Source organism: Rousettus aegyptiacus, unplaced genomic scaffold (assembly GCF_014176215.1).
Source record: "Rousettus aegyptiacus isolate mRouAeg1 unplaced genomic scaffold, mRouAeg1.p scaffold_m13_p_8, whole genome shotgun sequence".
In the NCBI taxonomy this organism is placed as follows: Eukaryota; Metazoa; Chordata; class Mammalia; order Chiroptera; family Pteropodidae; genus Rousettus; species Rousettus aegyptiacus.
In genome coordinates, this window is record NW_023416311.1 from 82383550 (window position 1) to 82526809 (window position 143260).

The window sequence follows — 143260 nt, forward strand, 5'->3', positions numbered from 1 at the left end:
TATGGTCTCTTGCTAAACCATCAATCACCCTATTCTTTGCTAGAAGGCCCTCTGTTTTTCCTTATCCTACAACTTCCATTTCCACAGTCCCCATCTGTCATGAAAATTTTCCTGACCCCTCTCACATCCTTGCCTTCCCTCTATGGATCCCACAAAGCACTCAGCTTAATATTTTTCTTATGCCTCTTATATTTTGCAAATTTTAATCTCTATCTTCATAACTTGCATTGATATTCTATTAATTCGCCTTGTCAATCACTTCTTATGTACCATTTCTCATTTCCCTTCCCTTCACTGTCCCTCGTTCCAATTTCCAGTAGTCAGCTCTGCAGGGGTTGGGATTGACTTTCACACAGGACAAGCTGACAGGGCCCTTCCTCATACACGTACCTATGTGTCCCCATCTTCTGCCCTGGGGCTTCCTTGTAGGTGCTAAGCATGGAAAGCTGATGAACCCTGCTTACTAATGATGCATGCTCAACCCAGAAATGAGGAAAGTGAAACTTTGGCAAATGGAATATGAGAGCAGAGGATTGACTAACTACATTTCCTCCCCTGGATTAAGTGTTCTGTGATGTTACAAGTCTTCTCAGAGGATGGTTCTGTGAATTGTTCATCTGATGAATTTAGTCGCTGATAGTTTGATAACACATATTGTGTACCGGCTCTTTCTTCTTCTTTTGTTTTCTTATCGTTGAGTTTTAAGAGTTCTTTGTCTATTTTGGGTAACAGTCCTTTTTCAGATGTGTCTTTTTGCAAATATTTTCTCCCAGTCTGTGATTTGTCTTCTAATTCTGTTGGTATTGTTTTTTCACAGAGCAGGACATTTTAATTTTAATGAAATCCAGCTTGTCAATTATTTTTTTCATAAATCATGTCTTCGGTGTTCTATCTAAAAAGGCATCATCATACCCAAGGCCACCTAGGTTTTCTCCTATGTTATCTTCTAGGAGTTTTAGAGTTTTGATCAACTTTGAGTCAATTTGTAAAGGATATAAGGTCTGTGTTTTCATTCATTTATTTATGCAGTTGGATGTTCAGTTGTTCCCATATCATTTGTTGAAGAGACTGTCTTTGCTCCATTGAATTGCCTCTGCTCCTTTGTCAAAGATCAGTTGAATGTATTTGTGTGGTCTATTTCTGAGCTCTCTATTCTGTTCGATTAATCTATTTCCCTATTCTCTCATCAATACCACATTGTCTTGATTACTGTAGTTTTATGGTAAGTTTTGAAGTCAGGTAGTATCAGTTCTCCAGCTTTCTTCTCCTCCTTCAATATTGTGTTGACAATTCTGGGTCTATAAACTTTAGAGTCAGCTTGTTGATATTCATAAAATAACTCACTAGGATTCGATTGCGATAGAGTCGACTTTTTCAGAAATTTAGAATTTAACCAAAAGTTTGCAGAAACCTGTGGAGCATTTAGTAGAGAAAAATGACAGAATCTCAGTAAGAAAAGTTAGACTTGTAGCGTTTTAACATGCCCTGGGCTTATCCCTGTTCCCCAGCTCAGTAAGGAAGAACAGAATGGAATTTGAGCTGTTTCAAAGCCTCATTTCCAAAGGACCATTATTGTTTTATTGGTCTGGCGGTTCTCTGAAAGACTCCAATCAAAAAACTTTCTTTATTTCACCTGACTTGAGTTCCCAAAACTAAAAACCTATCCCTGGGGTCACTTGTTAAAAACATTTATAGGCGAGTACAGGTATCTTACAGATGCTTGAGGTGATGGGTAACAATTGGGACAAACGGTGGATCAAACAGAAGCTTACAAGGAAATGCTGAAGAATGAATTATGCATAGGGGTTTTGAAAAGTTCCAACATATTCCTGAAACTCTGGATGACCATGTGCATGTATAGGGCTGCGTGTCTGCTCATGACTGATTCAAGAAGGCCCTAAGCTCTCACCTCTGACTGACCTTGAGGCTCTGTGTAAGTAAGAAGTGAAGGCAAAGGCAGAGTTGTAAATTGCCTGATTGAATGTTGAAGGCATGCCCCAACACATACACAGAGCCTTTCAGCAAAGACTAGATTTATTGGTGCCAGGCATTTATGAAAAATCTCTGTCCAATCATAAAGCTACATAGAGTCTATAGTGGTAATACCTAACAAATAATACATGTTTTACAGAAGTAGTTGGGGAAAAGTCACTGAACAAACAACAACGACCACAACCAGCAGTAACAATAAATCCTGGGAAGTGAGGAATATCTAATTGCCAAAGTTGCCACATTGTATTATTTGAAATGTCTAGGTTTAACAAAATTTATGAGACAGACAGAGAATCAAGAAAGTATGACCTATACACAGGGCAAAAAGCAATCAATTGCAACTTTTTTTCCAAGAAAGAGAGAAAAGAGCCTTTGCTCCCCCTATTGTTTACACTCTTTTGACTGTAAACCAATTCTCTCAAGAAGAGAAAAAGAAAAGCCCTTACTCTGGAATGCAAGCAAGCATTGGGCTTCAGGGGAAGATGTGTTATTACCCTATGAATGGGAGCTGATGGCTTCTGGTCTAAAACCCTTAACATTCAAGGTTTGCATTTTAACCCAGGTTTTAGTTTCCTTTGCTTGGAAAGCTCTAACTACAGCAGAAAAAGGAAAATATTTTTTTCTACCACCCCACCGTCATCAGGCTGACAGGCTAGGATGATGGCCATCACAAGAATGCATCAGGATATGTACAGCCCCCCAAAAATGGAAACAAGATTTTGAAGATATATCTGCACTCCCATGTTTATTGCAACATTATTCACAATACCCAGATATGGAAACAGTCTAAATGCTCATCAACAGATGAATGAATAAAGAAGATATGATATGATATGATATATATATATATATATATATATATACACACACACATACATATACACACACACATATATATGTGTATATATATATACATATATATATACCACATAAATTATATATATAAAATTTAGCCTTGAGAAAGGAGGATATCCTGTCATTTTCGACATTAGTGGACTTTGAGCACATTATGCTAAGCCAGACAGAAAGACAAGTATTGTATTATATCACTACTATGCGGAATCCAAACAAGTCACCTTCATAAAAAACGAGGAATAAATGGTTGTTATCAGGGGATGTGGGTGGGGTGGGGGATAAGACTGATGTTGTTTAAGGGTCCAAACTTGAAATCAGTAGTAAATAAATATATAGCTTTAATACACAGAATAGGGACTACAGATAACAATATTATACTGTAACGATGTCATATGATGGAGGTACTAAAAATCACTATGACAATCATGTTACAATAAATAAATGTATCAAATTAACATGTTGCACACCTTAAATTTATACAACGTTGTCAAATATATTCAATTTTTAAAAAAGAAAAAAATACCTAAGAAGACAATAATTGGATGATTTTATATCTTGGTTTGTCCTGGACAGTCCCAAATTATATCTGTCGTAGCTCAGTTAATGCATGTTAATAGTTTTTAGTGCCTTTCTTCACTTTCAAAAGTATCCCAGTATGATAATTAGTTACATTATTGCCAGACACAGAACCTAATGGCGCCTGTTAATATGCACAGGGAAGGGCATGGAACCTTCCCCCTGACTAATTTGTCAGCTAGAGTGAGTCACATATTCTTAGAGCCTGAAGTTTCATTTTCTACAACCAATATTTTAAACATGAGTCTATACTTCTATAGCAATTAATAGAATGAGTTGTTTATGCATTAACAGTGCTGTTCTGAATTGACTAATCACATGGTAGGGTAGGTTTAAAATTCAGGAAATTATAGAAGGTAAGTAAACTTTAACTAAAAAGTATAACAAAGGAAATAGCATGAAATAATAAAAAAAAATAAATCAGCACTGAATCACAGGTAAAAAGTAAAAATAGCATTTAGTCCATTTCAGAGATGCGAAACAGATAAAAAGGAAACAGTCTCAGAGGGTTTGGCGTTCAGAGAAGCCCAAGAATCAGTGAGGCTTGACTCTGACCTGTATGTTCTCTCAGGAAACACTTTGATATTAATGCAGCTGAGGGATACGAGATTCTTCATATTATCTGAGCTAAGCTCTGGTGTTGAATCTGAGGGGCAAGCCTTTTGCTATTCAGTAGTGGAATGGTGGGATGTTGAGGAGCTTATCCCAAAGCTTTCTTGCCCATGGATTTTCTTCATAGATCCTTGAATGGGTTATCAGTGGCAACATTTCTGTGAGGCTCTTGTTAATCTCATTTGCCTCTCAGTTTCTCAAGGATTTTACCCAGACGTCCACTGTAGACTTATCACGTTTACTTGTTTATACATAGCATCTACCTTCCGCTCTTCAAAAGAGGGAGCTGGGTCTTACTGACCATGGTAGTGAGTACTCTGGATCTGGTCACCCAGTAAGCCCAGTACGATGCGTGAAAATGAAATGAAAGTAGTAAAATAATTTGTGTGCCTTTGCTCCCAAAGAGCCAGAATCATCTACCTAGGCTTTTAAGTTAGAAATGCCTGCTCCACCTCACCCCCCTTGACACCTGCCTCCACTAGCTATCCACTGCTGAAGGATGGTGATCTGAATTTGGGAACAAGGAAAGAGCTAGAAGAGGGCTGGAAAGAAAAGAAGAAAGAAAAAAAAGAAAGAAAGAAAGAAAGAAAGAAAGAAAGAAAGAAAGAAAGAAAGAAGGATGAGGAGTGTAGGGGCTTGAGTGTCGTATTTCTTTGTTCTTTCTTGCTTCCTTCTGTCCTTAGTCCGTCCTGTCCTTCCTTCCTCCTTCCTTCCTCCTTCGTCCTTCCTCCTTCCTTCCTTCCTTCCTTCCTTCCTTTCCTTCCTTCCTTCCTTCCTTCCTTCCTTCCTTCCTTCTCCTCCCTCCCTCCCTCCCTCCCTCCCTCCCCTCCCTCCCTCCCTCCCCTCCCTCCCTCCCTCCCTCCCCCCCTCTCTCCCTCCCGTCCTCTCCGAGACAGAGAGAAAGGGAAGAAAGACAAGTAAATGCCTAGCTGTCAACGTCCCTCTTTGATGTTAGACATTTCTTTAGATATGCTTTGTATGATAATAGGATAATAAAGGACTCTGAGTCCTACTTTTGGATGCTCCTACTTTATCTTTTATGCAACCATATATGTAAACTATGTCTAAAGTGCCAGGTGCCAATCTGCAACAGAAAACCATCCAGCTTTTTCAACATCAAAAAGATGGAAAATGGGTCACAGAGATGCTGCTTGGAGGTGGGCAGATCAACCATTTCTGGTGTCAGACTGCTGCGAGAGCCCAAAATAAACTTATTTGGATTATTTGTTACAATAAGCAGCCTCCCTGACCAAGACACTTGGGTGAGATTTTCGTTCTCTAGAAAGTTTTTCCTGTGTAGTCAGGAAAAATGGTTGTCACTAGCTCCAGGCTGACCTGGTTCCAACAGAAAGAGAGTTTCTTTCTCTTCCTGCCCACAGATTAATGCCCAAACAGCTCTAATTACCATTGACCTATGGTCCTATTCCTGTACCACTTATGGCGTCTAAGGTGATGAAAGCATGTGACTTAGTGGGTATAAGCTTGAACTCTGAAGCTAGACTGCCTGGATTAGCAACCAGGCTCTATCATGTTCTAGCTGGAATACATTACACTGGCTACTTAACATCCCCATGCCTCAATTTCCCCACATGTAAAAGGGGAACAATAATAGTACATTCTGGCATTATTGCGAGCAGCCAATGAGTTCATTTGTAAAGTGACTGGTACAATTACTTACACAACACTAGTCCTGCCGAGTCAATTGTCTACCACAGTGACTAACAATATATACATGCTGAGAGATGTAACTGAAATAAATACTAGGAGTAGAAATGCTTTGTAGTTTACAAAGTGCTTTTTCTTTTTTCCCATTTGATTCTTGCTTCAATCCTACAAGGAGGTTATAGAGGACACAGAGGCTCAACTAACCCTTGACCATATATTTAGTAAATGGCAGTGATGCATATTGAACGCAGGACTTAGGAGCTTTCCAAGATACCCTGAGTGGTACGGATATCACTAAAGAGGTGATCATTGCAGGCACAGGCTGGCCTGAGCAGCTCGATAATGCTACTGGATGAAACAGCTCTTTGTGATGTGTGATTCGAAGTAATCCTCAGGAAACGATTTACTGGGTGCTGTGAGGCACCGTTGCCTGTTCGTTAGGGACCTGGCATCCAGAAGCACATAGATCTTGTCCTGCTTCCATCTGTTTAGGTGCTCATTGGCTTCATGTTTGGGATGGCCATGGTGCTTGACCTCTGGGAATATTACCCAGTGTTCAGAAGTCTATATAGAGAGGCTCATTAACTAAATAGCACAAACAGGTTGGAAATACAAAATGATCTGCACACAAAAGAGAATCTCTAATTCAAATACAAGGCTGCCACCTCCCTCTTTTTTTTAAGACTCTGACTGGAGTTTATTCGTGTTGATTAATTTATTCATGGTGTGGCGAGTCTTTAGACCAGGCCAATGTAAATAGAAGTTAGAGGCAAGAACTTGGGTATCCAGTACAGATCTGTTTTGTTTTTGTTTTTCTGTTTTTGAGTATCAGACTAGTTTTTGTTCAGGACCCATGAAGGCAAATAGATATAAAACACACAAAAAAAGCTAATATGCCCAGACCAACCCCTAAATTAGAGGATGAGGAAAAGGGAAAGTTGCTTGTAGGGAAGGAATGTGTCAGGGCTGTGTGACGACCTAGATTGTGGTCGAGTCTCCCACAGGGAAGTCATCACCTCCTTCTTTCCCCATATTTACATGCTGCTCCATCCATCAAGGGATGGTCTATTTCTTTTCCCTTTGAATCTGAGCCGGCCTTGAGAATTACTTTGATGAATAGAATGGGATAAATGCCAGTAAGCCAATTCTAGGTCTACCTTTTAAGAAGTTAGGCAGCTTTTACTTTCCCTCGGGGAAGCCAGACTCCAGGCTGTAAAGAAGCAGGGTGTAGATTACCACAGAAGGAACAACCGTATGCAAAGAGAGAAACGATGCGGAGGAACACTGAAATACAAGGCATGTGTGTGAAGAAGCCTTTTGGCCTTTCTAGCCCAGCCTGGCTACCAGCTGAATGCAGCTGAGTTAGTGATCTCAGCCAACACTGTGTGGAGCAGAATTGCCCAACCAAGTCCTGACTCAACAGAGTATCTGACTCATAGATTTGTGAGACAAAATAAATTGTTGTTGTTTTAGTCAGTAAGTAATGGAGTGGCTTGTTACAGGGCAATAGGCCTTCCTGAATGTGCTGTTCGCCTCAGTAGCTACTGGAGTAGCTCTTGACTAACCTGGCCTATATTCTTGACATTAATCCTGGAATGATGACAGTGGAAAGTCAACCAAAGCACGTAAAAGTTGCAGAAGGGTATTAGTACTTTCAAAGATGGAACCCTTAGGATTACAGCTTCATTCCATTTTTTCTCTTCTAAAATAGCATCCTCTAGAGGATCACTGGATAATCATTTGCTGGGTCCATTCGAGTGAATCCCAAATCTTCCTTCAATTCCATCTGGAAAATACTTACTGAGCCCCTTCTTTGTACCAGGTTCTCTCCTGGGACCTGGAGGCACAACCCTGGACATGAGAGAGAGGGCTCCTGCTCTAATGGAACTGAGATTCCAATAGGGGAGCCAAAAAAATTTTACAAATATGAGTGGCGTCATGAAAGGGGATGTATAGAGAGCAAAAAGCGGGAAAGTTTCTGGAAGGAAGTAAACTTTAGGTTGAGATTGGATGAGGAGTAGAATCAGCCAGCTGAAGCATTAAGAGAGGCAAAGAAGGGAGCCAGAGCCAGGCAGAGGCAGCAGGAAGAACAACAGAGGCAGTCACTGGAGGGGGAGGGACTGGCCCCAACTCTCCGGAGCTGAGGGATCTGTTGTCACACGGCGTACGCAGGTTCGCTGCACTGAGCAGCCATTTCCAGGCTCTCCTTGTTTTCACTCTCCTTCCAGAATCGAGGCCCATTCAGGAGCTTGAAATGATTCTGTGGGTGTTTCCTTTTTTTCTAGTCCGATCCTCTTTCCCTTCTTGATGCAGGTTCTGCTCTGATTCTCTCCGCTATTCAGTTCACTTAATTTGCCCAGTCAGTCAGGGTCCCATGGGCTCTGCTTACAGTGATCCTGTGACCAGCTTTTTCTTTGGTCCCGGGTACTTAAGTTTTTATTGTTTTCCTGAGCTCAGTCTTCTTTTGAATGAGCACACATGAATTCATTCCCATTCTCTTTCTGTCTTTCTGTCTTTCCCATTCTCTTTAACACATTCCCTCCCCCACCCCCTCGCCCACACACACACTCACACTGGTGTCAACAACATCTTTTCACTTCAAGACTTCATACTATCTCATTTTCTTTTCAAAACACTAGAGTGGAAAGGTTATAGCTGTCTGGGATTTTTCCCTCCTGAGTCATCTAACAATGACTCTACCACTTATTTAAGATTATGAATCAATAAGTCACCTTTCTTATCTGAGATTCAGTTTCATCATTTATAAACTGGCAAAAATTATACCTGTCCTCTCAAAGTGTTAGTATAAGGAAAAATGGATGTACACTCATAAAAATACTATTCAAATAGTTTTCTTATTACTCTTTCTGGTCAGAGAATCCTAAGTAGCCTGTGTCTGATAAAGCATGACTCGTGATATTGAAAAGGTTAAAACAACAACTGCAGTGAAACTCATCACCCAGGTAGAAGCTGGTCCATGTGAAAGGCAGCTTCAGCCTCAGGCAATGATTATAGATTATTTAGTGAACATCTAAAGGCTGAGGATGCTTGACAACATGCTTGGTGGATGGTCAGAATAGCACTGTGCAGGTGGTGGGAACTTAACGAATACATTCTGCTCTTGTAGATGTCGATGATGATGGCAATGATCATATCAAAGATCATGACACATATGAAGGTTGGTATTTGAAAGCTTGGTGATGATTGCTAAGATTTAGTCATTTTTCTAATAATGCTCTCTGAGGTCACTTCATAGCTAGATTCGCTGATAAGTGGGCAGTTATTTTCCACTGATCTGTGTCTACTCTTGGCTTTCCAGTTTACTGGCTGACTGTAGAGCTAAACAGCAGATATTTGCGGTGGAATCTTGCTGGTCGGCTGAACATTGCACCTGACAGCTTGTCTGAGGGGCCACAGACAATTGACCACGTAGCTCTCCTTCAATGAATCAGTTTTCCAGGAAATCAATGGTGGGCTGATGTTTTCTGAAATAATCTTGTGGGCCACATGGTTCTAGACACATGACTACATTGACTGTACAGTCACATTTCCAGGCAAATAATCAGAAGAATCTTAAAGAAAAACTAGATGAAACGGGATAGTAACCAAGTGACTTGATAGTCATCAAGTACTACTCATCTGGACATCTCTGGTGGCAATTAAAGCTCCTGGAAAAAATATATTGAGATTTTCATGCAGCCACAGTACAATTTAAAATGTTACTAACATTTTAAAAATAAATTAACTAATGTTCTGGTGACAACTCACATCCTGCTTTATTTTTAAAGTATCCTTTGTTTCTCTAGGCTGTGTAGCAGGGCTACAGTACCAATATAATAATAATCCCTGCTTTCACTCCATAAGTGAAATCTCTCAATTTTTAGAGGTGCCCATTGCCACAGACTGAAAAATAATCCTCTGTATTTTTCAAGGGCATCTGGGATCTGACCTGTGCTTACTAATGGTGAATACTTCTCTTTCCTTATACCTTTATTACCCTTACTGGAGCTCCCAGTCTCTGGGAGATGAGGCTGTTCGGTGTCTTGGCCAAAGCTGTTCTAGGCATCTGAGAATGGGTTTATGTCCCATCTCAGCTGTGTGGCCCTGCGTGACCATGCATCTGACCCTTTGTGCCCAAGGCTGGTTCACAGTTAAATTCTCTTCGCTTTATATTTTTGCCTGTGGCAATCTCACGACTACAGTTATTAGTCTGTATAGGTTCAGTAGTTCAACATTCATTCAACAAATATTTACTGAGTGCTCACTATGTGCCCAGCACTGTTCTTGATACTTGCTGAAACATACATACACATACACACACACACACACAACAGGAGATGGACAATAAACAACAATAATTTGACAAACAAAAAAATATGTAGAATATCAGAGGTTGATAAACGCTGAGGAGAAAAACAGAACAGGAAAAGGAGAATCAGTGAGGGGTGGCATTACTGTCATTTGAGAGAGGGGTTGGAGGAAGTCTTGATGAGAACATGATGTTTGAGAAAAGTCCTAAAGTAGAGAAGGGAGTGAACCGTGAGGGTCATTGGAAAGAGAGCTCCAAGCAGAGGAAACAGCCAGGAGCGTGGCCCATGATCCTAGGCCAGCCTTTGTGAGGATTTGGGCTTTTACTCAGAGAGAAGGGGATCCATTGCAGGGTTGTAGCTGAAGAGCAATCTGAATTATGTTTTAAAAGGCTCACGTTGTCTGTGGTGTTGAGAATAAAAGTGGGGGAGGGAGGGTTGCAAAAACACAAACAGCCAGACTGTTAAGAGGCACCTGCCATAATCAGGACAAAAAGTGATGGTGGATCTGACCAAGTAATCAAAACTGGGATGATTTTTAAGTCACTGCCAACACGATGGGCAGTACGACTCCCAAATACACGTTGGTCTCTCTCCCAAGCACCGACCGGTCCCACAATTTTAAACTGTACCTGGACAACTCCATCTGGATGTCTTTTCAATGCTCTGAATTTATCATGCCGCTGCCCCCTCCCACTCCAGTCACCGCTCCTCTTAGTACTTTTCCCCCTGCACATAGAACCTTAGAATCACGTGAAAGTCTTCCTCACTCTCACATGTAATAGATGGTAAGTCCTAAAGATTCTTTCCGCATTGCCATTTGAATCCACACTTCCGTTCTAGTTCTACTTTCATAACTGTAGTTAGACTTTCTTTATCTCTCTCTCTCTGAAAGATTCAATTCCACAGATACTGAGTGTCTGTTATGAACAAGACCCTGATAGAAATGCAGGGAGAGGTTGATTGCACTGCCCCTGCAAAGAGACCGTAATGAGATAGGAAACCTCCAGCTGGTCACACAGCAGCATCTCCAAAGGTTGGACCCCAGGCTCTTGATTACACCAGGGAGGGAGCTGGTGCTCACAGCACCCATGAATGCTAATCTAGAAGAGGAGGGCTTGAGCAGTATTACATCTCTATTAGATCCCGGCTCTTGCTGAGTGCTTCTTTGGCCTGCAGCATAGAAGAACTACAATCATTATCCCAGAGAAACAGAACTTGCTGTAGTGGAAAAACCACAATCTTTGGATTTACAGAACTCAGAGCTTGAGTCTTCCCCATTCTCTCCAGGCCTTAGATGAGTTGCTTAATTCTCTCCAAGCACAATTCCTGGAGTTTAAAGATAATAAATATAAAGTGGCTTGCACAGAGTCAGTCTTCGATAAACAGTAATGAATACTGGATATCAGGTTTCCCCCTTTTGATTAACTTTTTATAATACCATTAGATTCATATACTACACAGTCCTTAGACTGTTGTATTCTGCATGGTAATTTACCTTTAAAAAAAACCTCAAGGCAGTAAATGTAATGTATGGGTGTGCTTTTATATATATACATATTTAAGCTTTTGATGTTCTTAATCCTTTTTGCCAACAGAAATCACCTTTTCTTTCTTTAAAGATAACACATGGAAGGAAAATTTTTTTCACCTTTTTCCTTTTTAGATAATGCGGTAAATTTGCAAATATTAATTATATGTCTGAAATGCCCCTTGGGCTGAGAAATAGGAGTTACAAAGATATATTTGTCTCTCGCTTTCAAGGGTCTTATACTCCAATGGGAAAGAAGACTATATTCATATATGAAACAATTAGAGTAATAAAACTGCAAGAGAAAAACTGAGCAATGAGATGATCATTTGAAAAAATAAAAGAAGGCTCTGTGGAAACCACAGAACTCACGCTGAGTACCAAAGATGAAATGGATTGGCTATGTGGATGGTGGGGAGAGGGAAGTCCAATTTGAATTAATGATACTCTGTTTTGTTATCTTTAACTCCCTGTAATAGTCTGCTTTCCTATTGTATGTTTCCTTCTGAAAATTCTGCATGAACACTGATATATTCTATTGAATTTAGAAATTCAGTTTAGTGCCTTTATGCAATCACTCCTGCAGGAGCCCTCTGCAACACCTAGCTAGGGAATTTCAGCTCTCCCTGTCATTTACTGCTATTTCCCTGTTGAGAGTAGGACCTGCATTAGGCAAACAAAGCCTGATAAAGAAGCTGGGGTCACATAACAGCTTTTCTTTCCTCTGGGAGTTTTCAAACACCCAAGCAAAGCAAAGTTTTCCCCATGGAACCCAAGCTACTTAGGTTTCCAGTTTGAAGTCAGAAGGTTCCTATTATGCAATTTGTTCCCACTATTTTTCTCACTTCACGTTGGAATGTTGATCTTAAGCAACTGTCTCTTCTATGAAAAATACACAGAGCATCTTTTAACACAATATCCCTTTTCATTTCATTTGGCTGAGTAACTTTACAAAAGGGAATTTATAACTTGTCAACTGAATCCTGGTTCATCTCACTTAAATTTAAAGAGACTAGATTACTGTTTTCCTTCCTTTTCCTAGAAGTGAGACCTAAACTCAATCTTATTTCATAGAACTTGTTGGACAAAAGTCTGGGTCCAAAGACAGCACTTTTAAAGTAGCGGAGGCCTCTTTTCTTAAAACCTAATTGCGCCCTCAAGTGGTACATTGCATTTCGAGATCCTAAATCTTAACCCTTCCAGAAGCTTTGTTTCTTAGAAATTGGAGAACTTAGTTTTTCAATAATCCAAGCTATCAGTTAGTTTTATTATCTTTTAAGATGGCTATTAAAATTATCCCTTATTAGCCTCCGATCCCTGAAGCACTGGAGATCTTTCTTTGTTACCTTCTGCCATGAGAACGAAACTTCGACGCACGTACCAATGCTACAGAGCACAACTGATGGTTTCTCAATGCATTCTCGTGGAAGGGTGAGTTGGCTCTTGGAATTAGTGATTCATGCTGAATTGATATTTCAGCAAGGGAGGGACTTAAAAAAAAAAACGGCTAAATGTTTGGAAACTCAACGTAGTGTGTCCTTCCGCCTACATGTGCAGTTTTAAGAAGGTGCAATGACCTATGCTTCACAAGGTAGTAAATAGTGCTGAATTCTTTGATTTTCTCTCAGATGCTAGTGGTCAAGTTACTAGTGGAATGATTGAACCACTTCGGTCATTATTTTTCAAGGCTTATTTTGAACATAAAATCTTTGAAGCATTGTAAGTAGATGGGTTCAGAGCTTCCCACAGGCTGGCGGCCCAATATCTGTTTCCTGGATGTTTTTATACTCATGTGGCCCAAGGAATTAGCTCCCTTGAGGCGGGGAAGCGCTGCACGTCCCCTCACTCAGTCAGGCTGAGTGGTTTGATCAAAAGTCAGCACAGGCCTAGCCTGGCACATATGAACATGGTCGGTGGTCTGGAAGGGCAAATAGTTTCACAATCAGCCAGAGGAAGAACCCAGAATGAGTCTCAGGGTTTCGCTTTCCAAATAATTTTCACATTTTATATGGACCCCACAAAAGGGTCAAAGCAATTATCTGAAAGCTTAAAAACGAGAGGCATAAGAAAGAAGAGCTTTAATAATGTCCCTTCTCCGCTTTGAGAATAAAGGATCAATTTCAATAGAGTGTCATGGAGATTTATGCACAAGTTGGTTCATTGGTTTCGTAAACACCAGAAGAGTTTTGTTGTTATTGCTAAGCTCACTGATATTCCCAGGACAGCAGAGTTGATACCACTTTAGTTATGGGAATATAAGTTGCCACACTGACTTGGTAGACAAAAAGAAGCTGGAAGAGACAAGAAAGAAAAAACACAAATTTTGGAGTGTGTTTAGTTAGCACAGTAGAGAAAGAGTTCCCTGGTTCTCACACTGTCTCTTCAGGAAAGAGAGCTGTGAACTCTTGCCACACAAAGCTCTTTGCATAAAGTTAACAGACTAGAAGATTGTAGGGGTTTCGTGATGAAGGAGGTAGCCTCATGACCCATGCTTTCACATAAATTTGTGTGGATGGGGGGCGAAGGGACAACATCCATAAAGGACAGGACATCCCTTCTAGCTTTTCAGTGCAGTGCTGAGCGAACAGTGGGGAAAGGATTGAGACCTGGAGATTACTGGGATTTAGGCTCATGATTCACACTGGCCACTGGAGGGCGCCCCTGTGCAATTATCATTGTCCACAAGCCCAGACTCTACTTCAAGTCATATAATTGCAGCGTCAGATGTATTGAAGGATTTCTCAGCCTCAGCACTGTTGATATTTTGGACCAGATAATCTTTATGGTGAGACTGCCCTGTACATTGTAGCAGTGTAACAGCATATCTGGGCTCTAATCATTAAGTGCCAGTAGCCTCTTCTCCCTGCCCCAGTCATGACAAAAACTATTGCCAGACATTGCCAAATGTTCCCTGAGGGAAAAATCACCCTTGATTAACAAGCATTTGTGGTCTGAACGTTGGTTCGAGGCATCAGTTACTCCATTGTTCTAAGGCTCAAGTCTCATTCCCTAAACTCTTGTTTAGCCTGGGGTTAAGGGACAAACTCATTAAAACACACACACACAAAAGTTGCTCTGGACAACTTCTGCCATCATTTCCCAGTTAAATCCCAGATACAGGGCTCCCAGTCTTATATAAGTGTAAATCTCACCTGCTCTCTGTCCCCTCTCTGCAGAGCCTCCTCCTCCAGCTCCAGTGTCAAGTGCAGACTACAAGGAAGTGAAGCATTTTGTCAACTAATTTGCACTAAGTTTTGTATCTCATCGGGAATACTTCTGCATCATTACACTGATAGGTAACACATTTAAAATGAAAGAATTGCCTGAGAGAAGGTGTAGTTTAAATGTAGTAAATGACTCTCTAACAGCAGAATTCCAAGTACCATGGAGTCTGCAAAATGGGAATATTAATAGTATTTATTTCATAAAGTTATAATGTGGATTAATTAAGTAAAGCACTTATAATCATGCCTGGCAAAAGGTAAACACTCTTAAAATATTAGTTATTTTGTTTTATTAATTTTATTATCTAGCCAAGAGGTGCGTGTTGGAAGAGGTTGGCTAGCCTACCAACTTCCTATAAAACTATTCTTGTCTCTAACATCTAACCTTCATGCCATATCCAGATACCTGGTACAGGCCCACCAATGCAGCAGAGCTCAAAGCTCTTCCCCTTTAAGTCACCTTTGAACGTTCCACCAGAAATCATTGAATAAATGCATGAGCTATAAAGAAAATGCAAACAAATTTCCATTTTGTGTGTGTGTGAAGCACCTGCACCATGTAAGGCGCCTTGAGGCTATCTAGAGTGTGAGACATAATTGTATAATTAATCAATGCGTGGACACAGCAGGGCGTCATGAGAGTAGTGGAGAGTACAGGGTGTGCCGGAGTGACGAGGAGGGAGAGCCGACTTCCCACACGGCAGCTTGCCGGGAAGGGCACTCGGGGACTGGGAGCCGTGGGGGTGGAAGGTAGAATATTCTGAGCCTTTATTTTGGGCCCTGAGTTATTGTTGTGTCACCAGGAAGCAGCTGCCCCTCAATCAGAGGCCAGTGGAAGTCTCATGTATGCCGTTTTCACAGCAACGTCTGTAGAGTCTGAAACCTCAAATTCACATAAAGCCCAAATAGCCTGTTTTAAACCTTCCAGTCATGCTTCCTGCATTCGTGTTCTCGCTGGTTCTGAGAAATGCCCCATGGAGAGTAAATGAACCAAATCACAAGTTTTGCTGAGCCAAAGAAATAGGAACCCTCATGAAAGTGCACAGCTATGGCCTAATTTTCTCAGTCCCTTCCAATTCAAGCAGAGGTGTGTGTGTGTGTGTGTGTGTGTGTGTGTGTGTGTGTGTGTGTGTGTGTGTGTGTCTGACAAACAGAGACAGACAGTGACAGAGACAGACAGAGATTGATTCCCATCCCTTGGAAGGAAGATGAGGGCTACCCATAAGTGAGGGGCAGTAGCAACAGAAAGTCAATGTTTTAGTCTTTGAATTAACTTACTTTAAAATAACTTGCATAAACAATGTGCTTTTTGTGTACACGTTACCTCTAATATTCATCCTAGAGGTGATTAGTAATCTTTGAAACTCAGAAGGTTATTAACTAGTTATGCAGAATCCTAAACAGAAACCTAAACCCCAAGAGCAGAATTTCTTGGCACTTAATATATTTTTATTGAAAGAAAATCTAAGAGGGTATGTTAACTATCATAAGAGATATGAGATAAATTTAAGTGGTGACATGCATGGTGCGAGACAGAGTTTGATTGAGAATATTTTAAAGGACTCACAGCCCTTGAATGAACAATGTTTAAGAATCTGATAAGTCCACGACTTTAATAACTGCTTTCCAGATCCCAAATCCCTTTGCCCTGCTTCTGCTGGCCACAAATAAGACTTTATCATTGAACTTGACCACAAAAATGGGCATTCACTCACTTTGGAATGGGCCTATCACACAAGGGTGATCATGTGAACAGGGCAGAGAGTGGAACCGCTTCCGCCACAAACAAGCTGAGGGACTGCATTGTAACTTTGGGTAGAATTTGTCCTTTTCATTGTTCTGCCACCTGGTAGTGAGCTTGTGGTGAAGGGGATGTCTAACCCAACCCACTCGCAACCACCAGAGGCTCAGCTTCTGATATTTACCACAAAGAACTGGACATTTCCTGAATGGCCAGACGGACTTTGGCCAGTTTGCAGCAGAATAAACAGCCCTCCAATGCCAGATGTGGGGATGGGGTGCTGCTGGTCAAGACAGTTTATTCAAGTCCCATTTGGGAATAGAGGCTTTTGGCTTCCTGAGGAGGGGGGACACTGAGCTCCCATATTCTGTGAAGTGAGTGATGAGTGAGCTATCATCAGGGTCTCTTAGATCCTAAGAAAGATCAATGAGGGGCCTCAGAGCAGCAGACATTGTAGGTTTTTCACAGCTGTTTTTGGGCTATTGCATCATCAGATGACATTTTCCAAGTGGCCAAAGATGGTGGGTGCATCACAGATGCCCCAGCAGAGTGTCTGGCACAGGGCTGCGGGGATGGGAGGCAGCATGGCATCGTGCCCAAGGGTTCAGGTTTCACAGAGATGTGGCTTCTAGTCTTGACAGTCTTACTAGTACAACAGGAAGAGAAACAGGAAGGAGATTCCCACCACATCCCGCAGGTTCTTGAGTCAGATCTCCCTAGATAACAGTCCTTCTTCCTCATGGTGCAAAACAGAAGCTGTCACCTAATTCCTGAATAAGAAGGAGAGATGACGGGGTTACAGGGCCAGAGGAATGAGAGAAAGGCAAGTATATTTTAATGCTGTTACTTGGAATGCTGCCTCTCACAGTTTTGGCAACTGTTTCTGTGACTCTGTGTGGCTTTTGCTGATGGACTAATCTTGCATATAATCTTGGCTGAAGGAAGTGCCTCACATGGCCCTGATTCCCCAGAGCTGTCTCTCAGGGAGAATAGAAGAAAAGCCCACTGGCTCCTATCTGCTCTAACTTTCTTCCTTCATTTTAAGGCCTTGCTCCTAGGTGCTCTCTGAGTACAGTCCTTGAAGTGGCTCTCGCTGATTGATGTATCTGCATGGGATGCCGAGAAGGAATGTACTTACTACTCAACTCCAAACATATTTAGCATGTTGTTGTTCTTCAGAGCTTCGAGCTTCACAAACTGCTATTTAGGGAAAGGAAGTAAAGTCTAGTAAAATGATAGGTTGCTGATGTTTGCTTAGAAACCACTGTAATCTCTTTAAAAAGCATGTAAGCGTCATTCCTTCCACATGGCCCTTTGACGTTTGCTAATTTATGACTAGAATATTTCCCACCCTCTGGTAAACCCTCGATTTCCTCTCCCCTGACTATCATAAGGTCCCTCATCCCCACCTGTAGAGCACAAAAGCCCCACACGCTTCCTGATACATAAGGCAATTGTCAGCTGGGGAGGTTGCGACTTAGGTTACATCAGTATGTAAGTATGCAAGTCTGTAATTTCAATGCGTTAAGGGTTTGGGCTTCTAAGCACCTCTTTTCAGCAGTGCAGTCCTCACTGTAAATTCCAAGGCTGTGGTTTTTTTTTTTTTTCCCACGAAGGAGTAAACTGAGAGAGAGGTGGTAGAGGGTCAGAGGTGGATGCAGGTCACATGGGCTTCGTAGGGCATTGGGAGGATGCTGGCTTTCCCTCTGAGAGATCCCTAAAATCAAAAACTTTTCTCATCTACTTACCTGTGTGTCCTAGAAACAGCATTGATATATGTCATTTATCCACACACTATCTAATCACCAGAACTTTCAAAACACTTGAATTTCTAGCCTTTCACTTCACTTGCCTAGAACATTTCCAAATGTGGGTCAATACTGTACTTTTCCTTCACTGTGTCTGCTGCATGCTCTTATAGGAGAAAATGACAGTTGTGCAGGTTGACAGAACGTTTCTCTCTCTCTCTTTTTCTTTCTCTCTCTCTCCAGTTAGGACCCTGTTTAGAGTGAATAGATACAATAGATAATTACATCAGGACAGTAGGCATAAACACACCGGAATTAATGGTCAACCTACTTATAAACAATTTTATATAACAGAGTGAAAGAGAAGGAGGATCAGACCAAGGATAATTTCAAACCTTCCAGAACTGTGTTGAGCCCACTTATACTTTGCAAACACCTTTTATCCCACTTCAAAGAGAAAATTAAGGCTGCCAAGCTCAGTTCCTTGAGCTCTGGCCTATAAACTTGCCATATGCCTAAATCCATTCTCACCTCTTCTCCTCTTGTTCAGGAAATGCTTCCACCTGCATCTGGACCCCGTTCCCCTCCTGCCTCTTCCAAGACTCACCTCTAGCGTTCCCTGTCATGTTCCATCTCTCCTTCTCTATTTATCCCCACTTAAAGGCAAGCTCTAATCCTAAAAACCCCTTTCCTGATATTAGATCTCCCTTGCCCTGCACTCTAACTGCATTTCCACTCGTCAGCCCAAACTCTTTGAGGCCCTATGTGCATATGATGTTTCCCCTTTGCATTCCATCCATTCAGGGCAGTATAATTTCTGTCTCCGCTGAGTAATTGAAGCTTGATCCAAGTGGCCAAAACCACTGGACAATTTTCATCTGTATCTTACTCGACTTCCCTTGAAGCCTTTGGCTTTGCTGAGTGTTCCTAATGAATTCCCTTGACTCCCTCAACGTCCATGAAACTGGGCTCTCTAGTTCTCTTGGTGCCTCCCTTAGGCTGCTCATCTGTGTCTCTGCCGGTTGCCACCAGCCCATTACATGAACTGATACCATATGAAGATATAAAACACTTGGCTATTTCTACTTCCTGCAGATGGCACCAGAGACCCAGGATCATGAGCAGGTGGGCCGGAAAGGGCTGTGGAAAAGCTGGTGATCCTCTGTATTTCTGATTTGAAAATCTTCGGTGCTCTGAATCTGGAGAAGCCATGTGGCAGAGGGGTCTTTTTAGTGTACTTCTTTTTTTTTTTTTGGTCAAGTCTCATCCAAGTGTAGGGTAAAGATAAGATTAAGTCACCCGTATAACTTGCATAAGGGGGAGGCCAAATGCAGCAGCAAATGGTTCTTTGGAAAGCGGAGTTCAACAATTTCGAATCAATTTTCTAGTTCTAAGATAGCCAAAAATAGTTTCCTATGGTGTATTACATTTCTTTAACCAGGGTTATCAGAACGCGGCTTTATGTTAGGAACACAAGTTAAGCAGAATATGTCTTTCCCTAACAAGGCCTGGTGCTTGTTGATATTGCATCGGAGCCCCTGGGTCTGTTCAGTGGGTGGTAGTGGCACTCTCTTATTTTCTAGTTGCTGAGAAGTCCACAGACATCCTGTGGACATCTAAATGGCCATAAACTACCTTGGAGCTTTGGGACTCAGTGCAAGGCTTCCAAGTGCGGCCCAACTCTGTCAGGGGCCTTGTGGGTGGGCTTGTGGGCAGCAGCTTACCACCCACAGCTGGCCGTATGGAGCTCTCATCACTTAGTGAATGGCTCTACTTGAAAGCCTGTGACCACATGGAGGCTTGATTTTGAGTGAAGCTAAGCAGGAGACAGGGCAATCGGGAAGATTACAGGAATTCCCTTTGTGGTTATAGACAAGAGCCATCTTTGTGTGTTCTGTGTTACTGAAAGGCCTTTGTAAAAGTTCATTTGTTCAAGGCATCGTGGAATGTCAGAGCTGGCAGGAACCCCAGAGACCAGCTAGTCCTGCCTTCTCATTCTTTTAAATATAAGTTTTCAAAGGCAGATGGTGATTTGATCCCCATAACTGCATCAAGTTAGGTGATTCCAAAACTTTTTACATTCCTTCAATGATAAGCTATTCACTGCTGGCAGCTAAAGAAGAAATGATAGCCAAGTGAAACACGAAGGTTTTTTGAAGCTTAATTTCTCATCCAGTCAGCTTCCAGGACGTCCCCCATTTCTTTATTAACCCTTTGCCAACTGACTTCTGTCCTTACCCTCTACAGAAACAGTTCTTAAGGCATCACGTCCTCCTTCCTCCTGGATTTTTATACCATCTCTGTTGACCTATTCTTCTAAGTCTTGCTTAAATACCAAAAAGGGCTCTTGCATCCCTCATGTTTATCGTGTATAGTCTTTGTTCTAGTGAAGGTCCTTTCAGTGAAGTTCTTTTCCTTGCAAGCGAACTAGTGTGACAGAGTAATTTTTTTTAAGTGAAATGAAACTCTGCATCCCTCTACATCCAGCTATTGCCTTTTCCCCTTAGTCATAGCATCTCTGAACAGCATTCTTCAAGGAAGGGATATCTCACTTTGCTTAAGGGCAACAGGAATAGTTGGTTAGTATTCCAAAATACTGTCTATCGTCACGTGCTGAGCACATTGCACAGATGATATCATTTAAAACATCCCTATGGACTACATCATGTCCATTTTTCAAATGATAAAACTGAGGCACAAAGGTTAAGTAACCTGCCTCGCCAAGTAGTGGAGCTGAGATTATGAACCTCTTACCACCCACCCACTCAGGGGCTATAGAATCTACAAGAAAAAGTTGCCTCCCTAAATGATGAGGCTGTTCGTTAACTCAAACTGCTCTATAACTACATTAGTATTCTTTCCATTCTCTGCAGTTACTTGGGGACTATCTGACCTTGAGGGGAAAAGGGAGCTGAAAGAGCCTCGGTTCTTGCAGAGTCAGAGGGGCCTCACTCCAGGCCTCTCATTTCTAAGCCTTATCCCGATCTCCGACCTCAAACACACCACAGTTTCAAGATTATTGGCTGTGGATTCTCTTTTGGGGTAGAATCTCCTGTAAAGGGTTTATCTTCCTCCAGGTTGAGAGAGAGCAGAAAACATTCATACTTCCCCACTTGGAAAACATTTCCCACTTTCTACTCAGAGCAGATCTCTTGAAATAGTTCCCTTGGGGCTAAGCAGAGCCCTCCTCTGACCAGGATGGGAGAATCTGCACGTGCTGCCGGTCGCTGTGCTCATGCCAGTGTGCCGTTAGGTTGCATGGGTTTTGCAGGATAATGAAGGGCCTCTTGGTTGCTGGAGGTAGTGGGTTTGATTGGAATCCCTCTGCTCCCCCCAGGAAGAGGTTCTATTCTTTGAGAAATTCAGAATCCTTGGCAGAGGCCCTAAGGAGATTCTTGACTTTCCTTAGACAGCTTCCTAAACTCAAAGCACTTAATCTCTGTAGCATACTCCAACAAGGCTTCATTTGCCCTTTCTTCCTTCCTTCTGTTGGCTTCCTAGGAGATGTAAAGCCTCCTGAGACGTGTTTTTGAAGACTGGTATTTCTGAAGCCAGCAGAGACTGCTGAGAGTTTGCTTTATTTTTGTACATCAATTCCCACTGAGATCACAACTGTTGCCTCAAAGAAATTGGCTCAAATTTGAAAATGTTTTAACTAGTCTGGGAGTTAGGTAGGTCCTCTGAGAATTATTTTACTCTTGAATAAGCCCCTTAATGTACCAAGTATGAATCCTACTCTACATCTCAGATTCTCAAGAATTATAACTTTATATTTCAATAATTGAAACTCATGACTTGATATCCTGTTCCTCTGAGTGGCTAAAACTCCATCTTGGTCTATTCAGTGTTTCCCTTTCTCACTGCCCATCAGGCCGAGAGGAAAAGGATTTCTGGCTTGGGGGACAAGGTATTCCAGGGGAAGTGGTCAGTGTGGTGACACTGGTGGATCCTAAAGAAAGGCAGAGTCCCTTGGAAGCAGTAAAATACTCATATCTAGATTTATGGGCCTAAGAAAAACATTAAGACCCCAGGAGAAAAAAATGTCTGTGTGGTGAGTCTTGGCCACGAAGGCCTCACATAGCCTCAGAAAGAGAATCTACATTAGGGGTGGGCCAAGAACAGTCCAAGTGGCCTGGGAAAACCAGAAAAGTTTGCTGGCACTTGACAGGGCCATTCAGGTGGGAATGAAGCTGTATCTACAAAGCCTGCATGGACTTCTGAAGACCACGTGGGGTGAGGAATGTCTCTGCGTGCCTACACAAGGATGTCAGGGAGCGATAACTGCCACTCTCCTTCTCCCGGTCACCCCTGATGTGTTGGCACTACGTAAGTCCCATGGAACCTCAACACAACCTGGGGAGGGAGCTGCGGGAGGAAAAAACCTCAGTGTACTGAGATATAGTTTTGCATCTACAGCAAATTGGGAAATCAAAACAGAAATCCAGTTGAGTTTGGGAAAAATATACAAAATTATTATTCATGCACACCTGAATTTGTAATCTAGAGTTGTATACCTGCTCTGATAAAGGTGGATGTATCAAAAGAACCCAGGAGCATCTCATGTAAACAAAATTCAGGAATTATATCTGGGCTTCATGGGAATGAGAAAGCCAACAGGCAGCTATTGTCTGTGGCTCTGACGGTCCCTTACAATCAGCTCTTCTCTGGGACATGATAGCAATCTCCTCTCCACAAAGAATGAGACAAGAGACAGATGGCTTTCTCTCTTGAATCATGGCCCCATTCTTCCATAACTTTGGTGAACATGGATCTTTGGTTGGTGAGTAAGTTTGGCTTAGTGACTAAGGAGTCATCCCCAAATGATTTACTGGTTCTGTGACTGTCACAAAATTATTGCATTCTTAACGCCACTTGATTGAAAGTTTTGAGAAGAAATCAACTTTGATATTCTTGTTCCCCTGGGTCATGCCCTTTAGACTGGTTCAATCCTTTGGGGTTAGAGAGTGAAGGGTCATGTAAATTAGACATGGCTGCTCAAGCCAGTCATATCATCATCAAAGGTGTGTGAGTTGTACAGCTCTAGAAAAGAGTCTTGGGCCCTCTTTCTAATTTACCTTTGTTAAGATTACTGCTGTACATGTCTCATACCCTTCTCTATAGTGCAACTCCCTTGAGAACATGGAGTCTAATTCATCTCTCTATGCTCCGTGACATCTTTTGTGTGCCTTTTGCATTTGGGCGAGTTCAATGAATATTTGTTGAATAAATGCACATGTCTCTATTCCTATACCCTTATTTCTCTGTACTTTCATTTCTTGATATTCATTCTCTGCTTTCTGTAACTTCATTTCTGAATGAACAGAGTTCGGGTTAAAACTTAAATAGAATAATTCTTGTTGCTGGGGCATGGCAGGTGAGTGGCCGCCAAAGTGATGAATTGAGTGTGACCTTTATGTGAGTGAATTTTTTGAGCAGACAAAACAAAGAAATATCCTTACACTCACCATGTTTACCACCGGGCTTTCCTTAACAATTGTGCATCTTAATTTCTCATTATTTTAAAGCCATCTGAACTGCTATGGAAATTAACTGGAGATTACATTCAATTTTTGAAGCATTTAAATGATAGATTAGAATTAATTTAAAGCAAGTGGTTCTCCACAGAAAGATAATTCCTAGTCTCTTTTTGACATTCTGAATGATTTTCCTAAATTAAAAGCTTCAAGTTTATTAGCAACCACTGCTTTGGTTTGAGTACAATTCAAACATTTTAAGTTTCTCCCTGTGCTAATTAAAAGAATTCTATCTAAATGGCAGAATTGTCCTAATGCCAAAGATAACAAATTAGAATCATAAAATTTTGAGCCTGAAGAGAGTTCACAGATCATTTAATCCAGCCCGTTCATTTTATAGGGGAGGAAATTGAAGCTGGCATAGGGTCTGTGACTTGTCTGTCACCCATCTAGAGGCAGAGTTAAAACTCCATCCTCCTAGTCTGGGGTTCTTCAGCCCCAAGAAAATCAAAACTACTTAAGGAAGTGTGTGTGTGGGGGGGAGGGGCTGTTGGAGATTACTAATATGGTATAGTATTGTGATTTATAATAAGAGATGTATATTTGGTTTAGTTTATGCAGAGCTGTAAATGATGAGCAAGCTATAGTAGCTAAGAATAACAGGTTTGTGCACAGCCTGGAAAATCGATCCTTTCTTGTCTGGTTTCTGTTTTTAGCTGCTTGTCAGCCCAATTGATTGCTCACTTCTTGCTTGCCTGTCAGACAACAGTGATAAAGTGCACAGCATTTTTGGTGAGGGAGGGTAAAGAACACATGGGAACTAGATGACATTGATGAGTGAACAGGGGTAGAATTCCAAGGACCCAGACAGCTTTATAGGTTCCTGTGAAGGGCCCGGAGATCCCTAGCCAGACTCTTCAAGCTACTCTAAAATCCTGCTCTAATTTAGTTTGAAGCTATAGACCCCAGAGAGGAGAAGGGAGTTATGTGAAATGAAGCAGTTTGACTCATCCTCCTTAGGCACAAAACCATCTCAGATCTTGGTGGGATCTCTCTGCTTCTTTGTCACTTGGCTCCATGCTAGCTAGGACCTCAAAAAAACCTTAATCCACATAACAACTGTAGTAGGTAGGAAGTATTGTTAAGCCCATTTATAGAGAAGAAACAGTGTGGCAGGCATGGTACCAAGGCTCTGGGTGGCCAAGGTACTTTTTCTGGGGCACTCAGAAAAGATGGAAACAAAGCCAGTGGCCATATTCTCTAACTATAACATGTCTGCTTCTAGATCGAGAGGTCTCAGAAGCTCCTTCCAACACCAACACGTTTAAGTTTTGTGATTATCCATGTATGAGGGAAGAGAGTCCCCCAACTATCCACATTAGAACAGGTAACTATTGTGGGCAAGAAGAGTTCAATCCTCTAGGATACCGTTTAGAACCCCCTTCAGAGCTGTCCCACTCTTGAGCAGGGAAGCTTGGATATTTTTTCCACCAAGTTCCTTCTGTCACTGGTTGAGGACTGCTCCTGCAAGCATTCACTTTTGCCTGCCTTGGGCACACATGGACATCCATACATGGTCCAAACATGTTTCTGGGCCTAGAGTAAGCTGCCATGCAAAAAGATGCAGGAGCTTGCAGGAGAAAGTCAACAGCATGTAAGATAATCATGAGTGCTAAAGGAATCTGAACTGGGGAAGAGTGTCCTTCACACTCATGCTACAAGTCCATCATCAGTCAGCTGGACATCCACTCTTTGGCTCGGGGCTTACAAATTTATGGCCTACAAAATATACACAGGAGTTAGTACAATGTAAAGTGTGCTTGGATTAAAGTTGATTAAAGCTCTTTTGGTCATAAGTAAAAGGATCCAATCTGCACTAGTTAAGGTTAAAGGGGACTTCACTAACTCTGGGAACCGAATCCCAGAAAAGGGAAGAACTGCCTCCCTGCTCACCCCCCAGCCCATGCTGTGAATCTTCTCTGTGTCTGCTCCCTTTTCTTATTATGGACTAGCTTCTTTGAAACAGCCAGGATTTGGCTACCAATAGCTTCTCTTCCTTCCCTGCAGAGAGGATTGGACCCTCTTCCCTTAGAACCTTTCCTGAAAGTTTCAAATTGGAACTGATTAACACAGCTCTGCACCAAGGCCCCACCACCTGACCAATCACTGTGGCCTGAAGAGGTCATGAAAGTTGATGCCAGCTCCCATTTCCAACATATGGTGGGGGACAAGATGGGGCCAGAGGAGTAGAGAGCAGTTCCCCTGGAGAAGGAGGGTGAGGTTCCCAGGAGAATGGAGGGCTGCTGGGCAGAGGAAGCATGTCTGCTCAGGAGCAAAACAAATCAGATTATCTGCTCAAGAAAAGGTCGAAATTGGATTCTATGCTTTAAAAGCACTTTATTATAGAACTAAACCAAGGAAAGACAGGGCAAATGAAGTCATCTTTAATTTTATTAGGGAGAAAAATAATATCGCTAGCATTGATTGCCTTTGTAGCACAAGCATTGGCATTATGTCAAACACCAGTTTGTTGCAGAGAACACATAGGGGGTAAATGTGGCCCAGAGAAGCTGATCTAGAAGGTCCTGAGCTCTCGTCTGTCAAACCCTGTCCTTGTCAGGCCCTGTTCAAGTCCATTTTATCAGAAGCCTCAGACCTGATTAAGGCTTTTCCTCTCCATGAGCACGTACCCCAAATCAGGATATGAGTGTTCCTGTACATAACGCTTGGCCTGGATTAATTCATCGAACAGACAGTTACTCTCAGTATTCAATGAAATAACTTGAGGGACCATCCTTTAAAATAAATAAAATAAGGCTCGTGTTTGAGAAGGACTGTGCCGTTTTTTCTTGTCCCATTCTCACTCATTCATCCAACACGTATTTGCTGGTGCCCATGCACCAAGACTACACTGGGGATACAGCAATAAACAAAACAAACCACCTGTCCTCCCAGAGCTCACTCTGACCTGCGGTTCTGGCTTCCTCAAAGCCCCGTTAGGATGTTACCCTCCCCATGAATCCTCCCTCCTACCAACTTCTCCAGCCTCCATTTGTTCGTACACTTAACTCCATCGCAGATCTCACCAGGCAGTACTGGGGCCACATACTCCATGCCCTCTGGCGACTGCCTGGGCGCTGGGCCTCCCGCAGCAGCCCCGATTGATTTCAACGTCAGCGCGGGAAAAAGGCCGGGCCTGCGCCTCGGATCCGAGTGGGGCCGAGCGCTGATGGGGCGCAACAGCTGTAGGCTGGAAATGGCTCTCCCCGCCCCGGTCCGGCCCCCGAACCGGTTGGGGGCGGCGCCCCTAGCCAGGCTCAGGGTCCAGACCACCGGCGGGGTGGGGCCGGTGCAGGTAGCTCGGCGGCCCCCGGGAGTGCGCGCGGGGCGTGAGGCCGCCGCGGCGGGATGGGGCGGCTCGGGGCCCGCCGCCTCGTCCTGCTCGCCGCCTGCCTGGGGCTCTGCTGGGCGCGCGGGGCGCTCGGAGGTACGCGCCCCACCTTCCCTTCCCCGTCCCTTCCCAGGCCGGCCGCGCGCGGAGTCCGCCAGAAGAGGGTGGGTGGCGAGCGGAGCGGAGGGCGCGGGCAGGGGTCCCCTGTGCTCCGGGGGGCTGGTCCCGCGGCGATCTCGACTTTCACGCTCAGGCCGGGCTCTCGTTCCCGAGCGGGGCGCCGGGGGAGGAGACCGCTCCGGGCCGCGCAGAGACGTGGGCGCCGCGGGGCCGGGCCCCTCGGATCCCAGCCAGGCCCTGGAGGCACCGGGAGGGCCCTGGTCCGCGGATTCGCGGTGTCACAGCCCTCGTCCTGGTTGCGCTCGGACTAGCAGAATGAAGGATTCCTGTTATCTTCCCCTACGATTCTTTTCAGTTCTGCTCCTTACCCAGGACCCATGAGAGTTTCTGGAGCGCACGTGACCGTCACGGTTTGGGGGCCTTACCCTCATGTCCGAAATCCTTCGGTCGCTGGCCTCCTGTTCCCTATGATCCTCTTCGTGTTTGCTTAAATCTTCTGGGCCCAATTCGCTGAAAGTGCTTCACGTTTCTACGGAGGTTCTCAGAAGCGAAAACTTGCCACTAAAATTATAATTATTGCGCCTTTTTACACAATCGAGCCCTGCATTCGGGCCTTCCCGCATTCCGTGACTCAGAAATTTAATTCAGTTCATCAAAAGATTTCCTTCGAGACTTTTTAAGAGACCACATTTTAAATCAAAGGCCTTGTATATCTTTGTAATAATTGGATTAAATTCTGGACGCTTATTAGTTCATTTTAGGCCTGGTCAGTGTCATTGCTGCCTACACCTGACGGTTTCCCCAGGAGCTGTGGAGTAATGTTCCAGCCCTGAGCCGCGCGTACTATTGGGTGCCTCACTGGCGTATGTGATCCGGGGTCTCATTCCAGCTCCTCCGGCTCTGCTCCAGTCCTGCTGTTCCGGAGGGCCCTTCCAGAGCTCCTCCCTCCACATCTTCCTCCTTCCTTTCTTATTCTTCCTCGTCCCCTTCCCCTGCCTCTTTATGCCTGGCAAGCAGGATCCATTGGGCCAGTCTGTGAACTGGAGGTCTGGGGCAGCTGTGATGGTGGCTTTGGTGTGGCTTTGAGGGGGAAGGTGTGAGCTGCTGGCCAGAGACATCTGAGAGGGCAGTGAATGGTGTTGGGGGACAGACTGGGTGTGAGGGGTGATGAGCGAGTGATCTCAGTGGTTAGTGTAGGGTGATGAAAACCCGTGGCTTTGCAGTCCGATGGACTTAGGCTTCGATCTGGTTTTACATATATTCTGAGTGACTGGGAAAGTTACTTTTCTTCTCTAGGTCTTGATTTTGCATCTGTAAAATTGCGATAATAGCTTCTGCAGAGAGGCTTGAATAAAATACTATGTAAGACCTCCTAGCAGCCTGAGAACTACTCAATCAATGCTCAGCAACCTCCTTTCCTACTCGTTACCCTCTTTCATTTTTTTCTGTGCAATTAACAGGTATGAGGCCAAGGGCCAATGGGTAAAATACTCATTTAGGGGTTCAGAGTGTGGACAGAAGAGATTTATTGAATAAAAATTCCATAACATATACTTTAATGCATATAACTGTTCTTCACCCATAGCTCTGATTGCATGACAAATGCTGATACCAAAGTCTTACCAAAAGCTACTTTACAGTACTTCGAAGAATATTTTCTTGAGTGTGTAATCAGCCAGATATGTGATCTGAATTTAGGTTTCTTCCTTATCTCTTTGGGCGATTCAGGCTATGGCTTCAAAGAATCTAATTGTCAAAGACTTGGGTCCTTAGAGGACAAAAGATGATGTGTCCTCACTCGGGGAGTCTTTCCACAGCAGAAAGTCACCTTTGGTAAACCGATTGTCTCAGTAATATCTTCAGCATACGCCCCCAACATAGCTCTATTTACAAATCGAATATCAGTACTACTGTCACCAGCCACTTTCTCAAGGTATTTATACACTTAGCACTAGGCCCATGTTGTTAATAGTTCAATAATTTTTCATTTTTCTCATACCTTTTTGCTGGTTCCTTTGCACCATTTGTATGTATCTTTATGACTTGTTTGCTGGATTTTTTTTTTAAATGATCCTTTTTGTGAGGATTTTTGTAATTATGATGAGATAACATAATTTAAACTCAGTTAATCAGGTAAACCCACGTGTGGTGTGTCACTGAATAGGGAAGGTGAGGGCATCCTTCTACCTTGTAGAACTTCTTCTTCTCCCTAAGGGAGACTTGTGTACTCAGCAGGGGAGACTCACATGCCAGCTGAGGCAAGATGCCAATCAGTCTGTAAAGTAGAGATGAATAAAGCTTCAGTTCTTATGTGTTTGTTTTTTAGATTAAAAACAACCCCAGAAGTCCTAATATTTTCTTCCAGCTCTGCAGTGAATAATCTTGGCACCTCACTTCACCATTTCTGCCTGAATCTGTGGTGCCTAACCAGCAGCTGGTATGGCAGGAGGTGACATGGAATGGCGGATCATGGCGCTGGAGCATCCTTACCCCGCTCATGGTTGCTGTTCTATGGGAATTAATGGGTCCCAGAGTGGCCTGAGAGGCTGATAGATGTAGGGAAGCCCAAAAGCCCAGGTTTTATTTAAAATTTATTTTATTTAAAACAAAATTTGAATTTAATTTAAAAAATATAGTTGCATAGGTTATATAAAACACAGACAAAACTCATCCCCTATACTTCTGGATTCCTTTCCAATACTACTGCTTTATTCACCTTTATATTCCTGGCACTTAGTCCAGTACCTACAGATGATAGGCGCTCAGTAAATATGAGTGACTGAAGGACAGAGCCCCTGAGGATTATGGTGGGCAGAACTAGATGTTACTCCGCCACCCACCGCCACCAGAAATTCACATCCTAATTTCCAGAACATGGACTATATGACTTTACATGGCAAAAGGAATTCTGCAGATGTGAACAAATTAAGGATTTGGGGATGGGGAGATTATCTTGGATTATCCGGGTTGACCCTAAATGCTATCACAAGGGTATTTAAAGAGGAAGGCAGAAGAGTCAGAGTCAGAGAAGGAGAATGTGACGGGGGGGAGGGGGTCACGAGCCTGGAAATGTGACAGTCTCTAGAAGCCCCAGAGCCTCCAGAGGAATGTGGCCTGCAGACACCTTAATTTTAGCTCAGTGAGCCCCGTCTCAAACTTCTGTCTTCCAGAAGTGTAAGACAATAAATCTGTGTCATTTTAAGCCATTAAATTTGTAGTAATTTGTTGCAGCAACAATAGGAAAATTATGCAGGGAGTTTTTTTTCCTAGTAAAAGATAATAACAAGGGCCATATAGTTCTGATAGTCAGAAGATGGCACATGGCATCAGAGAGGAATGAGGGGCTGGAGGCTTTAGGGAAGGTTCTGTCCCTGTGGGGAGTGAGGCTATGTTCAGCATTTACTCCAAAGACTGTGACTGGGACCTGGAAAGCTCCCAAACAGTGGGGTAGCAAACATGGAAACGTGTCATATAAGTGAAGCATCCAGGATAGGACATTGGCTCTGTAGTCACTAAGAAGGGAGTTGTCGGCTCTTCCTGGGCTGGCCAGGGACCAGGACTGCCTCACTGCCCCATTCCAGGGGCTGCTACAGGAATCTGCAGATTCAACATGTACAGATCTCCCTAGAGTTGCGTGGGGCACAACCTGCAGGGCTGTGTGCAGCGGGCCTGGAGAATGCCGCATTGAGAGGAGGCAAGGGAAAGGGTAGGTGTCAGCGCTCTTTGCAACCCGAGCAGCTGGCATGGAGGCTAATATTTCAGGAATGAATGAAAAATGAGAGCCTACTGGGCCCTGTTCTGAAACAGCAAGAATTCCAAAGCTGTAAATTGCTCTGGCTCTACCTGGAAACCCAAGATTTGCATTCTCACAGTGGCCCTGGGCCTACGACTTGCTCCACCCTGACCCCCTTCCCCACCCCCCTCCAATGTGTCAGCAACTCCTTAAGCATAGCAACGTGGTGCCAGAGGCTCCCTTCCCTCAGCTCAACATCCCCTCAAAAGCCTGCTCTGCAGCAAATATCTCCTTGCTCACTTATTTTGTTCCAGTTTACATATTAGGAGACCCAAGAGTTTTGTTGGAGAGACTTTTAGAACTGTCCCTGTGGGGATTTGCTTTCAGTGAATAAAGAGGTTGGGCCTCCCACAGTATGTTAGATGTGTGTGCTAAGTTATTTCTTCTTTCTCAGAGTACTCTGGTTAAAGTCAGTTGTCTCTTGAATAAATATCCTACTTTGGTTTGATAAAGCGTGCACCATCGATAGCGTAGTAAAACATGGTAGAGATTCTTAAGAATGTAATTGTAGGGCAGAGTGTGGCTTTCTTTTCCCAGTAAGTTACTCCACTCCAATGACAGCATGAGCAAGAGCTGCTGCATAGTGTTACGAATCTCTTCTCAGGGCTTCACTTTAGGATTTTGTATAATGCAAATATTTTAGCGGAGTAGTTTTGTTTCTGGTTTTTTTTTTTTTTTAATTTTAATTTAAAAAATAAGCTCCTATACTTATATCATCTGTAGAACATATTTGGGGGAAAGGCAATGTGTAAAGGGGTACAATATAAAAACGCCCCCAATATTATATTATGAAAACATTATATTATAAAAATTAGAATACCCAATTCTGATTTTCAGTGAAAGCAAACAGTTCTGAAATCTTTTTTTGGAATACTTTCTCAGTAAATTTGCATCTTGCTCTTGATTCCCCTTCACACAGTCACCAAACTGATCTTTCTAAAACACAGCGTCTCTTCCCAACCGAAAACCACCGTCTGCAGAATAAGGTTTGACATTCTTAATGTTGTTTGTAAGGCTCTCCTGGTGAATGGGCCCCCGCCCACAGGGATCCAGTTGGTCAGTCAGCCATTTCCAACTCAGTTCATTAAAAATTTCTTGTCATAGACGCACCAACAAAACAAAGCAAAAGGAATCCAAAGCCTCTCTTCCCAGAGTCTCCTCAGTGAGGAGACACCCAGCCAGAAATCTGGAAGGTAATCTGGATTTGCACCCTTGTTTTCTCCCTTTCCCTTCCCTGAGAGTCCTATTTCTTAAATATCCCCTGAGCCCACCTACTTCTCCCCATGTCTGCTTCCTTGTATGCACCATCCCTTTGAGTTTTTTCTTTGCATTTCAGCCAGTGTCAGCTTCTAAATTGCAATCTGATTGTTTTGTTTCCCTGTTTGATCCCTTTATGGCCCTCTTTGGATTGAGTCTGAACTCGGATTTGGCTTTCAAAGCTGTCATTTATTGAGTGCCTGCAATGTGCTGTGCCCTATTGTAGGCACTGAGAATCGAGCAGCAATCAAGACTAACAAATGCTCTTGAACTAAAAATCTTACATTCTATTTATGCTGGTTTGATATTGGAGCTGAATAATAACCAAGAAAACAAAGAAGGTAATGAGAAATCATGATAAGGGCCCTTAAGGAGTAGTAACCCACAGGGTGGGTACATTTGCAAGCACGAGCGTGCGCACACTTTAATTGGGAAGATCTTTCAGATGAATGCAGTGGCATTTACCCTCTGACTGTTTGCCGCCGATCCGTCAAAGCTCTGCAACTTCTGCCATGGCCAACGCTCCTCACACTGTACCACACCTTCAGTTCCTTGCAGTCATCTCTTTCCTTCCTTTTTGTCTCTCCCTTCTTTTTTTTTTTTTCTCTTCTCTTCTCCCTAACCCTTTACCTGCTCTTCTTAGAAGCCATTGCCTGAGGGACCTTACTCCATCCTCCTGCTAGGCCAAGTGCTTCTATTTTGGTCTACATTTCCCAGCTAATAACTGAGCAACTGTAATTCCTTGATTAGCAGTCTATCTCATTCACCATTGACTCTCCAGTACCAGACGCTTGGCATATTTGTGGACAGAATAAGTGCATGTAGGATGGGACTCTTGAATCTGTCAGGGAGAGACACTTTATGATTAGATTGTTCCTTTCTTCATATCCCAGATTGGCCCCCAACAAGCTTCTGTTGTGCCAACTGTCTAATGTCACTTGGATACACTCTTCTTTCTAAGCAGCTTTTTCCTCTGGTAGATTGCAAGCCCCTTTGTCTTATTAATTCCCTACCTTAAACTCCTGATAGACACGTAGTAGTTGCTCGAATAGTAAAAACAAAACGACAACAAACAAACCCTAAAACAAACACAAAACCCAAATCAAACAAAAACCCAGGAAGATGTAGTTTAGAAGAAGCAATGGGAACCAATTCTAAAGTTAGGAAAAGAAACAATCTCACCCACCTGGCAGAAATTAGAAATAGAAATGCTAACTTTCCATGAAAAGAATTTTATCCACCTTACTGCCAAACTTTGGCTTCCATTCAACCATTTCACCTTTTATTTAAGCACACACGTTGCTCTGATTTTTGTTCTACTTGATTTGCTACATACATATAATACTGAAATCATACCTTTTCCTTCACTGTGGGTAGGGATCACCTTTCTTTTTCTAGGAGCAGTTTTACTTGTGCTTCTATTTGCTTTTCATTGTTATTTTGAGGCACTTACTGGGGCCCACAAAAATTGGGGTCAATTTGGAGGTAAGCAAGGAAGTTTTAAAACCAGAAGTTTTAAACTTGCTTCCTTGTTTTTCCCTTGAGGCAGTGGAAATTTCTAGCTACCAGCTGGGGCTGGAATTGATTTAGTGCCAGAGAGGTGAACCGTGGGAAAATATAGGGATGTTGTTTATTAATGTTACTTAGTCATTCTCAGCGGTAGATTTTATGATTTAGAAAACATTTCCTGGTTTTGAAAACTTAACAATACAGCCTCTACGTCTGTCAAAAATTGGAGTGGGGGGATTCAGTTATGGGAAGGCCAGGAGGATAAACTAGGATAGCTAGTAGGTTTATAATTCCTTGTGTCAACTTTATGACCTTATCCCTACATTTTAGTTTTATTGAGTTAACTATTAATGGCTGTTTTTAATTAGAGAAAAGGGTGCTTGTGTATATCTGAGAAAGTCTGTAGAGATCACAATCATCTCTGTATCAACTCGTATCTTGGTAAAAACACTGGATCGGTGGTTGGGAATGCTTGTTTTTTTGTCTTAGCTGTGTTTCAAACTAACCGTTGACTTTACCTGAGTCCCTAAGCCTCTCTAGACCTGAATTTACTGAACTGTGAAATAAGGTTAGTTTAGTTTGGTTTAATAAATGCTTGCTTGCTGCCTGCCTATCTTAGGTGTGGTTCCATAGAGAGAGAGGGTTAGGCAGGAGTTCTTGTGCAAGCGAATTATTGAGTGAATACTACAAGGAGACAACCAAGGAAGTGAGGGATGCAGGATAAATCAGGGGAAGCACCCAAGCAAAGATGTAGTTTCAGCTGATCTCATCTCAGCCTTATCTCTGGAGAACAACATGCGTGGCAACACAGACTTCTACATATTTTGCACATCTGTTTCCATTATTGGTTATAGGTTGCCCTCCAGGGCAGGGGGTATAATTTTACTGAAATTTCTTGATTGCTGTTGTCATTTTGAGGCACTTACTGGGGCCCACAAAAGTTATGGTCAACAAAGTTTATTTGTTGGAAGATGTGTGCACCAATCCGTTAAAAGGGATCTAAATGGGGCACCGGCAGAATCTATTATGCCACCTGTGTGCCAGGTACTGTGCCGGGTATTGCAGAGAGAAAGATACAAAAGAAATGGTCCGTGATCATTGTTTATTCATCTATCTCCCGCACTATTTCAACTCGTGAAATAGTGCGGGAGATAGATGAATAAACAAGTAATTTTAATACAACATGCTCTTCATCATACACCCATTGTGGCAAAGTAGGGGCGGCAGGTGACAGAGGCTGGCCGTTGCCCATCGGCCAAGTCATTTTGTCTGCCTGATTGTTTAATGCCATTTTTTGGGGGATGTTTTCTGGTGGGCATGCAATATAATGATATTCCCGCTTCATGCTGACATTCATGTATCTATTCCAGACCTCCTGTGCCTTTTCATTCAATCTGTCTCATTCTAGTCTCCTGACCATCTGCTTGGGCCATTTACTGCTACCTATCAGTTTTTACGTATTCTAATCTCAGACCACTTTTCTCTCATATAAAGTGGATGATGAAGAGTACAGCCCCAAATTCTATTTATTTAGGAATTTCCGCTCACTACTGTTTTTCATGGCCACCTCTAAGAAGCGCTATAGTGCAGTAGGGGTCCATTTTCAGCTTGCACCCGTATGATGAAGTTAACTCCTCCATGAACCAAGTTCAGGTGTTTTGCTCCTCCATCAGCTGGTAATAAGGGATCCTTATGCAGCCACATGTGCGGGCTGAGGAAAAGGTGCTGGCGCAAGAATGATAATGACATGGAGCTACCATCTTGTGTAACTTGCTTGTGCCTCTGGCCCTATTCATGCTGTATCCCGGAGATACCACTTCCATCCCTTTAATCTCTTCTTCCATCATCTGTCTTGGCAATTCTGTCATGTCTGTCTCAGGGTGCATCATTGCATTGTTTGTGCTACTAGGAGTCCCCTTAGCAGTGAGTTTATACCGTTTGCCAGCATGTTATATCCTCTACCTTAGGAGAGTGCTCCGAAATCTATGAATTCTCCCTTATTCAAACTTATGTTTCTGTCCTCTTGATCAGATACCCTCAGTTCCCTGTGTATTCTCTCAGCTACTGGCAGTCCGTTCCTGGTGGGTCCCCCAGCTCCTTTATGGTCTAGTCCCTTTCCTCCCACATCAAGCCTAGCATATCCCCACACAGGTTGTGTTGTGCCTTAACATTTGTTTTTGGTCTAATGGTCAGGAGGAAAGATGGGGACCTATCTTTAGGGTTCACATGTTGCTTGTAGGGAGAGGCCTCTGCATCTTCTTTAAGCATAAAGAGTGCCATACTTAATAGGGAAATAGGTCAATTCTGCAGGTTACGAGGATTCAGAGGGATCTAAGGACCCAAGATATTTGAATGCACCAATCCAATGTCTCCATTCCATATGTCAGGGTTCCATTCTTTCCCAACCAGAGCCATAGTCTTGTCAAAGCAAGCCTGTCTTGGTTGGGACTTTATTTGGAGCTCGACTACTCTGTTGATTAATTCTTGGGTGAGAGTCTCGCCTTTCTCTGTCCTCCTGCTATAAGAGATGAGAAAGACTACCAGGGAAATACTCTGGCTTTCACACTTAGCTCGTAATTGTCAACTAATCTCTTGTAAATTTTATCTTTTCCCAAAACTTGATTCAAACTTAGCAATAGACACCCAATTCTATTGTCCTCGTGGTTACTATTTGCCCTATATTTTTCACAGCTTGATATTTCATAGCCAGCTAATGTGTTCCCTTCCACCGTTATACCAGTTTACCTCCAGTGACTTCAGATTAGTTACTGTGGAAGGGAAGGAAGCAGTATTGGGTAGATGGAGAAGTCGAATGGCAATTCAGTTTTAGTGAAAGCCCCAGCCGCCCCTCTTGAGACTTTTGAAGAGAGACTGACCCATCAGAGCTGTCCTGAGTTGGGGCGAGAGAACAGTGAGCTTTTATACCCCCATGTCGGATCCGTGGGGTACCCAGGAAGCAGGAGTGGCCTTGAGCAGGGCAGCTGTCTTCAGCAGGGTCAGTCCCTGAAGGGAGATGATAATATAAAGTGAAACAGTCATTGTGTAATAAAGTTACTAACATGTTTCTTTTAAAAATTTCTCCCTAGCTTCTTTTTATGGTGAAAGCTATGTGGAGCTCAATGTCATAGAATTTTCCTCTGAGTTATCTCTTCGATTGAAATTTCAAACCAGCAAACCACAGGGATTACTTTTTCTTGCAGCTGGGGAAAATGACTACTGTATAATAGAACTTCTCTCAGGAAATTTATGGGTAAGATTTTTAAAAATCCTTAAAGCCATATAAGCATTCAATTACTGCAGAGAAAAACAGTGAGAGAAAGAGAACAAAACAGTTATCCCTTTGATTAGTGTTATTTCACGAATAAAATCATGTGTCATCTGCAAGGGTAGGATCTTCTTCAATTTGTCTTAAATATTCTGACTCTGAAAAATTTTAACCTCAATATGTAGCCCATAAATATAGAAAAAGTTTTCATGTTCAAGTTTCTCTTTCTCTCTGAATGGCCCTGTTTTCTTAATAAAACCCTGTAATATGAAATTGATTGATTCTTTTTCTTTCAGGTGAGAGCGAATCTTGGGGCAGGTGAACAAGTACTCCTTTCTGAACAGAGACTTCATGTGGATGACTTGACCTGGCATTTAGTGGAACTGTACTGTGTTAAGGATACTGTCTCTCTGGTTGTTGACAAACATTATGAGACAACTGGCCAGGTTACTGGTGGGATGCACAATTTGCACTTTCGACATGGAGTCTACGTAGGAGGCCACAATGGGCTTGATGTCCCTTACCTAGTTGGAGAGCTCCCCAATTTCCGTGGATGTATGGAGGATGTGGTATTTAACCAGAGGGAGATCCTTACATCCCTAAGATCTTACCCTGGTTTTAAGAAGGTCTATGAGGTGTCACTGGGATGCAGTGATGAATTTTTCGCAGGGGAGGGTGAAGCCATCAATTTCTTTAGCTCCAGATCCTATATCACCTTCCCACAATGGAAGATGCAAGGGGAAGGGCTATTGGAATTTGCTCTGCAGACCGGAACTCAACAAGCCTTGATTTTATTTCAGTCAGGTAGAGAAGGAGAGTTTGTCGCTTTGGAAATTGTTAAAGGTGTATTGAGAGCTCACGTAGGAAGGAGTAAAAGTACTACTCGGCTCTCTTCTTTTCGCTTAGTGAGTGATGACAAGTGGCATGTTATTCAACTCAGATTCACTGAAAGGCATCTGGACCTGATGGTAGATGAACAAGGGGTAAGGGCATCGCTGCCTTTGAAAGGCAAACCGTTTGTATCTGAAGGCCCCCTCTTTGTGGGAGGTCTTGATAACCGCAAGAGAGAAGAAGTTAAGAAGTTAGAACTTGCCTCTGTGCCTAGGAAATCTACTCGAAGAATCTCTTTCAAAGGGTGCTTAAAAGGCTTGGAAGCCAACTCAGAAAAGAGGGCATTAAAGGATGCCCTCGTTTCCAAAGATATATCTGTTGGGTGTAAAATGAAGTCTCGCGATGCCGAAAATCTTTCCATAACAACAACAGAAAATGTGCTTCGGTCAGAAGTTCTCCCTTCCCCTGCTATTCCTGAGGCCGGCAAGCTTTTTCTTCAAGATGCAAGTAGCTCTTTCTTGGTTCTGAATGACTTGGAGGTCCAAGAAGGTGGGCAAGCCTTGCTGGAACAAAGGCATGTGAAAGTGGGTATGAAATTTAAAGATTTGGGTATCCACCATTCTCAAATACTATTTAAAATAAAAGAAATGCCTATTCATGGGTTCCTTCGATTAGCTGTTTCCCCCGAACAGGAGACGGGGAAGGCTTTTACTCTGTTAGATTTGGAGCAAGGGAAAGTTCGGTATGTCCATGATGGTTCGGAAGAAACTAGGGATTACTTCACATTTTCGGTCTCTTCCAACAGCAAGGAGGAAATGCCTTTGTATCTACAAGGTCACGTTCCCTATGTGTTTAACATTATTGTCATTCCAGTAAATGATCCCCCATACCTTAAGCTTCCTGAAGGAAACTTGCTTCTCCTGTTTGAGAAGTCAAAGAAGCAACTGACTCCAGATATAATCCATGTGTCAGACCCTGACACAGATTCCTTGAGTCTTAGTCTTTCAGTTCTTGGCAACTTCGATTCAGATGCTGGATTTTTAGAAAATACCAATGATCCCGGGAGAGCCGTTAATGGCTTTACCCTTGGGGATTTAAAAGACGGCAACATTTTCTATGTGCACAGAGGCCATCAGAATTCTCGGATCCTTCTCAGAGCAAGCGATGGCGAGTTAGTTAGCAATACAGTGGTGTTACGGGTCATGGCTGTTCCTTGGGACTTTGAAGTGGCCAATAGAACAGGGGTGGTCGTACGACAGGGTGACACAGTTCTGATTACACAGAGCAACTTGTCAGTGGAGGTTAATGGTGAACATCATGAGATGGAAACCCACTACATTATCACTCGTCTACCTCAGTTTGGCCAGATTCAGCGGCAGGAGTCAAGTGGCGAATGGAAACAAGTTAGTACCTTTTCTCAGCATTCCATTGATCGGGGTCAGATCCGGTACTGCAGTACATTCAAAGAATTACAGCTAGAAAATGTTACAGATCACTTTAAATTTAAAGTTAACATAGAAGGAAAAATCAGTGGGGAGTTGATGTTTCCTGTTACCGTACAGTGGCTAAAGTTTACACTTCTAAAAATTGTTCCTCTCGAGATCGATAAAAGAAACAGACAAGTATTGAATTGTGATCACTTACAGGCTGTCACAGAGGGTGTGGAAGTAGCTGAGGAGGAACTACATTTTAAGTTACAGACCCCACCTAAGAAAGGAAAATTGCTACTTGGCAATAAAGTTCTAAAAACAAACTCAATCTTCAGCCAACATGACATTACAGACTCAAAGGTAAGTTATGAACCACAGGAGAGGCCTAGGGAAGACACACAAGATACTTTTACGTTCTCGATTGTTGCAAAGCACATAGAATCAAAAGATTATACTTTCACAATAAACTTAAAACCAGCTAAGACACACATTATTTTAACTAACAGAGGATTATTTGTAAAAGAAGGAGGAGAGAAGTTAATCACGAAATCTGAATTATTCGCTCAAACCCTGGACAATCAGACCTTCCAGTATAAACTCATGAGGAGTCCTCAACATGGGAAGCTGAAACTGGTTAACTTTTCACATTCTCTGGGAAGTCATGACAATGTCACCACATTCACTAACGAAGACATAGTGGGTGAGCGGCTGATGTATGTCCATGATGACTCCGAGACCCAATGGGATGAATTCCTCCTCGTGGCCTCCACTACGAGCCAAGAAGGAGTGGTCAGGGGTCTTGACACGGAGCATTTGTCTACAGAACTCAAAGTCATCATTTCTATTGGGCCGAAAAATGATGAGAGACCAGTGCGTGTGGTAGATAAGGTCTTCCACGTTGTACGGAATGGCCAGCGCTTATTGACACTGGCAGATCTCTGTTACCACGACCCTGACTCAGATTTTGATGATGGCCAATTGCTGTACACCCGACGGGGCATCCCAAATGGGGACTTGGTGCGAACCAGTGACCCCACTCAGAAACTCTACCAGTTCAGGCAAGACGACCTACAAGCAGGGCGCGTGCTCTTCAGGCATCGGGGCGCAGATTCAGCCCGCTTTGTGCTGTTTGTGACAGATGGCGTCCACTACACGTCGTCCCTTCTTGAGGTCAGTGTGTCAGACCCCTACATCCAATTAGCCAACAACACGGGGCTGCTCGTAATGAGGGGAGAGGACAGCAGGCTCACAGCAGCCAACCTCAGTGTCACCACAAACCAAGATATTAGGACGAACCGCGAGATCGAATTCCGTATCGTGCAGCCTGCAAAGCATGGCAGAGTGCTGGTCAACAGCTCTGTGTCCCACACATTTACCCAGCATGACTTGATGCAAGGACATGTGGTTTATAGGCACGATGGCAGTGGCAACTTCGATGTGTTCAACCTGACAGTGAAAGTTAAAGAAACATATTTAGCAGTGAGTGTCTATGTGCAAGTGTCCTTGGAAAGCCACCAACAACCCACCCAGGTTCTACACAGCAAGACCCTTGTAGTTGAAGAAGGAAAACCAGTAAAACTGGGGAGAGGAAAGCTCCAGGTAGGTAGTCATCCTGGCACCACACGGTCTCGCCCTCCCAGAATCACAGGGGCAAATCTATTTCTTTGCTTCTGAAAGCTATTTTTGTATTGATTTCTCTTCTGGTATTCGGAGTTACTTTTTAAAAAATGTAGATGCCATTGTGAAGAAATGAGGGAAGTTTATATGATTTCTATTTTGCTAATTTCCCTATAGTTGGTAATGAATATAAGCAATACTAAGCCTTGTTTTAAAGCCGCGTGCACACAGGCACCTAACTATGTGTGTATGTTTGGTATAGGACAAACTGGGAATGAACAGGGGATATATATATTATAGTAGATAAAAGAGCTTTACTTTTTTGAAATTTTTCATAGTGACATGGCCAATATTTTATTTGATCTGAGTTACATTTATAATGCAATGAAGCAGGAAATAAAAACTTTGAAAAATTTAACAAACATAAAAAGGATTCTTAAACCAGCAGAAGATAATATATTACAGTTTATTTCCTTAACTCTGAGTGTAGTCTTGTGTAGTTTCCTGAAATAGATGGATACAATTGGCCTAGACCACTGGAATTTTGGGTTCGAGACCTCCCACCAGAAGCTATCTGGTTCCCTGGGGCTCCCACTTGGACATAGTCATGCTGATCAGAGTTAGGAAAGAGTGTCCTTTTTAGGGCAATCTCGGACAGGCTTCGTAAACTGATTTATGACAATTGGCCACAAATGTAGGTATTCTGTGTCTACCTTCAGGACTGCAAACAAGTTTACTTGAAGGCTAAATATAGCCACTAACACCAAAGAGAAATGAATTCAAATCAGAAGCAGTTTACTAAGTAATTAGGTTTTTTTGTATCTTATATTCTGTAGTTTTAAAAAATTGTATTAGAACATACTCTCCCTATTTTGTAATCATCAGTTTAATGCCTATTTAATATCCATAGGGGGGAAGTACAATACATTTTTAAATTAATTATTGGGGAGATGCAATGGGCAGTTAATGTATTATAGAATTGTACACTTGAAACTTATATCATGTTTCAAATAATGAGTTTTGACTAAGGGAACGTGGGGCCCACCAGCTTTTCTCAATTATTTTCCAGGATCTTAAGAGAGTTTATGTTTAAGTTTCCCCACAAGGGGGCATGTGCAGGCCAGTGACTATAAATCAGTTACAATGACAGTTGGGATGGATTTCGCTGAATCAGTTGATTAAATATATATTGAAAATGTTGAACCAGTTAAAATGAGGGAGAAAAATACACTTTCCTCTGCAGTCTTAGAATTGCAGTGATTCAACTGCTGCTGCTTCCACGTTGTATTCTCTTTCCTCTACCATTTTATTTCTTTCATCTCAACCTTCTGAATCCTGAGTTTCTTGCCATTGTGGATGATGCCTTGTTAATCTGTTAGCGGCTATTCAAGTGCTGTTGACCATTACTTTTCATTGCCACTAGGGCTAAAATTCAAAATATTGGCATAGTCACCAAAACGGACCCAGGCTTAAACTGTGTATCCACCCTGATTGTAACTTAAGCCATTTGTGGGCATTAATAGAAAAAATTTGGTTCCAGGGTCATGACTCTTACATGTATTAATGTATTTCTTTTTTTGTGTGTCTATGTCTTGCATATATAAACTCAAGGCTGTGCGTGAAGATGATATCCCTTCAGAAGCAACGTTCATTGTCAGAACTCCACCAATGCATGGCTACCTCCGAAAATCTTTACCAGAAGAAAGCAGCTTGGGTGCAAATGAAAAGTCCCCTTTGATTTTCACACAACAGGATATTGATGATGGTAATATCTATTATGTGCAGACTGCTCCTGACCAACAAAAGGACCATTTTTTACTGGATGTGATGAATGGTTTCCAAGCTGTGAGTGGAGTTGAAATCTTGGTGGATATTGTCCCAAAGCGGATTCCTCTGGAGGTACAAAACTTCACAGTCCAAGAAGGTGGTTCCAGAGCACTCCTGGAAGATGACCTCAAAATTCCAAGCAAATACTTTGAAGGACTTGACTGTGAATTTGTTCTACTCAAACCACCAAAACATGGTTATGTTGAAAATTCTCATTTTCCAAGAGTAAAGCTAATGAAATTTACCAGGAAACAGGTAATAACTCTCAGTTAATATGTTTGGGTATGAGAGAGAAAAACATAACTGTTTATTATTTAGGTTCATTAACTCTTGGGAGTGATGGGGCCTCAAAGGGTATCTAGTTGAAGCTCCCAACTCGGAAGCCCTTTCCCAGCAACCTCATAGAGAGGTCATCTAGCCATTGGTTAAATATCTTACATGATGGAAAACTTATTACTTCCTGAGATGGGTCCTTCTAGTTAAAAAAAAATAATTGTTATAAAGTTCTTTATGCTGAGTAGAAATCTGTCACTTAAAAACTTTTCATAGGTCTTGGCTCTGGTAGCTTACAGAACAAGTTGTACCTCCTTTCATGAATGCTCTTCAGATATTTGAAGGAAAAAGTTATCAGATTCCCTTGGATTTTGTCTTCTTTGCATTCGACTTCTCTGGTTTCTCCAGCTTTTGCTCATTTGTCTTGAATTTCTAGCCCCTGCAACATCCTGGCTACCCAGTTCTAGAGGAACTTCACACTGCCAGCGTCCTTCCGAAAGTATGAGACCCAGACATTTAACACAAGCATGCTTTAACCGTTAGTGGATTTTTTTTCACTCATTTATTCTCTTGTTTCATCAACAGACACTGATAGAGTCTATACTCTGTGCCACATCCTATGAAAATCAAAGCACTATCAATGGCTAAAACGGTCCAGCTCCTGCAATAAAGCAGCTGGACACAACTGCCAATCTGGTGTCCAATCGGCGTTAAATAACCAGAGCCAACTCTAGGCTGCTAGCAAATTTCTGTGCTTTGGGCTAGAAAGTTATTATTGTGAGACTGCGTTCTTACAGTGAATAAAAACATGATTTCGATTACTTTCTTTTTAAATATTGGAAAGTAACTGGTACATCCTCATCATTTCCTTTATAAGCTCCTAAGTGAGTGAGGTGAATATGAAGGAAGAACATTCAGGCAGAGGGAAGAGCAAACGAACTGCTCTGTGCGGGGAGCATGCAAGTTTAATGTGGCCGGAGTTGCATGAATGTGAGGAGAGCAGTAGATGAGGGTAGGGAGGTCCAGTATGGGAGGGCCTTCGACTTCACCTTTGACCCTGAGTGAGGTGGAGAGCAATGGAGGAGGGAGGATGTGAGCAGATGAATGACACAATATGCCCTGAACATGATTGGTGACAGGGGACTGAATACTTCTTAATCTTTTAAGATTTTCTACAAGTTTGTTATATCCTTTAATTTCAGGTCAGCAGATGTTTTTTCTAGTGTTAGAAATCTAGAAATAAAAAAATCCCCTACCAGACCCTCTTTTCTGCCTTTAGATTAATGCCTATTAAATGGCATGTAATTTAGGGGAGTGCCACTTTATTGAGCAAAGATGAATTTCCTCAGGAAAAATACTAAAGAGGTGACATCTATTTAAATGCTATGTTTCTAAAGCTTATAAAATTAAAAATTGTCTTGCTCTCTGATCAGCGCCATCTTCCATGTTTGTTTACAAATAGCTTAAGACAGCATGTTCCAAAAACACGTGGTCAGCCCTATGACCCGCAGTTCCCCTGCCCGTGGAACTCCAGAGAAATTCTCATCACACCTTTTGTACGAATAGCCAGGACTTCCCTTGAGAGTCTTCATAAACTTTTCAACTCTTGTCAGAAACACCTCTGAGAGATCAAAAGTCTTTGCTCAAAGGAAGTGTGCCATAGGAATGGGTGAAGTTGCACTTTTAAAAATTTTGGCTGTATTTTATCAAAACAAACAACCCCAGAGATTTTTCAGAAGTTCACCTATTCCTGTTGGGCTTTGGAAGCTCTGTGCTGTTGTATGTTTGGGTCACGGATTCACTGACGCCAAGTTCCTTTCTAGCTTTAAAATTCTCTTGGTCTCTGATTTTGCTCCTGTGCTCTTGGGTATTTCCATCAGAGCCTTAAAGACATGAAAGGCATTTCTGAACAGATTTGTGGTTACTACAAATCCAAGAGGAATAACTAATTCATTTGATGACCATTTCAGAATGAAAATTAGAAAGATGAAATCTACAAGAGATAAAAGTAAATGTTTGCATTTGGGTTATTACAGTGAGATAGATCTGCATTGATAGAATAATTTGGTTCCAATATATTTCATTATATTTTGTCCACAAGAGATATATGGTAGTTAGTGTTGGGTAGCATCTATTAAGAGATACATCAAAAAACAATTGTCTTTTGAAGGAGGAGAAACAGCATTCTGATGTAGCAGGTGTAACCACTCATATGAAAAAAACAAGGGAATAATGCATGCTTAACTCAGAAAAGAGAAATTTGGGTAAACTTAAAAGTTGCCCGTATGTTTACAAAGAACAGAAATCCAACCAGCAGGTGGAAACTTCAGAGCCTAAATCTAACATTCTGACTTACCCAACAAAGCAATCCACAGCTTCAAAAATTAATCACTCTAAATAAACAAGTAGAGTCTGAATTTTAGGGAATGTTATTCCATTGGAAGCAAGGCTGGATTATATCACTTGCCTACAACATAATTTAGTGTTAGAAATAGCCTTTGAACTTAAGACTTGTGATGACAGTCCAGCATTCTTTTTACCCTACATTGCTTGGTCACTCTGTTCCTCCTTAAACTTATTTCTAGAATGCAGCATCTATTCATAAAAATGATATAATCCATTATAATTTACACTCTAATTGTCAGAATCAAGCTTCATGGTATGAACACATGTTCTGTGTTTCAGAGAGAGATAAAAAAGTTAAGATTTATTTATAGCAAGCTATTTATATTTTTAAATCACATTTTAGTAAGTTGGTGATTTTTTTGTTGTTGGTAATAGGTGGAGAATGAATTGATTTACTATGTTCACGATGATAGTGAGGAACTTCTTGACAATTTCACCATCTTTGCAAATAGCTTAGAGCTGGGGAAACAGAGTTTTCCCCAAACTCTTTTCGTGACTGTTGAATCAATAAATGATGAGGCTCCAGTAATAACAGCCAATAAAATTCTTCAGGTAAGTGCTTTGTGCTCTTTGATTTATCATAATAACATGAGGGCTACCACTTCGATTTTCTTTTGTATTATTCCTAATGCTAAATAATAAGATGTATGACTATGTATGTACAGTTGACATATTCATACTGGTTTTAAATAAATGATAGTTATTACTATAACATTTCAATGATAGTTATTACCATAACATTTCATTGTGTGTCAAGAGATGATGAATCACACTGAGTTACTGTCGTATTGCATTTCTGAAGCGGACACTACTCACATTGTATTCCCTGATGCCTGGCCTTTTCTAGTTAGGTTAGGAAGGTGTTGGTAGCATAGTGGTTAAGAGAGTGGGCTCTGCTGTAGACGGATTGGGTGAGAATTGGCTCCATTTCCTATGTGATCTTGAACAAGTCATTTAGTTTTTTAATTTGTTCTCATCAAGGCAGTGGAAAATGGAGGCTGAGTTGTGAAACTTAAATGCTAAAATGATAGCAAAATTCTCCCACAGTGCCTGGCACATGGTTAGGGCTCAATAAGTGGTAGCTATTATTACTAAAAAGTTCCAAGGACGCACTAGTTTTAGAATAAAATAAATCTGCCATACAGTGTTGTTATTTTGCCGGTCCTGGGAGCTTCTATCACTCTCCACTCTTTCCTAGAATCTCCCACGAGTGGCTTGTAAGCACTCAGATAAACATGCCTTAGCTGCCACATAGTATCTTCTCCTGATCTGGAGCTCTGAGGTAAGGTCTGCTGTTGTGCCCTCTGTTGTCCACACGAAGGGGCCGACGCACAGGAAGCCCTGTCTCTGAAGGCATCATTTCCTGCCACACCAGCTCTCCCTGCATCGATGCTGATGTTCCCATCCATGCTGGTTTACACTCAAGTATCCTAAAGCTTCCATACAATAGACCTGGTTTTAACTCACCCCTTCTTAACTGTCCCTTCTTCTAAGGACTTGGACGTGAACCCACTGTTCTGGCTTGGAGAATAATCGTAACTGTTATAATAGTAAGTGTTCAAAAAATAGGTATTAGTTATTACTATGTGTCAAGTACTGCTCTAAGGGTATATAGCTCACTGAGATATGTGCTACCGTTTCACTCATGGGACAGATGAGGGAATTGTGTGACAGCTGAATGACAGGCTCACGATAGAGTGACAGCATGGGAGCCTAATGGCTTGTTCATGCCTCTTTCTATGATTGCCAGCAATGTCTGACACATAGTACAAAGTAAATGTTTGTTGAAGGAATGAGTAAATGAAAATATTAGTTGTCAGTTCCCCTCAACACTGGCCCATGTTTCAGAGACCAGGCTTTTGTCTTGGCTCTTTCTTCCCTCAGAAGAACTGCATTTCTGAGAGAATCCTTGGCCCCTGACACAAATAAACCCCTTGTAGACACATTTATTAGATACCACTTCATCAGGATACTTTTCAACATGTAAGAGGTTTCTGTGTTTGGGAACGGGGACAGATTATTGCCCTCAGCTTTTAAGTCTCTGCAACTACCCATCATTCTAGCCCTGCCTGCCAGGTTAGCCTTGCCTGACCCTGCGCTGCCCACATGCCTTGTTCTTTCCTGAAGGAAAGGAAGTGGGGATGGAAAGACAGGGTTCATGGTCTGAAAAACTGGCTAATTCACGTTAGGTACTGCTATTGCAGCTCAAAGTCATGGTGAGGAGGGGAAATAAAGAAAATAAAGGAAAATGAAGGAAAAATATAATCATAAAAATTTTTAACATTTAAAGAAAAAGGTGTGTGGATGAGGGCACATTATTACAATATTGCTTTCCTATTATATATATTATACATGAAATTGCTGCAAGGATTTTAGAATACTGAAATCTTGTGCACTGAAATTTATGATATAATCACAATGTCTATTATCAATCTTAGCATAATTTGGACTTGGTGAGAAAGACCCAAGAGGCAATCAGGGAGTTGTCTTGCTAGTTTTGAGAGCCCATATAAGCAGTTTACAATGTGTAAGACATTCTTTACTTTCTACCCCTAATTTTTTTATTGGCATATGATAGCTCTGTCATATCCATGAAAATATATTATAATAATAGCAAGTGAGAATTTAAAAACTTCCTGTGTGTATTGGACATGTTGTAACATGTTCTCACAAACCGATAACTTTAGTACTATTAAAGAATAGTTGCATATCAAGCTTGTCAACTTTCTGAAAACTAATGTATGAAAAATATGCATTTCATCAGAATAGAAGAGCTTTGGAGGTGTATTTCCAACAATAGATAGTTTCTCCAAAGCTTTGGTGAACAGTTATTTCTTTCCCAGCAAAAGGTTCAAATTTACTAGATTGTTTTAAATACTGACTTTCCATTTTCTATATTTCAAAGCATATCAAACAGTAATAATGATGATAATAATTATAATGATAGCTAATGCTTACATAGTACTCTGAGCTGCCATCGATCTGAGTACTTTATATTTATTTACTCATTTAATCTTCAACTGCTCTGAGACACCACTTTTAATTTAAGGATGAAGAATGTGAGGCACAGAGAAGCTTAGACATTTGCCCAAGATCAAAAGTGGAAGAGCCACTGGTAGACAGGAAGTGGCTGAGCTAGGATGTAAGTCCTTGCTCATAACCAGGACACTCTCTGGCCTTTTCCTTCACAGTGATCGTTAAGAAGCCCAAGGACCTGGTGTAATAGATAAAGCAAGTATCGCTCTTATTCTCATTTCAAAGAAGAAAGAATTAAAGCTCCAGAGGTTAAGTAACTTGCAAAAAGTAACAAAGTTAGGTAGCTACAGAGTCTGGAGCAAAGTATGAATTCATAAGTCCTCTCTATTATTAAGGTTCTCCAGAGAACCAGAATCAATAGGGTATGGGTGCATAAAAATTTCACACACACACATATATTTATGTACACACACACATATATATACACACACATATACACACATATATACACTTTCTCTGACTTTAATATATATTTTTATATTTATGTAATATATATTTTAATACCTATATTTACACACACAGAGACTATCTCTGACTATTCAAATAGCATTTTCTCAAGACCTTCATAGTGTCCTAAATGACCTCCACTTTCCTTACTTGTCATTAGAGCCTGCAGGAGGTGGCCAAAGGGTCATCTGCAGTCCACTTAGCAGTAGGAAGAGGGAGTGCGGGGGATGGAGCTGCTGGCGGCATCTCAGACTCTGAGTGGGAGTTCAGAGGCAGAAATCTGAAGGTTAGCCACTCTGTCTCAGCATTTCAAATACATTTCTTTCTCCCGATGTACTTTAAACAACATTTCCTTAAGCCACAGCATCGCGGTATTGGAGATCGTTTCTGCCCTGACAAACTGGAATTAGGAATTGGAGTTAGACTACCTCAGGTGAATCCTTTGCATTTTACTCTGAAATATATTCTACTGAATACTTTTGTATTCCAGTGTGACCAGTGATTTTTGAGCATAGCTGGTAAGATGCGTTTGTGTCCACAAGGGGGCTTCATTTTCCTATTTTTCAACTTTGGCTTTCTATAATACTGTACGCTTTTTTTTTAGTTGTACCAAAAATAGAACTATTTGGTTGTTTCTGATGAGCCCTTGTCATCACTAAAAAGAACTTTGAGAGCTAGGGACAGTGGAAAAATTAGGGCAGCAAAGTCTGAAATGATGACTGAGGCCTGGAAGTGTCAAATAAGGAAGAGTGAATTCACGAACATTTCATATGCCTCATCAGAATTCAAAACAATGGTCTGGGTTTTCAGATAATAGGATCACAATCGTGATTATAATGAATCATAATTAGGTTTCTAAATTCCATTAACCTCCTGTTTAAGTCAAAGGTGAATTAAAAAATATATTATTCAAATTAATAAGTATCAATTTTTTTTTTTTTTTTTGATATTCCTTAAACCATGTTTTCTTGGGCTTCGGGTCACGTTTAAATCTGAATTCAAGTTCAGGGTCTTTGTTCTCGTTCTCCTCAGATATTTGAAATTTGTATTCCCAAAGACTGGGCACTAAATCAGGTCTCACCGAAAGCAATGGGGCTGTTAGTTGAACTAAATTTGGTTTGAGTGGAAACGAAGACCTGAGGTTACTAGCTCTTGTTTCAAGTGGCAGGTTTTCTGTTTGTTTTGGAAGATGGTATATTCCAGAGCCAAGAGGGGGCAAGGGAGTGTTTCTCAGAAGAGTAATACAGTGGAAAACATGCTTCATCCAGCTTTTGGATGCATGATATTGGAAAAAATGAACATCTACGAGTCATGGGAAGAGAAATGGCAATACATTTCCAAATCAATGTGAATTCCTGAAGAAATGAGAATAAGATGCATGGATGGATTTAGAAATGTAAAAAAGTGAAAAACTAGAATGAGTGGGCTTGGAATTTTGTTAAATAATCTAACTTGTATGTTTTATAGAAACTATAACTTCTCCATGGATTAACTAAATGCCAAAACCTTATAATTTGAACATAGGTTGATTAGAATTTCTGGTAGCTATTTGAAAATTGATGTACTTATAGTTTAAAGCTGAAAAATCTTTAGTAGGCGTATCCTAAATGCCAAGATATAGGGCATCTTCGACAACACAATCATTAAAGAATAAAACACTCACCTCAAATTATGAAGGAATGCTGTGGAATTAAAGAAAGTCTGCAGTACATGTTACAGAATGGCCTCAATAGTGATTAGCATCACACTCCAAATGACTTTTAAGTAATATTTTGAAGACTCACATCTATTCTTAGAGAAAGATGTGATGAAGATGGATAACGTAAAGCTAATATTGATATTGAATACTTACTATGTGCTAGGTGAAGTTTGTCTCAAGTACGTTACATATCTTAAATCCCTCATTATATTTAATAATTCTATCATTTCTAGTTTACTGATGATGAGGAAATTAAGGCACAGAGAAATTAAGAAATGTGCCCAAGGTTACATAGCTGAAGTAGCATCTCATGCCTGACGTGAAAATGTTGAATCCTATATACTTTTTCATCTCCCTTTCTCAAATTATGTTTAAATAGTTATTGGTTGGTAAGTATGCATGAGTTAAGTTATTTCATAAACTTCCTGTTCTACTGAGACTCTTAGACCAGAGAGGTTACCTATTAAATGCTTAGGATTGAATTTTCTAAAAAAAAAAAAAAAATGGTAATAAGTGTAGAAGATGATAAGGTTCTAGTCAGAAAGAAAGAATGAAATGAGCTTGGGAATGTGCATGGTGTTTCTGTGGGGAAGACATTAATAAATACAGATAGAAATTTGAAAATTTAGTTAGTGATATAGCTGCCCATTTTTAGTGTTAGTGAATCACCTGGCTGCACAATTGTAGAAATTCAAACAGCCTAATTCCATCAGATATGATTTGATGTCTCAATAAGTATTTTAAACTCAACGTGTTCAAAACTGAGCTCCTGATCTTACTCTCCATGTCCACTCTACTTGCAGCTCTCCTCATTTCAGTTGATGGTAGTTGCTGAAGCCTAAACTATGGAGCCTTTCTCCTTCCACCCCTTACCACATCTAATTTGTCAGACACTCTGTTGGCTTTACCTTCAATACACACCCAGAATTTGACCACTTCTCAACATCTCTACAACTTCTGTCCACTCTCTTCTTTTCTCTACCTCTAGGATTATTTCTTTCACTCCCTAACTGATCTCCTGGCTTCCACCTTTACTCTCCCACAGTCTATTCCTGACACAGAAGCCAGAAGGATTCTAAGACCTAAGTGAAACGAGGTTAATCCTCCCCTGGAGCCTTATGATGATTCCCCACTGCACTCAAGTAAAGCCGAAGTTCTTAAGGTGGCCTTCAAGACCTTGCCGGATGTGCCCTGCTATTGCATAGTGTACTCATCTCCTTTTACGCTTCATCTTACTTATTCTGCTCCCACCACACTGACCTCTTTGCTGCTCCTCATGTAAATGAGACTCATTCCCACCTCAGTGCCTTTCCCTCTACCTGGTTGTTCCTCTGTAGATCTCTACGTGGTTCCTCCTTCACTTCCTTCGATTTTCACCAAATGAGCCTTCTATTTAATATTTTCTCACTCTTGAGCCCTTTATTTTGCTTTATTTAAATTTTTTTCACAGTGCCTGTGACCTTCTATATAATTCATTTCTTTATTATGCTTATTGTTTCTTCTCACATTCCTTTATTTTCTCCTGCTGGAACATGTGTCCCATGAGGACCAGACCCTGTTTTGTTACTAATGTATTGCAAGCATCCAGAACATTGCCTGGAACATAGCAGATGCTCAATAAATAATGAATATTTAATAAGATATTCAGGCAATGTAAATAGATTTTAAAAGTAATTGCATAACAGAGACTATTATTCAGAAACAACTGTAGATGAGATATCAGGACAGCAAACATTGCGAGTCTATAGGAACCGGATAGTTGCTTTTCTGCTAGACAGGAGAGATAAAAGAGAATAAAAAATGTGCAGTACGTGCTGTTCCTTCTGATTTTTAAAAGCTGATGAAATCACTTGTTTCTTAAAGTTACGAATAAAAACCCTTAAATCAACCCTCTGAGGTAGGTTCTGTGATTATCGGAGATTCCATGTAGAGGATGTGCATATATCAGCCACACAGAAGCTGTTTACTAACCATCATTTTTTGTTGCTATTATAGCTCATATAACTGCATATGCACTTTAAATAATTATTTTTGAAAAATAATTATGAATCTTATTTTTTATTGAAACCTCATAAATTAAACAAACACTACAACATGCCCTGCATTTCATCTGGCATTTAATTGTATGTCTGTTTTGAATTAAGAAATCTCATGCTTTAAAATCTCTGGTGAATTACTTTAGTTTTAAATCTTTGTGCAAGAGGCCAGGGTAACATAGCTATCCAGTTTACTAATGTGATGTGGCTGGAATTGGTCCTTGCAAGATCTGTGGTTCTCTTCTTTTTCAGGTGTGGGTGAATTCTGTCACTGAAATTACCAGTAGTGACCTCTGTGCAGAAGACAGGGACTCATCCCCGCAGGACCTTGCCTACTGGGTCACTCCACCCAGCAACGGACATTTGGCTCTCAAGTCCTTTCCTGGCCAGAGTATCCAGAACTTCACCCAGGTTCAAATCAACAATGGCCAGCTAGTGTTTGTGCACACTGGTATGTCATAGAGAAAAACGATGTAAAACTAAAATGAGTTTCAATCAGATGTTAACAAGGTAGTCAAACCTAATAACTTGCTGACTGAAAACCACAAGCCATCTAAAAACTTTTCAGACCCTATAATTTTTTTTAAAAGTGACACATTTTAGTAAAGCTGATAATAGCTAACATCAAAAAACACCTTAACTCACGTGTGGCTCCCTCACATCGTCATGTATGGTCTGCGCTCAAATAGAAGCTTCTCAGCCTTTTCCTGATTGCCCTCTAAAACAGCATCTCTTCTCTTTCAGCCTCCATCCCTCACCATGACCTGACGTTGTAGTAAAGATTGATTTGTTTGTTTGTTTGTTGTCCTTTTTTTCCCCACTGGAGTATAAGCACTATAAGAACAGGATCTTTGTTTTGTTTACTTTTGAATCTTCAGCACCTAGAACAAACAGTCTGGGATGTAGTAGGTGCTTAATAAAAATTTGTTGAAAGAATGAAATAATATTGAATACTTATTATGTGCCAGATAATGTTCTAGATGGTAGGGACACATTAGTGAACAAACCAAATATATTTGTTAAATGAATGAATGAATGATTGAACAAATGAATGAATGACTATAACTATAATTCTAAGAGACCCTGACATTAAAAGCCTTTTTCTTCTTCCTTCTGTTCATCAATAAATCAATAAGCCAAGCAGCCACTATAAATCTGCAGGAGTGCCCAGCCTGGCTTTGTTTCCAGGCTTCCCTTTTCAGTGGCCTGAGAGGGAAAACAGCCCATTCCCAGCCTGTGAGAGGAAATGGGAGGGAGCACGAGCCAGGGACACATGATGGAAAAGCTAAAATCATGTCTTTTCAGCCATTTTTAATTATCTTCTTTGAAAATACACTAAATAGGGATAAAATGTCTTCTAAATCTAAATTAGTAATTTCCTGATTATCTTTACAGTTAATGCAAAGAATCCCCAAATAATCTGAAAATAATTGACTCTGTGGATACTCTCATCTAGTGGTTCCAAACATGTAGTCTGCGGACCTGTGGAGTTAGTGTTATTGCAACGAGATCCTAAATCTACACGCATATGTCAAAGCACTGTTTCTAGACTGAGTGATTTTTTCCCCACATATATGTGTTCTCATTTTTTAAATGTGTCCACATGTGCTTATTAATAAAATACAATTCATTTAAAGAAGCACTAAGTTGATAGGAGGTTTCTGCCAATTATATTTGGTTCTTATTAGTAGATAGCAAAAATCCAAGTGTTAGATGAGAGCTAGAAAAAGTTTTATTTTTATAAAAGGATTATCATATTTTCAAAATGGAGAGAACTGCTCTAGAGACTTGCATGAGGGAAGTTTTGGATTTCTAAAACTATACAATTTGCAATGGAAAGAAATTACCAACCCTCTGGCACATGCTGGCCACCGCAGGAGGTGCAGTCACTGGCTCCATTTCGTTTGATCTGCAAAAGTCCTCAGAGCCATCAGGAGTCCTGACCCCATTTTCGAGACAAAGAAACTGAGACTCGGAAAGATGTAAGTTGGTCTGACCCTGAAGCTGGACTTTCTCCACTAGCTGCCACTCACCGAAGGGCAGAGTAGATTGAAGAAGTGGTTACTATTTGCTGTGAAGGTTTCAAATAAAAATTAGCTCTCTGGATTAATTTGTCAACTGTCAGGTCAATATTCACTCTTGGCAAGTAGAGGGAATAATTTCGTCTAAAAAAGCATGAAGGAGAGTTAAAGGCAAGGTCTTTGAGAGCCAATCCATCACATTTTCTAAATGGACTTGGAGGCAATAATAGCTCTGAAAGTGGCTGGAGCCCAGCTGCAGATCAATCTGTTGCTGAAACCAGCTGGTTCTCCCTGCTACGTCTGTCCATCATCAGCCACAAACAAAAGGCTTGGGTTTAATTAGTCTCTCTTAGCATGTTATACTTGCAAAGTGCTCTGCCATTAATCAAATTATATTCCACATAACAACCTAAGTAGGTTGACAAAGCCAAGATGCGAGAGGCTAAGCGATTTCAGGTTGCCCTTCTGAAAGCACTGTCAGGAAAATCTGAGGTCATACAATAGAAAATCCACAGGTCACCCCTACATTCATGTCATCCTTCTTTCCTCTCTTTGGTCACAAATTAGTATGATAGTTAGGGTATACTCAGCATGCCATTCCAGTGTTTGTTTTGATATAATTCCTTTTGATTCCATTTCCATTTTATTTCGGATTCATGAAATGTTCAAAGTGCCTAATGGCAGAAAACATTCTCTCCCTAATTTCATGATAAATTAAATACAATTTTCCAAGTACTATTTCTAGTAAACACAAGTAAGCAAACGAACAAACAAATTTGGTTGTGGGCTCTTCTGCAAAATTAGGTAGACTCAGAATTCTTTTTCTCTTTCTTTTTAAATGATGATTCGAGTATATTGGGAAATTTTTTATAAGACTCTAACCTTTTTTTTGTGAGGAATCAGAACTCTCAGGGTTTGCTTAGATAACAGAGACTTGAGAGTCTGTTAAGCCATTGGCCACCCCTTTATTAAATCATGTTATTAAGGAAGTACTGTATGTAATTGCAGAGTCTGGCTATGCCTTCTTTGTTCCTTGCCACACGTCCCTGAGGGCAACAAAGAGGACATTTCTACCCATTACATGATGCAAAGATCTGTGGGCCTCCAGATTTACTGCTGAATGAACATTTTCAAAGGGTGACGGGAATGTGAACATCAGGCTCTCTGCATTGCGATCTGGCCCGGTGCTTTGTGAGTCAGATTGGTAAAGCACTCCGGGGAACTGGATCGATAGGGGGCCTGTCTCAGTGTCTGTTTCGCACATAAGTTAATTTATACCTTTAGTGATATCACTAATGCCTTGACAGAAGTGTGGGAGTAGAATTCTCTTCTTGCAGGAATTTAACAAAAGTGGGCCTGGATCTTTCACCACTCTCTTTCTCTTCTTAGCAGCAAGCAGCTAGTTTGAGATAGAATATCTCAAATTAGAATTATTTGCGGGAGGGGCTGTGTTATTTACGTCCCCCTAGTTTTGATTTTCAGTATTATTAAGTGTGACCGATATTTCAGAAACTGCTGGTGTGTGTGTGTGTGTGCGTGCGTGCGTGTGTGTGTGTGTCCTGTGCATACATTACTTTTACTGGTAATTGATTCCAAATAATAAAATGTAGATAATGAATATGTTTTAAATTTTTTAAAAATTTCTTGGAAGTACCATCTTTGCTTTCCTTTATTATGTCATGGGGGAGGGAGAAGTGGAGATATGCATTTTGGATCTTTATCATTCTTTCAACTGCGTGTTTTGACAATATTTGTGTGAACTCAGTGGCTGTGTTAACACACTTTCTAATTATAGGGGTTGTTTTGCAAGGGAATTAAGTAGGAGAGAAGACTAAAGTGGGCAACTTTTGCAGAACAACCAAATTGACTAGAATGTAATTTCTTTTTTTTGAAGGAGCCATGTCAGGAGGCTTTAATTTTCAGGTTACTGATGGTTTAAACTCTGCACCACCACAAATTTTTACCATCACAGCTCGAGCTCTCATCATTAGCTTAGAAGTAAACAGAGGACTGAGCATCTTTCCAGGTAAGATTTTAACTTGATTAAATGTTTGAGTTTAAGTGTTTTTTGATTTATTTAGAAAGTTCTACCTGCATGGCATAGAGTGTTATCTTTGAACACAGAGTGATACCAACAACAGTTATAATGTCCCAGAAAGAGTTCTTTCTTTGCAGAGATTTAGCAAAAGCAAGGCCGGCTCTCTCTGCCCCGTCTCTGCCCCTCTCATTTCTCAGAACAGGGCACATTGGTAAAGAACAATGTGGGAGGAGCCACTAAAACTACAATCTTTATGGCTTATGCGCACTTTTTTGTGTCTCTCTCCTTGGATCCTTAAAGAAGCAAGGAGAGCCAGGCTCTGCAGTGATCCTCTGGATCTTGGGGTTTTCTTTTTCTGAATATAAAAATCCTGTGTGTCAGGGGACTGCAGGGAAATTTACTGGGTGCTTGCTTCAGGGCCCTGCAGCCTTCAGACTGCTATTTGCCAATAATCTCAGCCAGGATGAGGTGGAAAGATCTAAGTAAGTCGTAGTGGATAACAGCTTAGAAAGTTTAGAGTTTCTGGTGCCTGTTTTATGGAATCTTAATTTAGCAAGGAAAATATACTAAAGTGGCCCAAATTACCTTGTCACCTTTGTGGAACTATATAAAATATATAGTCTTCATAGCCTTCTGTTTAATATTTGGACACGAGTACCAAGTAATAGACTCCTTTCCCTTCCCAGCATGCCCTGCACCTGTCCCAGCCTGACCTTTCCATGTCTGAGACTCTTCCATGGGAATCTGCTCTTTATCCTCAAATCTCAAAGCAAGCTGCCCGTAGCACATTAACTATCATTGTTGGTTTCTGTGTCTCCCTCTATCCCCAGACTGTGACTTGTTTCAGCTCCAGCTCCTTGCCAATTAGAAGGAAGATAGATTAGACTCCTGAATTTGATAAAATTTCATCTTGGGTGGGTGCGGAAATGAGAACTGTAGAGTCACAGATTTTAGAGTTTAGAATGGACTTTATGGGTCACCTTGTCCAGTTGTTCTTGGTGTTTTAAATATCCTGGTATCCCCAAGAAGCATTGGCCCACTCTGGTCGGAGTGTGGTTCTCATGACCACATCTCTGTGTCCTCTCTCTAGAGACCCAGGTGAGCCTTGCTCAGACCTTTTTTCTGCAGCAGCCACCTGAGGATGTTGGCCCTGCCACTGTGTAAAGCTACAGGGGGTGATGATGATACCTCAGGCTTCTTCTTTTCTCAGGACCTCCAGCAACTATGGTCCTGCTGGGAGCAAGCCCTAAGTGACCTCTGCCTCCCTCATCTGTCAGCCAGCCCCATAGCTGAGAGAGAGGGAGGCATGCTGTGTCCTGCCTCTGGGTATGACTGTAGGTAGCCGCTATCTGCTACTCTACTGCTGCTCTAGTCAGACTCAAGTTGACCTATATGTTCTGAAATATCAGGGAATATCTATTCCTTTTTACTTTTTTGTAGAATTATAGATTTTTATAGAATTATAATAGGAGAAAATCTATATATAGATCTATATATACAGATCCTACTATAGAATGGATATTCAAATGCTGTTGATACCTGTGTTTTTGTATTGCTTTATATTGTTTATCTACTGAGTTGTTATAAGGATATAAATGAAATAATGTATATAAGAACAAGTTTTGATCATCCCCGTTTGGCAAATAAAAAACATTGAGGCTTGAGAAGTCTTGAAGTCATGTGTAACTAATAGGAGCCGTAAGCCCCGAAACCGAGTGAGTACCAACTCCAACCCCAAATCCTGTGCTTAGCTCGCAGCACCTCCTCTCCTTTCCATGTGCCCACATTCCAGACCATCTCTATTTTAGAATGTCAGTTCTCTGAGAACAGGACCATCATGGCGGCTTATTTTGTCTCCTTCTTGATGTTAACGATGCATCAAAGTACACAACCAGGAAAATTTGCATAACCAACAGCAACAATTATGTAGAAATTTTGTGTGTTTTGCCTTCTTGGATTAGAGAAATATTTCAACCCAGCATTAGTCAATATTTTATTTTTATTCACATTTATCCCATATCAGTTGGACCTCCTCTGCCAGCGCAGCTGACTTCGGCCATGCTGTTTTGCCTCAGTCTTAAAATATGGCCCTGGCTTGAGACTTTTAAGAATTTGTAGAGTGAGCCGAAATAATCATAACACTACTTAGTGGGTAAATGTTTTAAGGTTAACCATAGCTTCCATGTCCTGCTAAATTTGTTAGTACTTAGGTATTTTAAAGTAGGAAGGACTATAGTTCTAAATGAACTCTTTGTGTGTGAACTAAGAAAAAAAATCTATTCAATGTGTATTTTCACTTTGTTATTTTATATTTATGTATACATAAATACACACAGACACAAATATGCATGTTTTTTTTTCTGCAAAATTTGTTCCCCAGAAAGGAGTTTTATAACTATTTGTTCACCTTGAATGCTACTTTGCATGTGTTTATTTATTTTTAGTGGTGGCATACTGGAACATGCTGTGGCCTCAGGATCTAGTTTTTCTACATATGCAAATTGTACTTGGCAGAGGGTGTTGAGGAGAGGAGTTGACCTTGAGACTTTTGTCAAACTGGTTTAGAATATCAGCTTACATAGACCCAGAGTTAAGTAGCCCATCAGTGAAAGGTATTCATAGCAAACTGTGTGACTTCAATACCCTTGGGGTTTGGCCATAATATGGAGGGAATCACATCTCACCGAGGGGCCATCTGTCCTCTGTGGTAGGAACTGAGGGAGAGAAGAAAGCAGAAGGAAATCACAGCGTATTGCTAAATGGTTTAAAACAGATCTTTAAAACCTTTTAGTCGGCTGGTCTTGAAACACTGAATTGAATATCGTAAGACTTAGTGGGAGATAACCGAGAACTAGAAGAAAATATTGTCAATCTGCAAGGAAATAATTAAAGCTTACTAATTGTGGAAATGAGAGACTTACACTCAAGAGTGTAGTAATCTTGCAAAGTTTGTGGTGAGTGGTACAGATTAGGTGGGTTACATGCACTCAGGGGATGGAAATTTCCCATAGATTACAATGGTCAGAGAGAGCTTATGGACCAGACAGGCCTTGAGCTGCCTCTGCAGAATGAGTAGCGTTTCGATGGGTGGCAATGAAGAGAGGTGAGCACAACAGAGAGGACAGCCTGACTGCAGAAATGAAGACCAGGAAAGAGAGGTGTGCTTGGGAGGTGGAGAAGAGAATTGTTGGGATTTGTCGAACGAGTCATTACGTTATTTCTTAACTCAAATATCATTTCAGTCCTGAGCTCCATGTAGTATGGTATAGGCAATATAGTGTCAACTTTAAAAGCACTCACTTTGGAGCCAGTAAGATGTACATTTATTTGACCATTAGGCAACTTGCTTAACCTCGCCAAACCTTATCATCCCTTCTTAGAGGTGCTGAAACAAATATATACTTCTTAGGATTATCATGATGTCTAAAAGGAGGGGAAGGGACTCTGTCTTTGCTATTTCCTGGTGTTGTCTTCACTCTTTATTGTAGGACTTGTCACATATGAGTCACTTGATAGTATTGCAGAAATGTATATGGTTTCTTAGCTCGGTGACCATGAAACTCTTGCTGTTACGGTGGTTTTTGTTTTTCACAAAACAAACACAATAAGATAGATACAAGTATGTTTGGAATATGTTGTATTTAAAAGTTGGATAAAACAGATTTCTTTACTCCAAGACTTAGATTCTTTAACATGCTGATTTACTTTTCAAATCTTCAAGAGGTGGATATGGAGTGAGGGCTTTTCCACCAGATAAGTTTACAGATAAGGTTATAGAGCCCTTTTATTATTGCACCCCTTGTAGGACAGTTGGTCTATGGAATGTGATTTAGGTGGGACCTTAGAGAAATCCTTCCCAAGTTAAGTGCCTGGAGCTCATTAATGAAAATACCAACAGCTTGGATGAAATGAGGTGAGTAGGGGAAAATGATGTTTGGCTTTTGGTGAATTGGGCTTTGTAATAAAAGATGCTCATCAGGCAGTTGTAAAATGGAGCAAGCTAATCTTGCTGACTGAGCATCCCCAGGGTGACTGCTGAATAGGAATTAAATCCTAGATACCGGACAAGGGAATGAGGGATTGATGTACCCTGGCTGACTGAAAAGAAATCCTGGAACATCGCTTGTGAGTCCTCTGTCCCAAGAGGCTAAGATATGCTGGTTTAAAAAAAAAAAAAAAAAAAAGTCCCCCTACCTGCCAAAGATAACCTGAAGTGAAGGAATAAGTGTAAAGCTAAGGTCCTTTATAAGAAGGAAACAATTAAGAAGGCACAGTGGGGAAAAGTTACAAAGAAAAACTGAACATGAAGAAATTGGATGTTGGGATGCTCAGAAACTGCACATATGAGACATAATCTACCTGACAAGAAGTGGGGCCCACCTTGGCCTCAGTTATGCTTTATGTAACACTGACTAAGAGTACAGAATACTCTCTCTTGGCCTCCCCAGGGTGACCTCTGATTCTAGACCTTCAGCTCCAGAAACTATAAGGTGGCAAATGATTGCAAAAATTCCAGCAGCAAAATATAAGAAAATGTGGGAGGCAGTTATAAATAAGCCTCACATTAGTGTTTTTGTATAACAACCAAAGTTGTGCCCAGGTGATCCTGAACCTGGACAGAATTGTGTTCCTGAGGCTGACATTCCCAAGTACTCATACCTCACCCCTAGGTGCCCAACACTCAGTGCCTGCCACAGGGACACAGGTATTTACTTTATTTTATTTTATTTTATTTTATATTTTATTTTATTTTATTATTTTTTTAGCTTTATTGAGGTATAATTAACAAATAAAATCATCAAATAAAAAAATATTTAAAATGTACAATGTGATGATTATGACTTGATATATGGCTACATTGTGAAAGGATTCCGCCATATTGAGTTAACATATCCATTACTTCATATTTATTCTCTCTTTCTCTTTTTGTGAGAACATCTAAGTTCTGCTCTTTTAGCAAGTTTCAAGTACACAATATAGTCCTATCAACTACAGTCACCATGTTTTACATTAGATTCTCAGACCGTATTCATCTTATAACCAAAAGTTTGTACCTGTTTACCAACCTCTCCCTATTTCCCTTACCCACTCCCCCGCCTTAGTCCCTGGCAACGACCACTTTTCTACTCTGATTCTATGAGTTTCACCTTTTTTTAAGATTCCGTAGAGCCTATTTCACCTAGCATAATGCCTTCCAGGTTCATCTATGCTGTTTCAAGTGACAAGATTTCCTTCTTTTTAATGGCTTAATAGTTTTTCATTATATTATATACCACATTATCTTGATCCATTCATTCATTGACAGGCACTTAAGTTGTTTCCACATGTTGGCTATCATGAATAATGCTGCAGTGAATGTGAGAGTACAATTTTCTCTTCAAAACACTGATTTCATTTCCTTTGGATATGTACCCAGGAGTGGGATTTCTGGACCATACGGTAGTTCTATTTTTAATTTCTTTAGGAACTTCTATACTGTTTTCCACAGTGGTCGTACGAGTTTACATTCCCACCAGCAGTGCACAGGGTTCCCTTTTCTCCACATCCTCACCGGCATTTGTTCTCGCTTGCTTTTTGGTGATGGACGTCCTAAGAGGTGTGAGGCGACATCCCATTGTGGTTTGGATTTGCATTTCTCTGATGATTATTGACACTGACCATCTTTTCATCTACCTGTTGGTCATTTGTATGTTCTCTCTGGAGAAATATCTATTTAGGCCCTTTGCCCATTTTTAAATTGAATTGTGTGATTCTGTGTATACTTTGGATACCAACCCCTTATCAAATTATCAAATGTGATTTACAGATATTTTCTCCCATTCCATAGGCTGCCTTTTCATTTATTGATGATTTTCTTCACTGAGCAGAAGCTTTTCAGTTTGACGTGGTACCACTTGTTTAGTCTCTCTTTTGTTGTCAGGCATTTGAAATAGAGCCTCCAAACTGAGGATGCAGAACAATACTTGTGCAGATGGAAATCTTCCTGACCCAAGACTAGCTTCCCCTTGTATTAGCTTTAGTTGAGGTCCTGCTTTTAAGCACCTAATGTAGATTAAACACTACAATTGGTGGCCCTCACTCTCTAAGGATACCATGGCTGAGTAAGGAAAGCAAAGTGGATGTCATTCAGAAGGCTTATTGGGTGGTTTATTAATTTCATAACAATTTATAAAGTGCCTGGTCTAAAGGCTACCCTTGCAAGGACTAATGCTGAAGCCCTTTAGCAAGGACTGAAACAGAAGAGAGAAGATTCTGGGCCAGGTTGGCTGTGTGAACCTCTTCCTCACCTGTCACCCTACGAGGATGGGGATATTACCTAAATTAATGCCAAGAAACTGGATATGAACTCCTACCCTGTGCTCCTTCAGTTGTGGTCCATAGAACTTCTGGTCTATGAACTCATAAGAACAGAAAGTGAGAGGAAGTGTTTAGACATTTTTATAGCAATTTGATATTGCCATGACATTTTATTGTATTTTATAAAATTATTGGTTCACCATGGATTAGGAGGGAAAACGCTGATCCTTCGCCACAGAGCATTTGAGCAGCACCGCTCTAACTTGAATGTTTCCAAGTCTTTCTGGCCTTTGGTTTCCAAGGAGGTCACATCAGCACACAAATCCAGGTGTCACTGATTCTTCTCCATTTAGCATTCACATGAGACCTTTCCTTCCCACAATTCTGTGCAACCTGCCTGTCTGGGGTCCTCTGGAGATGTCTCATGTTGTTGGTTTAGGAGCCAACCTCTCCCCAACAGGTGTCTTCAGATACACACTGCATCGAGTACCTGCAGTCACCACCAGTCTAGGACACCTCTATTCTCGCAGGGGAGGACACTGACTGTCTCCTGTACTCTCAGTGCACACAGTCTGCTTCCCCTTCCTGTGCCCAAAGCCCAGCTGGGTGCTACACACACTGATGCTGCCTTCCTCCTCTAGGGATCAGTTAGACACACAGGCCTGGTGGGGGATGTGGAGCCCATCTCATCTGGCTTCAGTAGCAACTCACACCCATAAAGAGCCCCTCACAGCCCAATTACAAGCTAGAGCTAACCGGTAGCCCCACATGTAACCATGTGTTTCCCTGAGTTTCCATGGGTGTATAAAGATCATTTGGCGAATCAGCAGCCTTCATATATTTTATACTTACACGTTTTAATCTTCACTTAGGTTCCACGAAGCCCCTTTCCTCTCGTGACCTGAGAGCTGTGACCAATGACGAGGACAGTACAGGAAACAGAACTATAACTTTTATGGTTGTAAGTTCCCCTAGACTTGGGAAGCTGATGCGAGTAAATCCTGACAACAGCACCGAGGATGTTTCCGTGTTTACACAGGATCTGGTGAGTCCTGACGTCTGTCCGCACAGCTGGGCGGTGCTGAGTGTCTACAGGGCAGCCCTCGTTCATCTCCACCCTGTTAAGCTAAGCAGACGTGCTTTTTTCCCCAGGCAATTATTCATTTCACTGTGCTGGTTGTAAAACTGGACATTGTAGCGAGCACACATGAGACGCTATTGTCAGAAAACGTTAAGCAAATTCGAACTCTGTGTCTAATAAATAAGAAGTGATCTTTTTATCACTAAAGGCTGATTTAAAAGATAATCGAAAGCATAGTTGCAGGAGTAAATCTATGGGATATGTCAGTGTACATTTATATTTAAGATGTAGTATTATATACATTATTTCATATATTATAGTTAGATGTGTGTATATAAACGTGCGTGCATTTAATCTGTATCCAGAAGCATCTGTTTTAAACTTTGCTGTACTGAACCACCACCACCACCCACATATGTTTATATTTAAATGGATAAGCCTTCAAACCTTTTTATTTATATTTTTTATCTTTTACATCCCAGGAATCTGACTGACTGGACGCATTCGCTTATATGTGATTTCATTTTCTAAATGTCTACATTTTCAAATGGTCTCCTTAAATATAACTATTTCTCATTTGTCATCCAACCTTCTTCTTTCATTCTCGAACAGCGTGGACAAGGATCTGACAGTTGATTTGGCTATTGGTTTACATGACTAAGGAGTTAAAATCCAAAGCCAGATTTAGAGGAAATAGCAAGTGCCTGTCTTTAACCTTTGAGTCGTTTCTCTTCACGATGATGTGGAAGAATTACATTTGACTTTTGCTTTGCCTTTGTCGGGGGAGCATTTAAAAGGACAGATCATGAGGCTAGCAGAAGCTCTGGATGTGACTCTGAAAAGATGAAGTACAAATTCTGTAGTTCACAGATGCACTCTGGATGAAGAACAAAAGGTTTAGGATGAAAACTAAGCATTCTGTGGGGAGCTTAATGTGCCCAAAGGATCAGTTTACATTTTGAACACTGACAAGAATGATATTAGTCACATAAAGGTGCCTTGGCTCTAGCCCTAGTTTTTTAAAAAAAGAAATTGATGATGATGATTTAAAGCATTAGTTTCCACTACTTTTTTTGCAAATATGTAATATTTTAGATTAATATGCTCTATATAGGTCTTAGTGGATATGGTAGCTGGGATCCACCAGATTATGCTGCAGTAACAAACTCCCAAATCTCAGTGCTTAAAATAACAAATTTATTTCTCACTCGTATTGTATATGGGCTGTGGGTTGGCTGTGGGTGTCTCCTTTATTCCACGGTCCAAGTTGAAGGAGCAGCCTCTCTTGTGGTCATTGCTGCATTTGTAGCAGAGGGAAAAACAGTGATGGTGGAACCATGTGATGACTCTTAAAGTTTGTGCTCCGAAGTGCTGTGTATCACTTGCGCTCACATCTCATTGACTTAAGAAGGTCACATGAGCAAGCCTGAAGTCAATGGGGTGGAGGAGAATCGTTTCACGGGGAGGAGGCCCTGAATAATCCGAACAGCAGAACAATCTGCCACAGTGGGCTAATCTGGAAGCTGTTTATAAATACATTTGGAGTACATTTTCCTATGAAAACAAACCACCTTTAGAATATAACACATTTGTAAACAGGAATTAAAACTCCAAGCTAGTTTTAAATCCCTAGAGTGAGAGGCAAAGTCTTGATTGATTAAAATCCAATTATTTTGGTTTTATTTTTATTATTCCTTCTACTTTAAGAACCCAAAAGGCAAGTATGAAAAAAATGTTTTAATTAACCAAAACACTAGTTTGTAAAGATCTATGCACCCTTATGTTCACAGCAGTGCTATTCACGATAGCCAAGATATGGAAGCAACCTAAGTGCCTATCAATAGATGATTGGATAAAGAAGTTATATATACATATATACGATGGAATATTACTCAGCTATTTAAAAAAAAATGAAATCTTACGATTTGCAACAACATGAATGGACCTAGAGAATATTATCCTGAGTGAAATAAGTCAGACAAAGAAAGACAAATACCGTATGATTTCACTTGTTTATGGAATCTAAGGAACAAAATAATAATAATAAAAAAAAAAACTAAAGGAAAACGGACTCAGGTATACAGAGAACAAATTGGTGATTGCCAGAGGGGAGAGGGATTAGGGGCAGGGTGAAAAAGGCAAAAGGGTGAAGAAGTACAAATTAGTAGTTACTGAACAGTCATGGGGACTTAGAATACAGCATAGGGTTAAAAAGAAAAAAAAAGTGTATTAACAATGGGACGTTAACAATGGTAGATGTTAGGTGGGGCAGGCGACATGTGACCCTGCGCTGCGGACTGTAAGGGGCCTGGACAGAGTGTCTGGGAAGAGGGGCCTTTGAATCTAGCGTTGGTCCTCGTGGGGACAAGGGCAGGCTCCAGTGTGAAAGCACAACCTGGGCAGTGCCACAGCCACAAGTCAGGCGTGGTGGGAGAGGAATTTCCCTCTCCTTTTCAACGGGACCAGGTGTACCACACACAGCCCTTTCCTCTGCAAAGCATGCACCCACCGTGCCGGGGCCTGGCCCCGTGCTTTGACTCAGAGGACAAAGGAGAGTTCTTTTTATAGTACACAAGGTTTCAGACTGTGCCTCAGGCTTTTTATGTGAATGTGGCGATTCCTGTCTTCGTACAGCAGCTTCAATGATATATTCAGAGTCTAGAAATTCAGTTCAGCAGCCCACATTCTCTGTCTCTCTGCAAGTGTGGAGAGAGCACGTAATATAGAAATCGGGTTTCTTGATACTGCTAACCAGTCACGGCTGAAAACAGTCCCACAACTTCCTACAGTCAGAAGATTTGGATTAACTCTGTGAGTTAGGGCAAATTACAAATCTTTTAAAGCTCAGTTTCCTCATCTGCATAACGTAAAAAGTAATGGTAATAATGAAACCATTTTGAACATTCAGCATGTCCCCAGCACTGTTCTAAGCTTTCTTCTGTATTATTCATTGTCTCACTTTATAAGTTTGGATCCTAAAGCATAGGGTGGCTAAGCAACCTGCCCACAGTTACGCAGCTCAGAAGGGGCAGAGCCTGGATTTGAACTCAGGGCTTTGACTCTAGGTCATGCTCCTATCCTCTAGGCTGTACTTTCCTCTTAGAGTTTGTAATGGATTAATACAGATAAAGAATGCAAAAGTGCTTAGCACACTGCCCCTTTTGTAGCAGACAATAAATGGCAGCTAAGGCTGCTGTTATTACCTTTCTGTTTTTGGAAATGTGAGACGTTCTTTTCCTCTCATTGTGGCCAAAAGACTAGTTTTATAAGGGCAGAGAATTTTCTGGGACACTGGAACTGGCTTCTGTGTTTACCCTGAAGTGCTATAGTGATTAAATGCGTGGAAATGAGGTCATTAGAGGAGAATGAGATTTGCTTCACCTTATAACCCACTTACTGTTTCCCTCTGGGGGAGAGTGCCTGGTGTTCTGGAAAACATTTCCCTGAGCGATGATGCCAAGTGGGGGCTGAGGAAGATGTCAGGGGGCCTCATGCCTGGATGGAGCACTTTATCCTTGGGCAGAGCACTGGCTGGAGGCAGAATGGGGGGGGAGTGGGGGTTGGGGGAGTAAGTCAGAGCAAAAAGGACCCTGGTGGAAGTGTCCCTCCCCGATCAGCTGAGAGCTACCTTAGTGAACTGGAGGTGTTTTTACAGGATAGGTTGTGCTAAATTTCTATGAATAAATGTCATTGAAATGTCCTGTCTCTCCTTCCGCTTCAGTAGCAATAATGTGGGTAGAGGAGGGGGTAGGCAGAGAAAACTCTGCAAGGATATGAACCAAAGTACTAACTCTGGCGCTTTCCAGTGTGCATGTTTTTCTGAGTATAAAAATAACACATGGTTATTGTAAAATAATATTAGAAAACATAAAGCATTAAGTTTACATTGAGTAGGAGAGAAGGGCATCATCAATGAATTCAGTACGGTTGGTGTTAACCTAAAGGCACTCCAATTGTGTTCAAAAATGCACATTTTTGTTTGTGACCTAGGAAGAGAAAGGTATTTATTATTCATCTTCCTGACTTTCCCTTTTCCAGATCCTGTCTCCTTTTTCACATGCAAATGGAATGTAACTCTTTTTCTAAAATCTGCAGTTTTGTGGCCTTTGCCAAATAGGACCATGGTCAACTGTCAGGCGTTTTACGATGGCTCCAATTACTTGCGAGCAGCTCTTTTGGAAAGCAAAAGAAATGATGGGACCAGTTTCGGAGGTCGTGGAGATAACCAAAACTTTTTCTCTGAAATTACTTAATGAAGACATTTATTGAGCACATATTATGTACTTTGATTAGACCTCTTCAATCTGGTTAGTGAAAAGAGATATTACTCAAAAAACAATTTCAGTAGTAAAAGGAGTTCAGAACTATCCAGCCAGGTTCACATAATCAAATGTCTTTGACTGTTTTATGGCTTTCTAGACCAGTTTTTCTAATTTCAAGAGTCAGTTCCAGCCAGTAACCTGCTAAGGGTCCAGCTGGGAGAAAGTTTTAAGCACTTGATGGTGGAGTCCTCTTTCATACCTTTACCATGAAGGACTAAATTGTTTCCAGTCCTCCACCACTCTCAGCTGTGGGAGGAAAAACCACTATATCATTTGCCCATAAGTTCACACCCTCTTTTGCTTTTTATAAATAAATGAAAATGATCATTTTAATCAGTAGCTCTGTATGGATACAGCTTATGAAGGAAATCTAGACACTGTCCATTATGTTTAATATCATGCTTTGGCAAAATAATTGTGGGGAAAACATTTGCTTTATTATAGCTCAAAATAATTTCCTATTACAGAATAAATTCACTACTTTTTCAAGCCATACCATGTGAACCTACCAAGATAAATAAGAACCATTCTTGTTTCCTACTGTAATATTACATCTGCCTAAATAGGAAAAGCTAAACTACATAAACTTGTGCTGAAAATCTTATATCCTGAAGAATTAAACATATGAATACACAAAAGAGGTGAATCATATTTTAAAATGAAATGAAAATTGTTTACAAATTTAGAGAAATTATTGTTTATTTCAAAGACTATGAACAAAGTTAAGAGCTGAGTTCTATAAAGCACTAATCTCTTCCGAGTAAAGACGAGACTAATTGAGTGATTCTCTTTTCAGTGCTTGTTTCGATAATTGAGAATCATTAAAAAGTAAAATGTCCTGGTTTTGAGGTTCATGACACCTAGCCTTTTTTGGTTTTCATAAAGCTAGTTATTGCATTTTAGCCAGTGTGCTGCTGTGAATGGAAGATCATCCATCATGTCTCTGCTTCCTACTGCAAGAAGATACAGGTTTCCAGGGCCACGTTTAGGAAATAATGCAATCAATTCTGGGTAATGAATTTTGTCTAATTACCTCTTCTCCCAGAATCTGGATTTATTGTTCAAGACAACACTTCCATTTAAGAAATTAAGAACACATTTCCCACAGGATAGAAATTCATTTATTGTAGTGTAATGGAGAGTACAATGGAATCATTAAAGGTTGGCTCTTTAATTTTCTGAGCAGGGAAGGACGAGCGTCTTTGTGTCGTGGTCACTACTGCCCATGCTCACCCCTGCTTTTCTTGTGTTTCTTTAGTAGCCAGCTCGGTGGCAACTAGACTCAGTCATCATTTTGGACGTTTTCCACCAGTTTTTTTTTTTTTTCAATTTTGGTTTTGCCAGTACAGTTCACCAAATTAAATCTGAGCATTCTTTTCTATGTGTAGAAATTACTGGTTTGTGGTGTCATTTAGTCACCTATTCATTATGCGAACTAGCAATTGGCTGATGGGTCTTGGCCTAAAGGCTTCGAATGACCAAAAATATATCTTTCTCTTAGAACTCTTGGCTCCTTCTTTGAAAAAGCAATAGAACCAATTACCGTTTCAGTGAGAGTGGTTTATCCTTTCTCCTTGTATTAATTTCCTATGCCTGTTGTAATAAATTACCACAAACTTGGTGGCTTAAAACAGTAGAAATGTATCCTCTCATAATTCTGGAGGTCAGAAGTCTGAAATGCATTTCACTGGGCTGGAATCAAGGTAGCAGCAGGGCTCTGGTCACTTTGGAAGCTCTAGGGGAGAATTCCTTTCTTGCCCCTTCCATCTTCTGGTAGCTGCCAGCATTCTTTGCCGTGTGGCTGCGTTACTCCAATCTCTGCCTCCAAGGTCCCATTGGCTTCTCGTCTCCCGTCTGTGTCAAATATTCCCTGCCTCCCTTTTGTAAGGATGCATGTGATTGCATTAGGCCCCACGTGGATGATCCAGGATAAACTTCCATCTCAGGATCCTTAATCACATCTACAAAATCTTTTCCATGCAAGGTAACATATACAGATTCAAGGGTATAAGACCTGCTATTTTGGGGGCGGGAGGCATTTTTAGGCTGCTACACTCATATTTAAAAACAATAAGATGTCCCATGCTACCTTCTGGTGTTTTTCAATGAATCACCTTTTATATGATTTCGTTTGATAGTTTTATTAAAGGTCTACATTCTTGTAATGGCATAAAACCCTTGAGAATCTATGTTTACTTCTATATAAATGTGGATTTGGACCTCTCTGCCATGTGGGGCTGTAGATAAATATATTGCTGGACTCCTTGAACAACTTTTGTTCTAATATTTTTATTCAGAGTCTGACCCGGTCATGGAGGGACATGAGCCACAACCTCTTGGATAATTATTTGGACCTGGTTTTCAATTGCTCATTTCTAGCTGAAGATTTCACCATTTTGGAGCTTAGTTTTCCTAAAATGCCTCTTCTATCCATTCCCGCTAAGGAGAACTACTGCTAGAACTTAACCCAGCCCCCATTTTACTTATTACCTGCAACCTCTAATCTGTGACCCTGGACTTCTAACCTCTTTTGAGAACCTTGAACCCCCTGTGTCTGGCTACCTTCTACAAATGTGGTGGTGCTAGTCATGGTGGAAATAAGAAAGGGCACATCCTTCAAGAATGCAAGATCTTGTTGTCTTGTGTATCTTAGCTTTTAGGAATTTTTGGTAAACCCACACAGAATCTTAGAGACTTTACCTTTTTGAATTGTCTATAATCTCTTTTCCCCATGATTATCTGCCCAAGATAGAGTTTTTTTGGCTAGTTCTTTATCCCTTGCTCCTTCTGGTCAACCACCATCTTATCCACAGACTTGGAGCTTTGGCAAAGCTGTCATGTTGTGGAGAAGCAAGCAAGTGGACTGTATGTTTCCTTCTCTTCCTCCTCCTTCTCCCAACTGACCCTAAGATAATTTGATTACTCTCTTTTCCAGTGAGAGTTTCAAAGCTGTGATTGATTTTTAGGCTCCACTGTGGGAAAGATCAATGTAAAGGACTCATGCTCTGTTTTTGTTTGTTTGTTTGTTTGTTTGTTTTTTTAATTAGGATCATAAGGAGCTATATTTAGAAGGACTCTCAGAATGTAGATATTCTCCAGAGCATTCTAGCCCTGCCTTTTGGCCAAGTTTGACAATTTTATTCTCCTACAACTCAGTCCTGTTCACATGCACTTTTGTAGATCTAAGGAATGTCCACATGTTTTAGGGGAAAATATCATCATATTTCATGCCATGGTTGACACTACGAAACATGACATATCAGAGCTCCCACTTTATCTCTGGGTTCTTCCAGGTGTACTCACAACAACTCTTAGCTCTCTGCCTCCAGGTTCGAAAAAGTCTTAGTCTTAAGAAAAAGGTTATTTGCTGGTCACCTTGGGGCTCAAAAAGGAATTACCCTCAAATTGGAGCCAGGTAGAAACTTGTTTCCCCTTAGTCTTACCTTTTTAACCCCTAGTGTCTTATGAGAAAGTCTCTACCTGGTCAACAATGGCAGGCAGTAGTATAGAAGAATTAGAATATAGTCTTTCTTTAGCTTGCCATCTGGAACACAGTATGTAGAATACAGTATGTGAGCTATTTCTTTGAGTCATTACAAACTCTGGCCAACAGTGACTGTGCCTAAGCCAGTCCAGACCACAAAATGGCATTTGTCTATCCTATCAACTGACTTTCTACATTACTAGACTCCTTAGGGTTGGAGAGCATATTTTGTGAATTTCTTGATTGCTTAGAGTCTCATTGAGCTTTTCACACTGTTGACTTAGTGTTGTGGGAAAGGCACAAATTCTGGAATCTCATGGGACTAGATTAAAAACATGCTCTTCCACTTGTTAGCTATAGATGAATTATTTAAAATTTCTGAGCCTCAGTTTCTTTTTTAAGTCTGTTGGATGGGCATAATAAGTGCCCCCTAAAACAAAGTTAAATAAATTGAATTACAGAATGTGCCTAACAGAGTGCCTGGCATGTATTTAGGGCTCAATAAAAGTTAGTTACTGTCCATGTGTTTTTATTAAATAAGTGGATAAGAAATGTCTTGGATTCCTTATTTCTACTCTTTCATGATATAAATATATATTTCATAATTAAATTTTGTAAAGCACATTTTAAAGTAGTTTATTTGTTCATTAAACAAATATTATTGAAATGCCAAATATAGAGTGGTGAACTAATACTTACTTACCAACCAACTAAAAATAAGCTCCTAGAATATGTGCCAAGATTCCAGCCTACAAATTCTTTTGTTTTTATGGAAAATATTTATTTTATTAGGCATGATTTAAAACTTTCTGGTTGCTGAATAGTCTTGTGCCATGACTCACTACAAAAAATGAGTTTAACCTTCCATCTTAACCAGAATCCCCTGATATCCCAGTAAGAGATTGGTCAGTGAGGACTTAATGCTTTCTTAAAAGACCTAGAAATATTCAGAGCCATTTTGAGCATTGAAATGGTGATAGAACAGTTTGGTCAAATGCATAACTCCAAGTGAGATATTATTTTATATTTTAATGCAGAAATGGAGGCTCAAGGAGATTAAATGGCTTTTATAAAAACCACTGAGTTGAAAATTGGTAATATTCATATTTGAACTTAGGTCTGATCAATCCAAGGCTCGAATCCTACTATACTCCTCTGCTTCCATTTTCATATTAATGTATTCACTTTTTTCCTTGGAGTAAAAAGAATAGTAAATCAAGCAGTTGGAGCCAAGGAGGCCCCAGTAAAGTGCTAGTGGAGAAAGATCTCTTCTCTACAAGCTTGGAGATCTAGCTTCTGGTCCCAGCTCTGCTATTAGTGAGCCCTGTGATTGGGGGAGAGAAGGAATTCCCAACTTCTCTGAGCTTCTCAGCAGCCTCTCAACTCTAACCTTTAACTCATCAAAAAAAAGCAAGTAGGACCTCAAACCTTCTTAGAGTCAAATTTATCTCTTTAACCTCTAACAAATGTTTTTCTGTGTTTGGTTTAATGGAATCAAGGATATGAGATCCAGAAGGTTTAGATCTCAGAGATTCAAGGGGTGGTCTCATATTATCCCTTCAATAAAAGCACTATTCTGAGAAGGTCTAGGATTTAGAACCACGTGTCCACCCATTCATGAGCCATGTAGGACTAGAACCTTGTTAAAGTCCTAGAGAAAGGCACCAAGTTGGGGTGGGAAGGGTACTATGTCAGGGTAGGAAACAATTGCTTCTTGATTTCAGAGTGCCAAGGCATTTGTGAGTTCCTTCCCCCATTCTGCATCATCAGAGAAATGGGTCTATTGCCTCCTTTTGAAAGTTGATATAGCAAAACACCATGGATTTATTTTTTTTAATTATTATTAACTTTTTATTATAAATAATTTCAGACTTATATAACAATTGTAAAACAGTACAAAAAATTCCATATACTATTAATCCACAGTTCCCAAATGTTAGCATTTCTTTTCTGACACATACATAGATATATATGCACACACTTACATTTCTGAAAATTTGAGAGACAGTTGCAGACATGATGCCCTCTTACCTCTAAATACCTCAGTGTATATATCCTAAAAACAAGGCCTTCTCTTTTATAATTACAGCATACAAAATCATGAAATTAACATTGGTATAGTGCTATTACATAATCTATAGGCCTTATTCAAATATTACAGGTTGTTTTAATAATGTCCTGTATAGCAAGGAAGAAAAAATCCGCAGCATAAAATACAGTATTTAGTTGTTAGGTGTCCATTGTCTTCTTTAACCCGGAAACCATCCAGTAGTCATGTTGACTTGCAACCTTGGCATTTTTTTTTGAGAGAACAGGCTAGTTATTTGTAGAATGTCTCTCAGTTTGGTTTTATCTCATGTTTCCTCATGATTAGATTCAGGCTGTGCATTTTTGGCAGTAATGCCATGAGAGATGCTAGGTCCTCAGGGTTTTATGTCAGGAGGTATTGATGCTCACTTTGCCTGTCATTAATGATGTTCTGTTTATCACTTGGTTGGGTACTGTCTTGCAGACTTCTCAATTGTGAAGGTGCTATTTGCTCCTTTGTAATTAATAAGACCCTTGTGAGAAGACACTTTAGAACTATTTAAGTATCCTTTATCTCATCACAATTTAGCTCACTGGTTTTAGCAACCATTTTAGGATTCTTGCTTGAAACGTTTATTACTATGGTGGTTGCCAAATAGTGATTTTTCTCATTCTGTTTTTTCTTCTACATTTGTTAGTTGGACTTCTACACCATTGAATTTCTAATGACATTTCAGAAAGATTCTGTCTGTAAAAGAGAAAATCTCTGGGCTAATCTAAATCCACAGGAAACTAAAACCTCCCTTCTCCCCTCTCCTTAATCTGAGAGCCCAGGTATCCAGCTAAGTGGCTTATCTACCTATATTTAACACAGTGGAAATATAGACCTGCTAGAAGTTTTTCTAAGGCTGCTTTCTATTTGAGGTGACAAAATTTCTAATCCTTTCTGAGATTCTTCTCTCCTCAGGTTTACCCTATACTTTTTTTCATCAAGTCTTGGTCTCATTCTCCCTTTTCTGGTCCTCTCCGAACACACGCACATACACATACCTTAGAACCTAACTCTCAAAGCTGGTAAGGCAAAGCTGTCTTCTAAACTTTAATACTACTCACCTCAGACCTCTTTTAGCACATGACTGGCTTATTGACATTCCACAGGAAACCTTATTCCCTTTGACTTCTAGCTCCACACTTTTAATTACCTGCTCTCCAATCTTAAATCTCAGACACTGAAGATGAATCTAATCAAATTCTCTCATTCTCTGGTGTAAATAAAACAATGGGTTACTCATAATTACTCACTTTTAAAATGCCTTTCCAAAAACCAAACCAATGATAGACCTCTGCTCTGCTAGTCTCCTGAAATACAAGGCTATGTATAGGGCTCTTCCTCAATTACTTTTCTCACAAGATTTCTGACCTTCATCTCACACGTTCTCATCTATGAGAACCATTCTTTCACTGTGACAATCACTCTCCATACTATAGATATCAGAAGATCCTTAGATTATTCTAATAACTGGTTATATAATTTTCAGGGGAGCTAATTTTCACTTATACCAAAGGAGCAATGGAAAAGATTGCCTAGCACCCGGGAAGAATTTCCTCTTGGTTAATAGACTAGGTTACTTAATGTTAAGAAACTGAGTCTGTTTTTCCATATAATATTATGCCTCTCTCCAGAAGAATGGGAAACTTTTAGGAACCATCCTCCAGTCCAGAATCCCTGGTATGGTCACTACTTCTGGGAGGAGGAATACATTTATGACTAATCTTTTGTCATAAATCTTAAGCTGGGACTAGAAATAGCAGAGCTGCTGAGTAAAACTAGTTAGTACCAGAAATTAGTGTCTTTGGAGAAACTCCAATTCCTCATGAGTAACTTTGCTTGTTTATGAGGAAATGTTGAAATGATATTTTCTTCTCCTCATTTAAAATCCCCAAATGACAGCATTTCCTTGCGTCATCCTTGAAAGGATAAGGAACAAAAACTCATCAACAGTCGTTGGCCACTCTGGAAGCAGAGAGCTTGTATTCCATGGAAGCTCAGTAGACCAAAAAGCCTAGTTCTAGATACCTCCACTGTACCAGCAATGAGACAGAGCAGCATATCATCACATTCTGTTCATTAATGCAGTTGTGATTAGTTATTAATTTCTAAATACTGACTGATGAAATAGACTTAATTACTCTGTAATTATATAATAGTTTATCCTAGGCATTTTTGATGTGGACATTCAAATACCTTGGCCAAATCCACTGGTAAGTTTGGATGTTATAATAGGTAGCAGGTCAGAAAAAGATATCACTCATAGAAATTAAGGGTTAAGTATTTTATCTATAGCCTTTCCTTCTGTGGTTACGATTTTGGAACTTTCAATCACTGTTGTTGAAGGAAAGACTACCCACATGTTATTTGGACAACAAAATACTGGTGGAACCCATCTCCATGGATTGAGTTAGAAAGGACATTGAAAGGCAACAAGCATTAGGAACTAATATTAAATCTTGACAAATACCTTAAGCAAGGTGGGAAAGTTTGAACATCAATGGGAATACTAATTGCAATAGAATTTAAAACATCATATATTAAAATTAATGAGTTTATAATGATTTCAAAACAAAGAAACAAACAACAAAATCAAACCAATGGTCATGTTTAGAGGTTGGAGCCAAGGGACCCTTCTAAAAATTGGTATGTAAGAGAAGAAATCAAGAATTTATCTTGTCTTTCCTGCATGCACTGTACCTAAGTGTAACCAAATAGCTGATGAGGGAAAGTTCTTATTAATAGAAAAATTTTAAATAAGAATCAAGAAGGAATGAGAAAATGATATCATTGTTTTGCCACTGCAAAAATAAGGAATTTATATCAATGACTCTATAAAATTATTAGGTGACAGACTGATGGGGAACTTCAAAATAGATGGAGCAACCTGGCAACACTTGAATATCCAAAAAAGAAGTAACCAATGTCATTTTACCTTGCAGTAAGATACAAGAGAAAATATACCGTACAACCTATAAAATATTCTTAACAAAAAATTGAACTTTCTTCTTATTAAGCCTCTAGATTTAACTATCAGTATACAGGAACTACAGGAGACAGGGGAATATGTTAAACATCATAGGGATGCAATCAGCAAAATCCAGAATGTAGGGAACTCTATAAGACAACCCAATTTCTTTAACAAATAAATTATAAGAAAAATATTAGAGAAAGGGAACAAATATATTAAAAGACACCCAAACAAATGTGATGGGTGGACTTTTTTAGGATCCTGACTCAAACAAAGCAACTATGTAAAAAAAATGTACTAGACCATCAGAGATGTTTGAACACTAGTTGGATATTTGATAACATTAAGTATGTATAATATTTAGGTGTGATAGTGGCACTATGTTTTTAAAAGAGTCATCTTTTACCAATACTTACTAAAACATGTACAGGTAAAATGTTATGATGTCTGTTATGATTCAAAATCATCTATTGGGCAGAAATGTTATGATGTCTGTTATGATTCAAAATCATCTATTGGGCAGAAACTTGGGTAGGAGCATATATGAAACAAGATTGGTTATGAGTTGATAGTTGTTGAGCTTTCTGGCAGGTAAATGAAGGTTCATTATAAACTTTCTATAATACAAATACCTTAGGCATTAGTTATTTTAAAATTAATGTGCTTTTTCTTCCTCTGATAAATACAATCACCTAGGTTTGACAAGTAAGTGAGCACATGTTTAATGTTCCTGCATTGTATGGATCTGTGCAATAGTTTAAGCATAAATAGAAAAGGCAGTTAGGGTATGTGTTAATCTTTGTATTATCCCTGAAGCAAGGTGCTGATTTTTTTACTATCCGGCCAGGTCAATGAACAGCTGATATTATACCAGCATGTGGACCATGAGAACACTGGCTGGACTGCAGAAGATTCTTTCATGTTCACAGTGTCCTCCCCACCAGCAGCTCTAGGCCCTGAGAAGTTTCGTATTACTATTTCTTGTGAAATTAATGAACCTGGTCGGCAGAGTTGTCTGCTTGCTAATACAGGTAAAGCCACACTGCTATAGTCAGTGCTTTATCTCTAATTATTAAAGTAGGGACAATTTGGAAACACATCTTTTCTTTTTCAATTGCCCATGCCATGATATCACTCTTTGAAATAAAACTTATGGTTATAAAAATTTGTAATTTCTTCATGTGTGCTCTTTCTCTGGGCTTTTTCTTATAAACCTTAATAGTTGTAGTGGGCGGTGGGAAAGATGAGAAGTTAGCTTTAAAGAATTTTGTTTGTACTTCCAAATGGGGACTTCACCATGCCCATGACTGAAAATTGTTGCTAGAAAATGAAAATGACAAATAGGGTTAAGTTCTTGAAAGGAAAGGGTATTTGAAAGCTGCACCTATTTCCATGGCAAGGGAACATACATTATGAGTGTAACATTTTATAATGAATCTCAAGGTTTGAAAACTCCCTTGTCTGAAATGTTGACTTAGTAGTATGGATGTGTATATTTAAATTTTAGTTTTTCAAAAGATGCCTTGGGTAGCAATGTTAATTTAGGTCCTTGAGTGATGAAAGTGTTGTGAATAATTCACTGGGATAGGCAAATTTGAGAGAGAAAGGGCCTTACTGCTTTCATCTGAAAATTCTAACGAAATGCCACTTTGTTCCCTACATTTATGTTTAACAGGAGCTGCTGTCAAGGAGGGAGACAAATTTCTCATTGACCAATCTAAGTTGGATGCTTCCAACTTCTTGTTGAAATTGCCCGAATCTCAGCGTTCTTCTTATGAAATCTGGTTCCAGGTTACATCTCTTCCTCACCATGGAACCATTATGGTTGGAGAGAGAAATATTACCAAAGGAAAACCCTATTTTTCTCAGTATATGATTAATAAATTTGGAATCACATATGTTCATGATGACTCTGAATCACTGGCTGATAATTTTACCTTTGCCGTTTGGCCAAACCCAAAGAGCAAGTCTGTTGCTAAGCCAGAGGCTGATTTTCTTGAAGAGACATTTAACATCACCATCTCTCCTATTAATGACCACGCGCCAGAATTAAAGACAAAAGGGCTTCGGTTGAAAGTTCTGCAGGGCGATAGTTTAGTTGTGGGACCTGATAACCTAAAAGTGGAAGATCTAGACAATCCTCCAGAGGAGATCAGATATACAATCATCCGTAGTCCTAATAATGGCTTTTTGTCAATGGCTCACCATCTAAACACCCCAGTTCACCATTTCACACAAGCCAACATTGATAACTCTCAAGTGTGGTTCACACAAGATGGAAGCCCATCCTCTGGAGCGTTTTACTTTAGTGTGACTGATGGCCAACACCGCCCACTCTACAAGCTGTTCCACGTGGATGTCATTCCCATCTCCATCACCGTTGTCAACCTCACTGACCTACTTCTCCCACAAGGCCAGACAACCATCTCTATCACCAATGCTCATCTGTCAGCAATGACCAATGGGAGGAGTCCCCAAATCACATACAAGATAACATGTCCTCTCCAACATGGGCATCTCCTCATTGAAAATCAGATGGTCATCAGCTTTAGACAGGAGGATCTGGAATCAGGAAGACTCTCTTACCACATGACAAACCTCACGGCCTCAGAGGACCAGCTACAGTTCTCAGTGTTCACATCAGAAAACAACCTGACAGGACTATCACTGAGCATCAAAGTGCAGCCTTTACTGCAGGTTTTGTCAAACCTGACAGTTACCAACAGAGTGGCTTATCAGCTGACAAGAAAGGACCTTGATGCTTCTGAGCTTGCTAATAGGACTAATAGTGACCCCAAATTTGAAGTGACAGAACCCCCTGTCTATGGAAGACTTGTACGAAGAGTGGGCCATGGCACTCTGACAGAAGACGCCACTCTATTCACTCAGTGGGACATTGACCAAGGGCTGTTGATGCTTGATCCACATGCCAATCTAACCAGCACTGATATCCTGAATGACTCCTTCACTTTCTTGCTACGGGCAGACCACGTTCAACCAGCAATAGGCTATCTCCCCTTCTCCATAGTACCACCTGATGCCTTACTTTTGCAGAGTTTTACCCCTGATGTATCTTTGTTAGTCACTGAAGATAACTTTGTGACTTCAGCTCTTTCTCAGGAAAAGCCTGTGGTTTCCTCAGGACCCACGGCACAGACAGAAACTCTGGGGAAGCTGACCCAGATCAGATGGCAGAAACCAGACCCCTGGGGACGACACAGTGATGGCAAGGCCTCTCCCACTGGGGTGTTTTGGCCACAAGCTGCCACCAAAGACAGCCCTTGGGCACCCACTCAGCCCAGGAAGAGCAGTTATCCTCTGATGGTCATCATACCCTTGGCCGCCGTGGTCTTCTTCCTACTAGTAACTGTGGTGGCCTTGTGTGCCTGGCTGCTGGGCCAGAAGGTAGAAAAGAGAAAAACTCTTATTAAGCTCCAGACTGACTTGGAACCCACAACTCCAAGTCCTAGGCCAGAAAGAAGCATAACTGTTCCCACTGTCACAGTGACACCCCTTCTAAAAAGCTCCAGCTGTCCCCAAGTCAGTCTTTTCAGGGCTCTTCCATGTGAGCAGATGGCCTCTCCAGTCACTGAGCCAGGAGAAAAATGTGCTCCTTGGGAAACATGGGTGAACCTGGATCCTGACATGGTCAAGCTCTGCCGACAAACCAACCCAACACTGAAGCACAACCAATATTGGGTGTAGACTGAGGGCTGTTGTTCCTTTGCTCTCTCCCATGTGCCAGATACTGGGATAAGCACTGGGATACAAAGGCAAAGAAAAGCAGGTTGGATCTACTGAGAAAAACCTGGCCCTGCTAGTCACTCAGTCCTCAGCTATGGTCCTACAGTTAGATATTGACAGATATTTATTGTAACTTTTGTACAATACTCATCTTATGGGCTCTCCACAATGAGCTTTGTATGCCTCTTCTAGATCAAAGTCTCTGCATGCATAAGATGTGGTCAATATTTAAACTCTTTACCGAGGTGCTACAGACCATGCTGTCTCGACATGCAACAGCAGTGTTAATTTGGGAGCTTGAGTTAATGGAGGAAGGCTTTGAATATTTATCCCTGAGGATTCACTCTCTCTGAGTGAGCCAGTAAGGAAGTGCAAGAACTGTTTCAGCAAGTGGAAGAGGTTATTTATCAAACCAGTGACTTTGTATCTAATGTTTTTCTGCCATGTCTTTTCTTCCTAGGAGTCCCTGTGTTTGACTTCCAAATGCAGGAAATAGCCTAGAGCTCCAGATAGTGGGACAGTCTGGCCCCCTTTGAAGGCTTTCACGGAACACATTGTGTTTCAAGAGGCTTTGTCTATTCTGATTTGTACAATCAAGACTATTATTTGAACCTCTAAAGAACAGAAAACTTTGTTAAATGCTTTTGTGATGACTCAATTTGGCTTAACTTTACAATAAATTGAAATAATGGCAAATTTATATTTGACTGTCTACCTGAGCTTACCATTGGCAGACTCGAGCTCCAGTTTCTGTAATTGTGAAATGAAGATATTAGTACTTGCATTAGTTAGGGATACTTTGGGTTGCAAATGACAAGACATCTTCTGTGAGTGGTTTAGGTTGTGGACTGGCAAACTTTTTCTGTGCAGGGCCACACAGTACACATTTTAGGCTTTGTGGGCCATATCAGGTTGTTTATTTTTATTTTTAACAACCTTTTAAAAAATGTAAAAACAATTTTCTCAGTTCCTGTATTTGACTCACAGACCATAGTTGGCCAACTATTGGTTTAGCTAAGTGATAAAAGTGTTGAATTATTTCAACCAACGAGCAGCCTGAGGTGGACATTCCAAAGCTGGTTCAGCAGTTCAAGGATGTCATCGGGGACTGAAGGCCTTTTTGTTCTTTCTACTCTACCTTCCTCAAGCTATTGGCCTTTCATTCTTTTCTTCAGGTCCTTGTGATCGTAAGATGACTGCTGAAGCTCCAATAATACAGTCACATTCGAATGCAGAGATCCGAGTGGGGGAAAGAGAAATAGGACAAAAAGACTTTTCCTTAGAGATTATTATTATTATTATTATTATTATTATTATTATTTTTAATATTATATAAGGGGGTTCTCTTCTCAAACATTTTTCACCTTCTTATGTCTCATTTTCTAGAACTAAGCAACATGATTCTCATCCCTTGACCAACCACTGGCAAAGGGAAATGGGACTCTCATGACTGACTCTCTCTCCTGGGACTGGGAGTGGATTCTGCCTTGTCAGAGACTACTGGATCATCCTACCATGTAATAAAGGAAGAATAGAGGGATGGCAATTATATAGGCTATGAAATAGAATCTCTTAAAATACTCTTCAAGTATTGAAATACTTGGGAAACAAAGATTTTGATCTTTCAAATTGGTGTCTACTTTAACATCTCCTTGTCATATTTTAATGATTTTCCTAAACCCAGCAGCCAGTGTTTCCAGAGTAAAGGGAGGAATTGCCCCCTCAGGGGCATTTGGCAATGTCTGGAGATGTTTTTGGTTTTCGCAACTGGTGCTGCTAACAACTAGTGAGTACAAGCCAAGGATGCTGCCAAACATCACATAATGCGCAGAACATGACAAAGAATTATTTGTCCCAAACCATCAGCAGTACCAAGGTTGAGAAACCCTGGTTGGAGCTACAACGCAGAGTTTTCTTATATAACCAATGAAGGATTAGTAAACCCATTACCAAGTCTAGGCAAAAACTATATTCTAAAAGTAGATGGAAGGGTGAAAATTTCGTAGTATGTTTGAAACTCTAAATGGCTTACAGTAAACATGAACATTTGTAAAAGAGGCTGTATTATAAACCAAACCACGCTTGAGAGCAGACTCATTTCTTCATATTCCTCGTCTAAGGAGATTTTGCCTTATGTTAACGGGTGGAACACATCAGGGGAAAAAAAAAGAGTATAGATATTTATAAAGGTAAAGATGAGGTCAAAGCGTCCCCAAAAGTCTGAAGCCTCTGATGTGTTCCATATGGAAAATGCTTTTTTTCTCACTCTCTCCCTTTTCTGCTCCTCTAGATTGCTTTTCTCCCCCAATCTAATTTTGACTGCTCTTTGCGAAAACCGATTTCACAATCTATAGAATAAATGGAAGTATAGGATACTTGGGCCTAGAGACAAACTACACATTAGATCTAATACCACAGCAACTGTTGCTGTGTCCTCAGACCATGGACAACTGTTGGTGGAAGAAAACTACTTTTTCCAAAAGTGATTCTCTCCTGCATTTCTGGATTCCTGAGTTATATATAGCCCCTTTCAATTGTATCTGTACTTGATTGCTTTAGAAGGAGGAGGAATGTGAGTCTTAAGCCAAGGTTGGCTCAATCACTATGCGACTCAGAATTGTTCTTAGGCCTCTTCTAAGCAGCTGGTCATTAAGAAGGAGAGAGTGGTATGTGCTTGAGCTTGCACGGAGAAGGGGAAGGCTGAGGAGCATCTTTGCATCAGTAAGTGGGTTTTGCTCTCCCTCCACTGGGCAAGGAGAATGCTGCTTCTTTGTTGACGAGCCAGACATACTTGGCTCTGTGACCATGTTGGCTTCTTTCTTGCTTCAGCCATAAGATTTCTGGAGCTAAGATTACCAGCCTGGCCAAACAAAAAGTCTGGTTTCCCCTCCTCTTTTTCTCGTTAAGTCTACAACTCTAGACAAATAAAATTGGTGCCCATGTTGTAATGAGACACACACCAATGCTTTAAAATGATAATTCACATTGTTCGTTAGTGTTCCTGCTAGAGCAAGAATATCAGTGTGAGTTCCAGGTATCCAGACTCTGTGATTAACCCAATAATTAATATAGAACTCGGAAAGTTTTCTTCCAGAGGCTCTGGAATATTTTACCAATTTGCAGATGAGTTTAATTAAAGGGGAACAATGCCTACCATTTGCTGCTGGCTCAAACAAAACATGAAATATAAAGTTCTGGCGAAGACTTGTTTAGTGTTGAAAATTGAATTTTTTGAAATGGAAAATCAATCTGAAATGATTTCTCCCACATACAGAGCTGTAAATGCATAGTCTCAACTCCTTGTCATAATGAATTCACTACCTCTTAACAAATGACTGATGAATTAATTAGATACCAAAAATTAATATCAGAGGAGTCAGCTGAATTTTGCTTAAAAGAAGGCATACTTTAGGATGGGTTAGGGGTGGCAGATTCCATATCTAGAGGTGTTGGCAGATTCTAATCTTTCAAGACCTCTGCTCAAACACCTGGGTGCACTTTCTGGGAGTCCTGCATCAATTAGATGCAGTAGTAGTGACACTGAAGCCATCTTTACTCTGGTTCTTCAGATTTCTGAGGTGATAGTGGACACATTTGGAGGCTTGAATGGTAAGTAAAGGGAAGTAATGGTATATTGTAGATGACATTCCCTGAATTTGTGGAGGACTGCACTATATACCCGCATCTTTCAGAAGCATGGTAATTAATAATGAGGTTTGAGTTGGTCCTGTGTAGGGAGAGAGATGGGAAAGAAAGTGGGCATTGAGACACTGTGAGGCTTGCTAAATGATGGAGCCTTTAGCTAGGATGCTCAAGAACACCTCTGGCTGCTTCACAGGGACCTGGAAGAGGCAGCCTTCTCATAATGATATGCAGACATTTATTAGGCACCTACTCTATGTGAGCCACAATACCAGATTCTGCTCTTAGATAACTGAAGATGCAGGATGTTTTCCTGAAAGGAGCTTTGTGGCATCTTTCCTCCAGTAGGCGCTTCCAAATCACACAAGGAGTCAGAAGAGAGGAAGTTACAGGAAAAGAAGGGCAAAGAAAAACAGAATTTAGGAAAGGGTTTTGTGTTTTTACTGAAAGTGCTCATAGGTGCGTGATGCTGACCAGCAGTGCAGCGGGGATTAGGGAGCTAGCTCACTGGCCCATTCTGGCATGTCCCTTATCTCCACCTCTTAGCCCAAACTTGTATCACCTGTTCCTCAGTGTGTCCCACTCACATCCTCACCAGGCCTAGTGACCTAGCAGAGTGGTTATATAATAGACTTTGAGTCTGCTTTGGATCTTAGCTTTCTACTTCAGAGCAGTGCGACTTTGAGTAATTTGTTCGGCTTCTCTGAACTTTAGTTTCCTCAGCCAAAAAGCGGAAATAATATTAGCACCTATCTCTTTGGGTTTTGTTAGGATTTAGTGATATAATCACCTGATGTTAATATCATCATCATCATCATCATTTTGAAAAGTATTTTTAGTGTATCAGGCATATTAATTACTACAAAGGGATTTTCTTACCCAGGCTTTTAAAAGAATGAACATATTAAGTCACTTGAATCAACCAGAGGCTCATATTCTACCTGAAGCAGTGCATTATTGGCAGTGGAATTTAAGATGAGAGATGTAGGGATAGATGATGTGTTTCTAAAAAGTAGAGCTTCCCAAATGCTCAGGGTCTACCTGGCAGGCAGTGTTTTTCCCTTCCCCCTTAGACAAAGCATTGGCAAGAAAAAGAATGGAGGAAAAGTGTCTAGGGACAGTTGCAAGGGGCAGAGTGGAGCTCGGAGGTATTCACGGTTCTCTGTCTGGTAGAGGGTGTTGAGCTGCTGATAAATACCTTGCACTGGGTCCTTCCTGTCCATGGAGGATCAAACTGCTACCTCAGCCCGGCCCTTGATTTTAATCCTGTACCTGTTCTTCCTCCCAACCCAGTATTCTCAGGCATTCACCAGCTCCTAATTTTCTTTTTAAATCCAAGATTGGCAAAGGACTGCCACTTAAAAAAAAAAAAAAATGAATATCCTTATTTCGCAAAATAAAAAGTGCTATTTACCATCACCATAATTTTGTTTTTAAAGTAAGATCGGAATCTTATAATAAAGAATTTTATGGAAAAAAATAAGCAGCTCCATGGAAAATTCTCTTCTTTGCCCAGATTTGGCTTGGGAGATTCTCAGCACACATCAGCGGGGTCAGAGACCCTGCAGAGGCCGTGCTTTTGAGGGTGTGGTCAGAACTCCCAAATGCTGGTGCTCCTCAGGAGATGGGGTTAGGAGTTTCTGCAATGTGGAGTGTGTGTGTGTGTGTGTGTGTGTGTGTGTGTGTGTGGTGAGGGTGAGGGGTAATTGCTACTTAAGAGTCCAGACAAGGCCAGCTTCCTGGGCATATGCAACCAGTGGAGTTGCACAAGGTCTGCTCTCAGGAGGACCCTGGGCGTGGCTTAAGCTCTGCTGCCACCATCTTGAAATTCCAATAATTTTTGAACAAGGACCTAACATTTTTGTGTTTTACTGGACCTTGCAAATTTTGTAGCTGATTCTGAGATCTCAAATAATTTAGCTGGTAGTTGCATCAGATACCTCTCAAGCATTATTTCAAATTCTCTCAATTTGGCTTCTTCCTCTAGTTGTGGCGGTGGCTACCAGTTCCAGGTGTGTTTACAGCTATAAATGAGTGTATAGTGTACCTTAAGCACTCTACCCTGGATTCCTCTGTCTCTGCAGCATGCCTGTGGAAACTCGTGCATGCACAGCCCTGAAGCAGGGAGAGTTAACACCCCATGGAACAACGCTTGTCCAGTGGCAAAGTGAAGCCAACGAATATTTCCTCCTCTCATCCCCCATCTATGGACACTTCCATAGAAATGTGTTCTGCGTAGTCTCTCAGAAGGTCTTGAAGATTGAACATAAATATATCTGTGTGTGCACCCTCTTCCTGCCCTGTTTATAATCCCTGTCCCTCACCCCTGCTCCCAACCACAGATGGGACTTTGCTTTTGAGGAAACCCAGGCCAAGATGACAGTTCACATGCTCCAGTGTTGTGTCCTAGGATTATGAACCCTGTGACCCTTAAGCACACAGTCACTCTCCAGGTTATTTGCCTCCAGGGCCTACACCCTGCTACGGCCCAAGTCCACGGAGACACTGCTGTATGCCTGCAGTGGGAGACCCTGGTCCAAGGCTCTGTTTTGCAATCATGCCCCAGGAGCCAGGCACTTACCAAACCACCTCCTTGAAAATCTCACTCTCCATTGCAATCTCTCTGCTGATTGTCTTGGGCCCCAGTAACATAACTCATTTGCCACAACTTTTAGCAAGACCAAGATTTAGTGTATTTTATAATATTTTAGAAAGGCTCTTCTGCATTTCATTTTAGCACTGTTCACGATTTCACAAAGATTACATCAGCGCTCTTTCTTCTCTTTCTTAAATAACAGCTTTATTGAGATATTGTTTATATACCACACGCTTCACTCAAAGTATACAATTTTGTAGCTTTTAGTACATTCACAGAGCTGTGCAGCCATCACCACAATCAATTTTAGAACATTTTCATCAAAAAGAAGCCCCATACTCATTAGCGGTTACTCTCCATTTACTCCTAAAGTTCCCAGGCCCTGGCAACTACTAATCTACTTTTTGTCTTCATGAATTTGCTTATTCTGAACATTTCATATAGATAGAATCATACAATTTATAACTGGCTTCGTTCATTTAGCATGTTTTCAAGGTTATAGCATATATTAGTTCCTTTTTATATCTGAATAATGTTCCATTGTATAGTTATGCCACATTTTATTTACCCACACATCAGTTAATGGACATTTGGTTTATTTCTCCTTTTTTGGCTATTATGAAAAATGTTGCTATGAATATTCAGGTACCTGTTTTTGTGTGGACATATGTTTTCATTTCTCAGCTATATACTTAGAAGTGGAATTGCTGGGTCACGTGGTAACTCTATGTTATTATACATTTCTACCCTCAGTGTATGAGGGTTCCATTTTCTCCACATCCTCACCAATACTCGTTATTATTTGTATTTTTGCTTTTCGCTATCCTAGTGGGTATGAAGTGGTATCTCATTGTGGTTTCCATTTGCGTTTCCCTGATGACTAACGATGTTGACCATCTTTTCATGTACTTATTGGCCATTTGTATATCTTCTTTGGAGAAATGTCTATTCGGATTTTCTGTCTCTTTAAAAAATTGGGTTGTCTTTTTATTATTAACTTATAAGAGTTATGTGAATATTCTGGAAAGTTATCCTCATTATATATGATATACGAAAAAATTCTCTCATTCTGTGAATTGTCTTTCCACTTTCTTCATGTCCTATGAAACAAAAGTTTTAATTTCGATGATGTCTAATTTATCTATTTTTTCTTTGTTGCTTGTACTTTTGGTGTTGTATCTAAGACATCATTTCCTAATCCAAAATCATGAAGATTTGTGCCTATGTTTTCTTTTAAGAGTTTTATAGTTTTAGCTCTTAAAATTAGGTCTTTGACTCATTTTGAGTTAAGTTTTACACATAGTGCATATGTATAAATGGAAAGTTCAGCTGAAACACCGAGACAATAGATGTCACAATGCAAAATAAAAGACTATACCATGATGAAAAATTTTCAAAGGAAATGATAAAAAAAAAAAATACAGACTAGATGACTCTTAAACTCCCACTCCACATTTTAGGTAGAAAGAGTCAGGAATTAAAAATGGGTGAAGAAGACCTTTAGAGAGAGCCGTTATTTTACCATAAGTTCTATCCCACTTCTATCCACAAGGGAAGGGATAAGTTTGTCTAAACTTTTAAACTAAGTGTAAGGAAAAAGATTTTGAGGGCTCATCTTAGTTCCTGTTCAAGAAGGTGATCTAGAGAAGCATAGAGACCTAAGACCTGAATAGAGGAAAACCGAGGGTCTCCTGGATGTCCAGGGGATGAGGAAAAGGGAAAACTAGCCAGAGAAGAGATGCATTTGGCCTGCCAAGGAATTGTAGGTGGGAGAGCTTCAAAAATCTCTGAAGAACCATGTCAGAGCTCATGAGAAAAGTCAGCTTTAAATAACTGTAAAAACAGAGATCACAAATGCTAAACTTTGGGACAGTACCACTTAAGTAGAAACTTTTCTGCTCCCCTAACCCACTCACCCTTACTTCAACCCTGGAGCGGTAAAAACTATGATTAATCAGAGGAGGGAAGAGAAGCCCTTCCCTTCCTTGACTTCAGGCTCCACTTAAAAGCAAATTTGAAATTTTTACTATTATATAAGACTGGGTATTTTAATGCTAATCCGAAATTGTAATTTATGACTTGAAGTGACCCTAGAACTATGTATATTACCCAAGAGTGACCAGAAAATTACTGAGGATCTCCCCTACCCTTGGCTGAAAACTCAGCAAAAGGGACAGTGAAAGACAAAAATGAAGTCGTTTTCTTGTTTTCTGCTTATATTCTACGAGTTGCTTGTTCCAAAAACATTTGCATGAGAACGATGCATTTCTATTTATCAGAGTCTCACCTCTTCTACAGGGCTGAGTGACAGATGCTGTGGAGTTTTATTTCAAATTTGGTTTCACTATGATAAATGCCCTATTTACACTCTACTTTCTCCAAGGGGCCTTGTCAGACCACTCTAATTAGAAGGGCATTCGTCCTTCTTCTTGGCCACTGAGCATGTCTGGGAAATCTCTTATTTATAAGGTAGAACTTCTATCCAGAGGTAGAAGTTGAAACACCGGGTACTCAGGCCTAACCTCCCTGAGGCGATCCTGCAAACGCAGCTGGCAGTGAGAGGAAGCAGGGGCTGACCAGACTCCATTCTGGTGACAGATGGTGGTAGCAAAAGCAACATCCGGTTTCTAGAGGCAACAGTGACAGAGAATAGGAGCGATTTTCTGGTGTTGGTGGTGAAACCTGCAGCGTCTGTGCCCAGCGGGGACCGAGGAGCCTTCGTTGGCCCAATTCTGCAGTGTAGGTTTGGCAACAATTCCTGGCTCTGTAGTCACCTAGACTGGTTTGCTGCTGCTCCTGGATATTCAGGGAGTTTCTCAGTAGTCTCCTTTTTTCTTTTCTTTCCTTTCCTTTTCTTTCCTTTTCTTTCCTTTCCTTTTCTTTTCTTTTCTTTTTTCTTTTCTTTTAAAATAATTTTAGATTTACAAAAAAGTTGTAGAGATAGAACAGAGAGTCCTTATGTACCTCCATTCAACTTCCCCTCATATTAACTCTTATATAACCGTGGCACATTTATTAAAAGTAAGAAACTACCGTTGGTTTGACACTATTATCTAAACTATATACTTTATTTGGATTTCACTGACTTTTCCGCTAATGTCCCTTTTCTCCTCCAGGACCCAACTCAAGATTCCACTCTCCTTAGTCTCCTCTCATCTGTGACAGTTTCTTAGAATCTTTCCTTGTTTCCTAAGAGAACTGGTCAGTTGGTTTGTAGAATGTCCTTCAAGTTGGACTTAGCTGATGTTTTCTCATTATTCGGCGAGAGTTATAGAGTTTGAGTGGAAATATGGCAGAGTTAAGGTGCCTCTTCCCCTCAAGGGGTAAATATTAGGGGTATATGATATCCACATGACTTAGGACTGGTGATGTTATCCTTGATCAGCTAGGCAAAGTGGTGTCTTCAGGTTTTTCACTGTGACGTTGCTATTTTTCACTAAGTCCAGCCCACACTTAACAGGAGAGAGAGTTAACCTCCATTCATGGGACAGGGCATATCTTCACATATTTTTGGTATTTTCTGTGATCAAGATTTGTCCTTTCTCCTCCATTTATTTAATCAGTTCTCAAACTAGCACAAGAAAAGAGCATTTGTTAATAAAACTTCAGGGAAATCTCTTAAAACCTAATGGCAGTAAAAATAGCCTGGATGTCAGTCTGCAGATATATTAGAAACCGAGATAAGAAACCACTTAGAGAAAGATATCTTACTACAAGAAAGATATCCTCTGTGGTCTGCTCTACTCCCTTGGCTTCTGTCACAATGTTCTTAGTTTTTCTTTCCTCATGGCTTCAACCAGCCATAGCATTAGCCTCTCCTTTGTCCCCATGCTACATGACTGTTGCTGTATAACATCATATGACTACACTTAGGGGTCGCCTGGCTCAAATTCTCAAGAGAAAGAAACGAATTTTCTCAAACTTGCCTGCAGATTCATTCTTCCTGAGCCAGGTGTCTATTTGAATCCAATTAGCTGTAACCAACACCGGGGTGGAATTACTCGGTTAAAGGGGGAAAAAGTACAATGATTTTGTCACTTCTTTGTCAAAGCTCTAAGAATGAGTCAATTCTACAAAGAGGGAGTGTGTGGGCCGGCACTGCAAAACCACTACTGCACTTTCCTTGAGTTCTTCCTGGAAGAAGTGTTCTACTACTAAAATCACATTAGAAGTCATTCATTTTAAAGTTTACAATATGGGCTCTTTTGCTCAATACACAGTGCTCTTCAGTGATCATGTCCACTCTCTAATATTTTGGGGTTTTTGCCAGAAATTTTGTTAGCAGATAAAATAGAGATGCTGTAGTTGAAGCATTGGTGATGAATCATGTCAGCCTCTCAGCCTTCTCATACTCTCTCTGGTGGCTACCAAGATCCTCTTCAGAATATCGTTTAAGGGAGGAAGACCAGACAAATGGTTTACTTCTCGGGACCTCAGTTTTCACACTGAAGAATGAAAAGTTGCTGCTTTCACATATCATTCTCCTGTATGAGACTGTACTGAGGTGCCCTAGGAGATTCGGAGTCCGTATTCCTAAAATCATAAAGATGAGTCTGATAATATATCCTTAAGAGTCCCAGAAGGCACACCCAAACTGGATCATTGAGAAACATTTAATAAGGAACTCTAAAGAGATGTGAGCAGGGTTCAGGAAAGATAGAGTACGGCTCAGTACCCCTAGGCGTGCAACCACAGGGAGCTATCTCTATGCCTCAGGCAGAAAGGACAAAGGAAGCAGTAGCTCCTGGAGCAGAGATAATAGCTATTTGGCTGCAGCCTTCAGCAGGTAGAGGCAGCCAGCCCTAGAGGATGGGAGAGAGGGCTGGAGCAACAAATACTCTATCCCACCCTCCTCACTTTGATCTCCTGCTAGTAGCTGCGGTCGACTAGACCCAACCAGAAGCCAGAGGGCTAGGTTGCTTTTGAGTCAGTCCACAGATTGCAGCCTCCCAGGCAGACAGCAGGGTGGGTAGAGAGGGTGGAAAATGGGTCTGGAGAAACACAGGGAAGTCATCCAGCGCATACCAGACAGCTGGTTTGTGGTCAAGCCTGGCCTAGAACCCCACTTTCCTGACTTGTATCATCATGCTCTTTCCACCCCACCACCCATCTTCTTCTCATTTTCTTCTATCATCACTCCAGGCAGGCTGCGCCAAGGCTCTTTGCTTGTTACAGATGAGGGAGTGGCTTAGTTCCTGAAATGTGAGGGCCCCATTTTGGCCTGCATTTCACACAGTCTTTGGTAGTGAAAGACCTGGGCCTTTACCCCTGATTTTCTTGGGTCCCCTCCCAGCTCTGGAAGCTTGAATTGTATGTATGTGGCCCCTCTGTCCTGAACTCTGGTGGACTTGCTTCTAGGCAGAGTTCTTTGCTCAGCAAGCTCTCCTTATAAGCACAGAAAAGCCCCCCAATAATTTATGTGTTTGTGTGTGTGAGCGCGCAATGGAAAAAAAAAAAAAGCCTCAAATTGCTTTCCAAGTAAGCGAGGTTTTCATTCTTCCTGGAAAGAGTTCCCTTGTCTGAGGCTGCTATTGCCATGGTCAATTGAAAACTAGGAAGCTGCTTTTAGCAATGCTTGCCTGTACTTTGGAATGTAATTGAAAACAACTGTTCTACTTCTCCTGGAACTTGTATGGAGTTGGAACCAACATTGGCAGCTAATCAAGGAGAGACTGGGAGTGGAATGGTTTGGAGGAGGAGAGGGGAAGATAGTGGTCAGGTCAGGGCAGAGGAAAAACAAGGCTTATTGGTGAGAAGAAAGAAAAATAATTTGAGGTTTCCATGTAGAATAAATTTCCAGCTGAATTGCCCAGATGGCAAAATAGGTTGTGGACCAAAAAAGCTAAGTGAGTTTTCAGAGTGACGACATAGTCTCAGATACAGGCAGTAAGAAGGCTAGTCTCAAGTAGGACAGGAATCCTAGTCTTTGGGGGGGGGGAGGGCTTTAGACAAGATTTAGACAAGCATTACCATCCCCATTTAAAAAAGGAAATGGGGAGGCTAGTTCACAGAGCTTCAGGGAATAGCTCATAGAAGATACAAGGGCTGGGCTCTGAGCCTTCAGAAGGAAAGCTCCCATTGGCTTTCCAGTTACCAGTCTCACTTCAGTGAGGAAGACTAGAATGCCCACTCATACCAACATAACCCTTCTGTTTCCTACAGGCGCAATATTCTCTGGCTTTAGACTTTCTTCATGCATCATAATTTTATTCCTAAGCAAATGGCATACCGAGGACAGATGCTGGCTCAGCCAGCTAGATCCATACCTGGAATATATCCTTCCCTGAGTAGTGTACCTCCAAGTACGGCAGGAATAGGGGCTGTAATTCCTCCAGGAAATCTGGTATACATTCTTCCAGTGCTTTGAAAAATACACAGAATAGAGGGGTAAGTTCAGAAGACAGGGCTCTTAAATGCCCTTTCTTATAAGAGATAGAACATTTGAACCCATCATATTGGAGAGAGATCAGAGTTGATCACATACAGAAGCATTAGAAAGGCTACTTTGGGGAAATTATCACAGTTTCTTCCTAGAGCTCTCTGTGATTGTAATAGCTTGGAATGGTTGAAAACCTTCAGGCTAGGTATTTTGTCTGGGAGTCTGGGCCTCTGAGGAATCAAAAACAGACTGGGCCATAGATAGGTTTCTGAGGGGGCATCTTCCCCTTTCCTGACCTTGCAGAAGACTCCGCAGTCTCATTTAATCCAAAAATGTAAACTTTCCTTTTCTTGTGGCCCTTGTGAGAGGCATAAAATGACCAATGCTTAGAACAGTGCCAAGTACATAGTAAGTACTCGATAACTGTTTCACATGTATTGACTCATTTAATTATCACACACTATAAAGTAGGTACTATTATAGCACCTCAGTTTACTCATTTGTAAATATTTAGATATGTAATTTGCTCAAGGTCATGTAACTAGTAAGTTACATCCAGAGATGTCGTGATGTGCTGCTCAGATGCCCCTTCAGGAATGAAGAACTTATGCCTCCAGCTTTGAGAGTGTGGCTGCAGATGGCCCTTAGCCGTCAGCCCTCTTTGGGAATGGCCTTGGCTGAAGAGAGTCATCAAGCCCAGGGATTGCTTTCCAGGGCAGCTCGCATCCAATGACTAATTAATACAGGAGTACAAAGGTTCAGCTCCTTGTTCCTTCTTGGGATAATTCTGAAGATCCATTTCAGCTTCAGAATCCTGCGGGGTTGACTGAGCTGCAAGGAAACTTTGAGGCCAAATTCAAAATCCTATTTGAAAATATAATGTCTTGCCCATAACAGATACTCTGTTTTTTCATTGAGAGGGAATATGTGTATGGTGTATGAACCAGGAAATTAGAAGGATCCCCTGTGTTCACATATGGTTTAATAATACTAGTAGAGATTTGTTGCTGATTTTGCTGAGCAGAATTGAGGTCCTCTACGGTTTTCTGATAAGCTTCTAAGAGCATGAATTCAGTGAAGGTTGGAATCCTGAGAATGGATAGCCCCTAAATGACACCACGAGGGGCAGGCACTAGAAGAAAGGTAGAAACCACCCCTGCTTTCTCCATGAGGGCTTTCTAAGTGTAAAATTCTTGGTAGAAATGCTGAAAGATTATCCATGTACTGTCCTCACAAGACTTCTCATAGAGGTCTATATTTTTGACCTGACAACAACATTGGAGGTGATACACCTACTGCAGATGAGGACACTGATGTATGGAGGAGCAGAGGGTTTTCTAGCTAATCAGTGGCAGAAATGGCTCTGTAACCTTGTGCCTGGACTGCCATGCAGGGCTCTTTCTATTGCTCTGATCTTCTATTTTGAAATTTCATGAAACATTTCCAATACTATGAGTGTGCTAGAGACAATTGATGCAGTGATTATTCCATGTGTTCCTCTAACACTTTCGCGCTTCCTTTGTGTTTAGCTTGGAATGAGGTGGCCACATCTGGCACTGGACTGTGAGTCCAAGTGGAACGTGTGCCTCTTCTAGGACAGTAAGCTAAGATCGATATTCTTCCTCTCTCCTTCACATGTTCTGCAGAGAAGAACTTGGAGATCGGGCAGAGCATATAGCAAAGCTCGAAATGGTGGAAGGCTTCCCAATTTGTATGAGACTTTATATGAGCATGAAATAAGCCATTGCTCTCTGAAGCCACCGAGATTACAGTATTTTGACTTTTGAGGCAGCTAGCAGTCACACTCCAAGTTAGTGGGCTTCTACCACTGGGCCAGCTTGCCTGAACAGAACAAAATGAACAAGGTTTGGCAATGGCAATGCGCCATTTGGAAAAAGTCAACAGGAATGTGACACTTATCACTTGGACACTCATTGCTTACCTCAGAGGCAGAAGGCTTGAGAGAAGGCAAGAGTTCCAAAGCTGAGCAAGAGAGGTGATTGCTGCCTTCCCACTTTTCTTCAGGAAGTCGGGTTTCCATGGATGTAGAGAAGTCAGAATTAGGCAGCTCTTACATATTCTACCTCAGTTCTTTAACATCTAGGCATGGGTGCAGCCTGAGCCCAGCTGCATCCCCTCTCACAGATGCACTAGAACTCGTAGGAGGAACTGAGCCAATGCTACTTCTCTGTGAAACCTTTGTTCCAGACCCCACTTCATGCCCCCATCTGCAGTGGGCCCCTCAAGACCTGGCTCTGAAATGAGATTTAGCCCAATGGCATAGCTGTGACTCTAAACAGAACCCTGAAACAAGACAGAGGAAAGGCAGGGCATTCTTTCTGCTGGGCTGTTGGTTTTGCAGTCATCACTGGGTGACTTTTTGCTCTGAGAACTTAAGTTAAATGTGGGTTTCTGGCCCTAGTGTTGAATTCTGGCCAGCTAGCCTTATAGTCTTCACATTTCCTGCCACTGAGCTTGGCACGCCCACAGCGGTCCATTGATGGAGGCCTGGGTTGCCTGTGCCTTTTTCTCTTTTCCACTCTTGGCATCTTATTTCAGAGAGACTTTCCAGTGGATGTTCACATACACACATTCCAGTGTCAGCAGATCCAAGGCCAGGCTTTCATACCCTCACCTCATGTAGCTTTAGGTTAAGCTATTTAAGGTCATGGTTAGTGGTTTCATTGCATGTAGACTCTTCAGAGAACAGGATGTGATACAGCTAGAAGGTGATTCTGTGGTTGCTGATGATATAGATTATGTGAGAAATTCCAATAACGGAGCCGATTTCTTCCATTTTCACTAGTAACAACATACTCTCTCCACTGGGTTATGGTAAATCTTATAACTAGTATAATCAGCAAATTCAACAAATGCCCAGCTTTTTACATATAAAACCAAAGAGACACGGTCACAAGTACTTTGAGTTTTTTTACTGACATTTTTCTTTAAAAAAAAATCTATTATGTGTTACTCATGAAAGTTAAAACAATACAATAGAAAATATTTTTCTAAATCCCTCTAACATGTAAGTGAAGAGTTTGACATATATTCTTCCATATTTAATGCTTACATATATCCATATATTTTTAAAAGCATAAATAGGGTCATACTATATATATTGTTCTGCGACTTTCCTTTTTGTTTTATTTTAAGGTGTTAGGACATTTTTCCATGTCAATAGAATCTATACCATCTTTTTAAAAAATCTATAGGGTGGATGGACCATGACCTACTTAATTATCCATTGACAGAAATTAGGGTATTTCCATTCACTTATCATTGTGACCAATACTACAATAAGCATATTCATACAGTATATCTTTGCATACCTGTCATAATTTTTCAAGGATAAATTGCTAAAATTAGAAATATAAGCTCAAAAGGCTTGTATACGTAAAATTTCAAATTGTGACTAGATTGTCTTCCAGAAATGTTGTAACACTTTATTCAGGGATGGTATTAACTAAGGATGGGTATGTATAATGTTTGCCCATTTTAGAAGAATTGCCATGTGGACATTGTCATTCAGAACACAGATGGCAAGAAGAGAAGCACTTATTCCATGTGTAGGGGTGGAGGGGAGGGCAGAAGAGACAGACAGACAGAGAGAGAGAGAGAGAGAAATGGAGAGAGAGAGGGGGGAGAGAGAGAGAGAGAGAGAGAGAGAGAGAGAGAGAGAGAGAGAGAGAGAGAGAGAGAGAGAGAGAGAGAGAGACGGAGAGAGAGAGGATTTGGGGGAAAGGTAAAAGTATCATGCTATTGTACCTGGAGTTGGCATTTAGTCTCATCTCCTTTCCTCTCTCCACTAAGAGTATCACAGCATTAAAAAAAATTTATTTTTAATGAAATGATAAAAGTTGAGTTAGTCATTCCTTCCCATTTTGTTTTCCTTATGTCTACTCTAGCTGCAAGCAACCTCTCTAAGACTGTCTATATATGTCCCTGTATCAGTTTATTTGTGCGAACTGATTTAAAAGATACTTTTCAAAACTAAATAGATCACTTTTACTTATTTATTTTTAATGGTGCAGAGAAAGTTTATCTTCTTCAAATTCTTTGATCAGATACATTTATCCATCCTATCCTGAATTCCAATAGTTCAAGACTTTTTCACCTTTGTCTACTTTATGAAAGACCTCTGGATTATTCTGCCTATTGTGGAAAGTGCTCTGTTTTATCTTCTCTATCTCATCTAAAAGGGTTTTTTTTTGTCTTTTTTGGTATCATTTCTTTGCCATACCAACTTTGTTCCCTCACCCACATTTTCAACCTTTTTAACACTATATTTGCATATCAATCAGTATTAGGAGATAAACTGAGACATATTAAAAATGTTAAGAGTTTATTTAACTAAAAATTGATTCCAATGGAGTCATGACCAACCGGAAGTGATTAGGAGCGCTTCTGCAATGGGAACCAAGGGAAAGACTTACATAGAGAAAGTGTGGAAGCAAAAAAAAAAAAAAAAAAAAAAGAAATACATTTGATTGGCTAAAACATAAATAAAGCTTAGTTGACTATCTGCGATTGGTTGTCCTTAGTATTTTGATTTCATAACTGTGAGGCATTAACAGGCTTAGATTTTGGTTTGCTTATGTAGTCCACCATAACATGAAAGCCTTGGTCTAATGGCCTTTTTGTTTAATTAATTTAACATAAGAAATAGAAGAAAAGAGAAAAAATTGGGAAAGGGGGGCTTCAAAGCAAAGTTACTGGATAAGAAGATTTGAGATGCAGGTGAAGTTTTCCTATTTTATTTACTAAAATGTCTCCAGTCATTTCCAGCTTGATGCTTTGATTCTATAATCTTTGTTTGCTTATTTATCTTTGGCTCAAAATCATTTTTTCATGTGAAATGTTGTAAGTAAAGCAGACTAAGAAAAATAAGTCATTTTTATTGCTAACTAATACTGAGGCTTTCCTTACCCCAGCTCCTCACTGTCTTCCACTGTGACCTCTGGGGTTGGGAGAGAGTATTCCCTATGACTCCCAACAATCTGCAGAATATGGTTTAAAAATCGCTGGAGAAGCTCTGAGCATTCTCCTGACTTGAAATGGTGTGTGTCTGTACCTGCCCTTACCTTACAATTTCTCCCCACCTATGTAAATTATATCCATCACTTGAAGCCCAGCTTCTCCAATCCACATTCCTGACTTCTCATCAATATATTTGTATTATCTTTCTTTATGTTCCTGCCCTCTGTTTCCCCTGCTTCCATTTCCCTTCCCATCTTTCTTGGTCTTGAAAAAGTGTAGAATTTTTAAGTAACGAGCTATATTCCAATTTGACTGGGGCTGAGGGCTTTTGAAGGAAAATGGTAAGAAAATAGGATCCAGATCACAGAAGATGATAATTGTCTGGGGTAGCCACTTAAGTCTAGAGTGAGAACATCAGCAACATGCACTGTTGTAAAGCAGCTTGTATGTAAAATGATTTTGAAGTTCCTATCCAGTCTAGCATTCCTGACTTCTATGATCAGAGTTGTTTCCGGTCTGACAGCAGGGGATGGAGCGAACTGGAGCAGGCAGGACCAGAGGCAGGAATGGAGTGTTCTATAACTTGGTCAGTGAGCTGCACAGAGTAAAAGCCACAAAAAAAGCGATGTCTATCCAAGTATCCTTCCTTTGCCTCTCTGCGACATGTCTAAGTGGGTTTTCCATTTCTCCACAGGACTTGGGAATCTGAAATCTTTATTTTCTCCATTGGGGAATCTGAAATCACCTCAAGTAAGCACTTATTTGGCAGATGGTGCATTTGAACTTTTGGAATTTTCCTTACAGTCTCTATTCCTCTATCCCCGAACATGTTTAAACATTTATCTAACATTTTTAACTTTTAAAAACACTTCCACATCCACAATATCATTTTATTTATTTATTCATTCATTCATTCATTCAAACTAAATTTTAGTGTTAGAGTATATTATGCTAAATATTGCAAAGTTATCACAATTCTCAAACAGTCAAATAAGCTATTAAACAAAATGTGGGATGTATGGTGTTGGCAAATTGCAACAGGATTAAACCATTCATTCTCAAGATGAAACTATAAATTTGAAAATGCATTCGCAATATCATTTTATATTTATATCAACTCAGTCATGGGAAATATTATCTTCATTTTACAAATGAGGAAACTGAACACCTAGCAGGTTAAATGACTTGCTATTATTACATAATAGTTATTACATACAATAACTAATATTAGTGGTAGAACTATTAAAAAACAAACAAACAAACAGTGAACTGAAAGCTAAGAGAACATGATGACAAATGTATGCTCCTATTGCTGATATGATTCTGTGGGAACAGCCCCCTCTGCCACTGTGCCCACTGCCAAGTTAGAACCCCATTATCCCATGAACTCACAATGTACTCGATATGAAAATCTCCACCTGAAAGAAAATTAATTTGGACTAATAATCATTACATCTCAAGGTGTGGGTTTGAGGGAAATAACATTTTGAATGACTCAGGAGTCAGCACAATTAAAATAAAGTAAGTTTTCAGAATTGATTGGAAGCAAATAGGCCAAGAGAACATGGTGACCAGATTTTGCACATTTAAAATACATTCCTGTTTAAGAAACAGAAACTTTCTAAATCATCTCAACGCAGTACAAGATGGAAATAAAGATCTCCTGCCAAAACTCCAGCCACCACAGAGTCTGTTCAGTTTCCTCAAAGTCCTCTGCAATGCGACAGAGCGTGTCTGTCATCTATGCCCAAGTGCTGTGCTCCACCCTTCCGAGCAGCGGTGTCTGTTTCACAAGCAGAACTCTGGCACCTTTCAGAAACTCCACGTTTGAAAGGGAGAAGCCAGGGTGGGATGCGGGGCTCTGTGAGCACTGGGAAAGGGTGTGGGACCTGGTCTCTAAGCTCAGAAGCACCAGTGACGTTAAATCCTCACCCTCCTCCCATTCAGGCTGGAGCAAGCACCCTGAAAACTCCCTTTTGCAGCTGTGCAAACTGTGCTTGCCGAACTGCAGCACGCCCACTGCCCTCCATGGTTATTCCACAGCCACAGCTTCATTGGCCATATTCAGAGGAAAATAAAAAACACGCCTATTTCCCAGGTGGTCCCTTTCCAGTGAGATGAAATTAAAATAAAGCCTGAAGTTTAAATGAGAACTCTAGAGTTTCCATGTGCCTTCCACTTCAGCCTGGTTATAGCAGAGCTGACCGGCTGAGGGCTTTTCTTTCAGGGTTTCCTGAGGAACATCCTGGAAAGATGGCTATAAGGATGCATCTCTGTCTAATATGCATCTGCTTCAGGCTTCGAATGTGCCTCCTACCCTACCATGGCGGATGATAGTTTCACTGGCGGAATGTGGAACACTTTGAATTTATTTTAAAGGCTGGCCACATAGAGGGAGGGGAAGGGAGAAAGTTAATCAGATTTGTCCCAGGTCTTGTGCGAGTTCATTGTCCCCACCAGTCAGGCAATACACAGACTGCCCAGAGTTCCATCTCCATGTCTGAGGCGCTCCCACCCAGTCCTGTGGGACAGAAGGAGGCCATTTTCCTTGGCAGGAATGAGTGGTAGTATCCGCATCTTCCACTACAAGCTTTTCCAAGTCCCTTTAAGATTATTTCTAATCCCAAGTACCCTGTAAATCACCATGGTTGTTGGGAGTGCATTAAGATCATCCATGGAACTTTCTAGGAATATAATTTCATACTTCACGTCCAGATATTCTCATTCAGTAGGCAGGGATGCTACGGGGCCTTAGCATTTGTGTAGTTTGAAAGTGTTACAGTGATTCTCCTACAGGTGGTTTCAGTATTTGCCAGTTTTCTCAGCTGAGATATCTACTGAAACCACCCCTAAGAGTGGAATTCTAAAATTACTGGGAAAAACAAATTAAGCGGCAATCTGCACTAGAAGGTAAGGAGATAGCCAGTTTAAAAAGACAGGAGGATATAAAACCAGGAAGTTACAGCATACAGAAACAAATGCTTCATTTGTAGACAAATGGAGTAGGGCTATTATTTCTAGGAAAACTACGTTAGTCTGCAGCTAAAGTTAATGAATAAAATTAGCTGTGCTCTAGCTACAGAGAGAGTGCCCAGCAGAGGATAGGAGAGAAGCAGAAGTCTCATCCCTGAGGTCAGATATGGACAATATTAGACCCACCTACACCCAAGGAGCAGGGATATATGTGGACAACAAGCCTCAAGGAAGAAACATGAGTACTTAAACACCGATATTTTGACCTCTCATTTTCAGTGATACTGAGCACCTTAAATATGTTCTAATTGTCAAGACTTTCATTTATTATTATCATTATTATTAAATATTATTAACCACCTGCTATGTGCTAGCCAGTAGACACTAGATGCTAGAGGGACAGTAATAACGCTGTCAAAACTCTTTGCCTTTGATTATTTTTCTTCTTGCCTTATTTTTATTTGCCCTGAGTTTTTTTGTTTAAACTCACTCCACATGGTAAAGAGGCAGCCCCCAGTTTACACCTTTCACCTTAGAAACTCCAAGAAAAGAGAAAGCTTCTTTCTCTCAGGTCTATCAATCATTCTGAAGGAAATATTCAGGTCTGCTCTGATTGAGTCACATGCCCAACCATGGCAGATGATAGTTTCACTGATGGGATGATGACCAAACTAATATATTCATTCCATTACACATGTTCTTCTTGCAATGTGGCTGACATACCCAAGGGGGAGGGGTTGTCCTATGTTCCCTCTCTTTGAATCTAAGTGGGGTCTCTGATGGCCTCAACCAACAAAGTACTGCAGAAATGATGATATGTGACTATTGAGGCTCAGACATCAAAAGGAACCAGTCTATAACTGTCAGTCTTCCTCTCAGTATGTTCATTTTAGATTGCAGCCTCCATGTTGTGAGGAAGCCCAAGCCATGTGAAGAGGCAATGGTGAGTGCTCTGACCAACAGCCAGTACAATGTGCAGACATGTGAGTGAATGAGCATGTGAGTGATTTCATCCCCCAGCCTTCAAGCCTTCCAGCTGTGGCCTCAGACATTGTGTTACAGAGACAAGCCATGCCTTTTCTGAATTTTGATCCACAGCACTCATGAGCGATAATAGGAAGTTATTCATGTTTTAAGTAACATTCAAGTTTTGAGTAATTTGTTGTGGAGAAATAGATAAATAATTGTTCATTGGACTAGTCTCTGTTCCCTGGCAAATGGAGCACTGCAGTAGGGGAGCAATTGTGTTACTGAAGAAGAGAGGTTATAAGGTAGACAAGACAGATAGATACCACAGCCCGCTATAATAATAGTAGGAGAAGTTAATGTTCCATAAAATTAAGAGAAGATTTTATAATATGTTTTATTATATATTATGTATAATATAGAATATACAGACACACAAAAATATATGTATATATACAAACAACTGGAGCCGGTCATCATTATCAACAGTAAATGGAAAAAGATCTTGACTTTACTATTTAATTTCATTTGCTAATCATGAGCAGTCTAGTATCATCCAGGCAATGTTTGTGTTTCCTCAGATTTATTATTTAGGCTGTGATTCTTAATTCAGCAAGGCCTAAGAACAAAATTACAGCAGCATTACAAAAAAGCTTTAGGCACAAGCTTTTTTGTGACTTAGGAGGTTGAGCTTGAAAGCTGGTTTAAGAAAGAGGTTCTTCGGATCTTTAAGAAGAGACCACACATGAGGGTGGGGATGTGGGGAGCAATCACTTTCAAGACTTGTTTCCCAGGACGGTTTCCCCATACCAGTTCTGCTCTGAGCAATAAAGAAGCCTGTTCTTTTGTCAGCTTCAGGTCAGTATTAATTTGCATAACTGCAGACAAATCTCAATTCCTCATTAGCAAAACAAAGTAAGCTCTCCAGAAGTACCCAGAATGTTTTCTGCTAAAAAAAAAAAAAAAAAAAAAAAAAAAAAAAAAAAAAAAAAAAATTTCCTCATAGAGATCTATTCTGAAAGCTCATAACGCAGGAGTGGAAAATATAAATTAAGAAATATCTAACATATGCTCTTTCTCACAGAAAAAAAATAAAAGAAAACTTTATTCTGCCATCAATTTTATTGACAGCCACCAGAGAGGCCAGAGACTGGGCTTCTGGATTAGGGGGTGAGATCTGAAGTAATAATGCCTGCATCAAGGCTCATCTATAAGAAAAAGACAAAACCAGTAGACATTCAAATGCTGTGTGTCTGAGAAGGCAGGCTCTGGGGAAGAGGGAAAAGGTGATCGGAGTTTGTCTACCACCAGCTCTCTGGTTGGACAGTGGTCATGACTGAAAACATCCTCTGGCTCCATTCCTTTTCAATGCAGAGCCATCGCCAATGGAGGAGTGCAGATTTTCCCTGTCTCCCTCATCTCGATGCACATGAAAACAGAAGAGATGCAGAATACTTCACAGTTCAGCAGAAATGGATCCTATTTCTGAATTGGTAAGTGAGAGTGTTCAATTGGTGAATCTTAGTGAGTATTTTGTTTGTTCAAGCAGTAAATTTTTAATAATTGGGATAACACTTGTATAACAGAAAATTTTACCATTTTAACCATACATTTCAGTAACATTAACACTAAACATTCACACTGTAGTATAACCATCACCACCACCCATCTATTTCTAGAACTTTTTCATCTTTCAAAACTGAAACTCCATACTCATAAAACAATAACTGTCCTTCTCCCCAGCCCCTGGAAACTACCATTCTACTTTCTGTCTCTGTAAATTTGAATGCTCCAGGTATGTCACGTAAATAGAACCGTACAACATTTGTCTTTCTGTGACTGTTTTATTTCACTTAGTATATCCACATTAAAGCATGTTTCAGAATTTCTCTTTTTTAGGGTGAATAATATTCCATTGTATATATGTACCACACTTGGTGAGTTTTTTAAGAAGGTGGATTATCTTCAGTGATATTCCTCAGGATAACCTTTTTTCTCCCTATTATCTTCTCAACATTAAATATTTGTTCAAAGATGACTTTTTCCCTATATTTTATCATTATATCTGCTTTCTCTTTCCTCCTTACTTCCTTTCTCTTTTCTTCTTCCCTTCCTGTATCCCCTTTTCTCTCTCTCTCCTTTGTAATAGCAGGTGATATATACTGCTTGTATCATAACTATAAATTTCTCCCATTAAACTGTCAGTTTTTCGATAGCAGAAACCAAATCCTACCTTATGGGAAGCCTTAAGTAAAGCTGAATAAATACTCAGTAGATGAAAGTTGAGTTTAACTGAGTAGAATGATACTCAAAGTAGACAGCTAAATAATTATCTCAGTCTCAGATTTCTTAAAATCAGCTGAGACAGATCCATTTATTAGTTTTCTATGTCTGCCATAACAAATTTCCACTAACTTAGTAGCTTAAAACAACACAAATTTATTTATTATGGTTCTGTAGGTCAAAATGTTCAGTGTGAGTCTCACTAGACTAAAATCAAGGTTGTCAGCAGGCTACATTCCTTTCTGGAGGCTCTAGGGGAGAGTAAGTAGTGCAGCCGCAATTCATTTTCATTGTGTACACACATACTGATCTGACCCATTGTAAAAAAGCTCAGCCTTTTTCTTCCTCCATCAGCTGGTCGTAGAGGAGCTCATACATGGCCATAGGTTTGAGCTAATGGACAGGTGCTGGTGTAACAGTTACAGATGGTATGCAGAGCTGGGCTACCTACCTATATAGCTTGCTTGTGTTCTACAGTCCTACCTGCCAATCCTAGATGCAGCACTTACATTTTATGATGGATTGCTACTGGCTCCACCCGTGGGCTGGATCGTGTGGTCCAAGCATTGCAAACTAGAACTACTACAAAGCTCTTTCCTACTTTGAACCCTATTCAGAGTTGGCAGCCTTTCATGTCACCCACTCTACCAGTTGGAGCAGTGTTCCCAGGAGGGGAATATTCTGCCTCAAGAATCAGAAGTGGCCTATCAGGTGGTTGGAGGTGCAGGGAGCAATAAATTTTTTTTTGCTTTGGAAAGTATGTCCCATTTTGCCTCAGGCTACTGGGCACCTACAAATTTTACTGATGTAGCACTCCTGAAAATCTTCAAAGGAATTCTCTCACATTCTCTGGAGTGCGTGTATCCTACCAAGACCTTTAATGCACTAGTCACTGTGCTCATCTGGTCTGATAATAGATATTATCAGTATAGCAGAACATGATGCTAGCATGGCTCCAAGGAGGATGGTAAAGGAGATGGCCCAACTGAATGAAGTAGAAAAACCAAAGATTACCATGGTGTGCAGTGGAAGGTTAATTAAAAGGCACAGAGAAGAAGGCACGCTGGAGCAGACGTACTACGTAAAGCCAGAAAGCTCGATTATATTATGACTTAACCCTATTTATTGATCTAGTGAACAGGAGATGGGTAGGGAAAGATTTTGCTGTAAGGAGATTGCATATTGTCTTATGAGAGAAAGACCTTTGCATCTTTTCAAGTAAAACAGGTATATTATTCCTCAGTAGGGAGGAATGAGGTCACTTTTGCAGTCTCAAAAAGTTAAGAGAAATCTAGGGAGTCAATATTTTGGGGGGAATCAACCCAAATATCTCTATCTCATGTGTCCAAAACCCATTCTTTCTCAACCAGTGCCCTGACCTTGGCACACTCTTGGTTGGGAGTTTAACCTTTCTTGGAGCCCGACTACTATGTCAAATTCCTGTGGCTGCTTCTCAGCCTTCTCAGCCCTCCCTCTATAAGAGATAATACCTCTTTACATGTTACCAATGAGGATATCTCTGACATTCACTCTTAGCTTATAATTGTCAGTTAATCACTATCAGCTTTTGTTATTTTTCCAGATCATCAAGTTTACCAATAGCCATTCATTGCTTTCATAGTTATCATTTCTCGCACATTTCTCAAATGCATGATATATAGCACAACTTAATGAATTCTGTTCCACCACTATATCATCCCAGTTCATCGTTGCTTGAAAGTCTTAACAATTGCTTTGCTACCTAGTGTCAGGGGCTATCTGCTGCTCACCTACCACCAGTAATGGGGTACTTTTTGCCAGGTAGGTTTTAAATGATTCACTTCCAAATTCTCATCTCAGTGCTTGACACAGAGGGTTTCTGACTGTGACATTTTCAATAGCTGGGGTAGTAAGTACTTCGTTCCTAAAGACTGGGTGGTACACCCCAGTGTCTATCGAATAATCTTAAACCCTTATTATAAATCAGAGCACACTGAGCGAACTTCAGAAAGAGCCTATTTCAGGCAAAATTCTTCCTCTGGAAGGTCTTGTGAAATAAACATATATCCTTGACTTCATTTCCTTAGAAAAGCAGAACTCTTTGGTACTTTTACTTGCTCATAAGCAACTTATCAGTTAATGGTGCTTATTAGATGCCTACTATATGCTCAGTCACTAGGCCTGTACCTTGCACTCTGAGATTTTGATGAAGCTTATTAGCTTCCCAAGTTTTTCTGATATAGGTGATCTCTAGCAACTGTTATAATATTTTCCATCAGAATATTTGTCAACACACACAGGTAATATCTTTAGATATACGTTAACTGAACTTCTCTTTCAGTTGACTTCTGGATTCCAGAAAATGTACTCATACTATACTTCTTCTCTTTAATATTTATTAATAAATTGTGTAATGTAAGTCATCTCCTCTAAAACACAAACACCATAAACTCAGGGCCCAACTCTGACTTCTATCTGGTTATACTCCTCAAGTCAGTGCTCAGTAAATGTCTGTTAAATTGACTTTAGATGGTGGAGTAAGCAGAATAATGACCCCCTACGCAAAGATGTCCATAGTCTCATCCTCAGGAATTTGGGTCTGCTCCTTATGAATATGAATATGTTATGCTACCTGACAAGGGAGAATTAAGGTTGCAGGTGAAACTAAGTTTGCTAATCAGTTGACCTTAAAGGAAAAATCCCAGATTATCGAGGTGGGTCTAATAGAATCACAAAGGTTCTTTAAAGTCAAAGTTGGAGGCAGAAGAGGTCAGAGTCAGAGAGAAATTTGAAGATGGGGGAGGGGGCCATAAACTGAAGAAGGCAGGCAACTTCCAGAAGACAGATAAAACAAGAAGCAGATTCTCCTCTAGGGCCTCCAGGAAGGACCCCACACTAGACACCTTGAGTTTAGCCTAGTAAAACCCATTTCAGACTTCGGACCTCTAGAACTCTAACAGAATACACTTGTGTTGAGCTGCTAAATGTATAGTAATTAATTAACAATGCCAAGAGAAAACTAACATAGATGGTAATAGAAATGTTAGGTCTTAGTAGCATTTATTGAACGACTACCTTCCAGACACTTTACCTCTATTCTTCCTTGTCATAAAAAACTATTGTCCCATTTGGCAGATGAGACATCAGAGGCTCAGAATAGTCAAGGAATGACCGAGATTAGATTATTGGCACGTGGTGGAGCTGGGCTACAAACCTCTCAGATCCATACTCTTTCATGTACTCATGCTATTCAAAGTTTGGTGCCTAGATATTGTTACTGATTCATGTCAGAATAAGTACAGATATTGACACTGTGTGTTCAGAAACTTATTATAGTAATTCTTTTCTTTTTTATAAATTTTTTTTTGAAATATAATAATAAATAAGTAGGGGCTCATTTTACACATCTTTTTAATTTCACTTTTTTGAGTAATTTATTCTTACTGTATTTTATAAAAATACAGATTCATCATGAATTGGAGGGAGAAAAAAATGGTTCTAAATCCTAGACACTTTGAAAAGCACTACATAGAAAACAATGCTGAGATTTGGGGTTTTCATGGTTCCTTGCCTCGGGCTTTACTAGTCCCACAACAGTGGCAAGAGTGAGGAGCATGGCCCAGAGCTCAGGGCCCTCGTGGGAGGGGTCGTGGAGAAGGAGCAGCCTGATCTTCAGAAGTGTTCTTTTACCTGAGGGTAAAGCTCTCCCAGTTCTACTTCCCATTTGTACCCCAAAGCCTTGCCATTTCTACCTTCTCCCTCTCTTTTCAATAAAGACTTTCAAAATTTAACATTTTCTTCCCTTTCTTTGGACAGTTTCTTATGAGAGTGCATGTCCCCCCATTTCTCTCCCGCCCCACGTATATCACATGGCCTGCATTTTTATGACTCCAAGAATAAATGTATTTTTGGCTAACAGCTAAGAAGTATTTTTAGGCTCATAGGGCTGTATTTTTGTCTTTTTCAGAGCATAATTTGAAACAGATGCAGTTGCATGCAGCTTTCTTTCATTCTGTACCCAGTTCAGATGTCCTGCTGGCACACTTCATCCCTTGAGAAATATGTAACTCTTTAATGAAAACTGATCTGATATGAAGCACATCAGTCTAGAGAGATGAGCCATCCAAAGAACAAGAAGCTGGGATCCTGCCTGTTTCTTCAAACTGCTTTGGGTAAGCTGCATTTTGACCTTTGCTTTGCCAGGGCAAGGGGCTTTCTGCAGTCAAGATGTTTCATTAGCAAATGAAGGAGAGAGGTCGAAGGGTGGTCAAAATAGGAAAGATTTTCAAAGCCCAAAGAGTCCCATGGAGAAAGAGGAGAACATCCCCAAAGGAATCACTGCTGTTTTCCCTACCACTCACAGTTCCATGATGGAGCCAGACCACAGTCCTAAAGAGCTTGCATGATAGAAAGAGAAAGAATCCCACTAACATATCCCACTCATGAAATCTTCCACTTTCCGTAGAACTGGAAGCAATCTCTGTCATCATCTAGTTCAATATCCTTATTCTACAGCTGCCCTCCAGGGCTGTGTTTGGGTCTAACCGTGCTTTGTACCATTATCATCTGAGTAGACATCAAAAAGTTTCTTGAAAAAGTGAGTGAGCAAATGAATGAAATTGAGGCTCAGAGAAGGTAAATTTTTTTGTCCAAGATTAAAGAATATAGAAATAAAACAGACTCATTTCTATACAGTCCAGCAGGCTTGCTGGCAGTACCAATACAGAACTCCCAGAATGCTCCTGGTGTGAATTGAGACTTAGGAACCGGTTTTCTCTGAGCTTTCTGAGAGTTAAAACTTCAAATATCCCAGTTGAGTTTGACTTGTTCTATAACCAGGAATTCTATGCATTTTGAATCAAGATGTCCTGAATCCCAGTAGATGAAAAGTTTCATATGGCCAAAAGGGCCGAGCCTGTGTGAGCATTTTTCATGATCTTATTTCACTCGAGAAAGTAAAAACTAGGTGGTGGAGGGCCAGCCATGGTGAAAATGCTCCAAGGCAGAGGTTATTTGGACTCTGCTATGATGAGAGCTAATTGGCATATTTACTCTTTTCCAACAAAATAAAAAGTGAAGTTAAAGTCAATTTAAAACGCTTGCGATCTTGCAAAATTTGCAGATGTAAGTCACTATTGGAATCAAAATCAAGGAAATGTTGACAGCCTTCTTGGTTAAAACTCTAGTCTTCCTTTCTCTGAAAAATCTTTTGGGGTTTGGGACTAATCCAAGTAATAATAAAAGGAACATAATTGGAACGTTGGCCTGTCCATATCTGACTGGAAAAATGACCAGAGTGAAAAAGTGACTGTGAGTTTTGCCTCACAGATGGGCAGCTTGAACAATGAACAAAAGCTGTGATGTAGCTCACAGAGCCAGTCGCTGTCAGAGCCCTCGATGGGGCAGGGGATGTGCCTTCTCGGAGCTTTGTTTTCATATGAAAATGGTGATGGCAGTGCTTCCCTCACTGGATTGTTGTGACTAGGTCCTTTAACAGACATATCAATAGATGTATTGATAATGGCTAAACTTTTTCTCGCATTTGCTATGTGCTCAGGCACCGCCATGAGTTTTTTTAGTCTAACTTATTTCAGAAGCAACTTCGGGCAAATTATTTATCTTTTATTCGTTGTTTATTCTTACTTTATTGAGAACAAACCTCTGGAAATTAATAACTTTGTCTACCTCATAGAGTTGTTGTGAAGATTAAACAAGTAAATTTATGAGCATGTTTATTCAAGTATATGACCCATGTTAAGTCCTTAATGAATGTTGGCTATTTATGATCCATTATATTATACTGCCTAGTAATACTTAATAATATAATATTGAGTTCCTATGATACTATCTGAATGAGGAGCGGGGAAGAGGAGGAGGTCGTGATGACTATGGGGAGCTTCACAGAAGCGGGGACATGTTGGTTAACATGCACTCTCCACACTTCTCCATTCTGCCTGCTCATGCCCAGGGAGGCTGACCTATACAGGCTATACCGAGAGACTCCCTCGACCTCTGGCTTCCTCAGTGCTCAGCTGATGCAGAGTCTGAGCAAAGAAAGAGGGAGAGAGGAGAGTGAGGTCAAGGCATCTATTTCCCACCCCGTATCCTCTCACCCCTTCAGGCCTAAGGATGGTAAGAGCTCCCCCTCTGTAACTAGCCCCAGGCACTACAGTGTCACTTGTGGGTTCCCTGTAGTCTGCCCACACTTTGGAAAATAGTCCCTTCATTACATTCCCCTTGAACTGCCCAAGCAAGGCCTCTACAGTCTTCATTGGACCTTCTCTTGTATTCATTCTATTCCTATGCTAACATCTGATAGTGGTAGTAAACAGTACTCCAGAGGGATGAATTCTATAACCTTCACACTGGTCATCCTGAGTAGTTCCTTTTACCCATCTATACCCCTTCTCCTCTCTTCCTATCTCATCTCACACGGGAGGAGAAAGTACTGCAGGATTGAAACTTAGTTTAGATTTTTCTAGATGGGGCAGTGGAATGACAAAGGTTTGAGGGTTTTAGAGCATGGGTAAGAAGGTGTTGGATGATTTAAACTAGATAATTTAAGAATGAGGCCAAGTCGCTATCAGAAAAATGCAAATTAAAACCACAATGAGATATCACCTCATACCTGTCAATAAATCAAAAAACAGCAAGTGTTGTCAAGGATGTAGAGAAAATGGAACCCTCATACAGTGTTGGTGGGAATACAAATTAGTACAGTTACTATGGAAAACAGTATGGCTATTTTTTAAAAAATTAAAAATGGATATACCTTTTTCACTGCTAGGTATTTATCCAAAGAAAACCCAAACAATAATTCATAGAGATCTATGCACTCCAATATTCATGGTAGCACAGTTTACAGTAGCCAGGATATGGAAGCAACCTAAATGTCCATCAACAGATGATTGGATAAAGAAATTATGGTTCATATATACAATGGAATATTACTCATCCATTAAAAAGATAAAATCTGACCATTTGCAACCACATGGATGGACCTAGAGGTTATTAGCCTTAGTGAAATAAATCAGCGAAAGATAAATACCATATGATTTCACTTAAATGCGGAATCTAATGAACAAAAAGAACAAACTAATCAAAAACAGACTCACAAATATTGTGGACAACTTGGTGACAGACAGAAGGGAGGGGTGTTGAGAGGCTGGGTGAAGGGTTAAAGAAGTACAAATTAGTAGTTGATAGTTGGTCACGGGGTTGGGGAGCAGAGCAGAGGGAATGTAGAGTTAGCATTTATATGATGGCTAGGTGGAGGGGCAGGGGAAGGAGGGAGCAATTGGAGGATCATTTTATGAACTAAATAAATGTCTTACCAATGTACTGTATATTCGAAACTATTTTAAATATATATTTTTAAAAAAAATGAGGCCAGGAAGGTGCTAACAGACCAGAAGAACGACAAAGAAATCAAAGGACTGGTGATCTGTATGAGGCTGAAGATCAGGCGTGGCGGCAGGGAAGAGAAGAGACACCTGGATGTCTAAGAAGTTCGGTCCAGGGTGAGCTAGCGGGTTAAGATTTCAGAGGTGGAGACGTTCCAAGTGATGATAAGAGCCAGAGTGTGTGGGTGGGATTGGGTGGGTTAAGTGGAGAAGGGGTGATGGCCACTGGATCGGAGGAGGTCCAGGAACTGAAAGGCAAGGTGAAGAATGAGTTGCCGATGTGGTCGCTGACGTCACCAAGGATGGAGGCGCAAGCTGGTGCTGAAAGGACAATGAGGTGGGTGCTGCAGATCTCAGCGAAACCAGGGCGTGAACCAGGGCGGTGGTAGGCTACGGCGGCAGGAGGGAGAGGTATAAGGCACGCATCTGAAAGGAGGAATAACTCAAGGGAAGTCGTTCCACTTTGTGAATGTCGACTCCTTCGCGAGCCCCTAAGGAATATTTAGAAGAGAATTAAACAACATCCTGTGTCATTTGAGTCAGAGCAGAACAAACGGCACACTCATCTGGGGCAAAATATTTTAGGATAGTTGGAACCTAGAATTAGAGATGAAGGACTATCACTTGGAGAAGGAAGAGATCATGGCAAACAAATGTGTATTTGAATATTGACTCGAATCTCTAAAGATCTTCAAAATTTCTACCCCCACTTCTACCTTCCCAATAGAAATATCTCATACCCATTTTTTGAGCCTTTGTGTAATATGTTCACCTTCCTTTAAATATTGCGTATTACAAAACTTTCCTGGTTTAACAATGATGATTCAGTTCTTTAACAAGTAAATGAGCTGCGTAAAATTACACAACCCATTTCTCATAGTTTCCTTGAAAAACAAGAAGATGCGAGCAAAAGTAAGATCAAGGATATGAGACGAGTTTCCATTTAATTTACTATAAAATATAGTATGCCATTTCATTTTTGATCATTAACTACAGAACCAATTTTTTAAATTATTTAAGCAATACAAATAAATTTCTTGAGGTTGTCATAATTCTTCTTGTTTACCCTTTTAAGATTCATCCCATTGTTGGTCTCCTGCTGATGAACTTTTGCTTCTAACAGAGAAGCCCAAAGTCCCTTTCTTAGAGCAGAAGTATCGGCCTTGCACGTAGGGAAGATGAGGTCCTCGCCCAGGTTATATGGCAGGACAGCTATTTCCCCCATTATTCACTTCCTCTTTTTTTCCATTTCCCCTGGATTTTTACCTGGGTCTGTGACCACCCAAATAAAGACAACATTTCACAGCCTTGCTTGAAGCCCTGTAACTAAATTTCAGCCCACGTGATGTGAGCCGAAGTGATGTGTGCAAGTTTTGGGAAGTATCATCAAAGGGACGACACTTCTCTTTTCCTTGTCTTCTTACTGGCAGATGTTCAACTGAGACTCACACATCCATCTTTGTTTCTGTGAGACGGAAGCTATGCCCAAGATGGAAGATCAAGAAGGTAGAAGGAGCCTGGGTCCCTGATGACCATGAAGCTGCCCCATCGCTTTGTATCACTCACTCACTGGACTGGATTAAGCCATTGCTATTTTCGAGTTTTTGTTCTCTTAGCTAAATCTGATCCTCACTAAAACAAGGTATGATGTCCAAGTCCCACCGGGTTCCTCCCTAACTAGTTCTAGAAGCCCCCAGGGAGGACGTCGTAATGCGACAGGAGCTCATCTTTCGTCTCCCTCATGTCATTTTTGTTCTCCTTCTGCTCTAGACATTAGTACTTCTATCTCTATCAAGTTACCATCTTCACGATACCATCACTAGTATTTGATGCCGTTAATGAACAAGGTTCACTGTTCAGGCTGCTATAAGTTCCATGGAGTTCCATTTGATGGATAAGTGCACAGAGATTAGCATCTGCCACACAACAGATGTATCATGTGGAAGCATGGCCTAACCTCTTGCTGTAATCTGTAAAATGAGAATAATAGTATCCACCTCATGGGGTCATTGTGATGACTGAAAAAATAATGATAATCAAAGACAATATTTAATTTTCACTCTCCATGTGCCAGGATCTGTGTTCACATATTCTGTATCAAACATTTAATAAATGTTAACACACTGCTCTGTGATCCTGCCTGTAGGAGTGAAGATGGTGCTGCCCAGGACTAGCCAATGCTGCCCACATGATTCTAAAGGCATCTGAACGCTGGGGCTTTTCTCCATAGGATGCAGGACTGAGTTCACAGGACTTCTGTCTAACTGGATGACCTGAGTTGTAAAAACTTTTCTGTGCTCAAAATAGTTTCTCATCTACCCTTGACCCTAATATATTGTCCTTAAGCCAAATAACATGAGTCACACTCCCAAGTGTGTTTGTCCCTCATGCAAAGGGAAGAGGGAAGAAGATATACCATATGGTCTCTGCGATCCTGTCCGCAACCCCCGGATATATCTAGTCATGTCTGAATTTCAGGACGAACAGAGTCTCCAGCTGAAACCTATTCACCATCCCCTCCTCCTCACCCCGCTCCTGCGTGCATCACTTCCAAGAAAATATGTTAGGATCCTGATATATCTTGACATTTTACCATGATACGGTTGTCACCTTTTGGGGACAAGAGGGTCTCTGAACCCAGGAGCTTCGTTCTCTCCAACATGCGAACAGGCCTGTTTCTTTTTGCTTCCCCCATTGCCATCAGTATTGCCTTCCTCTTCCTAGGCTCTGAGTACACACATCGCCTCTGTTTCTCTCACCCACTGTAGCTCTAGGGTATGTGAGCTTTACTCGCTTTTGTCAGCTGTGCTCATGATTGAATATTGTGCCCGCAGGTGTGGGGGTGGCGGGGGCAGGAGAGGAGAGAGAGGTGGGAGCCTGAGCCAGACGTGAGCACCTTTCACATCAGGCAGTCCCTTCTAGCTTTTAACATAGACTCTGTTTTCCTTCTCGGAGTCATCAATGTGGAAACATTCTCCAATTTATCAAAAGTTACCTCATTATCTTTTTTTCCTTTGTTAATAATGGCTCCTATCTATACGCACTTCCCCCAGTGCTGGTTCCTCTTCCTGTCGGCTCTGGTTTCCATTTCTGGCACTGCCATCCTCCCAGGACCCAGATTTAATGTCTCTGTGCTGCCCAGTGGCTGAAGGTGGGTGCCGTTAGAATGGTGGCTGTGTGAACGGTGTCTCCAGAATTGGGTAATGCCCAGCCTGCTGGGTGGCACGCGAACCCTGCCCAGGCTTGCTACCTTGCAGTCAGTGTTTATTGCCTCTCCTCATCCAGTTAGTCCCAGGTCCTGTCCACCTTGCCCAGGTCCTGTCCATTTCCACTGCCGTCATCTCAACCCAGCCCCTGTCATTCCCATTTAGCGTTCTCCCTGGTATGCCTTCCACCAGTTTCCGCTAAGTACACCCTACCATTCGGTGACAAATTAGTCTTCCCAAAGCCAGATAGGTTGTGTCACTTCCATGAAAAGCCATCATACCAAATGTCCTGGCCTGGCATCCAGGTCCTCTGAATGCTATATGCATTCCCATCTACATCACCTTCACATACACCTTGCCTCAGCCAAAGTGAACTGTTTACTATTCTCCAGGCAATAGCATGCCCTGATTTCAGGGCTATCTGCCTTACTTAGGCCTTTTTCCTAAGAAACTTCTATTAAACTAATATTGCAGTGACCTTTTGCTGTGTATTTTCTGTGACATTCTAAGAATGTCAAATGATGGCCTGTTGACATTGGGTCAAGCATTTAAATCCCCTTTGTAGGATTCAAGTCTTTCCAGATTCTCCCTAATCTGGATTGTCCCCAACTATCTGGTATCTCTCTCTTCTCTGAAATCTCTTAGCCTTTTGTTAAAATTTCTCTTAACCTATTTAAACTCAAGACATTTGTATTCATATCTTAAATATACCTTTAAGTAGTTAATAATTCAGTAAAGGAAATATGTCATTGTGTGTCTAATAAAGGCTCATATATAGCTTTGTCCCTGTGGTAGATGTGTGTGAATGAGGAAAGGAGGAAGGGAGGGAGGAAGAGAGGAAGGAAGGAAGGAAGGAAGGGCTAGCTTTCTAAATATAAATGACTTCCAAAACAGGCTCCTCTGATTTAGAGATAGGTGTTTCAGAATCCAAGATCGATATTGTTTCTTCTCATTAGTGTCACAAGGAAATTCTTGAGGTTAGGCCAGATCACAAAACACTGAAGGGAAAACCAGAAACTGAAAGAAGTAAAAAGAATTCTGCACCCAGTTCTGATGGGGCGAGGGGGAAGGGGAGGGTGTGTTTCATCCCTTTTAAGAGTTCCACTCTCCCCAACCCTCCCTGTATACACCCACCCCCAGAAGCTCTCTGAACCCTCTCCTGTTAAGGGTTTGTATGGAGGTTTCATTACAGAGGCACTGTAGATTAAATCATTGGCCACTGACAAGTGAACTGGAGGTCAGGGAGGTGAGACTGAAAGTTCTAACCTTCCAATCACACAGTTGGCTTCTCTGGTGACCAGCACCCCATTCCTGAGGTGCCCTCCAAATGTCAGCTCATTAACATAACCAAAGGCACCTTATTCACTCTCATCGCAGAAAATTCCAAGGGTTTTAGGAGCTCTGCGCCAGAAAGGGGACTAAGACTAAAGACACATTTCTTATTATAAATCATAGCATCACAAGAACCACTCCTTTTACTTTAGGAAGAATCAAAGAAAAATATTGAAGAACAACATCAAAAGACTAAGGACTGCTGACCTGTGCAATGTGGGCCTCTGAGATCAGGGAACGCCACCCGAAGTGTGGGAAGGAGGCCTGGGACACACAGGGTCATTTGGGGTAGTCAGGAGGAAGGGAAGTAAAGACAGATTTAATTTTGTCAAGAAGAAAATGAAGCTTCTATTAAAGGACATCCCTTGGTCATTCTTTTTAGTTTCTTGCCATTTAAAAAAATGTGTGTGTGTGTGTGTGTGTGTGTGTGTGTGTGTGTGGTGTATAGTGTGCATCTGTATGTGTGTGTGCATACATGTGTGTAGTTTTGTGCATGAATACCTTCTGCCTTCCCCCTGGGGAAGTGGAATGACACCTTCTATTAAACTAACATTGCAGTGACCTTTTACTGTGTATTTTCTGAGACAATCTTTATTTTAGCTATTTTGGATCAAAACATATTTTCTGAATTGGTCAACAGGATATGTGGTCTCAATGCTTAATGTCATGTATCATCAAGACATTTCATCATCTGCTCAGTTTTTTCTCTAACATACTTATCAGTCTCCACCTCCATCCTCTATAATCGCTCATTAAAGTTTATCAAAAAACATATTTTTCCCCTTTTCAAAATATATTTCTTAAGGTTCTTTCACACATTCAGCTTTGGTTCTGGCAGCACTGTCATTTTTTTCTCTTTGACAGAGATATTATAAAATGATAAGAAAAAAAAGGTAGGATTAGGGATGGGGAGGATGGGAGGCCAAAGAGGAAGGGAAAGGTGAATTATTCCCCAAAGCTGTGTAGATATTTTTGCTTTGCAACTCTTGGTTGTGGTGCTTAACTAAAAACCCATCTCTAGCTTTGTAGGGCTGGTCCTCAGCATAAGACAATTAGATGATTGTTCTCCCCAGATAATTTGTGACCATAAAATAACAGGCTTTAGCATTGTCTCCATTCCTTTGCTGCTCAAAGTGCAGGCCAAGGGCTGGCTGCCTTAGCAACAACCGGGAGCTTGTCAGAAATGCAGAATCCCAGACTCTGACCCATCTCCCCTGAAAAGAATCTGCATATCAACAAGATTCCCAGGTGATCATGCACACAGCTTTTGAGAAGCGCTTCACGGATTATGGAAACTGAGGCCCAGAAAGAGTGAGGAATGTGACCTAGATGTCTTCTTGTGTGGTAGGCGTGCAAAGATAACTTCATTTCCCTGTACTTGGCTTTTGAGCTCAGACTTCTGCTCTGTAGAAGAAATTTTATTCTCGCTCAGTCCAGGTATCTTGGCAGTTCTAGATTTTCTGTCTTGTTTGGATAACAATTAACTCGAGATTGTCCCTTACACTTTTCTCCTGCCCTTCTATGTAGGCGAGGCCGAGTTCCTAGGGGTCTTGTCTTTGATTCTGGAATCAGAGGGTCAGGGCAGTGCTGCCATGAACAATGGCCATTTGATTGTCATGAGGTGCCAGGATCCAGGGACAAGTGAGGCTAAAATTCTTTTCTTCTGCTCGCTTCTCCAAGTTACAGCCCTTTGTGGGGTGGCTTCAGCATGGAAGAAGAGGTGTCTTAAATTAATTCACAAAGAGGCTCCTGGACAGGACAGCCAAGCAGAGGCTCTGGTCCCTGGCAGTCCTCAGTAGAGACCTGAATGAACGGAAAGAAACCTCACCTCTCTGTGTGTCAGCTGAACAGCCTTGCAAGGACTTACAGACCCATCGGAGAAGCTGCGATGGCTCTGCCAAATTCAACCTGAGAGTATTTTTATAATTTTAGGGTGGGAGAACTTACAGATCTGAAAGAAAGCAAGTTTCTCTCTAGATTTTGCACTTCTTTGCTTCTTAAGATACATAGATGTATTTTTCCAGGGACCTTAATCAAGTGGAAAACAATGTAAATTTTGATCTCTTTGAGCAAACATAAGAATTAGAAAATTTATAACTAAGCTTAGGGGGTAGATGTCATCTCCTTAAATTTACAATGTCTGTTATGTAGCAACTACCAACAGGGTTAAATACATCCCTCCAGGGTCTCATGCCATTGGCCAGATCATCTGGGTCCCGGCCATCTGGGCCCTGGTTTGGTCTAATGCAGCCACAAGGAAGCTGAGAAGGATACATCTAAACAGTGTTTAGGGCACTCTAGCAGTTCCCTTAGTGGAACTGGAAAGATTTGAAATTACACATAAAAATTTTTAAAGACGTCAAGCAATAATTGATATTTTATATTAAAATGCATGAAAATATTTTATATCTCATATACTTATACTATTTAAGATAACTGGACCTATTAGAATAAAATGTCAGCCTTATAACTTTAATTTGAAATGTATAATTGTATAATTGACTTTAACTTGTTATTTTTAGGAAAAAATCATACTGTTTTATATAGTTTAGAATAATTAAGACAATTTAGGTTCGCTATACCTAAGTTTAAATAATTTTTACAATAGTAATAAATTTCTCTTGGGAAGTTAAAAGATTAAAGTGGAAATAAAGTGGAGAGCCCCTTAAGTGGAAATAAACATATTAAAATGTAAATGTCATTAGAAGTAGTTGAATGTGTTTAACTTTGCACATGGAATCAAATATTTAGCAAAGATCTCCTAAAAAGCATGTGCCCAAATAATATTTTCAAGACTAGCAAACTTTATTCACAAACCACCTTAAAAGCTAAAGGTAAAATCAGGTTTTAACATTTATAACCTTAATAAATCAGATACTAATTTAAAAATAATAAAGCAAACCTCAGAGTAGTGTCATTCCTGCAAAACCACAGTTAGGGTACCACTCTCTTGTTCTACACTCAGGCACCGTGGTGGGATGAGCTTCTCCAGGGGACCAGCATCTCCTAAGCTACATCTGGGCAGCAAGGCCCAAGTCCCCTGGCATCCTCCTGTCCTAGGTTTCTTTCCCTCACTTTCACTGCCAGGGTTTTACCTCAGGAAAGAAGAGGGTTCTCACCACCTTTCTCAGGGAGCCACACGTGTAGCCCACTCTCTACCTCTCCTGCCCTCACTAGGAACCTTCTCCTCCAGAAAGGTGAAGATCTGGCTCTTCCTCTAGTCTCTTTCAATTTATTATTCTACACTTCACGCTCTTCATTCCAGGTTCTGGGTAGTGCAGATTGTATTTTCTAAAATGTCCACAACAACATCTCTCATTTCACCCACTCACCTCCCATGTGATCTTCTTACGTCCTCATCAAGAGGTAAAGTCTAGCTCTTTCCTTTGATTCCAGGTGAGTTAGTCATATGCTTCGATGATAAGGTCTGGTGTAGGTGACTCTGGATAACTTCTCAAAGCAAGTCATAGCAGGTGATGCAAATTCTGCCTTGATCTCTGGAGCACACATGTGTTTGAAGTTCTGAGCTGTTACGTGAGAAATCCGACAACCCTGAGGCCAGGAGCCAAGCACAGGGAATGTCAGTTTGTAGCTGGTCTGGTCTTCAGTTCTCCCCAACTGCATTATTCTGCTAGAGCTGCCATAATAAAGTACCACAGACCATGCAGCCTAAGAACAGGAAGTTATTTTCTTGCTCTTCTGGGGGCTAGAGATCAAGGTGTTGGCAGGATTGGTTTCTTCTGAGGGCTGTGAGGGAAGGTTCTATTCTAGGCCTTTCTCCTTGGCTTGCAGATGGCTGTCTTCACCCTGAGCTATTACTCCTCATTTGTTTGTGTTCAAAATTTCCTCTTTTAATAAGGACACTGGGCCTATTAGATTAGGGCCCACCCTAGTGACTTTATATTAACTTAATTGCCTTTGTAAAAACTCCATCTCCAAATATGGTTGTATCCTGAGATACGAAGGGTTAGGACTGCAATGTGTAAATTTTGAGGATGACATAATTCATCCCGTAACAGGACCCGTGAGCACAACAAAATTGTTATCACTTTGTGTCATTAAGTTTGGGGTGAACTGTTATTCAGCGATAATAACCAGAACCATGTTCTAAAGCTGTATCCACTCTTTTTGACTCAATGGGTCAATAGGAAAACATATGTTGAAGATAAATTTAATTATTATCTTAAAAGAATGTCTGGCTACACAGTCGCCCATTGATATTTATGGAGCTTCTACCATTAGCCAGATACTGCTAAGTGGCCATCAAACATAAAAGGTCTCTGCTCCAGGAAGTCTACTATCCAAATGGAAAATAGACATTAATTAATTAATTAATTAATTAATTAATTAATTAATTACTAAATAAATATAAAGGACTGAGTAGTGGCACATAATATTATGAGAGTCTGTAATAGGGATTTGACCTTGTCCAGTGGTCAGAGAAGACTCGCCCTGTGGTGGGAGGGAGCATGGACCGAATGCAGGATGAAACAAGGCCTCTGTTAGCTGGAGCCCAGAGAGCTGGGACACCCTGCAGGAAGGTGAGCAGGACTCAGACCATTGTAGGAACTTGCTGGCCATCCAAATGGAAGATAGAGTGGAAAAGAGAAGAAGGGATGGTGGTAACAAAATCAGGGTACATCCCATGCATTCAAGTCACTTTGGTAAAACACGGAGGATGGATTGGAGAAAGTGGAATGGGCGAATCAGTTCGGAGGCTTTACTCAAGATGAAACATGAAATAATCAAGATGAGAGATGATGTCTTTTCCTTTGGGGCGATGGTAATGATGTATCTAGAAGGCAAAGTCAGTAGGTGATGGGTTGGAGACAGAGAAGAGCTAGGAGGAAAACCGGGAGAAAGTTGGGTCACGGAAGGAAGGAGGATGTCCTGAGAGGACAGGTGTGGCCAGTACCTCTCACACTCCGGTGGGGATTGGGGGATTGGAAGTTGTGGACTGAAATGACCTGGATCTGAGTGACACAAAGTCATTAGTGACCTTGGGGCGGGGGGTGGGGGAGAGTGTGTGTGTGACTTCAGATTGGAATGGGTCAAAGAGTGAGTGGTAGCAGAGAAAGACAGACCTGAGTCCAGAGATTTGAAAGTAGGGAAGGGAGCTGCTGGGGCTCAGGGCAGAGTCCCGACCAGATACCAGCACTTCACCTTCCATCACCACGCAGAGTCTGGTTCAAGTTAGAACACCAGCCAGGATGACTCAGGAGGGAGAGAAGGTGGCATGTCCCTTAAGTCATTCCTCTTAGTTACAAAACAGAAGCAGTAAAGGCAAATGCTAAAATGTTGCCCAGAGGAGAAAGGAAGCAAGGATAAGGGGACCTCTAAGATCTGGACATTTATTTATTCACTCATTCAGTCATTCAATAAATTGCAGGCAGAGTGTATCTAATTGCATCCTTGCACAAACAATAGTAATAACAGTACTTACTGAGCATGCCATGAGCCGGGGGCTCTGTTCTGAGCACTGTACACGTAAAACTCATCTGATCTTCATGACAACCCTGTAACGTGGATGTTCTCATTAACCCACTTTATAGATGAGAAGCTTTAGGTGCAGAGAGGGTAAATAACTTGCCCGCGGTCCCACAGCAAGTAAGTAGTGAAGCTGGGCTGCAAACCCTGTTAACAGAATCCTGCGAGGAGGCATTGAAGGACACGCACTATCCCTTCACTTGCTCAGCAAGCACTTACGAAGCACCTACTGTCTCTAAGTGCTGGGAGTATAAGGATGAATCAAACTCAGTCCCTGCCCTCCTATGGCTTACAATTTCATGGGAGACACTGATGTCTACATAGGGACCAAAAAACAGTGTGATAAATTTTACAGCGGGGAAGAGCATGGTGTGTGAAATGCCAGACCCTGCTCTCGGAGGTCAGGGAAGGCTTTTCCAGGGAAGACATGGATAATAAACAGAAGTCTGAAGCAGGCGGCCAGCTGTTTTACAAGCTAGAGGTAAAGGGAGAGAAATAAAAGCCATGTCCCGGCTAACAGAAAAGCTTGCTTGGGCTGGGGCTGGAGCAGGAGAAGAAGAGGTAAGAGACCAGAACTCAGATTCTCTTTTAGGAGATTAGGTATCTGAAGTTCCAACCCAGCTAATAGTTAGGAGGCTGCTGAGGATGACAGGCCTGATGATCAAGTGGAGCAATGGTGGCCCAGAGGAAGTGAGTGACAGACCTTGACCTGCTCCACAGTGTCAAAGATCCTCTCCTTGGCCAAACTCTAGGCGGGAATCTCTCAGCCTTCTTCTCAGCTAGGCTTCACCCTCGGCCTCTAAAACCTTAAACAGACACTAACATAATTTCTATCAGCTCAACAACTTGTCCCTAGGATGACCCTAGACCCCCTACCTGCTTGAGAAAACTCGAGGCTGTCAAAAAAATTAATCGTTGGTTGCAGCCAGTAACTGAAGATAGGCCCCTGACCACCATTTTTTAGAGCATTCACTGAAAAAGGGATGGCAACAATGAATCTTTCCTCTGTCCCTTTGAAGTGTACATGTATCTCCTACGACTCAGGAATGTCTTTCTCAAGGACCTGAGAACCATTTTTTGAAATGTAATCATCAGAATATTTAGGCCCTCTGTCTCCCAGTCTCTGTGAGAAGACCGAATCCGATCTTTGATGACTGCCAGCTAACGGACACAGCCGGCCTGATTGCATTTACGCTGACCAATCCTTTATAATTTTTGATTTCCCTCATTCTTCTGAGTCCCCAACTCACTCACTCCCTGCCCCCTCACTTTCCTATTAAAACATCCAATCAGCTCTGTACATATCAAAGTTGAGTTCAGTTCATGCTGGACTTTTTTCCACATTCTAATAGTTCTTAAATTAAAAGCTGTCCTTACCACCTTAACTAGTGTCTAGCTTTGCTTATCTTTGACAATAGTTCAGCTCAAAAACAGGTGAGAATCCACCAAACTACTGAGCAGAATTCTTTACCTCGTGGACAGCCACACACAGCATGAGTACCCTTTCACACAAACCTGTGGATCTGATGCACGGAGGCCTGCGCACACTGGGCCATTCACAAAGCTCTTTCAACCTCCTTGGCCTGACACGGCCAGTTAAACCTCTCTACAGAACAAGAAACTGCTGACTCACTGAAAACAGAGAGCGTTTATAAACAGGAAGCTGAGTGTGTGACCACAGATATTCAGCATCTGATAGCAATTGCTGAATGAGGCAAAAAAAAAAAAAAAAAAAAAAAAAAAAAAAAAAAAGTTTGAATTAAAAAAAAAAAGATCTCTGCCGCTAAATTAGAACTCTCTAGCTCATGGAAATACAATCCCACTATTGATCTTTTATTAAATACTTAAATAAGGAGAGTTCTTATTCGGTCAGACCAAGTTGGTGTCAGGCAGGCGGCAAATACTGAATAAATCCCTCCGAATGGGTGGTATTTTCTTTTTCCTTTCTCTTCCGTCCCCAATCAAAGCAAGAAAGTTTCTAGGTAAGGATTTCATGGCCATACAGAAGAGACTTGTTTACAGAGAAAATGCTATGTTGAGATTCACAAGTAGCAGCGATTGTGTTCAAGTGCCTTGGACAACATATTAATGTTAACACTAATAAAAACTAACTTTAATAGAATACTTATGGTCTGTTAAACAGTATGTGTTAATAGATCTATTTTACAGATGAGGACTCTTGAGGCTCAGAAAAAGTAAGCCGGATTTCAGTGCAAGCAGGCTTATTCCAGAGCCCCTGCTCTCAACCGTTATGCTACACTGTGAAAGAGCTGTGCCTCCAATACTGGGGTTCATGTATATAAGGAGCGGCCTGCTGCTTCTGTCCCCTTAAAGCCTGAAAAATGAATTCCTTGAGCAATGACAATTAGTAGCATCTAACGCTATATTTTCCAGAAGCAGACCCTGACACAGGTCCCTATACAAATGATTATAAAGAAAGTGCTCCCCAGAGGAGTCCAGTAAGATGTATGGGAAACAAGATGGGAAGGGGGAGTGAGCCAAGCAAAGGTTCAACGCTGATGGATGTCCTGAGAAGGGAGCCTCCCCAGAGCTGGTACAGGACTGGTATGGGTCACGTGTAGGTGGAGTACCCAAGGGGCTACGCCATCTACTTATTAGCAGGATTTAGTTCTGCCGAGTCGCAGTAAACTTCATCTTGCAGAAACAACATAGAAGTGTCTCTCTCCTGCCCACAGAGCCTAAAGATAAGCTATAACACCATGGGACTGCATGGTGTTACCGTAGGGGTTGGCAAACCATGCCCTCCGCCAAAGCTGGCCTGCTGCCTATTTTTGTCAGCCTGAAATCTAAGAATTGTTTTTATATTTTTTAAAGGTTGAAAATATATCCAAACAGGTGTACTATTTTGTGACATATGAAAATGAAAGTTGTAAGAGATTCAGTTTTAGTGTCCATAAATAAGGCTTTATTGGAACATATATTGGAACTCATTCATTATATATTATCTATGACTATTTCTACTCTAACATGGCATTATTAACTCGTCATGACAGAGACTATATAACCTGCAAAGCTGGAATTATTTACCATGTGGCCCCTTGCAGAAAAAGTTTACTGAACTTTGTTCTACGATGTGAGGAAACATTGTTCTATTTTATTGCTCTGCCATCTTTAACATGGTGTCACCTCATGGGCTGAGATGGCTGCTTAAGCTCCAGCCACTATGTCTGCATTCCAGCCAGCGCAAAGAGAACAAAGAGTTCACTTTCTTTCTCCCTTTAAGAAAACTTCCGAGAATCACACTCTTCATTTCTGCTTTATCTGGTCAAAAGTGAGTCTCCTTACCACGCCTAGCTGTTAAAACCTTATTCCAAGAGACTATGAGCCCAGCAAAAAAAGTGAGATTCCATTTTTAAGGAAAAGGTAAGAAGACAATTGGCGGTTCTGCTTCATCTTAAGACAGTTTGAATCAAGGGAATTTGAAAGAATGGTATATAATTACGCAAGGCACAAGGAAAACCAAATTGTTCTAACTTTTTACATTCAAATGATATTTCTCCTCTCCATTCCAATATTCATTTCCCTTAGTTTTTAACATACCATAGCAAATTAATTAAGCACCCTATTTTCCTTTCTTCTAGCCAGCATTTTGCTTCTGCCAAAAAGAATATATTCTCAGAAACTGTCTTTAATTTTTGTAAAAGTAATATATCCTTGGGAAAGAAAATATAAGGATCCTTTGGAAAAATGACTGAATGCAAGTCCAGGACAGAAACTCTACAAGATGAGCCTGCGACAACATCTTTTCATACCAGGATGCAGGGAAGTTATCAAAGACCTCTGGGGCACAACAACAGGATCCAGGAGCCACCTCAAAGGATTCCCACTAACAAGAGAAGGAATAATTTTATCATCAATAAGAATATCCGAAATGGGCCAAAGCACATTAAATATGTTTAAATCTATGAGTTTGTAATAATAGTAATAATAATAATAATAATAATAAACACATTTGTCATCTCAGGTACTAAGGAAGCAACTTATTATTCTAAAAACTATAAAATAAAAGAATCAAGCATTTAACCGTCTTTTCCTATATTAATTGTTCCTCAGGGTAACTAAATAGCTGATAAAAAAAAGTTTTTCTTTATAGAATTATTTCAGCTAATGAACAAAAAAGAGTTACAGAATATTACCCTTTGCAAACCTCTAAGTAAATAATGAATTTAGGTTGTGTCCTCAGTAGCTAACATCATAAAAAGAGAGATAACTAGACATTATGTGTCTCTTGGTGGAAGCATACCACATTTCCATGAAGTACTGTTGCCAAAATTGGAACTTAAATCTAGTTAAGCCTCTTGACTTAGCCACTAACCAGTCTCAGGGAAAAGATATTACAAGATAAGAAGACTCTAGACAGAACCCCCAGGAACATTTCCATGGAATGAATGGGTAAAAGAAGGGGAAATTCGAAGGGTACTAAGAATAAAACAGAGAAGCAGGAGGAAAATTCAGGAGTGTAATGCCATGCAAGCCAAGAGAAGAGAGTGTTTAAGGAAGAAGGAAGCAAACAATGTAAAATGTTGCAAAGCAGTTGGGGAAGACAAGAGTGAAGATAAGAGCGTCCAGCTGGAATTGGCAACAAGGTCAGTGGTGGCTTTGATGAGAAAGTTACAGCAGAATAGTGGACATAGCAGTCAGTTACCAACAAGCTGGTCAGTGAGAGGGCACGAAGCAGTTGAGACAGCGGAAGACTTCATCAAAATTTGGTAATGAAAATATGGACACTGCATTATGTCTTAAGGCTTCCCTAACAAAAACAAACAAACAAACAAACAAACAAACAAACAAACAGAAAATCAGTGGCTCAACAACAGAAATTTATTGTCTTGCAGTTTGGGAAGCTCAAAGGCTGAGATCAAGGTGTTGACAGGGTTGGTTCCTTCAGAGAGCTGTGAGGAAAAAATTTCTTCCTCCCTGCTAGCTTCTAGAGATTTACTTACAATTTTGATGTTTCTTGGCTTCTGCTACATCACTCTAACCTATGCCTTCATGTTCATATGGCATTCCCCCTGTGTATACGTCTGTGTCCAAATGTCCCCTCTTCATAAAGTCAACAGTGATTGGTTTAGAGCTCACTCTAATGACACCATTTTAACTTGATTACTTCTATAAAGACCCTATCTCCAAACACAGCCACACTGGGAAATACTATGGCTTAGGACTCAAACACATCTTTTGGAGGAAACACAATTCAATCCATAACAGAGACTATGATTTTTTTAAGGTATAAATGTAGAATACATTCACTGTAAAAATCTAAATAACACTGACGTGTCTAGAGTAACCATAATAAGATTTTAATACTAGGTTAAAGGAGAGAAGAGGCTGTGAAGGACTAGAAACACGGGCGGTGGGTCTGTTGAAGGTCTTCGTTTAGTTCAGGATGGAAGAGACTCGAACACGTGGTGACACAGTGGGAAGGAGCCAGTAGAGAAAGAGAAATTGGAGAGTGAAAAAACGGTGTGTTTGGTGTGGTATGGTTGTCTTGGGGCAGGCGGTGGGGGCTGTGGAATGGGAGATGTGTGTTGTATCTATCAGTAGATAGGGACCTTGGCTGAACCTAAAGAGAAATCTAGACCTCTCAGGTTGTATGGGGCTGGCTGTCCCAGAAGTGTATTTGCATGAGTTTATTTGTACGGAGAATGGGGTCGCCTGGAGGAAGTTGTATGTAGGGATGCCTGAGGGGCGAGTGGATGAGAAGACAATGAAGAGGACAACGAGGGAGCTGCTGGCTTCTCCCCAGCCTGGCCCCGTGGAGAGAGGCGCTACAAAGATGAGCCGAGCGGGCTGGCTTTGAGAGGCTCTGTCAGACTTTGTGAGGTTCAGGCATGACGAGGGCACCACCCAGGCCAGGGGACACAGAGTTGGGAAGAGGAGTGTTCCCCATTTCTCCATGGAACCTAGCACAGCTTGGTCGCAGTGAGGACTGAGGGTTGGGCCCCTCTCTAGTATTGTAGTTTAGAAATAGTAGGTCCAGGAAACAGGACTCTAGATAGGAAAACATGACTGCCACCAGGCCAGGGTCCTCTGAGACAAGAAGCAGACAACAGCTTGCATGCTCTGAGGAAAGAAACACAGGAGGGGCCAGTGCAGAGGCCCATGCGCTGGCCGTGTGGAAGAATTCGCAGCACACTCCGGGAACTCTCGGAAAAAGCTATGAGACCCAATGAGAGAAATGGAGAAACCTCCTCCCCTACTTCAGACACCAGTGATAAGTCCAAGTTGTCACCTGTGCTCCTGACAAACTGGCCATAGGTTGGAGGTTCCCATCAATCCCTTCCTAGGGCTTGGTTAATTTGCTGGAGAGGCTCACAGAACTCAGAGAAACATTTAACTTACTAGATCCCTGGTTTAATATAAAAGACTATAACTCAGGAATGCCCAGATGGAAGAGACGCATAGGGCAAAATATGAGGAGCGGGCACAGAGCCTTGATGACCTTTCCAAGTGAGTCACTCCCCCAGAACCTATACGTGCTCGCCAACCCAGAAGCTCTCTGAATCCTGCCCTTTTGGTTTTTTATGGAGGCTTCATTACATAAGCATGGCTTACTAAATAGATTGTTGGTCATTGGGGGATTGACTCAACCTCTGTCTCTTCTCAGAGGTCTGGTGGGGTGGAGCTGCAAATTTCAACCATCTAATTACAAGATTGATTCTCCTGGCAACCAGACCCCATCCTGAGTTGAGGTCCAAAAGCCACATTGTTAGCATAACAAAAGACACCTTTCAGCTCCCATCACAAGAGTTTCAGGAGCTCTGTACCAGAAATGAACGAAAACCAAATATATATTTCTATTATAAATCACAATATCACAATAGGTTAATGAATAAATAAACTAGTTTATTCACACACTAAAATCTTATAGAAAGTTAAAATGAACAAATGACATCTACGTATATCCACATGAATAAATCTCAAAACATAAGAAGCAAATTACCAGAGGAAATGTACCTTGTAATTTTTAATATTTATATAAATATTTAAAGCATGCAAAACAACAGTATATATAATTTGTGGATATATCTATGTAATATAATAAAAGTTTAAATGTACACACATGAAAAGAAATATACTAACTTCAGGGTAGTGGTTGCCTGTGGGAAAAGAGGGAAGAATGGGAAAGGGGTGCTCTGTCTGTGCCTAATGCTTTCTTTTTTAAAAAGAGATAAAATTGATTCTGAAGCAAATAAAGCAAAATATTAACACGTCAGTACATGAGTATCTGCTGATAATATTTTCTTACTTGGCTGTGTATTTCAAATGTCATCATTTAACATTTAAAACTCAAAAAAACAAGACAATATCCCTGCTTTTGTGCACAGGAAAAAAGTTTTCAATTGATTGTCTTAAATTTATTCACAGTGTGTAAATACCAACACATTATAATACTAATTTTATTATAATGTAGCATATCATACATCTCTTCTTATGTGTATCTCTGATTATACTCTTCTCAATACAGTCCTCTAAAATTCTTTTCTGGAAACAGTTGCAAACACCTTATTTAACTGTAGACTTTGTATTTTCATCACTGGACTTCTATTTTCCTAAGTTACGGCGACAGCCACTGACAAGGCCAATTGACTGTTTCTTTGTTTCAGTAAATGGCCAGCCCAAGGTGAACTCCTGGGGAATCACAGACAGAAGGCTGAACAGTCACAAGGACCTTGCCTGGAGACAGTACAACCATTAGGTACAGGCCGTGAGGGAGGACCCCTGGTCTTTCTACATTTTTCTGAGCAAGAGAGCAAGGCTGGGAACAGCCCCAACAATGCTTCCAGCATTCCTAATTTTATCTCCAGTTTTGAAAGTACTTATTGTTTGACATAATAGCAAGAGGGGATGGAGAGATTATAGTAATGGCCTGCAAGTTACACATGAGCCTCTTTGTCCACACTGGTATGTGTGTTTGCATAATCTGTATGTGCTGCCTTGCCATCTAAAACTGGGAGAGCCTTGAGTGTCCTAACTGCATCCCCCTACCCACACTGCCTCCTCAGATAAGGTCCTGCAGCCAAACAACCATCCTTCTCACAGGGACAAGGCACAGTGCCTGCTGATCCCTGAGTAGTGGGCTTTAGTTCATTGCCAGCCAGAATTATTCAGATAAGCAAATCGCACCCTTCTGTAGAGACCAGGAGTGACTCTACCCTCTTGCTATTACAAAGCCTTCCCTGACAGCCTGTGCTTATTCACTCTGTTCCCAGGTATGACTCTTGTGCAGCTCTGGTAGTGCAGTATCTTCTTTCCCTGGACAAGACACCACCATCGACCTCATCCGTCCAGTGCTAGGTGTCATGTTTGGCTATCCCCATGATCCTAGGATGGAATTCCTTTCTCACCAATGAGGGGAAGAGCAGGCAATCAAAACTTTGGTGGTTCTCACTTTTTCCCTCTTTAGATCAATCATTACAACTCCACAAGATTTTATACACATCCTTTATTTCTAACCAATTTACTCTGGTCAGGAGAATGAGAGTGAAAAAATTGCCTGTGAAATATGTTTCATGATCCATTTCTGGTTGGAAATTAAGAGCTTTCTTCTTTGAAGGCTCTACTAGTCAGAGGGAAAATGATGGAAGGAATGGCTTTACAAAAGTTAAAAAAAAAACCTCAGAAGACAGGATTCCCTGAAGATAATTTACCTACAATGCTCAGAAACTGAAAATGATCACCAGAAAAGTTTTAACACATGACATGTAGTTAGACAGAGTTGCAATCTTTGGGGCAATTTATGCTTCAAAAGTGCCTTCATGTTTATTCTCACATCATAGGTGAATCTAGATTGACAATTTCTTTACCAAAAAAAAAAAAAAAAAATAGAGGTAGCAATGAAATCTAGATAGGTTAAGTGATTTTCCTCCCAAGATTGCACAATTAGATGTATAGATTCTTGACTCAAAAAGATATTCTGATCCTTAACTCTAGTGTTCTTTCTACTACTCAATTTCTTTTAATTTTATCTCTTTATATTTCAGTTCCTCATAAATTGATTATATTAGCAAATGTCTGAGGATTGGAGCTTAAAGAGGTTTTAGAGACTATCTCCAGTACAAAAGAAGGAAGATAAACATATTGCGAATTTTCTAATGTTCTACCTAGTCCACTCCTATATGATTAATAACATTCTGAAACTACACTTTGTTCCATCTGATATGCTTAAAATAGTTTCCACAATGAAACTCTAATTTGCAAAGTGTTCATTAAACAAGAACTAGAAACTGAAAAGATTTTGTGGTTAAGAAAGATGGTAGACATTGTCCCTGCATTAAAAGTAGGAAAATTAAAACAAGATGGAGTTTCAGAAGCTGCTTAGTCGAATTCAGCTGGCCAATGAGACTTCCTCGTCCACGAGTGCTGAAGACAATATCTCTGGAACATATTCCATCTGGAACTCTTTCCCTTGTGTCTTTTTGGGGGTACAAAAGAACACTAGTTGTCCCCTTCCGGAACTAGAATGATAATCCTTAACAACACTATAAACACTTTAATTTGGAACTTTTAGGAAATAATAATACCAGTTATTTATAGACTGTTGATGGTCCTCAGCTGCTCAAAAGGACAAGCTTAGGGGATGAGCAGGAGGATCAACTTCCCCTGTCTTTGGTATTCTCCAATCTTTGGTCTGTATAATAAAGTTGAGTTTTCCATCTTCGAATTTCATGAAAACTTTGGCACCATGAATATTTGTACAAAGTGATTATAATACAGTCTACAAGAGTTTACATTTTTAATCAATAGAGTAAAAACAAGTAGATTTACTCTTCTACTTGAGATGGGTAAAAAAAAAACCGGAACAAAATATGTGAAACAATAGTGCCCAAGACATTGGACATTAGGTAATGGAGGACAATGAGCACCAAGATGTAAGACCAATTAGATGTATTTCATGATCATCTAGAAACTTTTTCTAATGCATGGGAATGTTTTCCAGACCATGGCACAGGGAGAGAGAAGCCAGGCAGAGTCCAACTGTCTTGCTGAGTTGAGGAGACAGAGCTCAGAATACAGGGAAACCATGACAATGAGAGTTTACAAAGTAGAGAACCAGAAAGAAGGAAGCTGCACAGAGATATAACTCCAGATGGCTGAAGAAGGTTCCCCTTGAGCATTTGGTTAAGCATCCATTAGTGCATGCATGTGAGAGAACTATGCAAGACAGTGGAAAGAACCACATGAAAGAATTAGAGGAAATAGACCCTAGACTTTACCCAGGCCTGAGAAAAGTGACTGTCCCCAACAGTCCTAGTGGAAAACCTCATAATTCTGGTAGAATAAGACAACTGTGAAGAATATTGCATCACTAGTGGGGAAATATTTTTCCTGTATTACAGATGAGGAAGCTGAGACAGAATAAGTAATTGCCCAAATTTTATTTAAATTTTGGGCTGCTGAGTTATTTATTCAATTTTCTGCCCTCAATTTAAATTATAATTTGGAGATGATTCAGTTTTTCCAAACATTAAGTTACTTGATGAAGCAGATGATACTTCTTATATATAACTCCTTTCTTCCATTTTTAGGTGCGTGAAGTCTGAATATATTTGTAGGTGAATTTCTGGAAGTGCAGATTTTAGAGTCACAAAATTAGGAAGCACATATTGGTATAAATTCTTGGTTCTAAAGATTATAGATATTTTAAGATTTTTTTCTCACTACTGCACGTGATCAAACTTTCAAGTCTCATGTTGCCTTATGTTATAGACAATGTTTGTGTTCCCCTAAAATTCATTTGTCGTAATGTCAGAATGAATAATAGACACTAATATTTTTATAAGGCGTTAGTCTCCCTATCTTTCTTTAAGATGTCTACTTTAGATTGTCTGAATAATTATGTTTAACTTGATCGCCTTTTTAAAAGGAAAAAAGATAAACAAGCCAGGCAATTATTTAGGTTGTTTTTAGTTTAATGAGCTCCTATATGATGTGGAAGACAACTGAACTGACTAGCTGCTTCCTGTCTTTGCTTTGCATTAATTTCCAGGACATCTACTGTCAGAACCAATGTGATTTTTTTGTAAAGTAATCCTATCCCTTAGAGCTTAAGAGAGACAGCTAGTTATTAAGCAACAGACACCTATGCCAACATTACAGCTGATAAAGAGCTTGATGGTAAGTGAGATCATGGACTTTTCACCCTTTATTCATCTATTTTGTAAGTCAACATCTCAGGATGCTCTAAGCCTCAAGCAGAGCTGGAATAAGATATAATTTTAAGAAAAGTTTCCTTTTTTTTGTATTTCCTAATGTGTGACTCTCTGGTGAGACCAAGTTATCTGGGTCTCAGAGACAAATTTTATTATTTAGGGGGACCCATTATAAAAGATATGTGGGAAGCATGAACATTATTTGCAATCACATCTTTTAAAAGACTCACTTCCTTGAGTTTCATCATTTTCGATTTGTTGGCATCTGTTATTTAAAATAAAAGTTTTCTAAACAGACTTAAAAATCAGATTTATGACAAAGAAAGGCTTTCTCAAATCCTTTATCTCCCATTTAACACATCAAGAACCACACCTAGTGCACACTTCTCTACACTAAGGAATAAGCTCTAGGGTGAGACGAGTTTTCTGTCTGATAGTTAGCTCATGAGTCTTCTTTGCTGAGTAGAAGAAGAATTTGATGTGCAGGTTCTTTTTGGCTCCAGGTGACTGTAGGAGGAAGGAAGACAAAGGTAGAGAGGAAAACTGTCAGGCACGTGGGTGTTTATTTATTTCCTGTTACAAATCTGTAAGAGGCCTCTATGCAATAGACCTCATACCAAACAGGGACACTGAGTTAAGAGGACAGTGTTCAGATAAAGGATTTAGATTATACTTCTTGGTCTTCCCTGTTACCTGTAAGGTATGAACACCAAAAAGAGAGACAGGGGTCATCCTTGGGACACCATGGCCAAGGTGAGGAAATCTCATAGAAGGACAACCTGGGCACGAGTTCTGGAAGGACACGGCAGAGACTCAGAGAAGTCTGCTCTGCAAAAACTGAGGGAAGTTGAGTGCTGTGGCCACAGGACCCTCACTAAGCTGAGAGAGAATTCAGCAACAGCACACCACAGATCAGATTCTACTATCACTGTGAAGATACCTGGTAGATCTGACACCCTTTTACTCAAGTGTTTCCTCTTAAATCCTCGATACCATCTTGGAGAAAGTCAAATGAGTATAAATAAGAGCAATTATCCCCAAAGACTAAACATTACCCAATGAGGCTGTTTAGATATGGAAGTAGGCAAAGGCTTTACTAGACTGAACATTTAGTTCTCTCCTTCTGTATACCTAGCCATCGAGCAGGGGAAGCATCATGAGGAGGACCAGATCCAGAAGCATAGCTCTCTGCACGTCTAAGCTGTCATGTGAACACACGTGCAAGCCTATCACATAATGTTTCCTGAGCAATACTACTCATTTGAAATACATCAACTGAGAGTTTCCTATATGCTGAGCAGCGTGCTAGGGACTGTAGATTTGACGAAAAAATGAGGTGTAGTGTAGTCCTTGCATTTAAGATCATGATTTAGGGAACAGGCCTTCTCCGGTTATTAAAAATGGTCTGTTGTTTATTTGTCACTCTTCAGAAATTTAGTGATTTAAAGAAGAAAGCTTATTTCTTTCTCATGAAATAGTCGTAGTGGGTGTTCTGGTAGGGAGAGCCCTTATCCTCTTTAATCATTCAGCGACCCAGGCTGATGGCTGCTCTGCCATCATCAACATGCGGATTCCAAAGTCACCTTGAACATCAACTGCCTCATTAGCCAACAGTGGGAGGACTTATGAACCTGACCTGGAAGTCAAGCAAATCAGTGTGATTCACATTCACTGGAGAGAACTTTGTCCTAGGGGCACCATGACTGCAAGGGAAAGTGGGAATTTAGTCTGGTCGTATATCCAGGTAGAAGGAGAGATTTGATTCTGGAGGGCAACTGGAGGTCTTCTCCATGGGTGTAAGCTTCATTGACAATATAGCAGAATGCCTTGTTGAATATTAAACTTATGATTTTGTTTTAAACAGTAGAAAGTGAGGCTCAGAGGATCTTTAGGCAGCATTTAGAGAATGACCGAAGAAGGTATTTCTTCCATCAATAGCCACAAAGATAGGGTTGTAAACAGATCTATTGTATTTGTAGATAAGAACCCTCTTGAAGGTAATCACATTTCTGGTGTCCAAAAAGAATGCAAAAATAACCTTTTAGAATTTAGGAATCCAGAAAGAGAAGCTTCCAGGTTTGTAATGGGATCCACTGCACCAGGCAGCAACGACCTGTAAATAGGCTTTTTTTTTTTTTTTTTTTTTTTTTTTGTATTTTGCCCCAGCAGAGGCAATTGAACTCTATTGCCCTAGAAAGCATGTAGTATGAGGCATTTGTGTTTTAGGTCATGACAGAAGAAAGAGAAGGAGTGGGGAATTTACTGGGTGTTCACTATGAGACCTGACCTGGGATCCTGGGGATCCTTCAGAGTTAGGTTCTAGTCTCAAGCCACTGCTCCAACAATCTCAGATAGAATCTACTATCAGAAGGCAAAACTGAGAAGCAAGTGTTTGGGGTCAGGTTACGATAGGGGATTTGATGAATGGGGCCTGTGAGATACTTCCTGCATAGCTTGCCCTTGGGAATGGGTTTTCTATATATAAAACATAAACACTTTTATGGACTCTGATCAAAATAGGAGTTAAGAAGGAAAATGGCTGGAAAAGTGCCAAAGGGGACATATGGGGGATGTTTGTAAAAAAGGCAATAATCAGGAAAGAATAAGTAGCTGAAATAAGCTAAGAAGTAGATAGGGAGGAAATAATATTCAGCAGTAAATAGATAACATAATGGCTAGAGAGAAAACAGGAAGGATAGCATTGAAGAAAAATTTCCAAGAAAAAGTATAAACTGCAGAAGGTCAAAGAGTCATTTAAAGAAGGGGGTTAAGAGATCAAGGATGACGACAATGCCTTCCACATCACCATTCTTCTGAGTAGAGTTTGATTTGTGGATGTACTTAGGTGCTTGGTTGAAAAAGAAAAATGCAGCACTCAGATACATTCTCTTGTCTTATTTCATCTTGACATCTATCATTTTCATTAAGGAGGAACAAACAGAAAAACTACTTAGGCAAAGTAAAGATAGAAATTCTGAGGTAGAACAAAATTAAGTCACAGGACCCCTCAACCATATTTTCTTGGGTCTCTGAGTAAAAGCCGATCTTTGACAATGTTAACGCTCTCCTCACTCCCTACTTAACCTTAGTTCTATAACTTCTTGTATCTCTAGAGCCTGTTGAAAAGAGAGAGAGAGAGAGCGAGAGCGAGAGCGAGAGCGAGAGAGAGAGAGAGAGAGAGAGAAATTGAATGGTAGATTCAAGTTTCATACTCCCCATTTGGAGAAAATTGATGTTTTCTTTACCTTTGCCATTTATTTCATTACTATTCTCACCTTCTTCACTCTCTTACTACACTCACTATCTCTTCTGTCTCACTTCTCATTCACTGTTGAACCCTCTCATTTGACCGAAATTGTTCTTTGTTACTCCAAAATATTTTGCTTGGAGTCTTTTATTGCATTTTCCACTTTCTGAATGCATTGTCACTATTTGCGTAAACACTATCTATTGTGTATATAATAATTATAGGTATTCCAAGGCACAGATCCTTATCTATGGGGATTTATTGTGTTCACTTATGACTCTCCAAGGCACTGCTCAGTGCTTTGTGTATAGTAGGATCTCAACAAATATTTGTTGATCTGAATTACTAAAATCACATTACCTTGAACTTTTGGAGGCATTTATTTCTTGTTTTTTCTTCCCTTCCAAATATGTAACAAAAAGGAAAAAAAATTCCTTTATCTGGTGTAATCTAAGGAATTTATAGAAATTCAAAACACTGTGTCCAATTCATGAACTCATCAACTTAGCATGCATTCAAATATTTGGAGAAGACTGGGAAAAGGAAATAAGCTAGAATAAAATATACTTTTTTCCTATTTGATTGTTTTCTTATTTGATTTTCGTGAGAGTATTCTCAGACAGTAAAGATTGTGAATCACATGATATCACATATGTGGGATATAAACCTAAAAGCAACAAAGGAACAGGACAAACAGAGACTCAGGGACATGGACAATGGACTAGCGGTTACCAAGGAGTGAAGTGAGGGGGTGGGGGATGGGTAAAGTGAAAAATAAAATACCAAAAAAAAAAAAAAAGAGCACCCAGATTGTGTTGTGCTCACTCCCGCCTTCAACACACTTTTATTTTCTCGGCCTCCTTCCAGGCCTTAGAAATACAATAGCCAGTGAGACAGTTCATTAGGACGCCAATGGTTTGACCTGCCTCTTGGCAAATGAATCTCATGATCCTGAGAAGACATTTCACCCTTCATGGTTTCAATGTCCACATCTCTGAAATGGGACTGAGATTAGAAGATAGCCATCATTCTCTAGCTTTCTTCTAGCTATATCGCTGAGGACCTCTAAGAGCAGGACATACTCTTATCACAGAAGTAGAGGTCCTGGTCCCTTTCACCTATTCACAAAGGGATGGGAGGCTGCCCCCAGGACCAGTTTCCTCTAGACAGACTCCTGAGGATCAAAGGAAACTCCTTTCAGGGGAATTTCTACATTAAGCTCACCTCTTTGGGCTGCCTCTGATGAGCCTGACCCCCCCAGGTCATGGGTGCTTTGTGCTGACTCTCGCAGGGCTGTCGGCACAGTGACTGCATTCTGCTATGCTCTGCATGCTTCAGGGTTGGCAACCAATGAAAAAGAACACTTCTGAGACTGGATGAAAAAGGAAGAGCAATGTTTGATGCAATCCGTGGGCAGGAGGAGCTCCTGGTGCAGGAGGAGTCCAGGCTTGCTGCAGAAGCTTTTCCTCCTGCTGGCCCCAGCAGACCAGCCTGGCCAACCATGCTCATCGCATGTCCTTATGGCAGACAGCTGGCCTGGCACCCGGAAGATTCTGCCATCTTGGTCATGAAGAACTTAGTTGCGCCTGAGGGAGGTATTTTTAATCCCTGTGTGCATCAGCAAAGAGAAAGCAGGACTCCTAAATTCAGGATCATAAACCATTTTTGTGCCTATCTGGTGAAGACTATGGACCCCTTTTCCGAAGAATGTTTTTAAATGTAAAAAAATTAAACTACATATGTAAGATTATAAAGGACATAAATTTTATTGAAATTCAATTATCAAAAGATTTAGGTTGTGATAAAGTAATATATGTGCTTCTTTATTAATGTATAAAAAAAGTTTCTCTGTAATTTCAGAGTAATGATGATATATTGACTCTCTATGCCATAACTATGATATGATATAAAAGTAACTGTGATCTCTGCTGACAAAATCCCAGGTGCTGTGAATACTACTATGTTTGCCACCTACTGTATTTGTTACCTATTGCTGTGTCACGCAACTTAGCATTTTAAGAATAAGGAATATCATCACACTCAGTTTCTGAGAGTCAGGAATCCAGCAGGGGATTTGGGCTGTTTCTATTCAGAGTCTCCCACGAGGTTGCAGTCAAGCTCTGGACTGGGGCCGCACCATCTGAAGGCTGGAGAATCCACTTCCAAGCTCACTCATGCAGCTGTTGGCAGGTCTCAGGTCTTCAGGCTTTTGACTAGGTCCCTTAGTTCCTTGTCATGTGTCATCAAATCACAGAAACTGGCTTCTCTCCAAGTGAGTGATAGAAAAAGAGAAAAGCTGGAGACAGAAGCCATAGTCTTTTATGACCTGATCTCAGAAGCAGCATGCCACCACTTCTGCATCCTACTGGTCACACAGATGGACTCCGGTATAACCTGGGAGGGCACAGCACAGGGGTGTGAACACTGGAAGTGTGGTCTCTACACCAACACTCGCAATGGAAGGACGTGCTAAACTTCAGTTAAGACAAAGTAAAGATAGAAATGTAAAATTTCTCATCTGAGTTCATAGACGCTGAATTCTATGCGCAGATTCCAGGTTAACAACCCCTGATAGATTGAGAGTATCTTTGCTTCCAGATAATTTCTTACTTTAAAGAAAACCGTTGTGGGATAGTCAAAATCATGACCATCCTCTTAAAAACAAGACGTTAGTTTACACAGGCCTGATAAACTTTCCTTTGATTTGTTGAGCTCAGGGTTTCTGACACTCTTGGCCTTGCACAGAGCCTAACATGTGGAAGATGGCGTATGATCATTGAATAAAGAGCTCTTATTGATTAATGCATTTGGGGTCAAAATATGGAAGAACCTTGGAGATGGTTGGGTTGATGATATTTACATGGAGAATATACCAGCCTTGTTTCTATCTGGCATGTTCTGTTCACTCTGCCTGGAATGTGCGTCCTCCAGACACAGCTCCCTTTCTTACTTGCTAAATATCTTTATCCAAATTTCCCTTTTCTCAGTGAGGCCTCCACTGACCATGCCACCTGTGGAAGGCGGCTTCTCAGATGGCCCCCGATGATGCTCATCCCCTGGCCTTCGTGCCCTTGTATAATCCCCACCCCTGGACTTAGTGACTCACATCTAAGAAAGAGAATGCAAGAAGGACGGGATGTCACTTCTGAGATTAGGTTACAAATTGTCTGTGGCTTCCTCGCTTCCTCTTTCTTGCTCTCTCACTTGCTCAATCTGAGGGAAGCCAGCTGCCACGTTGTGAGCAGCCCTCTGCAGAGGTTGAAGTGACAGGGATCTGAGGTGGCCTCTGGCCATGAGCCAGTAAGAAGCTGAGGCCTTTAGTCCAACAACCCGCAATAAACTGAATCTTTGCCCACAGTCATGTGAGTAATCCTGGAAGTAGATCCTCTTTCATTCAAGCCCTGAGATGACTGCAGCTCTTGTCAACACCTTGATTAAAGCCCTAAGACTCTGCAGCAGAGGATGATGAAGCTAAGCTGGATTCCTGAGCAAGATATTATCTGTGAGATAATAAATGTTTGCTGTTTTAAGTCACAGATATTTGGGGTAATTTTTTATTCAGCAGTAGATAATTAATGCACCATCAAAAAGGAGACCTACTAACATAAATTTTGGTTGACTCCCAGTTTGAAAAATGAGCTATAAGGACATTTTAGGGACAATGGGGGAAATTTGGATACAGATTGAATATTAAATAATCTTAAGGGAATTGTTAATTTCCCTAGGTATAATTATACTATTGTTATGTTGGATTATGTCCTCAATTTTAGGAGATAAATACTAAAGCATTTAGGAGTGAAATGTCGTGATTTCTGTAATTTGCTTTTAAGTTTCAGAAAAAACAATTTTTTTATTAACTATCTATATTTATATCTCTATCTATATCTGTAGTTGTTCTTCAGTATCCATGGGAGATTGGTTCCAGGAAATCACCACCCTCCCCATACCAAAATCTATGGATGCTATAGTCCCTTATATAAAATGGTATAGTATTTGCATCTAGGCTACTGCAGGATATGGCTACACATTACTTTGTTCACATGGGTTCAGCATAGTGCTCAGTACATGGCAAATTTAAGTTTTGCTGTTTTGAAACTTTCTAGGAATTTTTTTTTCAAATATTTTTTGAGCCACTGTTGGTTGAATCCATGGATGGGAAACCCTAGGATACAGTGGGCTATATACACAAATACACACATTTGTGTGTGCAGAAAAACAAATACAGAAAAAGTGAAATACAAATTAAATAAAGGTGGTGAGTGTATGAGTGCTTATCACACTACTTTTTTTACTGTTATGTGTATTTTCAAGTGTTCATAATAAAAAGTTTTTAAGTGTTTAAACATATACTCATTTTCAAATAGGAAACTGGGCTTCAGAGAGGTGAAAAGGAGCCGCTTACTCATGATAACGCAGCTAGTCAGAGGCAGGTTGAGAACCTAGATGTCTGCGCTCCCAGTTCAGTTTTCCTTCCATCATGTCCGGAACATCCTTCCTTACATTCTTCTCAGCTCTGAAACAAAGGCCTTCATCAAACTGATGAGTCAGGAATGCTACAAAGGACACATCCCTCTGTCCTCAATTCAGTGGGGGGTCAGGCATTTTTATCAATTTCAAACAGACCTACAGTTGATCAGTTTTCCTGGAACCTATATACTTGTCATCATGAATGGGTCTTATGTGATTTAAACCCCTTAACAACAACAACCAAAAGGATGTTTCTTCCATTCTCATTATCTAAGCTTTTAAAAATAATAGAGATAAGCCTGCGGCAGGAATGCAGTTCACATACTTAAGGCCTCTGCCAAAAGGTGACTTTTGCCTCTGCCACTTTTTAACCTCTTTTTTTTTTCTTCCTGTTTTGTTCTTACTTCCCAGTCATCCAAGCCCTGTTACAGCACAGGGTTCTAAACAGCCTGGGTTCAAAACCCAGCTCTAACATTTATTAGTTGTGCAATCTTGAACATGGAGCTTAATCTCTCTGTGCTTCAGTTTCATCATTTGTAAAATGAAAATAATGATAGTGTGGTAAGTAGAATAATGTCCCCCAAAGACTTCCACGCCGTAATCCCCAGAACCTGCGTAAATGCTACCATACTGGAAAATGGACTTTGTATGATTAAGGTTATAGACCTTGAGATGGGAGATTATCCCGGATTATATGAGTGGGCCTTATCTAATCACATGAGTTTCTAAAATTAAGGTACCTTTTTCTTAGGGTAGCAAAGAGGAAGATGTTATGATGGAAAAATGACTTGCTGGGTAGTTAAAGGAAAGGAACTAAATATCCCTGAAAACTGGCTTCCTCTAATTAAAAAAAGAGATATGTGAATATCTTTTTGGTATCATCAAAAAGCCCTTCGCAAACTTCAGAATTTTCTACCAACCACATTTTTAAAAGCAAAAAGAGAAAGGTAAACATAATTTTGTAATATATTTTATTTAACCCGATGTAACATATTATCGGTATAAAAATTATTGAGATATTTTACATTTTTTGGCACTAAGTTTTTTTGAAATTGATTAGTATTTTACATTTATTGCTCATCTCACTTTGGACTACTCACATTTCACATACTCAATAGCCACATGTGACTAGTGGCTACTGTCCTAAACAGTGCGGCTTACAGAACATAAAACAAAGGGCCTCTGGACTGAGGGATACCAGGCATAGCTGAAGACAAAGAAACGATACTGAAAAATGAGGTTTGGTAGAAGCTTAAATCCTAAATGTCGAAACCTGCTTCTCCATGGCACTATCCCTGGTCTTCTTTATTCTACTTGGCTTTCAAAACTCAAGCAGCTAGCAAAGCTCACACCATTAAGGCAGTGCTTAAATATGAGCAGATAGTCAAGGATCACCAGACATGTGATAAAAGCGTTTAATATAAAAGCTAGAGAATAAACAATGTTGGGAGATAATTCTCTGCAATAAGTCTCATATTTCTGCATGTTTTGCAAGTAGAGACACTGTGCTTTTTGCTCTAGGCTACCTTTGAATAGCAAACAGCCTTGAAAGATATAGTGTTTCCCTTCAAGGCAAAGGGCAGGTTTGTTTGCTGTCCAATATACTATCTTACTCTAAAGCAAAAATTAGAAACACATACTGTATATTATAAAAAATTAGGGTTCCCTAAACTTGGGATTCCTTTCCTTTAACCCAACCTACTCTATGTACAGACATCGCTCAGGCTTCTTTGTGTTGGTGTGTGAAAAATTATGCTCAGGAAACTGATGCGAATGCTGATATTCTGGCTGCGGCTAATTCTATGAGTAATAAAGTCCTTTGTCTCTGACTCAGGAGTCTCATGTCTTCTGTCACCATCCATGCAATTTGGTAGACTGCAAGTGCGGTAAAAATCTTACATTTTTCACAGTTTTTGACAACAATCAAATAGGAAAAAACAAAGACAACTTGAAAAAATATGGAAACTATAAAGAGGTATGAAGATTTTTTAAAAATTACCTATAATATCCTCTGAGAGATTTTAAAAAAGTTAACACATCCAGGAAACAAGAATGGTATACCACAGAAATGAGATAATCACAGAATAAGATGGTAGAATGTAAAACTTGTTAGAAGAGTTGAAAAATAAAGTTGAGGAAAATAGAAAAGATAAGAAAATTTAGACAATTCATCCAAGAGCTCCAACATCTCAATAATAGAATTTCTGATTGAGAATGGAAAAAATTGAGGGAAATGAATAAGCAAATAAAATAATTTAAGTAAATTTGGACATGAGTTTCCAAATCAAAAATTCCTCTGACTGCAAAGCCCAACAGAAAAGTAGATCCACATACGAAGGCATGTCATCATTAAATCTAGATAAAAACAAAAACAAAACCAAAAACGTTCATGAGTTTCTAGAGGGACAAAACAGTTCTTATATAAAGGGTCAACTATTGGTTTAGATCT

At 40.7% G+C, this 143260-nt stretch overlaps 1 protein-coding gene and 1 long non-coding RNA gene across 7 annotated transcripts; both read left to right on the forward strand.

The window, feature by feature from the left end:
• Window positions 1–27072: 27072 nt before the first annotated feature.
• On the forward strand, window positions 27073–81579 carry LOC107509651 (chondroitin sulfate proteoglycan 4). Of its 3 annotated transcripts, none has more exons than XM_036225850.1 (10): window positions 27073–27212; window positions 36882–37045; window positions 37357–40920; window positions 42544–43020; window positions 45820–45996; window positions 52915–53113; window positions 56578–56709; window positions 63891–64063; window positions 77801–77984; window positions 78629–81579. In XM_036225850.1, exons 1-10 carry the CDS (start codon window positions 27134–27136, stop codon window positions 80656–80658), a joined length of 7179 nt encoding a protein of 2392 aa, XP_036081743.1. In that variant the 5' UTR covers window positions 27073–27133; the 3' UTR covers window positions 80659–81579. The 3 variants fall into 3 exon arrangements, with proteins under 3 accessions (XP_036081743.1, XP_015997835.2, XP_036081742.1); XM_016142349.2 differs by having other exon boundaries at window positions 42550–43020; window positions 78629–81576; XM_036225849.1 differs by lacking the exon at window positions 27073–27212 and adding an exon at window positions 31820–32222 and having other exon boundaries at window positions 42550–43020.
• Window positions 81580–89435: 7856 nt separating this feature from the next.
• Window positions 89436–112068, forward strand: LOC107509652. Of its 4 annotated transcripts, none has more exons than XR_004952621.1 (6): window positions 89436–89674; window positions 98989–99044; window positions 102147–102210; window positions 103608–103726; window positions 108463–108667; window positions 111884–112068. It is a non-coding gene; the product is annotated as an uncharacterized LOC107509652 (long non-coding RNA). The 4 variants fall into 4 exon arrangements; XR_004952623.1 differs by having other exon boundaries at window positions 111889–112068; XR_004952622.1 differs by having other exon boundaries at window positions 102161–102210.
• The last annotated feature ends 31192 nt before the right edge of the window (window positions 112069–143260 follow it).

Bases quoted from the DNA above. Each gene is read 5' to 3' on its own strand.
- LOC107509651 (XM_036225849.1), top strand. From the start codon at position 32,057: ATGGGCCCCCGCCCACAGGGATCCAGTTGGTCAGTCAGCCATTTCCAA. The intron at 40,921-42,549 runs GTAGGTAGTCAT...TATAAACTCAAG, and splicing joins TGGGGAGAGGAAAGCTCCAG to GCTGTGCGTGAAGATGATAT. The intron at 56,710-63,890 runs GTAAGATTTTAA...ATCTTCACTTAG, and splicing joins AGGACTGAGCATCTTTCCAG to GTTCCACGAAGCCCCTTTCC.